This window comes from Cydia fagiglandana, chromosome 7 (assembly GCF_963556715.1).
Source record: "Cydia fagiglandana chromosome 7, ilCydFagi1.1, whole genome shotgun sequence".
Lineage (NCBI taxonomy): Eukaryota > Metazoa > Arthropoda > Insecta > Lepidoptera > Tortricidae > Cydia > Cydia fagiglandana.
In genome coordinates this window covers 3,127,090-3,252,418 of record NC_085938.1, presented here as the reverse complement: position 1 = coordinate 3,252,418, position 125,329 = coordinate 3,127,090, and the positions used below count along the sequence as shown (strand labels likewise).

Below are 125,329 nucleotides of genomic sequence, written 5' to 3'. Positions count from 1 at the left end.
TACAGAGTTACAACAAAACATTCGGTTTCGGTAAAACGTCCGATTTCGGTCGGACACAAGATGTCACTGTCGAGCTATCAAAAATTTTCGCGATAGCACTTTTGGTCTGACTTTAAATATCATGAAGTCGGTAGCGACATCGCCACCAAGTAACACGGAGTCGGATCGACACCCTAGTTAAGTTTTTTGTCTATAATTCCTTTTCATACAAGCTTACCTATTCTTATTACTGACTGTACTTTTCTTCCAACAGGCAACTAATACTCATCGAGACAATTCTAACAAACCCAAAGACAAATTAGGTTGCGTTGTTTTGTCACAAAGTTCCTAGGCCCTCCTCCTGTGTCCACCATCAGATCAGCTCGATGGTACCATAATATTGAGTTGTCACCCGACTCACATGTATGTAGGTGAAGTTTCAGCTAAATAACATAATGTAATGGCTCCTCTACACGATGGGCCAACGCCGGCCACTCCAAGGGACACAGCCATGCGGTAGAATGAGATAGCAATATCACTTGCTCCCTCTAACGCATAAATGCGTCCCTTCGAGCGGCCGGCGTTGGCCCACCGTGTAGAGGAGCCATAAAGTGGGTCTAAATTAGCTTGCAAGATTTGACCCAAACAACATATTTGCAAACATTGCAAGTTTAATAAAAGCTTGCAATAAAACGAATAAAGGATAACCCGATTTAAATTTACCATTACAAGTTTGTACAGTCACCTGTAATAATATGTTACACAACGAAGGCCCCAAAAATATCTGACACGATATTATTTGTCGAGCCATAAGAGCGTGTCACATATTTTTGCGGCCTTCGAAGAGTAACATACTATTGCAGGTGACTGTACACTTAGTAGGTAGATATTTAAGTCTTACTTATTTAAAACCTAAAGCCCCAGACGGTCAATGTCCTATTCTAATGTAATTGAATGAACAGTCTTGTAAAAATTAAACCAATACTTTAAGTGAGCACTAAACAGGCTGCCTATTCATTGTCTATATGTCGGTGGCCGATTGTAAGATCAGGCAAATCGTAATGTTCCTGTGTAATGTTTTGACGATAGTCACATTAAACCAATATATATGTAAGATAGGTTCGTTAGGTTGCTTCAGATGCCCGAAGGGCAAACTGCCCAGAAATAGGAGCCCCGCGTAGCGGGGCTCCGTCGACTCAGGGAACGAGTCAAAGACGATATGCCTAGGAATTTTACGATACGCCTGATCTTACGATCGGCCGCCGACTATACACCTACAGTTGCTATTTACAGTTGCCAAGTAGAAATCACTATACTTTGCCAGCATACTTACCAATTTTTATAGAAATCTAAGATGTGATCGAAATGTACGAACTTTTATGACTGCGTCGAGCAAAATCAGCGAAAAAGGCAGTCACCGTTTAGTCGCTAACGTTCACATCTCTTGATAAAAAAAATTATAATAAAAGTCATTATTATCCCAAAGAGTGTATTTATAACGAATCACCCTTGAAAATCTGAAATCTTTTACAATATAATAAATACACTTATGCAAAGTTGTACCTAAAACGAGATGAACGAGTGTCAGCGTTTAGTAAAATTTGTATAAAAAAATCGATGCTCATGCTATAACATCGAGTGATTTCGAAATGCTCGTTAGATTTTTAGGGTTCCGTACCCAAAGGGTAAAACGGGACCCTATTACTAAGACTCTGCTGTCCGTCCGCCCGTCCGTCCGTCCGTCCGTCCGTCCGTCCGTCCGTTCGTCCGTCCGTCCGTCCGTCCGTCCGTCCGTCCGTCTGTCTGTCACCAGGCTGTATCTCACGAACCGTGATAGCTAGATAAGTGAAATTTACACAGATGATGTATTTATGTTGCCGCTATAACAACAAATACTAAAAACAGAATAAAATAAAGATTTAAGTGGGGCTCCCATACAACAAACGTGATTTTTAACCGAAGTTAAGCAACGTCTGGCGGGGTCAGTACTTGGGTGGGTGACCGTTTTTTTTGCCTTTATTTGCATTATGGTACGGAACCCTTCGTGCGCGAGTCCGACTCACACTTGCCCGTTTTTTACATAGGTACGATTATATGGAAGCCGCTTTTTCGCAGTGAGTTCGTGTGACTCTTAAGAGCCGATTGATATGACTTTTTTGTTTATTCAAAAATATGAGTACCTATCTAGAATTCTCGACATAGTTACCTACTTATAAAGTTATAGTAGGTAAATATTGTAACTAAGAAAAGCAATAATTAACGAAAATAGTTTTGAAGGCAGGTATTGTAATTTTACTGTTTTGCGTTTCACTCGGTACAGCAAAGTATGTTATAATAATAATAATAATAAGGTGCTACACGGGCGGTTCTACAAGGCCCTCACGGGACCCGATGTGGACCTGCTCGCGTCGGTGAACTGGTTACGATTCGGGGACCTCTTCGGAGAAACCGAGGGTTTTGCCTGTGCAATTGCAGACGAAGTGATGATGACGAACAACTATCGGAAATATATCCTGAAGGACGGTACGGTCGACATTTGTCGGGCATGCCGCCGTCCCGGAGAGTCACTCAGGCATATCATTTCCGGTTGTTCTCATCTTGCTAACGGCGAGTACTTGCACAGACATAATCTCGTAGCCAGGATTATTCACCAGCAACTTGCTCTTCTATATGGCCTTGTGGACTGCGAAGTACCGTACTACAAGTACTCACCTGCGCCTGTTCTCGAGAATGGTCGTGCCACGCTCTATTGGGATCGATCTATCATCACTGACAGGACTATTGTAGCCAATAAGCCTGATATTGTGATAATAGATCGATCGCAACGTCGGGCCATGCTCGTTGACATCACCATCCCCCATGATGAGAATCTCGTGAAGGCCGAGAAGGACAAGTCCAGTAAGTACCTAGACTTGGCTCACGAGATAACCGCCATGTGGGATGTTGATTCGACGATCATTGTCCCGATAGTCGTTTCAGTGAACGGTTTAATAGCGAAGAGTCTCGACCAACATCTCGAGAGACTCTCGCTAGGTGGTTGGATCAAGGGACAGATGCAGAAGGCGGTGATCTTGGACACGGCGCGGATAGTACGTCGGTTCCTCTCTCTGCAGCCCTGACCACCGGTAGCTTGGGCCTTGCCCCGCTGCTGGCGGCACCCTAGGTTAGGTTTTTTATAATGTGTTTATATGTATTTTTATTGTTTTGTAAGTGTTTTTATATTTTACTTTTATATTCATATTATAAAAATACCTAACCTAAGACGATAAATAAATAAAGAGAAAATAATAATAAGCCCGCAGGGCAGCTTGTGGCGAGCTGTTGGGGAGTAACGACCCCACGGACCCGAGTGCTCCCGAGAGTCGGCCAGGGTCTCCGTCTCCGGCGCGTCTTCGTCGGTCGGAGTGGACCCCAAGGGGACCCGCAGGACTCTCAGCTCTGGCTTGCCTTCATTGGCCGTCCAGAGAGGAGTCGTTAGAGCTATATGCTCCAGGGGTGGAAGTGTTAAAGGGCATAACGCCGCGAGTAACTTCGGAGAAAGCGCAGCACCACCTCTCGACACCCCTGAGCCGCTCACGTCGGTGTTGCACCTGGCCGTCTTTACGATGGCGCATCAGGTGCCCATCTAACGAGTGGCGATTCACCACCTGTCTCGATAACTTGTGCAAACAGTGTTATGGCAGGTGTCCGGACTTCTTTGCAATAGCCCAGTCATTTTTCCATCCAAACTTAAACCATAGACCAGTATTCTGACCATATTCTTTACAATAGCTTCAAATGCCTGCTGAAACCGGTTCACGGGTATTTATTGATGTACCCGTGAATGGGTTCCAGCAGGCGTTCTACATGACATCAAATCTCTCCAAAAGGCCTCTACGTGTTGGATCCATATCCCCACGCACGCCTTATAAATGACCGGGCTCGAAAGACCCGAGAGTTTTAAAACGGAGATACAAAATAATAATAAAGCCATTTATTCCGAACTAAATTAAATAACAATTTTTTTTCTTATAATATATCCCTCAGTTCGGTGTGCCGTAAGGCATAGGCCTCCTCCAACTGTCTCCATTGGGCTCTGTCTGCAGCAACCCTCATCCAGTATGGCCCCAGAGTCAGACGGATGTCATCTTTCCATCTTGTGATTGGATGTGCTTGCTTTCTAGTACAGCCTCTAGGGTACCATAGAGTAACCTGTTTGCTCAAAGTTGCAGCAAAGTATGTTACTGTGGCCCTAGTGAATAAGGGTACAAGTCTCAGGCAGCGCAGGAGCAAAAGGATGTAAGTTCCACGTAACACTTATGCCCTTTTACATCTAATCTGTGTGAGACTTGTACCCTTTTTCACTACGGCCACAGGTTTAATCCTAGTGACTTGAAATCCTCGCAACTTCTCTCGCAAAATATTGCTCTTTTCCAATCAATTTCGTTCAGTTTTGGATTCTTTCGATTTCTCGGATACACAACAACTTTACCCCCTTATAATGCAAATGTCAATGGGTGCGATTCGGATTTTGAAATAGTCATCTATTAGACATCTTTTAGACATCACCAAGATACGATAACGATATGTTTAAGATCTAATCTGTTAAATTTGACATTTGCGCGATTCTGGAAATACTCTTGAACGATTTCCACAGGTTATAGTAGGTATACGTTTGAGCCAATGAAAACTCTCATAATTTATTAACATTTTATTTCATCTTATTATGTAATTTTATTTTGTACTATATTAAACAACTTAAGTAATTAAACAAGGCCACATTAAACTGAGTGATTAATTAACTACATATAAATTACGTTAAAATATATATTATTATACATAACATTATATTTTATAATGTGTCAAAGTTCATAAGTACTCTTAGCGCCACTGACCCGGGGTTAACCTGTTAAACCGTTAACCAAGTGTCACATTGTACTGGTAACCATAATAACACTAGGTTTAACCGGTTAACCCCGGGTTACTGAATGGTCCAAGTGGCGCTTAAGAACTTAATTGCTTCCAAAAGAAATAAAAATGATCCTCCCTTTTTTTACAACTTGTTTCCATATCAGAGATGGGAACGCAATATTGTATGAGGGCCCAGGGGAAACACGAAAATCGAAAGGACCCCGCAGCAAACATAGGGAAAAAGTGGTTTCAGTTAAATCTCACGAAATTTTAGTATGATGTTAATTTGGCTCGTCTGATTATTTTTTTGTATAGGCACAACTCTCTCAGAAGTATACTTTCAGAAATAATCAATGTAATTGTTTTATACAAAATATGTGTTTGTTAACCATTTTGCAACTTAAAACGTCAGTAACTGTCAGTGCGTGTCATAACAATATATCGATTTTAGAAAACATGTCCCGTAAATTGAAAATTATATACTTGATTATTTCTGAAAGTATACTTCTGAGAGAGTTGTGCCCATACAAAAAAAATATCAGCAGAGCTAAATTAACATCATCAAAATTTCGTGAGATTTAACTGAAACCACTTTTTCCTTATGTTTGCTGCGGGGTCCTTTCGTTAAATCTGCCTCTCTATCGTTCAAATATGCATGTGTTGGTAGGTAATACGATTTTACGCATCTTATGGCTCCTCTACACGATGGGCCAACGCCGGCCACTCCAAGGGACGCATTTGTGCGTTAGAGGGAGCAAGTGATATTGCTATCTCATTCTACCGCATGGCTGCGTCCCTTGGAGTGGCCGGCGTTGGCCCATCGTGTAGAGGAGCCATTACTCAATCAATTTACCTTTGGTAATACATGCCAAACCCGGAGTGCGTACCATCGTTATCAAAGACACATCGGAGCGGCCAATGCGCTCAAAAACATCTGGACATGCAATGTAGCTTCTTATTAACTTGTAGTTCCGATATTTGTTAACTTTTACTTAACTCGATCAGTTAACCTTTTAAAGCTAGCCCGGGGTTAATCGGTAAACCTGGAGTGACCATGGTTACCAATACAATTTGACACTGGATTAACGGTTTAACCGGTTAATCCCGGCTTAGTAGATTGGTGCAAGTGGCGCTAAGTTAACCAATTATAGAAAATCGTTAAAATTGTTGTACAGTCGCCATCAGATATATCGGAGCGGCCAAGGTGTTAACAATATCTCAACACGCACTCTAACGCCCTGATAATAGAGGCCTGTTCAGATATTTGTGAGCGCCTTAGCCGCTCCGATATATATGATGGCGACTGTAATAAGAACATATTAGTTTGGCAGTAAATACTTTGTTTACAACCCGCAAAGCTCGTGAAAAATGACGTCATTTCGATGTCACTAAATTATTCATAAAAAATCGGACGGTGTGCTTCAAATAGCGAAATGGCTGGAAATGGAGAGAAAAAGAAAAAAAAAGTATATATTACACAATCTTTGACCACCATACAAATTAAAATTAAACTTTAAAAGTCAAGGACAGTAATGTAATGTTACATATAAGACATTCCATCGCGCCCAAAATCTGATTCTTCAGTGTCTATTATGATAAACTTTTCACATATTTTTTTTCTGGACTTCCACCACACACGGCTTTCCCGAATGGCCACTGTTTAAAATCAATCATGCATAAAAATCTATCAGCACACAATAAATCCTTACTTAGAAAATATTGTTTACAAATAAACAGGAAAATTCCAAAATTTGTACAGAGCATTTATTTTGGCAGGAAATTAAAAGTACATGCCACAGTGGCAAGATTCTTAAATAAATTAAATCTTGGTCACAATAACTAACCTATCTTAAGTACAGTATTGCGCTAACCGGTTTACCGGATCCGGTGAACCGCATAGTTTAATATCCCTATTATTTCTTAATTGAGTCTCTTAACTTCAAACGCGGGTAAATCCATGTGACAGATTATGCGATTTAGGTGTTAAGATAATGTAACTAATAGGGTAGATATTGGCTGGGAGGGTCGAATGGATTTACCCGATTTTGAAGTTAGGTAAGCAACACAATTTGACTCTGTGAGTCACGTTTTAAGAACTAATTAAGTTAAATTTGGAGTTACAGTTAAAATACTTTTAGAACTGTACTTTTCACGTTTTAATAAAAGCTAAACATAAGTTTGTAAATTTTACAATTATTGCTATGTAACATAAAAATGCTATTATTCCGCTTTATTTTCATGCTTCTTTTAAACTATTTATAAGTAGTTTAGTTTCACATGATACAGAAACATTGACTGTCTTCTTCTACAGGGTCAATCATACTTATTATAGAAAAACATCCCTTCTGTGTACAATAGCAATGAATATTATCACGTTTTCTTATTTCCCGCCGAGTTTCTTACGACTGTATCGTCGCAGGGCTACGGTGTATTTAGAACCGGTGATAGCGTTTTTGACATTCATAAGTGCATTGCAATATGCCTAAATTGAAGAAGAAATACTTTCACTTTCACTTTGGGTCTCAAGTACCAAAATAATGTACCCCTCTGGGTACCTACAGCGTAAAAATTAGCTTTCGATTGTCTTAACTTCTACAGGAAAGACGCGAACAAGTTGACAACCAATACAATAAAATGTGTAAGGACATGTCGGGTAAGAGGAACATAGTTCATTTCACTCGGGGCGAGAGTAACAGTATGGATTGTCTTACCCCGTCTGACCTTACGATCGACAGTATATTTGCAATGTTAACCTGAAATGCTATTTGCTGAACAATAACAGCGTATGGCTATAATTTCAACAATAAAATTCTTAGCATCTACATTATTTAAAATTGTGCGGTTGGCATTTTAATATTAATGTAATTTAAATCTTAAAGCGTATCGTCTCACTGGTACGTTCAATATTTCAACAGCATTAAAAATGTTCTGCACTTTAACTACGATATGCTGAAACATCTTTTCATCAATAAAATTTATTAGCACAATCAACATATTCTCAGTGACAGAATTGACACTAATTCAATTAAAAATAAAGTCAATTTTAAGCTCTATTTCATACGTCCTTAATATTAAAACAATTTCTCCTATATACTTATCAATCGCTCCTAAATTATTTCGTTTATCATCGCCATCACAAAATTCAGTCTCAAAAAACCCGGAACTAACCATATTGTTCAACCATAAGAATCATTTCTTTATTATACTTTCGTAATCTAGTTCTTCACACGCTTTGGCTGTGCGTCTAGTGAGGAACACCTTGCCCTTCTTGATGTAGTCTCCACAAGCTTTGTCAACTGCACAAGGACAATCTTCTACATTGGAAATATCCTTACAATCATTTGTGCACACCCCTTTGTTCTTTCCCGCTGTGATTCCATTCGCTTCAACGCCATTTTGTTTGGTCCCGTTTCTTTGTTTCTCGAATTCGTTCTGTATCTCCTTTTCTCCGCTTTTCTTCTTCTTGTAGCTTTTGGAATAGAAGTTGAGAAAGAGACAGAGGAAAATTGTCACGTTGGCCGATATGAAGTAGGTGAAGCCGACCGCGTACTGACATCTTGGTGAGAAGTGAGTCCATATGCAGTAGGCGAGCATAATCACGAATTGTACCTGGAACGAAACAAACAATTATTAGAAGAACATTAAGAGGACGAGGGAATTCACATGGTAAAAATATCTAAGCCGCTTCAGTATCTTACAGTGTTAAGCCAAAGTAGTCGAACGTAACAACTGTCAAAATCATACTTTTAGAACGGAGGCCCCAGCCCCGACAGAGGGCAGGATGAGAACATGATGAAGTGGACGGCAGAGTTGAGCAGCGCGAGGATGGTTCCTTGACCACCAAGTACCTACCCTGGTCCCTCAAAATTTTCAGTAAAAATGTACCTATCTTACCAGCTGCTAAGTAGTGACGTAATTACACCTCCACAAATACTTTTGAAAATGAGGCCCAGAGAGAATATGACAAGAAGGCATAGTCAAGACCGCCAGGAAGGAAGAAGGAAGGAAGGGGTTCCTTAATCTATAAGTTCCTTGGTCCCTTAAACAAAGTCAACTAGCCCCAGTATGTGGTAGTATTTAGAACCTAAACTAAAAATCTTACCAGCTGCAAAGTAGTGACGTATTTCTTCCACCACAAATACTTTTGGAACTGAGGCCCCAGTCCGGAGAGAAGGTAGTAAGAGTACATGACGACATGGACGGCAGAGTTTAGGAGGGCGAGGATGGTCCCTTGGCCGCCGGCGGCGAACTTGAGGTAGCTCCAGGAGTAGAGGGCCATGATGCCGTGGTGGTATACGTGGAGGAATGTCACCTGAGAAGAAAATAATTTCGTATATTTGTATTAGTTCACAATGCAAACGATTAGAATAATTATGTCTTCATAAAGGCCAACAGCAAGGGCAGGGCCGTCTTAAACAATGCTGAGGCCCCTGGGCACATAAGGATTTGAGGCTCTTTTGGAAAGTAAAGAAATCTAACTAATAGTTTTCTACTATGATCTTCTATTTATTATGGGTAATCAAATATACTGTTACTGTCTGTCTTTCGGGGCCCCCTGAGGATGGGGGCCATGAGCACGGGCCCCGTGTGCCCTTATGATAAAGACGGTACTGAGCAAGTGGGGGCCATCCATTAATTACATCACACGTTTAGGGGGAGGGAGGGGGTCAAGGAAATGTGACATATTGTGACATGGGGTAGGGGGGAGACACAAAGTTTGTGACGTCACTTTAACTTCATCAGTAACCGAAAATTTATTCTTTTATTTTATTCGCTGTACATTTAAATAACAAGTTTTTAAAACGATAATCGTTTTTATTCGTTTAATTTTCTTTCCTAAGCAGTTTTGGGTTATAAAATTACTAATATTTATATCGTCAAATATTTGTATTTTGATAAAATATTAATAATACTTAGGTACAATTTGGCGATTTCGTAGAAAAAAATGTGACGTCACACTAGGGGGGAGGGGTTTGCCAAATGTGACCAAGTGTGACAAGGAGGGGGGGAGGGGTCAAAAAACCTAGAAATTCGTGTGACGTAATTAATGGATGACCCCGTGGTATTTTTCCTGTCTAGGCTCCGGGTACACTTTAAAATAGCCCGAAGGGAAACTTAATGCTTATAAGAACCCTGTGAAAACTATTTAATTTACTAAGTCTTTCTACAGCGTACTACTTAATACCACTACACTACCATTCTAATGTTTATGAATGCCAGTGTAATTTTTAATCCCCTTATTAATCATTTAGCAAACCTGTGTTAAATTTTGTCTCCTTCTAACAAACACAAATGTCAAAATGACGGATAAGGATAAAAGATAATCAAAAGTTTGTTAGATTTGACAAGCGTTTATGAATAGCGCTATAGGTGTGTAAGAAGTTTATTAGAGCGGTCTTTCTTTGCTTTCTATTCTGCCAAATAGTTTTACCATTGAATTGAGCTAAGCTAAGTAACGTCTTCTTATTCAATTAAAGCCTGACCAGTATTTAACCTTTTAACCGCCAGCAATTTTTGATCGAGCGTGCTCGTGTCGCCACCGACAGTAATTGTACCACGCAGAGTAAGGTTGGCATAGTTGCGGGAGTTATAAATGTGCTGTAAAAACCAAATCAGATCTTTGACTTATTTATCAGACTGTGGCGAAATGAGCTGGATATGTTATGTCTTATATATCAGACTCTGGCGGTTAAAGGATTAATTTGTCATTGGGCGCTGTTATTCTAATGTAGGTGTAGTATGACAGTTCAGTATAGTATGAAAAAATTAGTTCCAGTGACATTCCGCAACATGGCGCGTGATCATATTCCTGGTTTAGTAATGTTTTTTTCTTTTCAGAAGGACTAAAGCATTCAAAAACAACACTGGTGGAATGCTCGTTCGACTGACTTACCTGCTTGTTCTTTTTTCTAAGCACGAAGAACACGGTGTCGAGGAGTTCAGTGAACTTGGCGAAGAAGTACCACCATCCTAGCTCCAAAAGCTGCAAAAATACAGTTACAAAGTCAAAAAAAACACAGGCTAATATGAGTAAAAAAATTACAAATATTATATCCAACTGCTAATTTCTGCATTCCTAAATAGTAAACCCCTTATTCATAATTCATAAACGTTTACCTTTCCATCATACCAATATGTCGGGAAGGGACAAACGTTTATTATCGGCTTGTCAACTTTAGTAAACGTTTTTGAATAAGGGGTAGTCTTTGGGCCCGATTCGGATTTTGAAATAGACATCTATTAGACATCACCAAGATACGATAACGGTATGTTTAAGATCTAACCTGTCAAATTTGACATTTGCGCGATTCTGGAGATACTCTTGAACGATTTCCACAGGATATGACTTAGAGATCTAATTCACATCGAATAGATATCTTACTCTATCTAACGTAAAAGTGACATTGGTTGCCCGAATTGCGCTGCAAAAGAGATCTAGTTGATATCTAAACTATAACGTATCTAGAATGGATCTAGTACGTGTCGTCTCTTATGAACATCTTGAAGTTCGAATACGGCAGTTTATAGCGCTTCGATGGCCACTTGCGCCTTGCAAAATAAATTAGCAATTACGCTTTCATGAAAAATGCGGTGTAGCTCGTTACTTTCTGGCAGTGTACTTTCTAGTCATGGACATGTTAATCACGGTAGTACCCAGTAATGGACAGAAAAGGTGTAATGCCTTATAGCCCACCATTTATGATCTTTACTATTTATTATGGTCATTAGTTACCTGAACATAGGTACACGGTATAAAATGAGTAAACCGAATAATTTTACCAGCGTATTCCTGATCATATTTAGAGACAAAAATGTCCTATAAACTTTTTTGAAATTCGCCTAGTTTCAGAGATATTATAATAAAAAAAAACAAGTTTTTATTGTTACATAGTGTAAAAGGCCTTTTTGATGGTGATGTTGCTGCTATGGGACGTAGTCTAAACTCATATTACATTTTTTACTTCTTTTGACCTCAGAAATGCGTGGTTAAAATTATTCGGTTTCCTCATGTTACGCCGTGTAGTGTTGTTAGTTTGAAAACGTTAAAATTATAGTGAAAATTGAGTTTACGGAAAAAAAAATCCATAATTGGTGCTTGTCCATTACTGGTGCCGTCATTTTATCTAAAATAATAATTTGTACTTAATATACCTGTTTGTTTTGAGTATTTGATGGATATCTACACCCCGCGTAGAGCACACCGTCTCGAAATATGTTTAAATTCAGAGCCTGAAAAGAAACACAATACTTAATTAACTCATATTTATGTAAGCTGTGAAGGACTTAATTATGTCGAAATAAATTCTACAAAACAAACTCACTCATAGGTACTTATATATAATATTTTTAAATTATTTACATAATGTAATATAATATTTTAACTAAGTACCTACAAGGTGCTTGGACGGAACTTAAAGGATCTTAACGGTGTATAATGTGTTATAATATCATTTTCATTAAGTTCACTGGATTGGATCTAATTTCAAAGGCAATCAGTTAACTTAGTACTGGAAAAACCTTCATCAATTAATCACAGACAGCAACACCTTGATTACGTTGTATTACGTGATGAGTTCCATGATCCTGAGAGGCCTATTCTTCACCAGACTGGGGCCTACGCCGTAGATTAGTTTATTAACAGAAATAGTCTAGTCTAGTACCTTATAAACCATCATCACAGACAGCAACACTTGCGTGGCGTTGTAATACGTGATGAGTTTCGTGATCCTGAGTGGAGGCCTATTCTTCATCAGGCTGGGGCCGACGCGCACGAAGATCAGGTACGCGATCACCACGCAGAGGATCGGGATCGGACTCGACATCATGAACCATGAGTCCACTAGGGCACCTGGAAAAAATGAAAGGTCATTTATAGTTAAAAATACAGCAGAAGGAGCGAAGCTCTTCCTTTCTGACTGTGTCTGAGCACTCTGAGCGAAGTACGTATACTCACAAGAGTTCTTGACCTATGACGGTTTTCCCAACATAAAAATGATGGCGTCTTTTCCACATTGATCTTAAAAAATTCTCAAAGATTCCGTACAACTGGGGTTTGTAATCCGGATCCGAAATGTATGTAATTATCTGGATCTGGATCCGGATCCGCGGAAAATCCCATACATTTATGACCCGTCGTGCAAACCCCACTGTACAACTTAACGTACATACGTTCAAACGTAATAATGTGACGGTTAAAACGACTAATAGGTACTCACTTTTTCCAACTTTCAGTGAATCGAGATACCGGTCCACCTTTTCTAGGTAACTCATTTTGATCCCTTCACCTGAAAAAACACAAGGAAACTATTTATTTTATAAATCTAGCTGTTATGCGTCAATAGATTTGACAGTTTTGTTATAAAAATTGCGTTGACGTTAAATGTATATGGCCAGTTGCATTTGAGGTTAAAAGGAAAAAGTTTGTTCGAGTAAAAAGCATACAGAGTGTATGTTGAAATTGAAAATATTTTTTTACTAATTATTTTAAATATACATCGTAATATCTAAAAATCAAAATTCAAAATAAATTACGAAGTTAACAAGGGGCATATTTCTGTTTTACTCAATCATCATCATCTCAGCCAAAAGACGTCCACTGCTGAACATAGGCCTCCTTTCATCTCCTAGTTTTACTCAAGTTAAGTCGTAATTAGAGTGACAGAGATAGTTGCTCGAAATTTACCATTTCCGATTGTCGCGGTTAATTTGTTAAAATACAAGACATATTTGTAGAACAAAAGGCCATTTATTTCAGTTGTATCCCATACACGTATTCTACAGATTTAATACATTGTCATGCATCAAATTATATATGGACCACTAATATTTCAATAACATGTCATACACTTTATCTTAACGTAACTTTCTGACAGCTAACTGTAACACCATTTGTAATGTCAATGTGATACCAAATTGGTTAATGTGTCATGTTTAACTTTTGTCTATGAGACAAAAGTTGACTATGAATGGAATATATGAAAGAAACATTTTTATGGTTCATTTCACACGTGTTTTTAAAGGTTGAACTCTCAAAAGGTTATAATTATTACAACTGGAAATTAATTACATAAAGAAATGCTTTAACCTGTTTGCAGGCCTAAATTTATAATTTGAAATTAGTATAGACTATACTATACTGTATAGTCATTGAAACTTACTATATGAGATATTAATAACTCAGTGAGTACAGTATAATATGTACAGTCACCTGCAATAATATGTTACACAACGGAGGCCGCAAAAATATCTGACACGACTTTATTTGTAGAGCCATAAGAGCGTGTCACATATTTTTGCGGCCTTCGAAGGGTAACATATTATTGCAGGTGACTGTATCTATATGTAACCAAAAGGTGACCGTGTGGTCGTGATAGTATTGTCATTTCTATCAACATACAGATATTTTGGGTGCGGAAAGCGAAGAATCGTTGAATGTATGGGGCCCAATACATTCAACGACTTCTCTTTCCGAACAGACTCGATTCGTCTCTATAAGGCCCACTTGAACCATCCCACTAACCCCAGTGTCAAATTGTACTGGTAACCATGGTAACTCCAGGTTTAACCGGTTAACCCCGGGTCAATAGAATGGTTCAAGTGGGCATAAGTCAAGTAGTAGATGACTGTCAAAAAAGTACAATCAGCGAAAATCTTATAACAAAACTGAATTTTTCGAAAAATAAACTTATGATTAGATTACGACTATTAGTTCTACGTAATATGTTGTAATAATGTTGCTAGGCAGGCTCAGTTATTATGTAACTGTTCCTAGTTCCGGACTTAGGGTAACGAGATTATACCTGAACTCTGCTCAACAGTTAGTCTAGATGTGACATATAATCACACGGCAGAGATCGCTACGCGTTTTACACTTTGTATGGGATTTTTAACCGACTTCCAAATCCCAAAGGAGGAGGTTATCAATTCGGTTGTATGTTTTTTTTTTTTTTATTTTTTTTATTTTTTTTTTTATTTTTTATGTTTGTTACTCCATATCTCCGTCATTAGTGGACCGATTTTGAAAATTCTTTTTTTGATTGAATGTATATGCATACAGATTGGTCCCGTTTCTATTAAAACCCAGTTCTGATGATGGGTTCCATGAGGAATCGAGGGAACTCCTCAAATCTTAAAGGCATACATATAGTGACTTTTGGGTTTTTATCATCAAATCAAGCATATACATCTAAAAAAGTGACATTTGATGAAGTGGAACTGCTGATGATGACCAGAACGGAACTCCTCAACGACGCATAGTTCACGGTTGGCGATTTGTCCTCTTCGTTATGTTTGTTAAGCAAGTTCAGTTTTTAAGCTACATTTTTGTCAAGCTCGAGTTCTGATGATGGGATCCATGAGGAATCGAGAGAACTCCTCAAATCTTAAAGGCATGCGTATAGAGATTTTTGTAATTACATCAAAAAATCAAGCATTTTCATTAAAAACTGTCGCATTTGATGAAGTGGAACTGCTGATGATGATCAGAACAGAACTCTTCAACGACGCATAGTTCACGTTTCGCGATTTTTCCTCTTCGTTATGTTTGTTAAGCAAGTTAAGTTTTTAAGCCACATTTTTGTCAAGCTCGAGTTCTGATGATGGGATCCATAAGGAATCGAGGGAACTCCTCAAATATTGAAGGCATGCGTATAGAGATTTTTGTGTTTACATCAGGAAATTAAGCATTTTCATTAAAAACTGTCGCATTTGATGAAGTGGAACTGCTGATGATGATCAGAACAGAACTCTTCAACGACGCATAGTTCACGTTTGGCGATTTTTCCTCTTCGTTATGTTTGTTAAGCAAGTTAAGTTTTTAAGCCACATTTTTGTCAAGCTCGAGTTCTCATGATGGGAACCATAAGGAATCGAGGGAACTCCTCAAATATTAAAGGCATACGCATAGATTTTTTTGTATTTTCATCATAAAATCAAGCATTTACTTTAAAAACTGTCACATTTGATGAAATGGAACTGCTGATGATGACCAGAATAGAACTCTTCAACAACGCATAGTACACATTTGGTGATTACGAATTTCGATTTTGACTTGGACTGGGTCCCGGACTCGGACCCAGAACCGGACTCATACCCGGATCCGGTTCGGACCCGGACCCGGACCTGGACTCGGACCCGGGCTCGGACCCGGACTCGGACCCGGACTCAGACCCGGACTCGGACCCGGACCTTGACCCGGAAAACCACTATGATACCTTAACTAAATAAACCACTATGATTACCTACCATAAAATGTGTAAGTATATAAGTATGATGATGCCAATCTTACTAGCCCCTCCCGCTTAAACCCCCGTACACCGCAACGCATGCGCCGTTAAGTGGGTTAGGTTAGGTTTGAACTGCGATCCTCACAGAACCCAACTGATATCAGGAAGTGGGTTAGGTTAGGCTAGAACTACGACCCTTACAGAAGCGAAATGCTAGTAGAAAAGTGGGTGGTTTTACCTCCTTTTCTACATAGTAGGTATACCATCTACAATAATCTTTCACCGGCCCCCATAGAAGTCGGTTTTTTTTTCTTAAAAATTATGAGTTTCCAAAACATCCCGCTTGGCGCACTGTTCAATCCCATACAAAAATAGACATAACGCAAACGCGAACGCTCGCCACGCTATCGAATGAAATTTACACTTAGGGGCTCTGTATCATCACCTACACTATTAGGGTTCCGTACCCAAAGGGTAAAACGGGACCCTATTACTAAGACTCTGCTGTCCGTCCGTCTGTCACCAGGCTGTATCTCACGAACTGTGATAGCTAGACAGTTGAAATTTTCACAGATGATGTATTTCTGTTGCCGCTATAACAACAAATACTAAAAACAGAATAAAATAAAGATTTAAGTGGGGCTCCCATACAACAAACGTGATTTTTGACCGAAGTTAAGCAACGTCGGGCGGGGTCAGTAGTTGGATGGGTGACCGTTTTTTTTGCCTTTTTTTTACCTTACTGTATATTAGTGGACCTCATTTATGCCTTTTGTAATAAGGTCCGCCGATGTAGTAGGAGTGTTGCCGTTTGTACCATAGTAATAATCTTACAATTGTCAAGTCATGTTTTAATGAACCATGTCTAACACTGTTGATATTGCAATTTAAGTCACTTACCCACTCGTAGCGTAGCGGTTTAAGCCTATCGACCTACGTTTGTAGGTCAGTTTCCCTTTATCAAGTTGTTATGTTGACATTATTATCCACTTCTCACAACATCTACACACGTTTGATTCTTATTCCCAAGGCGTAAGGTCCTAAAATGTGTATATGTTTATGGTTGCTTTCCCTAGTGTAGGGATTAAGTACGGTCAATTGATGTGATTCAAAAGTGGGGAAAACTAACGGCTCAGTAGTCATTCAGACCCTAACAAATCAAGAGTGATGAAGGCGTTTGAATAAATGTTATTCTTGCTGGAGATGACTAGAAATGTATACAGAATGAAGTTTTGAGGTGAACATAATTCTATGTAGTGTATAGTTTGCTAATCTAGCTCTGAGATAGAGTGTGGAATAGTGATGTGCCGATGAGAACGTTCTCGTTTCTGAGAATTCCTATCCGTAGAAATTTCCGGAAAGTTTCCAACTTTCTCGAGAACGTTCTCTTATTAGCATAAATAAGTTATGAACAATCGTATTTTTTTTAATTACATAGGCATCGACAACAGTGGAGAACCCTTCTGAGAGCCCTGATGAGGGATAACAGGATTCCATCATCATCATCATCATACATAGGCATTATAGCATAGGCATCAAGTCCGCTATTTGTACATTTTATATGTATTTTATGCAATAAAGTTTAAATAAATAAATAAATAAATAAAATAAATATACCTTTTGACACAACTACTTAACTTGTTTGGGCAATTTTGTCTTGTTTTAGTCCTGGTTTTTTTATCAAATTATTTATTATATTACTATGAATGGTGCCAATTATTTCCTTTTAAGCTTCCATGGTATGGGTTGGTCTCCTACACTAAGCGATTAAACAAAAGAATTCATCGCTTTTGCGACGAAAAGGTAAAACTCACAGAGAACATTTCCGAGAGATTTCCGAGAAGGTTTCAGATAGATTTCTCAGGAAATTTTCGAGAACGGCACATTATCTTTTTGTACGAATACCTACTATAGGCATTTTGTCTTTGGTAAAGACAAGTTTACTTTCCGGCGGAATTTTTTCAAGGTATTTGCTCTTGAATAAAACGTGAAAATTCAATATAAAAAAAAAATTACTTTAATCTCTTCACAGTGTAGACCAACGGTCGGCAACCAGCGGTCGGAACCTCTCACTTGCGGCTCGCGAGCCTCCCTCCCTATTTTGTATGTAATATTGACAAATGACAATGTCCGATAAAGTCATAAATATTAACAAAGTGCGGCCCGCGACCACTTCGTTGACTGCTATGCGGCCCTTGGCTGCTAAAAGATTGCCGACCGCTGGTGTAGAAGATGGTACCATCGCCCTCACTGTTAACTGTACATCAGTGGACCTTATGCCTTTTGTAATAAGGTCTAATGTACAGTTAGGAGTGTCGCGGCCTTCTGTTAATCTGTTCCCCCTTCCCCCTATTTTTCTACACGCCCACACACTATACAATGCACGTCATTATAAATTTAGTAAGCAACTAGGAACATAAATATAGTTCGATGACGCACCTGTACAGGTTTATTTATAGAAGTAATCACTTAGCGCTTGTCAGGTTTTAAATATACAGGATGGAAATGGAATCCCTGGGCCATGCTCCGAAATCAACGGTGACTAAATGGGGTTGGCAACTGTCAAAGATTTTGATAAATGGCGCTAGCGTAGATTTTAGTTGTTTCTAGTTTTGTTCTATGGAATTCTGCTTAAACGACTTCCAGGTCATAAAATAAAATAAAAAACAAGAATTTGATAGTTACCGTAGGATAAATAGGTAAAACCTATGCTGGCGCCATCTGTCAAAACCTGCAGTATGTACCATCTGACGAGCAAAACTCTAAACAGAACCCATTCGATAGCGGAACGAGCGTTCGCGTTTGCGATATGTCTATTTTTGTATGGGATTTTAAACAGCGCGCCATGCGGGACGTTTTGGAAACTCAAAATGACAATTAACGCAAACGCGTACGTCACGCTATCCAATGAAATTTAGGGGTACTGTATTACAAAAATAACTATCGATGTAGTATATAAATTTGATGCCACATAACAAAATCCTGCAGTTTCCGTTGCATAAGCATCTGATAATTGTACAGGATATTATCCACCTCTTTAATAAAATGGACTTCCAACTTTTACTTAATTTACCTACCTTTGGGTTACTCACCCTGTATATTTACAGCCTATTCGTCTTTTCAGAATCGAAACTAATTAAAAATCAATTTCCCATTAAATATAATTATCTAAGGCCATTTGTTTCAAGCCCAATAACCCCACTACAGGCTGAACTTTATTCAGGCCAGGCCAAACCTATTATAGGAAGTTACTATTTCAAGTTAGTTGACACGTTAATTAACTATCATTATTAAAACCTGTGATTAAAGTGGTATTATTAACTACGAATAAAATCAATTCTAGGGGGTGGTTTACACCCTCAGTTGGCAACAGCGGGTTATTAAACTATTGATTAGTGGAAAATCTGAATTTAGATTTAAGGTGACAGCCTATTTCTAACCGCAGGCAGCTGCACTACTGGTACTGAACGCGTCGCTGTCATTGACAATTTCCATAGTAAAATGAATAGTAGTGCCGCTGTTGTTGGAAATGGACTGTCACCTTTATGTATCATGTATTTTACATGTTTTTGGGTTCCGTATTCAAAGGTTAAAAACGGGACCCTTTTACTAAGACTCCGCTGTCCGTCCGTCCGTCTGTCTGTCACTCGGCTGTATCTCATGAACCGTGATAGCTAGGTTGCATTACTGTAGCGGCATTGTGGTGGCCGCCGCAGTATATCTAGAGTTAAAACAAGAAAAGTTTGCAGCGATTTTGATAACCCACGCAGTGCAAGTGATATTTTAAACGTCAAACTTCTATGAAATTATGATGTATAAAATAACACTTGCACTGCGTTGGCTATCAAAATAGCTTTTCTGCAAACTTTTCTTGGTCTAACTCTATCAATTGCCTCGATGAGTGAAGGAATGAACGTCATAATGCGGCGTCATACTGCCGTATTCGAACTTCAAGATATTCACAAGAGACGACACGTGCTAGATCCATTCTAGATACGTTATAGTTTAGATATCAACTAGTTGTCTTTTGCAGCGCAATTCGGGCAACTAATGTCACTTTTACGTTAGATAGAGTAAGATATCTATTAGATCTCTAAGTCATATCCTGTGGAAATCCTGTGGAAATGTCAAATTTGACAGGTTAGATCTTAAACATATCGTTATCGTATCTTGGGGATGTCTTAAAGATGTCTAATTAATAGATGTCTATTTCATAATCCGAATCGGGCCCATAGGACCAGCCGGGTTGGCCATTTTACATACATTAGAAACAAGGTAGTTTATGTACGCCAAACACTAGCTAATTGTGACGCACTTGATGTACGATATTATGATCATTTTTAATATTTACTTTGGTACATTAAATTATTGTATTCTTGCATGTTATAAATACTGCCCGCCCCTGAGGAACTTGGGTATAAACGGGCCACATAGCCAATAACAAACCTAAAGTCTTAGGTCAAAACAAATCTAATCGTTCATTAAAAATGTAGGTTAAACAAGGGCTAAATTGCGCCAAAAACATATACTCAACTCCCCTCTTATATACCACAGAATAAGGTCGAAAACTGTGTACATATCTTTGACGTTAACTATACATCGCGTGACTAGAAAGAGCGATCGGTAAAACAAATGAAAAGCGATTCTTGAAAAGCCTGTTTACCATATTAGCGGTAATTTGAGTCTTATTTAAGTAAAAGTAAGGTTGATTTTAGTAACATGTTTACTTAAAAACAATAACCTTAATTTTGTTTATGTTATACATTTCTAAACCTAGTGCGGCTATTTTCACGACGTCAGCTAAGTACATTATGATTTAAAATGATGTATGAATACAGATTGTATATTTTTTTTCACACATTACATTCTAACGTACATTTATTTGCGGCCCTTTTCTCAAAAGCTTGTAACTTGTAATACAAGTGGTAGTCCCTTTCTAACACAAGCTGTCAAAAAGTGTTATCCGCTTGTTTTACAAGTTACAAGCATTTCATAAACAGGGCACAGAGGCCCGTTTATCAAAAGCTTGTAATTTTGTAATACAAGTGGAAGTCCCTTTCTAACACAAGCTGTCAAAAAGTGACATCCGCTTGTATTACAAGTTACAAGCTTTTGAGAAAGGGGCCCCTGACATCAAAACGAAATCTGAATGATGTCAGTTATCATTCGTGCGTTGATTTCGCTCGAATCGATGTAGGTACTAAGCTTTATAAATATGTATAGAGAAATGTGTGTCCAGACATTTGATTGTTGTGTGACTATGTAATGTCATTGTAAATGTTTTTATGAAAGTCATAAACTGGTGACTTTCTTGTCTGACCCCTTCTTGGACAGATGCCATATTTTATGAAGCGCGAAATGGAAGTCAGAATAATAAATGACCTTTCTAGGGTCCCGTACTAAAAATGTAAAAAGGAACCCTTATCCGTTTGTACCCTTAGTACTCTGTCCGTATGTCTATCTGTCAAATTGGTAAATATTTTGAGAACTACTTACGCTATCGATTTGAATATTGGAAACGTTATAATCAAGGCTCTAAATATAATACAGGATGTTTCATAGCGAGCAGACACGTAGTAAATGCCATTCTCGACATTTTAATTTGTTTTTTATTACTCAAATATTATTCACAGCCTAGCCTAATTTAAATATAACAAATCTGTTAATATATTTAAATATTAACAGATTTTCGTCACGTAAGTATATTTCTTTTACGTTTTTTCACTAAGGTACATATTTATTTTGACTGATTTAGGAATTTTGCATATACGCTAACATATTTAATACCTATGTTCTTTTTAGTTACCTATTTATTAAAAAAAAACATTGAGATAAATTACAAATCTACCCTTAATTTTTTTTTTACCCTTTAAATTCAAACTAAAGTGAAAAGTATTAAATATTACAACAAGCTTGCTTACATAAAATTAGGGCTCAGAAATGTAAATAGGCCGTCTAATAGATTTGTAAATACGTGTAAATAATTAAAGAACACTTTGAATAATCGAACAGAAGTACACAATGGAGCGGGGTTAGCGGTTACGAAACGATATTGATGAAAACAATGAATGATTACTAGTCTAATGTTAATATTTAAAGAGAAACGCCTTGGATTCATTGATTTCAAGTTTCACGATTTTCACGCAATATTTTTACTCATTTAACATTAATATGCGCGTCTATTCTCGATGAACTCAAGATTATATAGAGGCTCTCTACTTCACCCATTAATGGTAACATTCCATTTCTAATCGCAGCTGCACTACCGGTACTGAACGCGTCGCTGTCATTGTCAATTTCCATAGTAAAATTGACAGTAGTGCAGCTGTCGTTCGAAATGGAATGTTACCCTAACGCGTACTTAGATGGAGAAGATGATCACTGGCACTGGCCATATGGCAAGGAAGCGTAGGGATGGACGTATGGCCACGCGTAGGGCGAACAGAATAACGTCAGAGACAAAAGCCAAATGTGCAGTCTGTAAACTGTAATGACAGAGCCTTAACCGGGCCCAAGACAGAGCGACTTGGAAAGCATAGGCCCAGCAGACAAAAAGCCAATCGCTATCGCTACGTAGCGAACGAAACGCAACTGTCACTGTCACACTAATCTGGAAGAGTGATAAGAAGACGATGGCGAAACGCCAGCGATCGTCACCTTGGCTAGGCCGCCTGGTCTTTCATCTAATCTCCTCTCAATAACCTTATTTATACTCAAAAGCTTTGTCAACCATCTCCATGTGTTGGATGATGAACCTCAGTAGTGCTTTGAATTTCTTAGATTCCAAAAAGCTTGTTCCAAAGTCCTTTTCTCTGTCAGGTGAGGGCGTGTCTAATTTCCGCCACCTTTAGCCTTTCCGCCCAATTAGATCTTGAAATGGTGAGGTGTTACCTAATTTATTTATACTTACTTGAAGGATTGGCGAGTTGAAGCGGCAACGGGCTGGCCATGATTCCTTGGATGTCTGGAGCATGTGAGTCTTCACGAGGTTGACCGCCAACGGAATGAGACCTGACAAAGTAAAAGACAGGTGATAGGGATGTTGACATAACGTCAAAGACTGTCTATAAGTTAAGTTTATAAGGTTTTTAGTCACTTCTAAGTCTTGCATTTGTACATATTATTCCACTAATAGAAGGTGGGTAAAGAACAAGGATCGAAGATCTTTCTTTCTGACTGTGACTGAGCGTAGTATTAAAACACATTTTTATTTTATATAGCTGCACCACTGCAAGTTTCCTAGCTATGTTTTGCAAAAGAAACTGCGTCGAAATATCGAGAGCTCGGAAACAATACGAACTGCCGTATTCGAACTTCAAGATATTCAGAAGAGACGACACGTACTAGATCCATTCTAGATACGTTATAGTTTAGATATCAACTAGTTCTCTTTTGCAGAGCAATTCGGGCAACCAATGTCACTTTTACGTTAGATAGAGTAAGATGGGAATTGGATCTCTAAATCATATCCTGTGAAAATCGTTCAAGAGTATCTCCAGAATCGCACTGGTTATTTGACAGGTTAGATCTTAAACATATCGTTATCGTATCTTGGTGATGTCTAAAAGATGTCTAATAGCTGTCTTTTTCAAAATCCGAATCGGGCCCAAAAGGTAATCACCGTCCATATCCCGGTTGATATAAGTCTAGCAAAGAGCGATTAGTAAAATATTACGTGCTAGTTCGGAGAAACGCATCAGCTGGAGCCGGGATTTGAACCCACGACCTCCAGTTCCAGTTTAGAAGCAGATCATATTAATCAAATAATCATATAGATATTTGTATCGCGTGTTTGTAGCAAATAACCTTGGAAGAAAACCCTAGAATTTATCATTTGCATAATGTCGCAGAGCCAGTACAAGTACCTAGGTACTCCAGTATCGTTGAGTATGGTTGAGTAATTGAGTATAGTTAATATTAATATTTTCTCGAAGAAGTTTCAGTCTATCCTAGAAACGATGAAATTACATCCTTTACTTTTGAATGGCTAATACATCATCATCATCATCAACTCCTAGCCGACTTTGGCGGTTGGCCACCGCGACTGCGTTCTACCACCGAGAGCGTCGCTGGTGCGCTCTCAGGTGACTGACATAGCCAATTTTTGCAGCAAATGTGCGACCATACTCACTGCAGGTCAACACCCCTCCGACATAATATCTCTACTGCTACATGTAAAATATGTATAATAGATATTTTGTTACCCAAAAAGGAATTTGAATTAAAATTTCGTATTCATATATTCCTGGTAAAATAGTATTATTTTATTTATTTACAAAGTATTTTGTAAGTTACCACGACAACATGTTTATTTTATATTAAATTTTAGCAAATAGAATCGAGGGCATATGTTATGTTTATATTGTATGTATATTGTCTTATTTTTAGTGTTGTATATAAACGTACTATTATAATTTATAATTATAAGTCAATCATTAATCGTTTGTCTTTTGATTAATCTGTCATTGTGACTTCTGTATTTGTAAAAAAGACATAAGGATAAAATAAATTAATTGAGGCTTGTAAAGTTTTAAATATAAGAGGGCTAGACTGTAGAAAATCTGGCCGATTGAAATAAGTAAATGTATGTATATTCGTGATAAACTCAAAAATTATTGAACGGATTTTCTTGCGGTTTTCACCTATAAATAGAGTGATTCTTGAGGAAGGTTTAGGTGTATAATTTGTTAAGGTTTTGTGTAACCCGTGCGAAGCCGGGGCGGGTAGTAGTTAATGTATAAAATACAAAGTATGTATGGGTGTCAATGTTATTTTTGTGAACGTAAATTGTTTCATAATAAACTCTACTTTTACAAGCTCGCATGTCAAATCTAATTCCAATATCCATAAATATTAAGTTAAATTACCTTTACTAATGTTATTGTTTGCTTACACTAAAGCATTTAAATGAATATTGCTTACTTTAATATTCAGGCTTCTATTGTTATTTCCCATGTGTGAACACATTTCTCACTAGTTCCTTTTATAGATTAAAATTACTTACGTAAGTTTTCCTTCATGCTCAAATTGAATTAAACGTTACGTAAACATTTTCCAGCAATAATTTGGTGAACTTCAGTAAGTAACTAATAATTCTAATTCTCAATAAATATATTCCCCAATTATAACAACACCTATAAACATACAAAGATTATTGTCAAAACGAAAAAAAGTTTCAATTATTAAATAATTAATCAAAGTTAAAAACAAAACACTGATTCACAATCACATTTCCTTTTCTATTTAAATACTGGCAGTTTTCAGCCATTACTTTTAACAATTAAAAAAGATACTCACCGTTCAAATTTCGAATCAGCCGGTGTTCGAAATCGTTGGTAACGGGCACCGTGCGAGCGGTGCGGTGATGGAGCCGGCACTGCGGTACTATCGACCGGGCAGCTTATAAAATAAGTGAACACGCGACAGACATAGTTCCTTCAAGACTACAGGAGTTCTAATTTTAAATTATTAATGTGTTATTTTATTCTAAAGTAACCTAAATTATCCATTTCATTTTTAACTTATATACTTCCTCTGAATACAATTTTAACATTACAGCACGTTGTTCGTAAGAGTAGGAAACGATCCTCCGTAACGAACTTGCGACAAGCAACTTTTGTTTTTATTACAAATTAAAATTACATATGTTTCCGCTCTTCCAGTCATCATCTTCCTCGCGTTGTCCCGGCTTTTGCCACGGCTCATGGGAGCCTGGGGTCCGCTTGGCAACTAATCCCGAGAATTGGCGTAGGCACTAGTTTTTATGAAAGAGACTGCCATCTGACCCTACAAACCCAAATAGTAAACTAGACCCTATTGGGATTAAATAGTCCGGTTATTAGAATGTAAGTATTCGCTCTTCTTGTCCAGTAGAGATACATTTAAATTTAAAAAATCCCTACTATCTGTCTGTTACCTCTTCACGCTTAAACGGCTATAAAGATAGTTTGAGGCCCGAGGAAGGACAAAGGATAGTTTTAATCAATAACCATCATCATTCCACGCAGACAAAGTCGCCAGCATTAGCTAGTTAAGTCTTTCCTCTATACCTAGCGTTATCCCGGCCTTTGCCAGGGTCCGCTTTCCTACTTGCTTTCCTCCACTTTGCGCGATCCTGGGCATCGTCTCGTGTGAGCCCGTTCACGCTCATATCTGCTTTCACGACAGTGAACCTAGCTAGTTAAGTAATAAATACATAATCCATGTCCTGATGATAGAGGCACTTCCTTAAAAACCTTAGTCTTTCAAATGGTAAGCGATATAATCGCGATCGATCGATTAACAAAAGAAAAAGTGGCTGTGACATACGGACGGACAGATAGACAGACAGACATGACGAATCTGGGTTCTGTTTTTTGCCATTTTGCTACGGAACCCTAAAAATACGGATTTCGGGAGTCATGGAGAACCAGGGGAGAGGCCTTTGCCCAGCAGTGGGACACACAGATACGCTTGAAAAAAAAAGCAAAATACAATTTGAAATATATGATGTTATTCAAAAATACAAAACTAATTGCCAGCTAAAATGTTATTGATGTTAAGTTCAAAATATACCTACCACAACTTTGGGAACATACAGGGTCATTTTTGGACCGTTAGCCATATTGTGCGAGGTGATTAGGTAGGCCATACGGTAGTACATACTATTAGTTATTCTGTGGCCATACCTACTGAACAACTTTTTCTATGGGACCAACTCCGAAATCACAAATGTTTTAGGCTGTTTCATACATTTTGGTCGAGTGGATGTCGACGTTTTCTATGGGAAGGTCAATTTTTAGGGTTCCGTACCCAAAGGGTAAAACGGGACCCTATTACTAAGACTTCGCTGTCCGTCCGTCCGTCCGTCCGTCCGTCTGTCACCAGGCTGTATCTCACGAACCGTGATAGCTAGACAGTTGAAATTTTTACAGATGATGTATTTCTGTTGCCGCTATAACAACAAATACTAAAAACAGAATAAAATAAAGATTTAAATGGGGCTCCCATACAACAAACGTAATTTTTTACCAAAGTTTAGCAACGTCGGGAGTGGTCAGTACTTGGATGGGTGACCGTTTTTTTTGCTTTTTTTGTTGTTTTTTTATTGCATTATGGTACGGAACCCTTCGTGCGCGAGTCCGACTCGCACTTGCCCGGTTTTTTTTTGTGATTTCGGGGTTGGTCCGATAGAAAAAGTTGCTCAGTATTGACCTTACTAATCACCTCGCACAATATGGCTAACGGTCCAAAAATGACCCTGTATATACCTATATTACCGTCACCATCATGATTTGCCGCGGGCGGTAGGTACTATCTAGAGGGCCTCAAGCAAGCAAACAAACCAAGTAGGTAGTTAACGGTCAAAAATCAACAAAAAATCCTAAGCGATGAACTGTACAGTCAGCAGCAAAAGTTGCTAAGCGGGCGAGGCGTTCAAAATTACCTTAACACACTCTTATTTTCTTAACAGTAAAGTCACGTCAAGATCATTTTGAACACCTCGCCCGCTTAGCATCTTCTGCTGCTGACTGTACAGTCTGTGAGGAAGATCGTCTTATCGAAAACTTTCATATTTTCTGGATGAGAGTAGTGTAGATAGAAATAAGCTTCGATCGATAATTAAGGGCAAGAAACTAATTCTAAACAATTGTACATATATGTATTTTTCAATGGGTTGTTCAGTTTCATATGAAATTTCTCTAGGAAATAAATAAATGGCTTATTTATTAATGTCTTTCATATAATAATGGCTGTCATGATTATTACTTACTTCCAATATTATTTAATTTTACGCAAAGTTTACAGTTAATATTGAATTAATGTTAAGCAATGCAAAAGAATAATAATAAAAATTCAAATATACCTACTTGGCGCAAAGTTACGGTTTTCCCTTAATTTTCATTTCCTAATTGACTGCTATTACCTAAGGTAAACGTATTAGTATTAGTGCTCGACATGCTAATGCCCAATAGATGACAACTTGCTGTCCTCTATTGACAGTGACTTAAGTTTCAAGATGACAGGTACTGGGACCGCGTATCTTAAAGTTCGAATCAGGCCGATAGGTATTCAGAGTTGCGACAGTATTTTATTACAAGCTTTTATTTAGTTTCACCTGACCGTTGTCTGTAATCAAATCTTGCAAGTTAAATTTGATCCACTTCCCGGTTTCCGATTGAGCTGAAATTTTGCATGCATGTATATGTATAAATCAGATGACAATGCAATATTATGGTACCACCCAGCTGATCTGATGATGGAGACCATAGGTGGCCATAGGAACTCTGTGATGAAACAACGCAACCTAATTGTGTTAGGGGTTTTTAGAATTGTCTCGATGAGTATTAGTTGTCTGTCGCATGAAAAGTACAGTCAGCGATAAAAGCTTGTACCAAAAATTAAATTTTTGCCAAAAACTGCCAAAAACCAATTACATAATAATGTAGATTGTAGACCGTCGCGGGGCTTACCCTAATTCCTTGGTACCTAATTCCTGCGGGAGCGGATTGCGAGAGAAACGTATCTGTTATGTATTAAATTTGTTCTGAATGAAATAAAATATGTACTTCCGTAAGCAATATTTTAAATATAAGTATAATAATACATATATAACAAGTTGCCAAAAGAATTACGAAACCTGTCGGGAGAAATATTTACACGAAAGTTACTCGATAAATGTATGGTGAATATTGTTTATGGAACATTCCATTGCTTTTCTGGGTTTCAGATCTCAGATGGCTTATGGCAATGGAAATAGAAAATAGGAATGCAAAATGAAAATCTTTCACTAAAAACAATATTTTATTATTTTAATTTACAATAGGTGCAATAATATGTTGTCCCTGAGAGCGAAGATCCAATATCGGATGTCTAAAACAAGCACAAAAAAAGTTTTTTTTTTTGTAAGGACTCTTGATGCCATAGAGAATATAGAGATAGCCTATGGCACTCTCTAATAGGAGCAGACTTTTTGCAAGGGTCATCCGACATCCGATATTGGATCGGACAATGCGAAGACGCACTGGGGTACCCATAGGCATTGTCCGAACATTGTACTTATGCTAATTTTGAGCAAAAGTCTGCGCCTCTTCTTAGTCGTGCACTCTTGACATTATTATAACTATGAATAAATACTCGTATCATAAACCTGTTGCACTAAATTAAATACAGTCATATAAAAATGTACTATTATATTTCTGTCCATTGTAATAATAATTATTTACGATACAAGTGCGGAAAATAGGAAATTAGCAACAGGTGGTGAGTTTTAAAACACGACCGAAGGGAGTTTTTTAAATCGACATAAGTTGCGAATTAGGTACCTATTCACAAATGTATCGCACTGCGCGATTCGCACAAGGTTTTACAGTAGGTAGTACATAGCCATTTAAATATTTGACGTAGTTACGTAATGTGCTTATTATAGCACAGGGTGTCGTAATGAAGCACCAGATGTACTGTAAAATATATTAATAATTAAACATAGGGACTTAAATAATACTTAAGTACATCTCTATTAGGTACCTACCAATGGTACCTAATTAAATGTCAAATATTTTTTAAGGTCAGGTGGGGACAAACATAGTTTATTTTTGCTCGAGGCAAGATAAACAGTAGGAGGATTCCTTATAAGTGTTTACCTATCTGGTCCCGTTGTCTCTCTTACCCCATCTAACCTTACTAACAGAAAATAAATAACATCGTATGTTCTTATTATATTACTTTTTTTTTTTATAGGCAATAGGTAATTATTGTTGTTAATAACAATGTATCACTTGTATTTAATAACAATATTTTTTCCTCCCTATGAGCATTCTTATACGAACTTTAACGTTTCTAACACATACAGTAAGGTAAACGTACTAGTTAGTGCTCGACATGCTAATAGATGACACCTTGCTGTCACTTCTATTGGAGCCGGTATAGCTTTATTTGATGTTCATAAGCGCATTATAATACACCGTGTTTTTATTGAATTCCGTTAACTTCGGGGTATGGTTAAGTACGTTTAAGAAAAGTAAATGGCATAGTTAATTAAAAAAAAAAAATTTTTTTTGTTTTCTTTTATGGATTTTCTTTTGTTTAAAAGGTAATTAAATGTTGCATGTAGCGTTGTTGTAACACGGGCATTACATTTAACTCAACCAAACAATTGAAATCTGTGACATATCAATGTCATTTCATACATCAATCGACCGAGATTGTACTTAAGTTTAGTAGCAAATGTATGAATTCATTATAAATACTAATCAATATGTAAATCGGCCCTAAGGCAAGTGTACACGCTTGTAGAGGCCTTATAGGAAAAAAATAAATTATTGATTATCTCCGAAATGGACTTAATTAGAACATCAGTGTCTTTGTGAAAGTTACTTGATTTAAGCTCAGGAATGCACCCTTGAAATTAACGGAAATCAAAAAAAACACGGTGTATAATATACCTACTTGAATAAACTATTTTTTATCTTTTTTATCTTTATCTTAGGACCCGGGTATGTCCTTAAACTACGTCCAAGACCACCGGTGGACGGGCAGCAGCGTCCCTCAAATTCGGTGTACTCGACTGCGATCGCGAACCCGCCTGCCAAGCGTGGCGATTATGGCATTCACCCCCCAAAAAGGGGGAGGCCTATGATCAGCAGTGGACGTCTTATGGCTGAGATGATGATGATGATGATGATCTTTATCTTATTGACAATGACTTAAGTTTCAAGATGACATGTACTGGGACCGCGTCGAGCACCAGTACGTTTACCTTATCAACAGGTCTCAAAATTTACTTAGTAAGGCCTCCGCAGACATCACCAATAAATCCAATAATTGCATGCGATTTGCGTTATATTGCGGGATTTAATCGATCGACTGAATTCATTGCGCCTACTTAGGCCCACTTGCACCATCCCACTAACCCGGGGTTATGCGGTTAAACCGTTAACTCAGTGTCAAATTGTACTGGTAACCATGGTAACTCCAGGTTTAAACGGTTAACCCCGGGTTAGTGGAATGGTGCAAGTGGGCCTTAGCCAGCAATTATCTTAAAATCGCATGCGCATGCGCATCGTGAGTGGTGCCCTATAACGGCATGAATTCGCTATTATTCAGCATGAAAGTTGGTAAAGGGTCAAGTTGAACGAAGAAGTCTGCAATAATTTTTAAGCACACGCAGTGAAAGTGTTATTTTAAACCTCAAACTGCTATGACATTATGACGTATAAATAACATTTTGCACTGTGTGCTGTGCTAAATCGTTGCAGACTTATCTTGGTCTAACTACGTACCGTAAAGTCGGATTTCTTTAGCCCTGGAGGGTAACTTTGGCCATTAAGATTTACTTGGTCCAGTTTATATTAAAACCCTTTCAAATGAGAGTCATTTCATGTGGGTCAAAGTTACCCTCCATTGGGTCAAAGTAACCCGAGTTTACGGTAGCTATAACTATAATTAAAAAAATACAGGAACTAGGTGTTTAAGTAAATTATTCTAAGATATGAAGTTAATTAAATCTACTCTATTTTTTTATGAACACCATTTTTTCCATTTTTAAGATGACCATTACTGTGCCGTTTCTGGAGACCATTGTGACCATTCTGCAGACCGTTCAGTTTGGACTTCTTAGGTTTGATATAAGCTTTAATATAAAAGTCTATGAACAGTATGAGCATGAAAAGATTCTGAGGTAGAAAAACGGCGGCTATCCAGCGGGGGTAGGCACAGTCCGTCTTCCAGACCAGGGTCGCCATGTGAACTACGATCATTAGGAACTGCAACTGCAAATAATAAGAAAAGAATGTTAGACACACTACGATGGAATAACAGAAAAGATACCTTATGTACCCGAAAGTTGAAGACACTGGAGCTTAACTTCAGTATTTTACACGGCTCTAAATTGGCCTTAATGCTTGTAGTTTTCGCAAAGGAATTGAACATAACGTTTTAAAAAAAACCCAACTACGGTTTTTTGCAACGATCTCCTTCTCAGTCATGGTTAGGGTTTGCAATCCGGATCCGAAATGTATGAAATTATCCGGATCTGGATCCGGATCCGCGGATCTTCCCATATATTTCGGATCCGTCGTGCAAACCCTAGTCATGGTCAATTAATGTAAGTGTAATCCTATATTACTGCATTATTAAAATTATTCATTTTTAGGCACAAAATTACTGAACCAATCTTGGAATGTGAGGTGTCAATTTTTTTTAATGATGTGAGTGATATTAGCAACATTTTTAAACTGTTTTCAAGGGGAATTTCTATACAAAAAACTTATTAGAACACACGACATAAACATGCTAATAATTATATATGTGGGGTACCTACATAAACTTTTAAAATTATCTCTCGAGTAAAAACAGATTCCTCATCGTTTTTTCTCGTCTATTTAAATGAATGACGGAGAGAAATAAATAGACATATAAGTTTTAGTTTTATTCTTATTATAAGTTCATTATTTTACTGTCACGATGTTTTACAGTAAAGTTTTTATTTATCTATCTAACAAGTTATATGGGAGATTTGGTACTTAAATTATATTACTAATAAGTTTAAAACTAGCTTAAAAGTTAATACTGATTATGATTAAGCTTAAATCTTATTACCTCTAAATAAGTTATCGCGAAGCTCGATTAAAACTTAACATAAATGGGTTTTGCTTATCTATGGAGTGAGCACCCTTATTTAGTCGCACCAAGAAAAGTCTGCAGCGGATTTGATAGCCCACGCAGTATAAGTTTATTTATACGTCATAATTTACTTTTCACGGTCTGACACTAGCTTACTTTATCTATGGTTATACTTACAATTTGCATCTGTGTGATGTATTTTTTCCACCACATGGATTCCTTCATGCTCGGCACGGCCACGGTCAGGAGATAGTACCCGTACATGATCACGTGGACGAATGAGCTTATCACCCCAATCAGGGTGCTGTGGCCTCCAATGATTTAAAAGACAAACATGATGATACTTACAATTTGCATCTGCGTGATGTATTTCTTCCACCACATGGATTCCTTCATGCTCGGCACGGCCACGGTCAGGAGATAGTACCCGTACATGATCACGTGGACGAATGAGCTTATCACCCCAATCAGGGTGCTGTTGTCCCCTGAAATGGATGTTTTAAAAGACTGATGATACTTACAATTTGCATCTGCGTGATGTATTTCTTCCACCACATGGATTCCTTCATGCTCGGCACGGCCACGGTCAGGAGATAGTACCCGTACATGATCACGTGGACGAATGAGCTTATCACCCCAATCAGGGTGCTGTTGTCCCCTGAAATGGATGTTTTAAAAGACTGATGATACTTACAATTTGCATCTGCGTGATGTATTTCTTCCACCACATGGATTCCTTCATGCTCGGCACGGCCACGGTCAGGAGATAGTACCCGTACATGATCACATGGACAAACGAGTTGATCACCCCAATCAAGGTTCCGTGGCCTCCTGAAATTGAAGAAGTAAAATATTTATGCATTTTATACTTTTTCTTCTGTAATCAGATTGAATATTAAACGTAAATATCTATAACTGTTTGAAACGTCTTTGCTCCTAGGTATATTTCCGATTTCCCATTGAGGGCAGCGAATGACCGTTCGCTGTGGAGATCCTTGGGGAGGCCTTTGTCCAGCCGTGGACGTCGTTCGGCTGAGATGATGATGATAATATTCCCCAGGATTAACAAAAGAAGTAACGGATGTCTCACGTTAGACCGGGCCGTGTCCGGGCCAGAGCTTTCGGCGCATCGTTTTCTATGGAAATCATCACGTGATCACCTATCATGTCATATAAAACTTATAAAAGTTAGCGCCGGTAGCTCCGGCCTGGACACGGCCCGGTCTAACGTGAGTCATCCTTAAGAAAACATTTGGAGAACATTGCGGATGTTTTCTCACGTTGTACCTTCACTTAAAAGCAACTACCTAACTCACATAACTAATGATTACATTAACGCACGAGTCCCTTACAAGTCCCCAAACTTGGTATACGTATAGGTGTATGGACAATATACACTGAACTGTGCTCTTTAGCAGGTGGTAGGAGCATGCACTTAAATGTGACGTGTGACGGAAAGGGGAACAAGCTTATGACCATTATTAAATAACAAAAAACTATTACAAAACTATTAAAAAATACCTGGGAAGTATGTAGCAGCGCCCCACGTCAACATAACCATGCCGGTGTGGTGGTACACGTGTAAGAAGGACACGTGGCTGTTCTTCTTACGGAGTACAAAAAATACCTGTAAAAATACCACACTTTAATAACCCGTATTCCCTCTATATCATTGTCTTTCTAGCTACCAACACCTTAAGATGGGAATGTGGTTTTTTTTACGTTTTTAAGGTCGTATCAGTCCGGAAATAGCGCGGGCAATAGTGCATTCCACAGTTTAGCTGTACAAGGCAGGAAGTTGCAGTTTACTTCGGGAACCTGGTGAATGCTCAGCAAACTTGTCCCAAGAATTATCTATCGTACTTAGGGTAGGCAATAGTTTTGACGAAAACCACTGCACATGCATCTCACGGGAAATGTACGTAATAAATACAGAACTTTTCAATTTTGCGCCGCGCTTTTCCCTCTGGATTGCTGAGCTTCTTACTAGAAGCTTATAAAGCATGGCACATAGCACGATTCGCGTCTTGGAAGAAAGTCATAACCAGGCTTTGCATATTTATTAGGTACTAGTTTAAAAAAAAAACAACCGATGAGAGACTAAAGGTGGCCACTGACGAGCCTTCCAACAGTCTAAATAGCGTGCCTGCAATCCAAAATCGGTCCGTGAATGTCAAAAACGTACAATTTTTAATATTAGGATGCCGTCCATTTGGATGAATCCATTGTAACGGCATCCATTTGGAAGGCTCGTCAGTGGCCTGCTTAAGAGCGTATGTGGATCATTTTGAACTCTTGCTTCGTTATTTATGCAGCCACAGCAGTCTAAATGTACCAGCTAGTTTTCTTTCTCTTCAATAATTCCATTACATTTATAAAGCTTGGCCAATGGTTTCGTGGCCGGGACGTCACTGCTTAGTAGTTGCTTGAAAAACCTTGGCCGATCGACGCCACCCTGTTCGCTCGGCAGTTTTAGGCCAGCAGCAGTCGGCGAACCCAAATAAAATTACATAAGTTCCTGGACCTTTGAAAACAACACTGCGGAATCCCTTAAACTAGTGACTCTACTGCAATTAGGTCTTTATTTCAAAAATTTGCCGACTCCTGAGTTGTAAACGTGCAGAAGATGGCCGATGGGGTCGAAAAGTGCTCGAGTGGAGACCACGGACTACCAAGCGCAGCGTAAGACGTCCACCCACAAGATGGACAGACGACCTTGTTAAAGTCGAATTACGCTGGATGCGGGTCACTTCCAACCGGCACGTATGGAGGTCCAAGGGGGAGGCCTATGTTCAGTGGACGTCTTATGGCTGAGATGATGATGAGATGAGTTGTAAACTCTGAAGTTGCAAACTTACAGTGTCCGCCAGGTCGAGAATCTTGACAAGGAAGTAGTAATACACGTATCGGGCTACACGCATCGCCTTCTCGTCTGTTGTGTAGTCCACAGGCTCACATAGCCATTTGTAGTCGAACGCCCACGCGTAGATTAGGGACTGGAAATAATTAAGTATGTTGATTAGGCTAAAATTATTTTATATTTAGTTTCGGCCATATAGGAATTAGAGATTTTATTAGTTTTACTAACCCCCTAAAAAAAAAAAAACTTTACGGGCCTGATTTAGTGAAATTATGTTTATCCCTTTCTTAAAAATACATAAGTCAAAATGACAGATAAAGACAAACGATTATTAGTTAATTGAGGCTTTTAGCGTGTTTCTGAATTAGGGGGTTGTAGCGGAAGCAGTTATAAAGTTGACCCAAAAATTTTTTATTAAGCTATGAGCTTCATCACATATGTTCCTTGAGTAATTCTAAGCATTTCAAGCCTGGGAGGCAATAAGAAATGTGTGTCTACTCGGATTTGTAATGGATTCAAACTTTCAACCCCTTTTTAACCCTGTTAGGGGATGAATTTTACAAAACGCTGAAATTACTTTTCCTGTCTTTTAATAATATCCCCAAATACAAAGATTCAAGTCCCGCGTTCGAATTTTTTTTTGATATCCATACAAACTTTCAACTCCTTTTTCACCACCTTAGGGGATGAATTTTCAAAAACGCTGAAATTAGTTTTCTTGTTTTTTAATAATATATCGTTTTACGAAGTTTCAAATTCCTAGCTTAAAATAAAACTTGAACCCCATACAAACTTTCATCCCCTTTTTAACCCCCTTAGGGGTTGAATTTCTCAAAATCGCTTCTTATCTCTTGTAAACTTTATAAATGTAATCTAGTGTGCAAATTTCAACTTTCTATCTTTTGTAGTTTCGGCTCCGCGTAGCAAAAATCTCCAACCAAATTTTTCACCTTTTTACGTTTTTCTTGTAAAATTACTATGAAATTGAAAAAAACAAATATCAGCAATGAATTCTACGTCTTTGGTTTATACGAAAATGATACCAAACTTGCCCTAGTACCCACCAGGATCAGAGTAGATTTTTTTTAAAGATGACGGGTGGCGGCCGTCTTTGTACCCCACCCTCCCCCCCACATCAGGCTAGAAATGCTTAGAATTACTCAAATATCAGATGTGATGCAGCTCATAGCTTAATAAAAAAATTTTGGGTCATGTATGGCAGCGTTACATAACTGACTCCAGTATTGACAATCGAAAATGTTATAAATTGGAACTCACGAAATTGGACTCAAGAGAGAAGAGAGAGAGAATTTATTCGATACAGAAGAGAAAATTTACTCAAATAATCACGTAAGTTTAATAGGGAAGGTTTACTTTCGTGTGTTCCAAATGTAGCGTCAAAACTACTGAACTCATTTTGATTAGGTGCCAAGCGAATGTTCAGGCGAGACAAAACTACATTTTAAACAACTTGAACGATATTTATAATTTTTTTTGAATTCTGAAATTCTATACGGAAGTAAACAAAACGGGTTACAGTGCTGTAGCACGGGAACGTTGCCTGCATGTTGGGCTCCCTCTCAACGGCATTTAATCATGATAAATATGATTTTAGATATTTTAATAGTAGTTAGTCTTAGATTCATATTCCTGTTCTTGTTTATATTGTTTAAATAAATAAATATATTCACGTTACAATGCTTAGGTACACATATAAGTTTAAATTAATACTATAATCATATAATAAGTTTTTGGCAAAATTTAATTTTTGGTATAAGTTTTTATCGCTGACTGTACTTTTCTTTCCACAGGCAACTAATACTCATCGAGACAATCCTAAAAACCCCAAACACAATTAGGTTTCGTTGTTTTATCACAGAGTTCCTATGGCCAATTCCTGTCTCCATCATCAGATCAGTTCGATGGTACCATAATATTGCATTGTCATCCGATTTATACATGCATGCAAAATTTCAGCTCAATCGGAAACCGGGAAGTGGATCAAATTTAACTTGCTAGATTTGATTACACACGCACAGACAGACTGACAACGGTCAGGTGAAACTAAATAAAAGCTTGTATTTAACATACCCCTATAAATATCCGTGCACATATCAACACTTGTAAAGCATTGTACACGATCAGGACCTTCTCCAAGTTATAAGCGGGCCGGTTCTTCATGTAGGCCGGGCCCCATTTGAGCACGAACATGAGGTACAGACCGAGGAGTGTTAGACCCTGGTAGGGTCTGGCGCAGAGGAACCATGTGTTCGTTCTTGGGTCTGAAATTCATGAAAAAGACGGTCTCTGAGTAAAACGCATTAAAATTTAACTGGTTAAATATGGTGGTGGTGGTGGTATGGTGGCTGGTGGTTAATTATGCAATGTCATTTATAGTTTTTGTAATTTGGGTGTAGCGTTTTAACTGGTTTGCAAGACCGAAGTGATCCCATAAGTGTTCCGCGAACAAAGGTCAGTCTAAAAATTTAGTCAAATCTGGTATTGAGCAGACAATTTTGAAAATTCCAAATCTCTTCTAAACTATTAGGACTTTCCACTTTAGCAAATTTGTCTCTCTGTCACAGTAATATGGAAAGAGTGCTGCAGGCCTATTATGGACGGTTTCAGCCACGTGACAAGACATCCGTCACTTTTTACAGAGCGCGATTGAAAGTGACGCATACCGTTTTATCACGCTGTCAGGTAGACAAGAACTACTTACCATCATATCCGTACTGGGGCCTTACCATGGTGTCCTTATTGCGGTGTCCTTAGTGTCATTATTGCTGTTTAGAACATAAACTGAATTTCTAAAGGACGGAGCTATAAATAAATAATAAAGTCGCATAACTCACTAAATAAAAAAAATAAAATGAAAATAATGAAATAAATTCCTCAATCTCACTGTCCAAGTTTCTAGCTCACGCGGCCGCGGTAGGCCTAAGAAGCGTTGGCTGGATGTCGTGAAAGCGGACATGCAAGAGAACAATCTCACACCTGAGGATGCCAAAGACCGGGCAAAGTGAAGAAGACTGAGCAGGAAAGCGGTCCCTGGCGCTAGGCCGGGAAAACGCTAGGTTGAAGAAGAAGAAGAAAGTCGTATAACTCAGTCCCTTAGCAATTCAGTTTAGGTCCTAAACAGAATCGCAATCAGGACATCATGGTAAGGCCCCTGATATGATATGACCGTTTCATTCGCTACGGCGCAAACGGTTGACATTCTGTCTAGGCCCCAGGAATTATTTCTACACTCTTAACTGTTAACTGGCAAACTGATAACGGACAATTTGTAAGCCTTATTCCAAAGACATAAAACTCACCAATGGTCAGTTAAGACCTGTTAGCACCTTAGGTATTTCTCATGTTATAAGCATGATACTGCAATTACTTAGAAACGCGCATGATAAGCGTATTTGCCGTTAAAAATGTATGCATTTACGTCTTTTTTTTATAGTATACGTATGACCCCTTAGGACGATTAACCTCAGCGAGTGGTGTTTTAAATGTGGCTCATTATCATAGTTAATTGAATAAATGGCTACGTGTGGCTGTTGTTATATTCCGGTCAGTTTACGTGCGTAGCCAGGAATGTAAAGGTTACGTTTCTAATGCGACTACAGCGGCAGCATTAATTTCCTTAAGGGGCCCACTGATAAACAGTCCGCCGGACAGTATCGGCATGTCAGTTAGTACTGAATTTTGACAGTTCCGAACAACTGACAGGCCGATACTGTCCGGCGGACTGTTAATCAGTGGGCCACTTTAGTAAAATGAGTGACGGAATGAACGTGATATCATAGAGAATACGAGTATATATAGAGTAAGAATAGAGTGCTCACTCCATACATGATACCAAAACGACTATTATTTTCGCAGTCGACATCTAGCATGAAGCAGCGGAATTATCAGTACCGCTACTTGATACTAGAATTCTCTAGTGTCGCGTCTCACGAAAATTGTTTTGTACAACGATTTACAACTAATATTAAAAGCAGAAGGAGTTGAAAATAGAATTCCGGCTAATCTGATTACAATATTAGCTGAAAATTGTTAAGCATTAGACTTTTCGGTCGTCGGAACATCTATTGTTAAGTAGCAGTGCTGATTATTCCGCTACTCGATGCTACTACAAAAATAATATTCGTTTTTCCATTAAAACTGATGTATTGGTATATGAGCACTCTATGTATTTTTTTCTCTATGGTTATAGGTAATCGCGGCAGTAATGCGGCGGCGAAAGTCACTCTTTTTATGTTGATATACAGCGGCGGCAACGACTGCAGCTGCAGTTGAAATCCGAATATTACCTTTATGCGAAGCAATTATGAAGTGGTACCTTACCCAGGCTTAGATTCGGTAAGCTGACCTTTTTTCGTAAATTATTATAAAAACAAAAAAAAAATCGCCCAAGACCATGTCGGGGTACGCTCAGTACTTATAGGGTTCATTCTGTCAGAGTAGACTAAACATTATAACTTATAAGCATAAGAGACTATACCTTCGCAGCGCAGCGCTTTGTACGTCTTTTTAAGAAGAGAAGACTTTTTGCATAAAACTTTTGGATTAAGATTATTTCATCATTTTTGGACCCACGATTCAAAAGTTACATGGGGGAGACATATTTTTTTTCTTTCGTAGCGATTATTTCCGAAAATATTCACTTTATCAAAAAACAGTTGTTAGAGACCCGTATTCGTTTAGAAAGACCTATCTAAAGTATCTAACAATACCCCACACCATTAGGCAATAGCGAAAAAAAAAGAAAAAAAAAAACACTTTTGTGTCACGGAGCAAAGCCGCCGAGAGACGGTCACGGCGAAATTATAAGGGTTCCTAGTTGACTAAGGAACCCTAAAAACAGAACCAAGGCGATATTAGGAAAGTCATGTGATGGAATGAACGCTGGCCGAAGAGCTGGCGGCTACCTCGCACAACGTATCAGCATTGCGATACAGCGAGGAAATGCCGCCAGCAACCTTGGTGCAAGGACTCAAGGGCCTACTTTAGATTCAAGCTAGTTATATTTGTTTTAGCAATACCACTGTACATATCTCGTTTGGAATGTCATTAAATTGTTTACATTTGCGTAATAAGCTGATTTTCTATCACTTAAGGTTGTTTTCAAAGTGGGGCAGCAAAACATTGCGTTCTCAATATGTACCGCAAATGTCAATTTACCGTACGCGATTCCTCCCATTACGGATAGTTGCACTTGTACGTGACAGCGTGCTAATGACAGTTTCTGTCTCTTTCTGGCGGTGGTAAAATGATGAGAGAGATAATAGAAAAGAGGACGACCACTTCTTCATACAAACGTAGTCCCCATTTTCCTCTCTGCACCACATTACCACTACACCTCAGAAAGCAAAGTCCCCCGCCGCGTCTGTGTCTGTAGGTATGTTCGCGATAAACTCAAAAAATGCTGAACGGATTTTCATGCGGTTTTCACCTGTCAATATTGACCTTGAGGAAGGTTTAAGTGTATATGTAATTTGTTAAGTACAATGTATAATGGTACAATATGAGCGCAATATTTGTATTTTGAATATTCATAAATTGTAGTTTTTTTTAATGCCGCAATGGCGGTCGTAACATGCGATTACTAAACATATCATATAATATAGTATATATACAATGTGCCGATGAGTATATATAACTGTATATAATTACTAATTAATTAGTTATTATTTAACAAAATATACAACTAAACCTATTACAAATTAAAACTTATACCTAAACACACTCGATCAATTAATAAATTAACTCTAAATTAAACTAAATTAAAACTAAGCTAAATAAAGCCACAACCGAGAACTCAATCAAACAACCCGTCCCGCGCCCTTCCAGATGCAAAGGTGCCCATCACGCTCGCCGCGTTGCCACGCTGGACCGCGATAGACAGCCTCTGCATCAGGAATGACCCGGAACGAGGGTCATGACCTCCCTCCCTCAAACGTTGCCCCAATTCACTCAAAACCAATCAATTTTAATTTTAATCAATTTTATTAATTAGCCATTGAAACCCTCGCGTGATGTTTTTATGAAACTCGCTTTCAGCTCGTTTCATAAAACCACACTCGTATTTTAATGCCCTCCATTATGTAGCACTCACATAAACTACCTACTATTGACGCGGGTGAAAACGCGAGCGAAGGCTACACTGTTAAAAATTATGTAATTTTACATGCAAAAAAATTACATAATCCTGTAAAATTCCCGAAAAATCTGGGAAATTTACGGAAAAATATGACATTTTACGTAATTCTCGTAAATTTTTCATTTTTTCGGTAAAATCAATAATTTTTATGTAGTTTTACATAAAATTTATGTAATAATCACTAAGCCATGAATATTTACATAAAATCTGTAAAATTACATGGAATGTTCGGGATAAATACATTTTGGTATGTATTTTTTACGATTGAAGAGGGAATTTTACTTAGAAATCTCGCAATATTACCTATTTTCGTGAAAAATACATTTTTATGTAAATTGACTTACGTCTTATGTAATATTCCGTAAGATATCAGTAAAATTACAAAAAAACATTATGAAATTTCCCAACATTTCTTTAATTTTACATATATTCTGTTCAATTTACTGTTTAAATGGTCTTTTTACATAACATATATGTAATAATCACTAAGAGATGGAAGTTTACATAAAATCTGTAAAATTACATGGAATGTTTGGGACAAATACTTTTTTTTATGTGTTTTTAACAATTAAAAAGAGAATTTTACATAAACATCTCGTAATTTTACCATTTTTTTTTCAAATTACATATTTGTGTAAATTTACTTACGTGTAATGTAATATTCGGAATAATGTCAGGAAAATTACAAACAATAATATAAAATTTCCAAAAAATTCTTTAATTTTACATATTTTCTGTAAATTTACTGTTTAAATGTGTCGCTTTACATAATAAATATATAATAATCACTAAGAGATAGAAGTTTACATAAAATCTGTAAAATTACATGGAATGTTTGGGACAAATACATTTTTTTATGTGTTTATATCAATTAAAATGGGTATTTTACATAAAAATCTCATAATTTTACCTAATTTTGTGAAAATTACATTTTTGTGTAAAATTACTCACGTCTTATGTAAAATTCCAAAAAATGTCATTAAAATCACAAAAAACAATATGAAGTTTCCCAACATTTCTTCATTTTACATATATATTCTGTAGAAATTACTGTTTAAATGGTATTTTTACATAATAAATATGTAATAATTACTAAGAGATGAACGTTTACATAAAATCTGTAAAATTACATGGAACTTTTGGGACAAATACTTTTTTAATGTGTTTTTAACAATTAAATCGGGAATTTGACATAAAAATCTCGTAATTTTACCATTTTTTATTGAGAAACACATTTTTATTACAATTTACTTACTTCTTATGTAATATTCCGAAAAATATCAGAAAAATTACAAAAAACATAATGAAATTTCCCAACATTTTTTTAATTTTACAAATTTTCTGTAAACTTCCTGTTCAAATGGGTCTTTTTACACGATACATATGTAACAGTCACTAAGAAATGCCCGTTTACATAAATATCTGTAATACTACAATTGATTTTTAACAATTGGAACGGGTATTTTACATAAAAATCTCGCAAATTTATTATTTCTTTTGAAAAATACATTTTTATGTAAATTTACTTAAGTCTTATGTAATATTCCGAAACATGTCAGTAATATTACAAACAATATAATGAAATTTACCAATATCTTCTTAATGGTATACCTACATATTTTCTGTAAATTTACTGGTAAAATAAATAAATAATATATAGGACAATTTTACACAAATTAACCTAGTCCCACAGTAAGCTCAATAAGGATTGTGTTGTGGGCACTTTAGGTATAAATGTATAATCGATACATTCTTGAATACATAGGCAACATCCATAACTCCTGATGAACAAATATATTACGTGATAATAGACACACAAATAAATGCTCTGACCAAGATGCAAACCCGGGACGTCCTGCTTTATAGGCAGGGTCACTATCAACTAATAGGCTAAGGAGGCCGTGAATATGTTTTTTTTTACATATTCAATATGTATTGTATAGTAATCACTAAGACAATGGACATAAAATCTGTAAAATTACATGGAATGTCAGGGACAAAAATAATTTTATTATATACGTATTTTTCTATATTATATAAAGCTGCAATACGACTGACTGATGACACAATTGTTCTCCCAGAAGGAGGTTCGTGGTGTGTTAGACTTTGACAGTTTCATATAGAGGGCGGTCTCGTGATCTCCAGAAAATTCCGACTTTTGGTCTACCGCTTCCGGTCAGAAAAATGTTGGACGGGCCGGCCAAACGGTCAGACCTAGGTGGTGCTCGACCAAATGTCATAGAGGGACCCTGGCAGTTTTTAACGCGGCGCTGAGCTTCGAAACCCAGCGCTGCCGTGTCACGCGCATCTCATGTAACTTTAAAAGTCGAGTTTCGAGATAATTACGTTTAAAGTTTTAAAGATTCAAATGCTGTTATCGTTGACGGTTCGTCGTAATTTTTTTATTTTATCTAATCTACATGTAGGAAATATGGTCACAGACTGGGCCCTTTAATTTTTGTTTCGCATAATTGAATAGTTTTCATTTTATTCGAATTAAATGTTTCCGCATGATCAACTCTTCCATACTATAGTGGTCACACGAAGTCATGTAAGTCAAGTTACATGACATTCGCGTGATCAGACGTGACACGTATTACTATAGGAATATTGTTGTCGTATAAATCAAGCGCTCGGCCAGTCATGCCTAACTCCGGTAACTTAAGAAACGATGTTGATATTTTGGTTGTGTCAGTCATACAACTTAAGTTAACTGAGTTGTGCCTGACGCCATCGGCAAAAAAATGAAGTTACATGAGTTAGCCATATGCTTTTCTCAGTAAATAATGAAGATTTTCAAAATTTTCTTATAGAAGATATATATTTAATGGTTTTTAAGACGATTTAGACTGGTTATTCGTAACTCATGTAACTCGAGTTAACGGAGTTAGGCGTGACACGGCAGAGCGAAGGTCGAAGGCCGAGCGTCCGGAGCGTCCTTTTCGATTTCCCAAACACGCGAGGCCGAAGGCCGAGCTGCAGGAATGAAGTGCTCGCAAGCGGATCTTTTTGTCCTAGCAAAAGTACAACTTTATTTCTTTTTCCCTTTGGAAAACAAACTACTACACAATTACAACAGCAACAACAACATTACCAACAACAACACATCAACAACAGCACCAACAGCAAACAACACGCGTACCGCGGGGAACTTTACATAAAAGTGTCGTGATTTTACCTACTTTCGTGAATTTTTTTTTATGTAAATTTACTTATCTATTATGTAATATTCAGAAAAATGCCAGTAAAATTAAAAACAATACAATGAAATTTTCCAATATTTCTTTAATTTTCTGCAAATTTACTATTTCAATGTGTGTCTTTACATTACATTTTTATTTATTTTATTTCAAACAAGTTAAACAGCATAAAAGTAAAAATACCAAACCACTACTTAACTAACTTAGCGCCACTTGCACCGTCCCACTAATCCGAGGTTAACCGGTTAAACCGTTAATCCAGTGTCAAATTGTAGTGGTAACCTAGGTAACTCCAGATTTAACCGGTTAACCCCGGGTTAGTGGAATGGTGCAAGGGGCCCTTAGGGTGGTATTCCACCTGTCAAATTTGCATTCAATTTCTTTGTCCAATGTCAGTGCATCTCACTCTCTCATTATTAAGTGTGAGTGATAACAATAAATAAGTACTGTGTGTTTATAACTTTTTTTTATTATTTTGTAAGTGTTTTTATATTTTACTTTTATATTCATATTATAATTAACCTAACTTAAGAAGAAAAATAAATAAAGAGAATAAGTACTAAAAAGTACGGAACCCTCGGTGGGCGAGTCCCACTCGCACTTGTCCGGTTTTTTTCACATTTATGAATTCCTAGCTCTTGCCCGCGAGTTCGTCTGGTAACATACGAGTACCCATTAAGGGTGACTCACGTTAGACCGGGCCGTGCCCGGGCCGGAGCTTCCGGCGCATCGTTTTCTATGGAATGCATCACGTGTTCGCCTGTCATGTCATAGAAACGTACCTAAGCGCCGGAAGCTCTGGCCCAGATGCGGCCCGGTCTAACGTGAGCGTGAGTTATCCTTTACCTACATACATATAATAGAACACAAACTACTTAATGCCTAATGGTAACATTCCATTTCTAACCGCAGCTGCATTACTGTCAATTTTACTATGGAAATTGACAATGACAGCGACGCGTTCAGTACCGGTAGTGCAGCTGCGGTTAGAAATGGAATGTTACCATAAAGCTGCTAACAGTGCTAACACATTACCGCACCGCACCAAGGACATTGTCAAGGTTGTTGTCAAGGTCTTACTTATGGGTGCGTCGCAATGACCTTGGTGCGGTGCGGTAATGTGTCCAATGATATGTTTGTCCAATGTCATGGCATCTCACTCTCTCTCTCAAGCAAAATGTGAGACAAAACACACATTGGACAAAGAAACAGAAACTGGACAGGTGGAATACCCTAATACAATTCCGTGAACAAGTTTTAACCTGCTGAGAATGCCGCCCGTGCGGTCGAAATTAAGAAGGTACTTAGGTACTTACTTAGTAAGTAGGTACAGTCACCTGCAATAATATGTTACTCTTCAAAGGCCGCAAAAATATCTGACACGACCTTATCTGTAGAGCCATAAGAGCGTGTCACATATTATTGCGGCCTTCGAAGAGTAACATATTATTGCAGGTGACTGTACTTACCTAATTAATTTTAGGCAAAATCGGTTTGTGCTCACACCACATCGTTACTACTAATACCTACTTAAAGATAAATAGATTCATTAATATTATGTAAAGATAGAAATACTTAGTTACTTAATACGAAATCTACATACATATCTATAGTTAAAATTTTTTGAACTGATCTTGTTCACTTACCTGTACTAACAATGGCATTGTTCTATTACAATCCTATTATCTGGTGGATCGTAAACCACAAATTAGGATAATCACCTCGTAGTAAAAGCGGATTATAACCGCCTTGAAATGTTAGTATAGATTAATGGTTAGGGAGGCGAATAGGGGAATTTTCTGCAATACTCGAGCGTGGCAGTTTAAGATATGAGAGATACCTTAGACCTAATAGAACAACCTTGTAAAGTATTTAGCTCTATATGTAGTGACGCGCGCCTAGGATAGACGATCAGATTAGTAAAAAAAAATGGATAGTCTGAAATACTCGAGCGCGTCAGATTAAGATATTGGGGGTTGATTTTAGTGTTTAAAGACTAAATTTAACTAATCTGACGATAAGTCCTTGACGCCGCCGAGTTATAGGGTCGCGAACTTGTAAAAAAAAAAACGTTAATCCGGCATTCTCGAGCGCGATTTTTATTTTTTTTATTTTGAAGAATATAATCTAAAACTTACTAAAAATACAAAATCTGCCGGTTTCCGCATGACCGGAAGTGTGGAGGAGCCATTTCGTCTTCCTAAGAACGCGTTGCGGCATATAAGTCGCGAACGATCTAGACACGCGGCAGCGTGTCAAGCCAAGTTCAAGCAAAGGAACTGGCTAACCAGCGCCGAGTGTAATATTACACGAACCACTTGGTGCCACTTTTGACCCTTCTATAACTCAAAACATCTTTGACGTAAACACATAAAACTACGTGTGTTTAATTATATCCATAAGGATATCTAGAAGCCCAAATTTCATGAAGCTAGCTCAAACGGTTATAAAGGTATGAAGGTCAAAAAGTCGTAAATTTTAAGACTGACTTATGACTTATAGTACCTAAACCTAACCTACTTCCAGATGACCTAGAAGGATGAAATTTGGAATCCAGCTTGGTTATTGTGTGTAACCGTAGGAAAAAATCTAAAAATAAAATAAAGTTAAAAAATAGGGGGGGTCCCCATACAAAAAAAACACTTTTTATTGGGACTGACATATAAGTACCTAAACCTAACCTACTTCCAGATGACCTAGAAGGATGAAATTTGGAATCCAGCTCGGTTATTGTGTGTAACCGTAGGAAAAAATCTAAAAATAAAAAAAAGTTAAAAAATAGGGGGGGTCCCCATACAAAAAAAAATTTTTTTATTGTAGCGTTGGAACCGTTACAAGCAGATATTTGAAACTACCCCAATATATGTATTATTATATTTGCTATATTAAAATAAAGTTTAGTCAAAAAATAAGTGGTGTCCCCATACAAAAAAACTTGTAATACGCTCTAAACAACCGGCCAACGGTGTGTCGTCGGCGGCGCGCGGTACCACATAATTAATACAAAGAACAGAAGTAAAAACCATACAGCGGAAACACAAGAAAAAACATTAAATCTCAATACCTGCCTAGTTTTCTTTACAAAAAGTATTGATATCCCACCAAAAACATAAATGTAAAAAAGGAGAGCCAAGTTCAATACAAAAATTATGCTTGGCTGTGGGGCTCGCCGCAAAAAGAATGGAGATCTAAATGAGTGCCACTGCCAAGTTCTATGCAAAATCCAAATATGTATTTATAGGAACAAAATAACATTATAAACAAGTATTAAACTCTATTTCTTTGATTTATTGGATACCTATAACAATTGCTGTTATTTAAAAAAATGTGAGATCTTAAAGTAGGTTAGATTTGGCTTGGCCAGGTTTTATCAGAATTACAATATATATAAAATGATTGATATAATGAAAACTGGCCAAGTCAAATCTAACCTACTTTAAGATCTCACATTTTTTTAAATAACAGCAATTGTTATAGCTATCCAATAAAGCAAAGAAATAGAGTTTAATACTTGTTTATAATGTTATTTTGTTCCTATAAATACATATTTGGATTTTGCATAGAACTTGGCAGTGGCACTCATTTAGATCTCCATTCTTTTTGCGGCGAGCCCCACAGCCAAGCATAATTTTTGTATTGAACTTGGCTCTCCTTTTTTACATTTATGTTTTTGGTGGGATACATTTTACAAAAAAAAGTTTAAATAAACAAAAAAGGTAATTTTATTTTACACAAAAAAGGTCTCTTTACATTTTTGTCCAAAGTTAAAACTTTTTGACTTGAAGCATCATAAAAACTCAAACTCCCGGTTTTTTGAGTATATCTCGAAAACTGAGGGTGTTAAAAAAATTGATAGAGTCTGTGCGGAAAGAGAAGAGTCGTGGGATTTGAGGGCGCGCCAGTGCTATTTTATGGTTTTTGCTATGCTGACAACACTGGTCACGTGATTATAGTACGACACTAAAGGTCATGATACTTAAATTCCTTTTGTTGCGGTTTTTTACCACGGCTTACTGAACGGAGCCTGGTGGTGGTGTCGGCTCGTCAACTCAATCCTCTGATTTAGCGCAGGCACTAGTTTTATTTTTAAAACACACTTGTTCTTATGTCTCAGATACTAAAAAGTGACAGTGCGATTGACAAAACTGCTAAAACTAGTTAAAAATCTACCCAATGCAACTGTAATTTTAGTACCAAACAAGATAGAGTCTCATTTATGTACTGCCTAATCTGTGCAGTCCAACAGTTATTAAAACCGGGTAGATCGGGTAGAAATTGGGCAATAGAACTGTAATTTTATCTGGGATATATTTCACCCATTGTAAACTTGACTTGTAATGTATGTGTACATTATTAATAATAAATATGAATATGAATAAAAATAGTGCATAAGTAGGTAGGCCTTATTGGGATATGTCCGGTTCTCTCATCTCACGATATTTTACTTCGCCGAAAAGTCACTGCTAAATATGAAATATAATTTCCTAACTAACAGAACCTACAAATAAAGAAAATAAATATTTTATTAGAAAAAGTTTTATTCTTTGTAATAGAAGTCTGAATTAAAATATTCAATGTCACTTATGTTTGAGCTAGCTTCAGAACAACAACCAGGGACACTCATAGAACTATCTTCATCTGAACTGGATGTGCTTGAATCCGGCACGTAGATTACGAATTCTTGTATATCACCTACTTAGCGGTCCTTTATTCGAGATACCGTAGGTACTTTTACACAATCCTGAAAAAGAAATTACATATAAATATGCATAAAATAGCAAGTATCAAGACTATTTGTCAGTTATTTTAAAGATCATGAATGACCTGCATATTTATGAAAATTAATATATTTTGAATGAATATACTTACCGATTATGTACCGGAGACAAGTTACTTAGGGGGCTTATTAAATAGGTAATTATTTAATATTAAATACAACATCAATACCCGCGAATAGCGGAAACACGTTCCGTGACTTTTTGTAAGTCGATAGTCGGCTTTTAGCCGTTTTCTTCCCGCTGACAAAACCGAACAATGTTAAACATAATTTTTCTTGTGGTTTTATGTACGGTTTTATCGTGTTTTGAAAATATTATATACATAAAACTTGCGGTTTTTGTTAATAAAAATATACAATGACAGAAGTTTGTTTACTTTTTACAAGACAGGTGTCAAAGTTTTGATTGCCATATAAAATTTTAAATGTTAGTTCCCGTTTCTGCCACGACTCTTCTCTTTCCGCACAGACTCTATGAAATAACGATGATTAAATTATGTGACTTTTATTATATCTCAAAAAATTTTTTTTTTCTAAAGCTTCTCGACAATTTTCGTGGACTCGGAAAAAGTTACGCGTATCTGTATACAAAAGTATTACATATTAACATGTACAGTTTCATGTATGTATATTATTCAATAGCCTGTTGATCCTCAAATTGTTTTTTGGACGTACCGTAAGCAAAACGAAGTGAAGAATTGAAGCAAAAAAGAGGAATTTGCCATAACCATGTAATACAGACTGAGCGCTTCGCGGAAATATGCCGTCCTACCAGTATTTTTCCTTTATTTCGCAACATTGATGGTGGGGAAAGAAGCGGTAGAAGGGAATTAATTTTCGGTACACCCTAATATATATATATATATATATATATATATATATATATATATATATATGTTTATGGTCCCCTAACGTAGACCTATGTGCCCTCAGTATGACGCCGATTGAAGAGAGAGAAAAGACCCGACGGTATATTTCTCGAATGTGCTGAATGTGTGTACTACATTTCATCTACATTTACGTTGGTTGTATCTATCGCTTTATTGTCATTCTTAAATTCCCCATTTTATCAAGGAGAAAGAAAGGAAAAAAAGAAACCAAAAAACCTTTTTCGGTCAGATTAAGAGAACCCACCAACATTTTTGTCAGATTAAAAAAATATGCTTTCAGGATACCGAGATAAACCTCCCCTATGAAAATCTGACGCGCTCGAGTATTTCAAAAAAACTTTATTTTTTTGCATTTTCAAAAATTCATCGTAACTTATCGTCACGCCGAAATCGTCAGTTTTTTTAAAGGAAGCTTCCTTGGGGCCTACTTAACACCCCTTCCGAAAATCTGACGCGCTCGAGTAAATTTATTTTTTTTGCATTTTTGACTACTTTATATGCCTACCCCCACCACGCAAACCGGCAGATTAGTATACCGTTGTTATCAGAGGCACTCGGGGCATACGTAGTATGAATATCTGACGCGCTCGAGAATGCCCAAGTAACCGTTTTTTTTAACATTTTTGAAAAACCGTACACGCCAAACCCACCGCTAAAATGGTTTTTGCCATACGAGCTTTTCTTTTCGAAATGATTTTATCTTTCGATTTTGATAGGTCTCGACGGCGCCGTTGAATTACGCCATTTAGCTACCTCGCCTCCCTAACTATAACGACTCTATTTCTTTAAACAATAGACTACAAAATACACTAACTAAATAATGGCTAACCTAACTTTTTTGCATTTAACCACCATCGACACTCAAAAATAATGCACTCAGTAGAAAAACAGCTATGAGATACCATAAAATTTCATTATATTATCGGCTCTATAGTCTTATCATAAGGATAAAATTGCTTTGAAGGTAAGAATAACACTTCATACGTTTTGCATTTAGAGATAACAGATGTGCCGCCAGGGTCGTACTCGCATTGTTGCAATTGATAAGCACGTGGTTTATCTGTTTATGTCGGAATGTTATTTAGTGGTAATTTTTTCTGACCTATACCTAATAAAAGAGCGAGCGAGACACCAATAAAAAATAATTACCTGGCCTGTTATCAAATTGTGTGTGTTAAGATTATAGGCATATTTTTGTATAAGAATCTGTTGATTATGGACACATGGGATTATTTTTTTATATATACACTTATGTAACTTTTTTTGCCTCTAGTAGCATGTAAAACATTTCGCAGATTGAATATTGATATATATTTGTATAAGACCTTGTTGATTTTGATTAAATGTGATTATTTTTGTTAACTAATATGTATAATAAATTATTATTAATAATTATACATTTTTATCTTTCTACATATTTTATTTAACACCAGAATACGTCCCTGTCGTGGCTAAGGTGCATGTGACTTTCCAAAAGATTGAATATGATATTATCTTTTTAGACCATTTTAACCCCATTCAACAAGAAATAAGGTTTAAAATTCAATATACATGCAATGTACTTCGAACTTATTTTGTAAGTAAATTGGTTGGCGCCTACGAGAACAAAAGCAGATAATAGGATTGTAATAGAACAATGCCATTGTTAGTACAGGTAAGTGAACAAGATCAGTTCGAAAAATTTTAACTATAGGTAGGTACCTATTTATTTGGGTTCGTCTTTGACGTCTCTAAAAATAAATATGTCAAATATTCATATCAGACATAGGCATTTTTGAGAAAATTTTACAAGAATAGAATAACTTACAAAAAATGTATGTGGTTTGACAGTTTTTATGTCAAAGCGAGGTAAAGTCGCTAATTCGCCACCCCCACCTGGCGGGATAAAAAGTTAGTTTTCTTCCCAATTAATTTTTAAGTAAATATGGGATAGGGTAAAATGCCCCAATTAGAAAAAAGGTAATCGATCATGACGTCTCTTTTTATTAAAAAATTAAGTCACAGCAAATATGTTACAAAAAATTATTAACTACATGTAATTAAAAACTACATAAAGCTACAACTAACTACAATATAAACTAAAATTATAAATAAAAACCTGGCTCCAGCTCTGTGCCTTTGGGCAGGGTGCCAAGAAGGCTGGCGGCATTGCCGCGCTGTCCAATTGTATTTTTCCACAGTTTTGTCTTTTCTGGTTCCACTAGGTACGGCCAGGGTTCAGCATCAGCTCAGCTCTATGTATACTAATACCTTCTCCCGAATGTAACAAACACTTTTCTGAAAACCACATCAAAATCGGTTCAGCTAAACGCGAGATAATGGCGGACAAATACACCGTGTAACATGAGGAAACCGAAATATTTTAAACCGAATAATTTTAACTGCGTATTCCTGATCATATTTAGAGACAAAAATGTCCTATAAACTTTTTTGAAATTCGCCTAGTTTCAGAGATAATATTAATTAAAAAAAAAACAAGTTTTTATTGTTACACAGTGTAAAAGACCTTTTTGATGGTGATGTTGCTGCTATGGGACGTAGTCTAAAATATCCTTCTTGATAGATATCAAAAAGTGACAAGTAACGCTTTGCAAAAAGTAGGTTTTACGAAAAAAAATGTAAAAATCAATTTTAAGTGAAAAGTTTACCAATCAACATCAAATAACATTTATTTTTATGTACATGTACATTCAAGAAATTGAAAAAACAAAACAACAGCAAAAATTTTTTTTTGGTGAAGTATACCTAAACTCATCTTACATTTTTTCTTTCTTTTGACCTCAGAAATGCGTGGTTAAAGCTATTCGGTTTCCTCATATTACACCGTGTATACTTACAAACATTCCGTGTAGTTTTGGACATATTATAAAAGTTATTCAACGATTAATGCAGGTGGCTGGTAATAGGGCACTTTACCCTATGATAATAAATCTTCCTCGCGCTATCCCAGCTTTTTGCCACAGCTCATGGGAGCCTGGGAACTGCTTGGCAACTAATCCCGGGAATTGGCGTAGGCACTAGTTTTTACAGAAGCGACTGCCATCTGACCTTCTAACCCAGAGGGGAAACTAGGAAACTTGTTGGAACTAGTCCGGTTTCCTCACCATGTTTGCCTCTTTACCGAAAAGCGATTGGTAAATATCAAATGATACCTATTTCGTACATAAATTCTTTTCAACTTTACCGTATGATAAGCTACAAAAAAAATTAGAAAACTAAGGGATTCAGATAGGTCATTCATTGGCTCCAGGGAACCCCTTAATGTGAATTACAGCATCAAAGTTGGAAGCAACAAAACTTACGATGTTATTTATATGTACCAATGTCAGCAATTATTGGTAAAATTGTGTACCTAATTATTAATTTCGAAAAATAAACTATAAATCTTCAAATATGAATTCATATCCGTTAGCACTCGCGGATTGGACGAATTTTGTGCGGCACTGGCACACACCCAATCATGGATCAATATTATAACGCGCGCCAATGGCGCGCGAGCTACATGGATCACGCGATCGCTAGTCAGGCGCACCCCCCTCCTCCCCCGCCACGAACCTGTAGCTGCGCTGTGCGCTGCGCAGTTCATGAGTTCACATCAAAATGGCGCTCGCTCACTCGCTGTGCGTAGAACGTAGTACTTGTGTAAACGTGTAAATAAATTGGAGATAGCATACAAGAAAACAGGTAAATATAAGTATTAGATATACCTTTACTTTCTTGCATCGAATATCTAGTGAAATCTGCATTAGACCTCAAAACGTTATGTACTTCCAGAAAGGGTTCGCGGTTCAACTTTTTTCTAACGGTTTCCTCGGCGTCCTTTACAAAGTCCAGTTGATATCGTGTCCTGTCCACGTCCAGGGTGGATCAGACCTGATCTACAAAATCTTGGAGCAGCCGCTTTCGTCGTATGCCATTAAAAAAATGTAAGTATTTATTAGCTAAGTACATCTAAATTTAAAACGATATTAGTACATGCTTGATTGTGTAGGTTAATTAAATAGTCACCAACACTAATAAATTGTGTTATTCTTTTACAGTAAAACATGCCCGTTATTAAAATTTGGTCAGTAGACCAAACAATCAAGAAAGCTGTTCCAATAATGGACCCAACTTTAAAAAATATCATTGAAAAAGGTGAGTAAATCTAAATTAATTTGACTTTTCGTAATGAAATATTTTTTGTGTAATTGTAGAATGTAGTGTATTGTAGAATAGACTATAATTGGATACCTACTGTTAAGCATTAATGTGCTGACTCAAACCACATTTATTTTGCAGTATGATGTCAATTTAAAAATTTGACGCTTGAAGTTGACAAGATAGAGCTGATGCTGAACCCTGGCTGTACCTAGTGGAACTCAGGTTTGGTGCAACATAGGCCCACGCTATTTTGATCATCCGTCACATAGAGGGAGAGCAATACCCAAGATATAATTCATAATCCATTTTCTTCCAGATGAGGTACCATCCTAAATATAGTAGTTCCATTTACTAATCTTATTAACTTTTTCTTTTCCAGGAACCATTAACCAGGGTTCAAGTTGCAGAGCTATCCGAAATAGCTGCGCCTAACATTGTATTTTTAGGTGAGACTTAATTATTATTACAATGATAAAATGCCTTACCTGCGAAGCCTAACACTGTATGTTTCATATAATTTATAATTAATCATAATATAATCTATATGAAACATACAGTGTTAAAACGTAAATGTATTGAATAAACCTGTGGCCCTAGTGAAAAAGGGTACAAGTGTCGCGCAGCTTAGTTGTAAAAGGGGCATGGAACTTACACCCTTTTAAAACTGCGCTGCCCGAGACTTGTACCCTTACTCACTAGTAGTGCCACTTAACGTAATACGATAAATTATCTTATTTGAGGAGGAAGTATTAAATTTGGGGGCCTATTATATTACCTGTTTTAACCATTATGTTTTTTGTCCACAGATAATGAAAATATAATTATATTACTTGCTGGTAGAAAAAACGATTGTTAGCGAAACTGAGATTCTGCCTACGTCGTTACAACTATTGACGGCGGCTTACTGCAACTTGAATATGGAATATCCAGTGGACTGTCAAAACACATTAGAATTTATACAAAGGTATATTTTTAAAATAAATCCTAAAGAAGGAAGTCATAAGTAATAGTTTTTGATTTTTAAAAAGCGTTTTTCAATTAAAAGACATGTCAAGATCGCTTAACTTCTTGCAAGTTCTTTCTAATGCTAAAAAAACTAACAATAATTAATGTCAGTAACAAACATTTTCAGACAATTCGTTACTTGAAATGGTATAGGCTTCACGCATTAGATTCACATAGGCCTTATTAACCGAAACTTTTATAAGACTAATTCATAAGAAGTACTTATGTACATAAGATATAATTTATAGTGTCGTATATGTCTTCTACTTTTTGTACTCTGTCACAGAATAAATAATAATAATATGCACGTAGACGTGTATATACGCGTGTGCTCTATAATTTTAGTGTGTGAAAATCAATAAATTTATTTCTTTGTAATTTTGTTTTTTATTAAATAACCTCCAAACTGTAAATTGCTTGTTGTTTGTATATTATGACTGATAAAATTAGTTCGTTTTACATGTTATTAGGCGATATTTCCTAAAGAATTCAATACAAATTTTGTACATTTACATGCTATCGATAATTCTCAGGATTTTGCTATTAGCAAGTTGGTATTTGTTTTCTTATGTACTTTAATAAATGCAGTCTGCAGACAGGCTGCATTAATTAAAATACATAAGAAAAAAAACTAACGAATGGTTAATAACTAAATCCGGAGAATTACCGTAAATGTACAGAATTTGTATTGAATTTTACAGAAAAATATCCCCTAATAACATGAAATATTACCTAATTTTACAGGTAATAATACACAAACAACAAGTAATTTTACCTTGCCCATATTTAAAATCACAGTTTTCTTATGTAAAAATACATAAATTGTATCAGTAATATTACCGAATAAAATGGAAAAATACTTAAAAATCATTAAAAATACATAAAGTTTGTGGTAAAATCACATACGCAAACTGTAATAAAACACAATAATTTTGTAATATTACTGAATAAAAAGTAAATATACTTAAAAAAACATTAATAATAAATAAAGTTTGTGTAATTTTACAGACGAAATCTGTAACAAAATACATAATAATTCGGTAATATTCCCGAATAAAAAGGAAAAATACTTAAAAAAATCATTAATAATACATGTACTTTGTGTAAATTCACATACGAAATCTGTAATAAAACACATATTACTTCTGTGATATTACCAAATACAATGTAAATATACATAAAGTATCATTAATAATACAAAAACTTAATGTATTTTTACATACGAAATCTGTAACAAAACACATAATAATTGTGTAATGTTACCGAATAAAAAGTAAAAATACTCAAAAAACATTAATAATACATTAAGTTGGTGTAATTTTACACATGAAATCTGTAACAAAATACATAATAATTCGGTAATATTACTGAATAAAATGTAATCATACATAAAAATCATTACTAATACACAAACTTTATGTATTTATACATACGAAATTTGTAACAAAACATACAATTACCCTGTAATATTACCGAAAAAAATGTAAAAGTACGTAAGTGAAATTTTACGGATATGTAAAATTACATAAATGAGATTTTACAGATTATGTAAAATTACATAAGTGAGATTTTTACATATCTGACAGTATGATTATGTAAAATTACATAAATGTAATTTTACATAACCGTCAATTTGTTTGATTATGTAAAATTACATAAATGTAAAATTACATAATAATGAAATCAGGTCGATATGTAAAATTACATACGCCTTGTAAAATTACATAATTATGTAAAAATACAGAAAAGTTAGGGCAACGAAAGTTGCCCTAAAATTATGTAAAATTCCCTGAATATTTTTAACAGTGTAAGGTGGTTTACATATCCCACATATACTAAAATTATAGTTCAATTATGCAATTTACTACCCAATCATCCTTTTGTACATACGTGCATAACTGATCTACAGTGTAAGTAATAGTTATTTGTTTTAAAAGAGAGCAAAGTTGTTGTTTAACCTCTCGTGCTAATACTTCGTGTAATTGATATCCGAGCAAGCGAAAGATTCCATTTATAACAGTTTGCAATTGAATATATTGAAACACTGATTTGTATAAATTTCGGTCTGAAATGGGTCAAAGACATTTTAGAAAAAACATACAATCGAATTGATAACCTCCTCCCTATGAGGAAAGTCGGTTAAAAATGACATTTCAGTGGACAATACTCTCCGCACTCTCTACATAAATCACTGTAAACTCTGTACATACTTAGATATTCCGTTTTTCTTATTTGAGCCTCTAGTACTGACTGAAAAAATGTATCCCGCCTGTAAAGGTGCCGCGTTTAAATTAGCTTAAGGTTCCCTTAAATTTGCGATGTGTAGAGGAAACACGCGAACGAGATTGCAAAAAAAATGTGTATGACCCAGATATCAACAAAGTTTTAATAGATAAATATCTGGAAGACCGAACTTTGCTCAAAACCCTAAAAATGCGCGTTTTCCCAGAGATAAGACCTATGTAACTAGATCGATTTTTCGCCCCCGATAACCCCCATATAGCAAATTTTATCGAGATCACTGAAATATATATATAAATAAATAAATTTTGTGAATACTATTGGTAATCAAATAAATAAATATACAAGAATGTATAAGTAATTAAGATAACTTACCAGTCAGCTCTTCAAACACATATCTGTATCCCTGCCAAGCCGCTTTCAATATCAGCGCCATGCTACACAACCTGCGCGTGCGCTCACCGTGAAGATTCTACTAAACCACTAGCGGTCGCCTTGCATCACGGCCCGAGCTCGAAAACTATAATCACACTGAACTTACACCAAGCTTGATTGAATGGAGCAATGATTTAATTTGCATTACATTAAATTGACAATGCGTTTTTTTTTTAAAAGAACGTGTAGTTGTGTTTTAATGAAACTTATTGTTGTGCAATAGACGTTTAATACCGATATTCGATTGACCCGGTCCTGGACCCGGGTATGTCCTTAAACTACGTCCAAGACCACCGGTGGACGGGCAGCAGCGTCCCTCAAATTCGGTATACTTGACTGCGATCGCCAACCCGCCTGCCAAGCGTGGCGATTATGGCATTCACCCCCCATAAGGGGGAGGCCTATGTTCAGCTGTGGACGTCTTATGGCTGAGATGATGATGATGATGATTCGATTGAAAATCGTCATAGCATTCCATGAAATTGTTTACCGTTTGTATCGTCTAAACGCGAATTTTCTGAAGATTTGCAGGTATAAGAGTTTCCTTTTCTATGACAAATGGTCAAAAATATGCACAGAAAATAATTGCCTGCTTTAAATTTCGAAAAAAGTCGCAAGTCCGCAACACAGGAAATAAAATGCGTTTGTACGGCACAACCCGTGGAATGCTCCCATAGCGTATTACAGTCGCCATCAGATATATCGGAGCGGCCGAGGTGTTCACAATATCTGAACAAGCACTCTAACGCCTTGATAATAGAGGCGTGCTCAGATATTTGTGAGCACCGTGGCCGCTCCGATATATCTCATGGCGACTGTACTATTAGGCTAATCTTATTAGATTAATGAAAAGCGTTTTAAGGAATTAATTTACAGCAAGCTGAAAATCGTTTTAATACCTTCATTTGGTCCTAAATGCGTGTTAAGGATGACATGCTAGACCGGGCCAGGGCAGGGCTGGAGCTTCCGGGGCTTCGTTTTCTATGGCTAGCACTACCTGATCACTCACCCGTCATAGAAAATGACATGTCGGACGCCTCGGCCCGGGCAAGGCCCGGTCTAGCGTGAGTCATCCTTTATAAATAAATAATAAATAAGTAAATATTACTTATAGGACAACTTTTTTTTACACAGATCGACCTAGTCCCACAGTAAGCTCATAAGGCTTGTGTTGTGGGTACTAGACGACGATATATATATTATATACACATATGTATAAATACTTATATACATAGAAAACATCCATAATTCAGGAACAAATATTTGTGATGAACACACAAATAAATGCCCTTACCAGGATTCGAACCCGGCACCTGCTTCGTAGGCAGGGTCACTACCGACTAGGCTAGGAGGCCGTTACTTTATATTGCGATGTGTCATTGCGAATAGCATGAAGAGTTATCTTGGTATCACTATAATTTCTTTCAAGAAGGTGAAGGTTTTAACAAGGTGAAGACCGTTTATATCCACGTGTCGGATTGGATTACAACACTTTTGTCGCATTACTAGTGAAATAGTACAATTGCTAATGAAATCGTTGCACATACAGGGTAAAGGATGACTCATGTTAGACCGGGCTGGGTCAGGGCCGGAGCAATCGGGGCTTTTTTGCCGTTCGAGAAACAAACCCCTGTCAAATCGTATGGGTTGCCATGACAACACATTAATAAGTAATATCAGATATCGTTCGAGAAATGAGCCCAGGGCGTTAGCCACGTACTAAAGATGCCGGTTTTTATTACTCGGCCTCTGCGGTGGGTTGAAACAGAGGTAAGTTGAAACAACGTGAATTTTGCGGTATTTATAATCGTCTTGAGGCAAGGACGCATATTGAGGAACCAGCCCGTTACTAGGACGCGGCTAAACATCGTTTTTTCCACCACGATATCAGTTATGTTTCTCTCAAAAATTACGTTGTTTCAACTTACCTCTATTTCAACTCACCTCGGTCTCCACTACCGAAGACCAAGTCCTTCGCTTTTGCTTTAGTATTATGACATTTCAGTTTTTAATTCATACATAGTAGTCACTTCTTAAAAAACACAGCATGCTAAGTTGTTACCTAAAACATAGCTTAAATTTGAATTTACGCAAGTACAGTGAACAATTGAAAGGATTTCCAGCAGACAGTTGTATAATTCTATAAATAGTCTATTGTTTCCATTATCTTAAGTTACCCTTCTATTCTTAATTGAAGAAATTAGCAAATAAATTAATAAATTACACTATAAACCTTCGTCGATGCAAAAAGCAGAGAAATTGATGTCGATGATATAGCTTCAGCATAGAATAAGACCAAGTGTAAACTTAAATCATCATCACAGCAGAAAGACGTCCACTGATGGACAAAGGCCTCCCAACGATCTGCACAGCGAACGGTAAACTTAAATAACTTTTAAAACAACTAAACGTTGATATGACGTGAACCCCTAGTGTAAATTACATTCGATAGCGTGACGGACGTACGCGTTTGCGTAAAGTCTCATTTTGTATGGGATTATGAACAGCGCACAGAGCCAAGCGGGACGTCATGGAAACTAATAATTCCATACAAAATGAGACTTAACGCAAACGCGTACGTCTCGTCACGCTAATTTACACTAGGGGTACAGACTATCTATGAATGAATACATTCATTACAATCATTACGTATTAAGAAGCCGTTCAAAAATAAGACCACATTAGAATATTCCATAAAGGGTGAAAAGGTCCAGATGTCGACCGAAATGAATAAAAGTAGTCATTTATCGACCATTGACCGACGTTAACGGTTACAATTAAAGACACAAAAACAATTGATAATTATTTATTCACCTTTTCCTATTTTATTGGTATCGCCGTACATTTGAACAATATTATGAATTACTGTAACCAATGCAACCAGTGGCGGATTTACAGTCTTTGCCGCCCTAGGCCCCAAGCCTTGTAGCCGCCCCTTTCTCAGCATCAGCACCCATCATATTGACTACATTTAGATCAGGCAACGAAAAGATATATTACCTTTATTTGAGAATTCGTTGCCTGGCCTAATTTTGAGTTATTTTTTGTTATCATCAGTGATTTTTTTTTCTCAATTTGCCGCCACTAATATCTCGCCGCCCTAGGCCTGGGCCTACTGTGCCTTATGGGAAATCCGCCACTGAATGCAACCAAACGAAAACAATGATAAGGGATAAAGATTCAAACATCGCTTGAATCAATTTGGCATCATTTATCTAACGGCGCGATTCGGGAAATGAATCAGACATTCACTAGATATGAAATAGTAAAGATGTGTGACGTTCCACGCCAAAAGGTACCTTTATGGCGGCTGGAGCTTGCGCTATTATTAACGCCGCTCGAATATTTAGCCGGGGCAATGGTACCTTTTGCCGTGGAACGTCACATTTCTTTACTGTTTCATATCTAGTGCATCTCTAATTCATTTCCCGAATCGCGCCGTAAGTCCTATTAGTATTCATATAGTCGCACTTATATAAAGTTATCTCGGTCCGACTCCATACATAACTATAAATGCGACTTATAAAAGTAAAACATGATGGTAGGATTGGAAAATTACAAATAGTTCTGTCTCAGTTAAAATAGTTTTCTTGTCATACAAAAAATACTAGTAGAGTAATACGTATAATAAGTATATTTTACAAAAACTTCGCATTGTGCTTTATACCTATAATTTTTTCAAATTCAAAATTTAATATTTTGTCTTTAATTTTATTTTTCCAAATAGTTATACTTGATTATTATTATCAAACAAATAAGACAACACAATTTTTAAATAAATAATTTCGATGTCATATATATAAATTGAGCAAATCGTTGGTAGTAAGTAAAATAAAATTAAACTAAGAATATACTTACACTTAAACTTAGCATATATTTCAAACATCACAAGATAAAATTGTCTAAAATTAAACCTCTTTACAATATAAATGGGGTATTCAAATCATATAATAACTGACTGTACAATTCATTTAGATATCAACCATCGCCTTGTAGCTTAACTTTATTAGTCTAAGTTTCTAAGTAATAAAACGAAGTAAGATTCACATAACATCACAAACTGTCGGCCTGATTCGAAATTTCAGATACGTCAAAAATTTGCTAAATATAGTGTCAAAATTGATGTCTTTGTTTGAAAATACGTTTCTTTTTATAATGACATAGGGGCCCCTATTCGACATGTACAACTGTCAGATTTCGCGTCCACTTCAATTCAACAGTTGAATGAATCGCATGTTCATCAAGTGCGGATAATAATCCTTTGGCACAACCAATAATTCAACAAATATCAACTTTGTTTTATTAATACTTTAAGGTTTATAATGGTTTGGTCTGGTTGTCACCTAACTGTGGATTGCTAATGTCAAATTTTGACACAGGATTGTTCAGATTCAACGGAAGTTCAACACGATACGTCAAACGTCGCTTGTCGAATAAGGCCCCATATCCGATGTATTTCGTATCTTTAGCAAGTTTTTGACGTACCTATATTAAAACTCGAATCAGGCTTTGTATCCTTAGTTAAATAAGTCTTTTCGCTAACAATCTTTTTTTCCTTCGTTAACATTTGTTTTTGTATCTACTTCATTTACTTTACTTGATTTAACATTCCCATTAACATTGCTATCTACATTTTTAACTTCTTTTTTGACATCTCCGTTTTGAATAGGTTTTCTGTTTATTTTAATGTAGTTATGATAATAAAAGTTTCCGAACATGTATAAGAAAAGTCCAGCATTTAACGAGAGCAAGAAGTTGATACCCTTCGGGTAGTTGCAATCGCTGAACATGACTGAGAAATTGTGGTAGAAAATAATGCAGAACTGGATCTGAAAAGAAAAAAATAGCATTATTTCTACCCTTGATGATTTCATTATTATGGTAGAATGGGGTTGGCCGGTAGAAGTATGTTTTTATTTCAAATTTTATGGCCTGGATGTTAGAGCCCTTTAAGCCAAATCTCATAAGTATAATAAAACTAGAGACAGGTAAAACCTATGCTGGTGGTACCATTTGTAAAAATTGTTCGCAGTTGCCAATCCAATTATAGTTTCAGAACGTCCCCAAGAAAACTTTACATTGCTTACCATTTTATTATTAAACAATAATTGAGCTTGGACAATTGAAATATTCGGCTCGTCTATCATTTGTGACGTTATCAATGAAAAGGGACCTTATTGTCGATGGCGCTTCCGCCATTATAAACGATGCTCCGATACAAGTACAATGCTGCGCGTCGCAGTGCGGCGTAAACGCCATCAACAATTCCCTTTACATAGATGATCCCACATTTGCTCTATTTCAGCTTTCTTTCAGATCCTCCAACTACCATCGCCTACTTTGAATAAACAAAAGTAACAATAGGTATAACATAAATGCTTACCAATTGCAGTGTAGTAACATGCTTTTTCCACCACAGGTACTTCTGGTACTGCGGGCCCAGCCCCGAAATCAGGTAGTAGGTGTACATGATGATGTGGATGAAGGAATTGATGACGCCTAAGAGCGTCCCGTGGCCTCCTGGAACATTTACATTATGGATGTAAGATCATATTGCTGGGTATTTGGGTACTTGGGTAGCCTTAGGAGAACATAATAATCTTTAACAAGAAATCAGGAAGCAGATCACGTATATGATGGGAATAGGAGTTGATGACGTCTACGCGTAAGAGCGTCCCGTGTCCTCTTGGAAGACTTAAAGGTTTCATGATCGGACATTGCTGAGTAGCTTTAAGGTACCATTCGGATGCAGACTGTATCAGCATTACTGCTGCAGTATTGCAGCGCGACAGTACTGTCGGCTACATTGCTTCGCAAGTGTCAAAAATACCTCACCAATTCCCTCGATTATTCCAGTTATCCATTTTCACTGCCTGACGTATCTAATTAAGTATTGACTATGGAACTAATATACAATAAAACAAAAAAGGGTTTTCAGAAACTTTCCTCACCAAAAAAATCCGGCGAATTGAGGGCCATCGTCTCTCCCTTTTTGGAACCAGTTAAAAATCAAAGGTGAAACCATTTTAGAACTTTTTAATCAAGGCCGTGCAGCCCTGACGTGAAAGCTTTTCACTAATAAAGAAAATCCATACATTTAATTGCTATTTCGCCTCCCGAAAATGTTTAAGTACCTATACCGGGTGTGGCCTGTAATATGAGCAAAAATTTAAACTGTAGGCTGTACTCCTCATACTGACCAACATTTGTTCAGCGACTATTAAAAATAACTTGTGGTTTGATTTTAAATACACTTTAAAGTTTATTCTAAGACGCAATGTATTGCGAATTTTGTTATGTTTAAGGCGTGACAGGCAACGTCAATCACAATGAAATGGCGGGGCGATGGCGTCCATTGAAGGTAATATTTATTTTGTATGAAAAATAGGGAGTCTAAATACTTCACAATTTTTAAAAGTTGTTGAACAAAAGTGTTACCGTTTGAGGAGTGCAGTCTATGTTTTAATTATTTGCTCATGTTACAGGCCACACCCGGTATATAAAAAATTAAAGTAATATTTACCTGGCAAGAATTTCACCCCAATCCAGGCACAAATGGGCATCATGAAGTGATGGTACAGGTGCAAGAAGGAAATCTGCCGATTTTTTTTCCTCAACACGAAGAAAATGGTATCCAAAAGTTCGATGATCTTTGCCATGAAGTACCACCATACTGCTGCTGCCATCTGTGTAATAAGTAGTGAAACTTAGTGACGTACAAAGCGAACTATCGGACGTAAGCAGTGACTTCTTGAGAGGTCTAGATATTAAGACTAGATGGCGCTGTACATCGCCTTACTATTTGCGGTACATATAGAGACCGTGCGTGATGGAGGATTAAATTTGCCATCTCCTGACCTGAATCACAGAATAAATAATAGTACTAGGTACAGAAGACTCACTCTCTAACTAAACGCTTCTGTTACGATCAGCACAGATATGGCTGCTAGGTGGCGCCAGCGCCACGCGCGGCTTATGGCTTTCCCCGAAATTGGGGTGGAACGGATGTACTTTTAGCTACCTGTAGCAAAACGACGAAATCGCGGAGTGAGCCACGCCTGCCAGAATCGAAAGCGAAACAATTCACGCTTCTAAGCAGGTTCGGCAGAAGGATAGGTGATAGGTGGCAACCTACATACACTTGTTTTAAGACAATTTTTTTAAGAATCCATAAGATTGTAATTATATAAAATATTACTATAGTCTTATGGATGCTGTAACTACATACATATTATTATTATCTTTCTTACCCTTTTTGCTTTTGGCGAATCCGAATAGTCCACTGGTTGGCAAGAGAAGTTGTAGTCATTCCACCATCCGGCTACTAAACCCTGAAAAGAAAAAAGTCATTTTTTTAGCAACTTCTTTCTCTATTTCTAGGTTTATCTTATGGGATTTCGCTTAAAGGCCATAAAATAATTCCAAAAAAAGGAATAATTTGACGTTGAGTAGGCCTGACGACCAGTCAACCTGTTATACTAACATCCAGGCCATAAAATTCAAAAAACCGGGCAAGTGCGAGTCGGACTCGGGCACGAAGGGTCCGTACCATAATGCAAAAAAGACAAATAACAAAAAACGGTCACCCATCCAAGTACTGACCCCGCCCGACGTTGCTTAACTTCGGTCAAAAATCACGTTTGTTGTATGGGAGCCCCACTTAAATCTTTCTTTTATTCTGTTTTTAGTATTTTTTGTTATAGCGGCAACAGAAATACATTGAAACGTGCTATTTTATAGGGGTTAAATAATATTGCAAAGCTCCGGCTTGTTCAAAGAAAGCTATAGCACGTTAGCACAAAAAAATGAAATTAAATCTTAATAAAAAATGTGGTGTCTAAATTGCTTGCTATAGGAACCTATTTTGGGAGATGAAAAAGGTGAACACAAATTATATTATAGAAACTTTATTTAAGCCTAAATATCTTGCCTATGGAATGTTAGTTGATAAATCTAAACTTGTTGACTTCTATGTGAATCTTTAACTTGATTTGACGACACCTAATTTCAGAACTTAGCTCAGTGGAAAGCTGGGCCGCTTAACAGGTCCAGGATAAAGCTTCACACAGAATTCTACTTATTTAAGAACTAATTTATTTTATACTAAATACTATGTACCAGGATTTTCAAATGTCTTTATCTTACTTTAGTGGTTGCTCAAAATTCTAAATTTACTCTAAACTTTGCAGCTGGCGCTGATGCCCTACTAAATTAAATCATGGAAAGGACCGACCTCAGAATTTAAACGTTCCTCAGATGCAGCGGGGTGACAGGCTGCTTTCCCCGGTGAAGCTAGATGCTGAGCGGAGACGTAGAGCTCAGGGGCCGCGCACGTGGTACCAAAATGACGTGGCAGAGGTAGATGGCGTGTTTAAATTCTTCGCTCCAGGAGGTCTCCAAAACTAAATTGACTTCTAGGATTTTTGAAGCTTTTGAGATAAATTACTCAACGAATGAAATAAATGAATGAATAAATCAGTAAATAAATCCCGGCTCCTGAAAACCGAGAAAAGGTTGTATTAGCCTTCGCCCTTTATGGCCTCTAGAAAAGAGATGAAACCATTGGAAATTTGGCTCACCGCACTGGTAGCTGCTAAGCCTTCTGGCGGAGCGCTCCCTTCCCTCGAGCAGGAGTCTCTCTGCAAAGAACCAAAATTTGGTTAAGAACAAACCCACAACGTCTCGCGCCATTGTGGAGTTGATCACCACGAAATTTAATTTCTACTCACTCAGTGGAGCTTCCGAAGGACTCAAGCCGTTTCCATCTTTCAGACCACCATGCCGAAAGTGTGGCCTTCCCACAAATTGGGCTCTTGCGAGCGAGTGTCCCCAGAGGGGGTCCCGAATCAAATGTGCATATCATTCTCGAATGATCTCCAATATGGAGTCCCTGAGAGCCCTAACAAAAGGTAATAGGGTGGCAGTCCCTTGAAGACACAAATCCCACGAAAATTCTGTCTGAATTATTTAGACAATATCACTCCTGAGCCTAAGAAATATATTTTTACCATTTAATCTAATATTGTTTCATTTCAGAGCCACTTTGTAAGTCTGTAATTTCTATGTTTTGTTTTACATCAAAATTGTTTTTTATCTAATAAATCATACCTACTTCATACAAAGTTTTCCTGGAGTGACAACATAAATATCTCAAGTTTTAATTATTTTTAGTCATATGACAACCCCGACAACAGATAAGCATCGAGAGGTGCATCTGAATGCAACAGATTATGCAAAGAAATGCAATCAATGTTGTTATGTTTTGGACACCGTTAAAAACGTTGAAATTAGAAGAGGTATTTTTCTTTTAATAATAAATCGACCCAAAATACTTATTTTAAATTTAGAAAAATGTACTACGTTACAATACCCCCCTCCCCGATTTTAAGGTTCGACGTAGGTGAACCGCTCGCTGTCCTCAGCGACTCGGATCCTACAAATACGTTTATTGGACCAGACCAACAACACACCAAAGGCAAGAAAACTAACCTAATAAGCAAGCTATTCAAATTGAACAAAAATCTAACGCGGCTTCGAGATTTCGTCTCATAGGAGTCTAAGGACTCTACTCTATATATCTTGAAAAAAAATCTCCTTTCCACAAACATGGATCAACCGAATCTAAAAAACCAACGACCAAAAAAATCTCGAACCCACGTTAACATACGGAAGGTGAAAAAAAACTATGCGGCCATCTGCGCAACACATAGAAAAAAACCTCCGTTATACCTTACAAACCAGTGAACAAACCGTTGGCCTTCTCAGCACAACGCGGAAAAAGCTTGTTGTACTGAGAAAGCCAATTCCAACCGCCAGGACCGATGTTCAGCATTCATCAATATAATCTCTCCTTGTCCGGGCAAAATGATGAAGTCTGAGCAATAAACCATCACCCGACTCCAACAACCATAAATCCAAACCGGAAAACAATCCAACAAAATCTAAGTTTCAAACCATCAAAGTTGCTAAATTGAGTTCTAATCTCTACCTAAAAAATTTGTCCCCGACTGACTTGTCGGAGGAAACGAAACGTCCCAAATCATGTTGCACAACACCCCCAAAAAACACGGTATACCTAAAATAAAAAAAACGAGGTACGGCAACATGCGAAATAGTACTATAAAAAAAATCATTAGGACTTACGCCTAACGACACGTGAATTACAAAAATACGCTAAGTTAAAAAAACAAAATAAAGTACTATTTCGATATTTGTCGGGTATGGTAAGTACCGGACAAAGCGTAACAATGCGTTACCATTTGGTCATATTAAAGATAGCTCCGATGTTGGGGTTGAGAGGTACTTAGCAGGTGAGTGGTTTGTCGTCCTTGGCGGCACGACGACTGGTACAAGACGAGGGATCGTGCGTCCAAGGATAACTCTTCCAAACTCTAAAACCATACTAAGTCCTATAGTCCAAATCGCTCTGAGACTGAGCACAGCTTCGATCGCACCGCACATACATCACGCACTAACAGATTCAAACATTCATCGCCCATGCAAATATAATAACGTAACAGTTTTACTGTTCGCCACGTTCCGAACAAAATTCGTGAATTAAATATTTACCGAATATTTAACACTACTAACGATCTCAACCGTTTTTTTGTTATGTTATGAGAGGTAGGTGATAGTGGTTGTCAACTCTGGCGGCAAGACGACAAGCCTAAAGAGACTCGGGGTCCTGCGTCCAGAGATAACTTCCACCTCAAAACCTAACTTCCATTTCCTACTTAAAATCTTTAATATGCCACGACCCAATTGGGTGACCATCCAGCCTTTCAAGCTCATAAACTAAAGGAGATAAAACCTTTTTAACTCTGCACGGTTCATACTTAGGTGCGAGTTTTGACATAACAAACTTAGAGGCGTCACTTTGCGTATAAGTACGCTTGTGAACAATATCCCCTACTGAAAACTTCGCCTCTCGGCGTCTCAAATTATAATATTTGGCATTTGTTTCATGTGCTTGCAGCATACGTACCCTAACCTGCTCAAAAATGTCTCTCATACAACCAAATTCGCCTGCATACTCCTCTCTAGGCATACCCACATCGTACTGTTTATCAGTATCTTTATAAAACGAGCCGTTAATGACGGGTTCCCTAGCGTGCACTAAAAAGAAAGGAGAATACCCGGTGGTCTCACTTACTGCACTGTTTATCGCAAACCTGATTTGGTGCAGCTTTTCGTCCCATGTACGGTGATTGTCCTTTACGTAAGACGCTACGGCGGTCATCACTACCTTATTATAACGCTCGACTAAATTTACCTGCGGAGTATAGCGCGGGCCATAAAAAATGTTAGGTACGTTGTAGCGTTTCAATAACTGCTTAAAGTCTGATCCCGTGAATTGCGTTCCATTGTCTGCAATCACGGTTTCAGGCACGCCATGTTCCAAAATGACATGGTTTTCAAAATGCTTCGCCACCAAAGCGCTAGTAGCGCGGCGAAGTGGAAATAGCAGTGTGTGTTTCGAAAAGCAACATGTAACAACAAATAAAAATGTATAACCTGCGCGAGAGCGCGGCAGTGGACCGACAAGATCTATACTAACTACCAACCATGGTCGTCGACATACCTTTGGCTGTCCCATGAGGCCTGCAGTCGGTTTCTGCGAATGCTTGTACGCTGCACAGACATCGCACGCTTTTACGAACTCGACTACATCCTTATACATACCGGGCCAAAAGTAGGTCAACGCCAACCGGCGATGAGTTTTAAAAACACCTAAATGTGCAGCAGTTGCTTCGCAATGATTTTGCTGCAGAACTCTCTTACGATCACACTTCTTCACCACTTCCTTCCAATCGAACTCTCGCAACAAATTATACTTTGACTTTGAAAGTCTAAAAAGTTTCCCGTCTTTTAAACAAAAATTTGGAAAATTTGCGGGAAAAGATCTACAACCATTGAAGATCTTATCATACCATTCATCTGGCTCAACGTCATCATTTGTCACGTTAATTGCATCTACTTGCATGAGTCTTGATAGTGCGTCAGGCACAACGTTAAGCGATCCCTTTCTGTGCTCAATCTCAAAGTCGAATTGAGACAGTCTGCAACCCCAACGAGCTAACCTCCCTGACGGGTTTTCAAGATTCATGAACCATTTGAGTGACGCGTGATCCGTGATCACTTTAAACTTACGTGAGCCTAAATATGCCTGAAATTTCTCCACTGAAAATATGACCGCAAGAGCCTCCCTTTCAGTGGCGCTGTAATTTCGCTCACTTTTGTTTAGGGCGCGGCTAACGTATGCGATCGGATGCTCAACCCCCTGGATGGTCTGGGAAAGCATTCCACCGATTCCGTATGAAGACGCATCACAATGTACTGAAAATTCCTTTTTAAAATCCGGTACCGCCAAAATGGGTGCCGTCACTAGAGCGTTCTTCAAAATCTTAAATGCTTCCTCTGCTTCCGCAGACCATTCGAAAGGTGGCGCCTTCTTGCCCTGTGACGTAAGTTTATTCAAAGGAGCGGCTATCGATGCGAAATTTCGGATAAACCGTCGATACCAGGAACACGTTCCTAAGAATGCCCTTACGTCACGCGCATTCGTGGGTGTGGGGAAGTTTAGAACGGCAGAAACCTTGTCAGGATCAGTACGCAACCCGAACTCGTCCACGACGTAACCGAGGTATTTTATGGACTGCCTGAAAAACTTAGATTTCTCGAAATTAATAGTTAAATTCGCCTTTTCCAACTTCGCCAACACACGATTTAGCAAAAGCAAGTGCGTCTGAAAATCTGATGAGCAAATAACGATGTCATCGATGTAACAAAAAGCTAAACCGGTTTCGATGTCACCTGTCAAATTGTGATCAATAAGGCTGTCCATCAGCCTCTGCTGACGCGCCGATGCGCCGCAGAGACCAAAAGGCATGACCTTGAACTTAAACATTCCACGACCGGGCACGCAAAAACTTGTCTTCTCCTGTGAGGTTTCAGCTAACGGGATCTGCCAGAATGAGGAACTTAAATCGATCGAGGTCAGGTATTTCGCTTCCTTCAAACTATCCAAAATCTGGGGTATATACGGAATGGAATACGAATCTCCCTTTGTGACCGCATTTAATTTCCTGCAATCTAAACAAAATCGCCAATCACCGTTAGGTTTTCTAACTAAAAGAGCCGGGTTATTCCACGGACTCTCACAGGGTGTAACTACGTCCAATTTTAACATGCGGTCTAACTCGGAGGCTAAAGCAGCGCGTTTTTCCGGCGATAACGGGTACTGTTTCGTTTTGATGGGCGTGGCATCACCAGTATCGATAACATGCTCCGTCAAGCTGGTTCTGCCAAGCCCCTTCTCCTCGAACGAAATGTTTCTAAATTTCCCTACGACGGTGTCCGCGAGTTCCCTCTCGGCCGCAGTTAAATGCTCGTAAGACCGAATCGTGTGTACTTGTTCTGCACTTAAACCGTTACAACTAAAATAATTTTCAGGTGGAGTCATGTGTTCCGCATTTTTTAAACATTCAGGCAATAAATCAAAAGCTTTCCAAAAATCATACCCTAAAATAACGTAATTCACGATCGAGGGTATTACTACAAACTTTATTACTTTCGTAGTATTTTCAAACGTAACCGGGACAAAAATGTACCCAATCGACTCGCAATTTACTCCATTTGCGACCCTACACGAACTAGAGTACGCTTCCTGAAATGTAAAACCAAATTTGACAAAATCTAAATGTGCATTGTTCCCTAAAACTGACAATGCTGAACCGCTATCGGCCAATCCATAAATCTCAAAATCATTCGCTTTAAATTTCAAATATGGTCTAATATCATCTTTATTTGGAGCAAACAGAATCGTAGCAATCGAACTAGCATTTTTATTTTGTTCAATCGATTTAAACTTTAATCGATTCGATTGACACTTGCTACGATTCAACCTTAGGCGTTTTTTGACTGTTGTTGCATTGGTTTTGTAACGTTACCCTTTTGACAGATCTCACATTCCGATCGTATTGTATTTGCTTTCCCACAACCAAAACAGCTATACGAATTTAATTTAGGCTTTTCTTTACACAATTTAAAATTATGATCCGGTTTACCACATTTGTAACAAACTCCACGATGTGGTTTCGAAAACTTCGCGTCCGAAAACCTTGGTTGCTGTTTTCGCTGTGAAAAGGAACTATCCGACTTGGTCGCGAAGCTTGAGCTTTGTTTAGCAGCGATGGCATTCACCTGAGGTTGCTTGGCACTGGAGCCTTTATAAACATGATCACGACAAAGTGTATGCTCGCTGACCTTGGGCGGTTCTACAAATAATTTCGCCCTTTGCTGTGAAAACTCAACCTTGCGACAATAAGCCTTCAGTTCGGCGACCGACTTAATATCTACCAATGCCAACTGCTGCGTAAAATGTGGGCGAATGTTGTGCAACAAGATGTCCAGTTTCGCCTCCTCCGGTAAGTCTGATTTTAATCTAGCAAACATTCCTGACATTACCGCAAAATATAAGTGGATGGGTTCGTTTTCCCCCTGCGTTCTAGCTTGAATTTCCTGTCTCAGCCTAAAATCATAGTCACCGGGGACAAACTCATCCAACAAAAGTGACTTTAAATCCTGCCAACTTGAAACCGAACCCTTGACACCTCTAAACCACAACAACGCCGAGTCTACAAATAAATGTGGTGCCGCCCTAAATAGTTTGGCATCTGAAACCCCATTTGCTTCTTTTAGTTCCTCCACACGCTCCAAAAATGAGCGCGGGTCTGTCAAACCATTAAATTTAACCTGCCATTTTGAAATATTCAAATCACTAGAGCACTGAACCTGCATTTCCCTAATACCGCTTGTTAACATTTCAGAATTATTGCCGGAGACCAAAGGATTTGGATTTGAAACCTCTGCGCTGCCGCTGGGTGCTGCTGGACTTGAACCTGGACCCTCAATCTTTGCCAATAAACTCTCAAGCTTGGATTGCAAACTAGTCTTCAGTTCTAGCAATGTCTGGTTGCGTTCCGGCTGAACCCTAGCCAGACGGTGATAAATATGGTAGCCGAGGGCTTTAGCGCGACTTAAAGAATACCTCTCCTTTGTCTCACAATATTTGTCAACAATAGAAGCCAAATCGATCACTTTCTCCGAGACAATGCCTAGCTCCGACTCCGCTGACAGTTCAGTCTCCACTATGTCCTCGCTAGGCGCTTCTAAAATAAGAGACCTAAGTTGCTTTCTCAAAGCGTCAACCGTGGTTGCAGGCGTTTCCGACCGAATTTGAACCTCATAAATCAACTCATCCTTCAAAAGACTGTGAAATTGAATGCTGCGCTCCATTTTTAACTAGTGTATAAACTACTGTATTGAAAATTCTGGTATTAACAATATGTATTGTATGTATGACTGTATCACTATGTTGTTTTCTAACAAGATTAAATAATATTAAATAGTGTACTATTTTCTTTAAACCAATCTTAATCTACAAATAATGTAACTGTAATCCTTAATGAGTAAAGTATTTTTCCTACCGAAAATAATTTCTAACTGACAGGTGTACACTTTCAAACGTCAACTTTCTTTTTAAATTTGCAAAGTGAAAGCTACTATGAAATTGGTTCCAAACAATACCACAAACTTCCAAGAAGGTAATACTTCCAACGAAATTCAATACTTTTTACTTTAAATATGTAACAATGAGCTGACACTAAAGAAATTTAAGGGAAATGTAAGCAAGTACTCGAAATTAATTGTTATTTCTCAAATTCGAATATCTTTGTAATAAGTCCGTACTACAAAAGAATGCACAAAAACCTTTTTAAATTTCAATTTTACGCATAAAAGCAACACAAATCTAAAACAAATGTTGAAATTAAATCTTAGTATCTAAAATGAGTGAAATTTCCTAGCATGTACTTGGTGCAAAGTACAAAACCACGTTATTTTTACGGTTGGCAATAACCTCAAAAATCAAAAAATTGCTTGTCACTTTCTCTTCTAAAAAACATCAAATAAATTGCATCAAACCAGCAAAATTGCAATCAAATCCTCAAATTACTATATCTAAAGACTATTTAATGAATAGAGAGCAACCAAGACTAAACAAAAAGGTGATTAACACAGTAAATATTTCACAACTTTCCTGGTACATGAAATTTCACAAGATTCCTTTAGCAAGTTTATACCCAGGGCGCCAGTGAAACGTGCTATTTTATAGGGGTTAAATAATATTGCAAAGCTCCGGCTTGTTCAAAGAAAGCTATAGCACGTTAGCACAAAAAAATGAAATTAAATCTTAATAAAAAATGTGGTGTCTAAATTGCTTGCTATAGGAACCTATTTTGGGAGATGAAAAAGGTGAACACAAATTATATTATAGAAACTTTATTTAAGCCTAAATATCTTGCCTATGGAATGTTAGTTGATAAATCTAAACTTGTTGACTTCTATGTGAATCTTTAACTTGATTTGACGACACCTAATTTCAGAACTTAGCTCAGTGGAAAGCTGGGCCGCTTAACAGGTCCAGGATAAAGCTTCACACAGAATTCTACTTATTTAAGAACTAATTTATTTTATACTAAATACTATGTACCAGGATTTTCAAATGTCTTTATCTTACTTTAGTGGTTGCTCAAAATTCTAAATTTACTCTAAACTTTGCAGCTGGCGCTGATGCCCTACTAAATTAAATCATGGAAAGGACCGACCTCAGAATTTAAACGTTCCTCAGATGCAGCGGGGTGACAGGCTGCTTTCCCCGGTGAAGCTAGATGCTGAGCGGAGACGTAGAGCTCAGGGGCCGCGCACGTGGTACCAAAATGACGTGGCAGAGGTAGATGGCGTGTTTAAATTCTTCGCTCCAGGAGGTCTCCAAAACTAAATTGACTTCTAGGATTTTTGAAGCTTTTGAGATAAATTACTCAACGAATGAAATAAATGAATGAATAAATCAGTAAATAAATCCCGGCTCCTGAAAACCGAGAAAAGGTTGTATTAGCCTTCGCCCTTTATGGCCTCTAGAAAAGAGATGAAACCATTGGAAATTTGGCTCACCGCACTGGTAGCTGCTAAGCCTTCTGGCGGAGCGCTCCCTTCCCTCGAGCAGGAGTCTCTCTGCAAAGAACCAAAATTTGGTTAAGAACAAACCCACAACGTCTCGCGCCATTGTGGAGTTGATCACCACGAAATTTAATTTCTACTCACTCAGTGGAGCTTCCGAAGGACTCAAGCCGTTTCCATCTTTCAGACCACCATGCCGAAAGTGTGGCCTTCCCACAAATTGGGCTCTTGCGAGCGAGTGTCCCCAGAGGGGGTCCCGAATCAAATGTGCATATCATTCTCGAATGATCTCCAATATGGAGTCCCTGAGAGCCCTAACAAAAGGTAATAGGGTGGCAGTCCCTTGAAGACACAAATCCCACGAAAATTCTGTCTGAATTATTTAGACAATATCACTCCTGAGCCTAAGAAATATATTTTTACCATTTAATCTAATATTGTTTCATTTCAGAGCCACTTTGTAAGTCTGTAATTTCTATGTTTTGTTTTACATCAAAATTGTTTTTTATCTAATAAATCATACCTACTTCATACAAAGTTTTCCTGGAGTGACAACATAAATATCTCAAGTTTTAATTATTTTTAGTCATATGACAACCCCGACAACAGATAAGCATCGAGAGGTGCATCTGAATGCAACAGATTATGCAAAGAAATGCAATCAATGTTGTTATGTTTTGGACACCGTTAAAAACGTTGAAATTAGAAGAGGTATTTTTCTTTTAATAATAAATCGACCCAAAATACTTATTTTAAATTTAGAAAAATGTACTACGTTACAACATCATCTGTGAAAATTTCAACTGTCTAGCTATCACGGTTCGTGAGATGCAGCCTGGTGACAGACGGACGGACGGACGGACGGACAGCAGAGTCTTAGTAATAGGGTCCCGTTTTACCCTTTGGGTACGGAACCCTAAAAACGGAATAATTTGACTCTATCCGTAGGATTGACGACCAGCCAACCCCATTTTTTTTTCTTTTCTGATTGTAATGAGTGTGTAAAATTTGTTATTTAACTGGTTTGGTTTGACGTAAATAAATGTATTTTCTTTCTTTCTTTCTTTCTATAGTCGCACCAATAAAAGTCTGCAGCGGATTTGATAGCCCACGCAGTGTAAGGCCCACTTGCACCACCCCATATGCACTAACCCGGGATTAAGCGGTTAAACCGTTAACCTAGTGTCAAATTATACTGGTAACCATGGTAGCTCCAAGTTTATCCGGTTAACCCCGGGTTAGTGGAATGGCGCAAGTGGGCCTAAGTGTTATGTATACGTCATAATTTCATACAAGGTTGACGTTTAAAATGACAGATGCACTGCGTGGGCTATCAAAATCGCTGCAGACTTTTTACGGTCTGACTATATTTACTTACCTCATAAACCAGGAATATAGACATCAGCACTTGTGACACATTGTACACGACTATGGTGTTTTTGAGGTCATACGGTTTGCGGTCCCTCATATAGCGAGGGCCCACTGACGTGCAGAAGTACACGTATGTGGCCAAGATGGTCAGTAGAGGTCCGGGGCCTGACATTAGCGTCCATTCTTCTGTCCGAGGGTCTGGAAGGAAGAAAAATATTTTTAACACACATAATTATTAACAGTTAACAGGTTTTACAGGATATATGGTGCTATTTTACCGCTCTAGTGCGATAATTAGCACATTACATACTTAACTATGTCGAAAATTCAAAGGGCCATATATATATAACGTACGATACATGTGCGAATCGTGTTTTAGTTTATCGCCACTCGTTGCGAATTTCCTATTTTCCGCACATGTATCGTAATGTACTATTAATACTATTATATGATTCGTACTTAAGTATAATTATGTAAGTAATTAAAATTTTTTTTCGCCTAAATTTACTATGTAGGTATGTGTGATAAAAATTTTGAGCGTACATCAACTTACTGTAGTAAATATTAAAATCTTAAAGTAAAGTTAACCTTTTCGACGCCATGTCAAACAAAAGCTGTCACTCGGACGCCACGTCACCGAAGTGTCAAAACTGAAATTGAACTTTATACATATGTACGTAGGTCTATGTTGCTCTATATTCTGTGACGGATTAATCCGTCTTTGGCGTTGGGTCTACAGTGCGGATATATTGGCGTCCTTTTGGCGTCGAAAACGTAACATTTTGAATGCAAGTATCATAAATTTTTCATATACATCATAATATTTTAAAATTCATATATTTTCGTCTAAAAGAGAAATCTCGTTTTCAACATTGGACATACATACCTACACCTAACAATTCAGTCATACAACCTATTTTCGACATAGTGAAAGCACACTTTTAATAGACGACCTTGCCACGGTAAATTTTAATGGCAATAGATAAACACAAACATTAATTAAAGTACTCAAAACCGTGTAAAAACGAAACCTAGGCAATCTTTATAATGACTGTTATCTTTAAGACATCTAATGGATTCGGTGCAATGCCACTGGGTGTTTCATAATTGCAATTTAGATGATTGTTGGAAAGGCACTAAAAGCATTGTTGGTACTGGCAACACTTTTAAGAAGGCATTTAAAGCCAGGAAATTAGAAGGGGACAAAAGATATGACACGCTGCGCGAAACTTGCGACGGAAGATTTTTCCATCGCGAGGGTTTTGCCTTTTATCTAAATTACTCTGAAAATTTACTTTTGTTAAAATTTTGATCATCAGATTCCTCGGCTGAAGCAAATCGACTGATGAAAATAATATTAGAAGTGTAGATCAGGTAACGATACAATAATAATAACGAAATAGGTAACGATATTTAGTGATAATTTGAAATTCTTCCGTGACTTTCGTCTATCAAGCCACTTTTAACTTCTTAAAGTTTTAGTTGAAGTCTGCCTTTGCAAATATAGCCTAGTTTTCCTGTGAATTTTTTCATGGTATTTGTAAATGATTATAATATTTTATAACTTTTCGATATACTGCCGAATTAATGACACGAAATCGAGTTCCATGTCTGTATTTGTTAGCAAAGCTGCTCGAAAATGTAGTGGCAATTGGAATAAAACTTTAAATTAGGTACCCAGTTAAAGTTTAAAACATAAGCTCCTTCGAATGTAGTATAATAAATAATTTAAATATAATAAACAAACAATATATACATAATTACATTATATCAGCATTTATTATATTTCAACATATTTACATACGGTAGAATAATAGCAACGATTAAAATAAATTGTGCTATCAATGAATCTTCACGGTCAAGTGGAGTTAAAGTATAATGCTGTCATAAAATAACTATTGCCTGCACATACATATTACTAGTAGTTCTGTGAGGTGTCTATACTCATAGTCATTATATTTATTTAGTCACTCACAGCCCTCAGGGATCCTTTCCCTGCGGTATCCTATTAGATATTATTACACTAACTACGCTCATAACTAAACTCTTCGCAGCGGCAAAGTGATATATGTGATTGGTTTCATTACATTACGCATATCATATCACGCGCTTAAACTACAAAAATTTAATGACTTTCGGGAAAACCAATCACCGTGAGCGTTCTCAAAGACGTATCAAAACAAAATCAAAATCTTCACAAATTTTCAAATCACAGTCGGCCTCACTCTTACTTTAGCCTCACTCACGGCCTCAATTTTTTTACACCTGCAGCCTATGGGCCAACTACACGCAGAAGGCTTACATTACAACGCTCTACGCGTACAATATAACAATGCTTTCAGGGTTCTGATGGGGTTGCCTCGTTATTGTAGCGCCTGGGGGATGTTTGCCAATGCCGGAATAGATGGATTCCATGCCATCATGCGAAAGAGGTGTGCTTCAACCCTGAGCAGGATACGGGACAGCCCCAATAGAGTCCTGGGCATTGTTTCTGAAACGTGGGACAGCCCCCTAATGAGGCACTGGCTCGGACTGCATGCGCCAGTTCCGTATGTACCGGGTCATAGGTTAAGTTAGTTTTGTCTTATTTATTTTTAAATTTTAATGTATTATTTAGTTTTATATGATGTTAACCCCAATTTTAAGTTTAGTAATAATGATACTAACCCCAATGGACCTAAAGTCTGAAATAAATGATTTTTATTTTACTTTTTTATTATTTTAGGTATAAAACAAACTGCCGTATTCGAACTTCAAGATACTAACAAGAGATGACACGTACTAGATCCATTCTAGATACGTTATAGTTTAGATATCAACTAGTTCTCTTTTGCGGCGCAATTCGGGCAACCAATGTCACTTTTACGTTAGATAGAGTAAGATATCTATTAGATGTGAATTGGATCTCTAAGTCATATCCCGTGGAAATCGTTCAAGAAGTATCTCCAGAACCGCGCAAATGTCAAATTTGACAGGTTAGATCTTAAACATATCGTTATCGTATCTTGGTGATGTCTAAAAGATATCTAATAGATGTGTATTTCAAAATCCGAATCGGGCCCTACGTCCCCTGCCGCGTCTGTTTGTTTTTGTGTTTGATCGCTATAAACTCAAAATCTGAACGGATTTTGATTTTGATACGGTTTTAGAATGATTCTTGAGGAAGGTTTAGGTGTATAATTGGTTAACCCGTGCGAAGCCGGGGTGGGTCGCTAGTTACATATACTAGGTACGCTATGTGTCGGCGGCCGATCGTAGGATCAGGCAGATCGTAATGTTCCTGTGTAATGTTTTGACGATAGCCACATTAAACCAATATATAGACAGGAAGGTTCGTTAGGTTGCTTCAGATGCCCGAAGAGTAAACCGTCCAGAAATAGAAGCCCCGCGTAGCGGGGCTCCGTCGACTCAGGGAACGAGTCACGTTTCACGATATGCCTAGGAATTTCACGATATGCCTGATCTTACGATCGGCCGCCGACATATGCAAAGCAAAATGCGTAACGCGTCTATACGGCACCTGCACTTCCTTGCGCAATGCGCGACCTTGACCGACGCCCGCGCATGCTCAAGCTTCGTAACGGTCGGGCGAACAAAACGCATAAACGCAACCGCGGATGCGTTTAACTTAAGCTTTATGATTTATTATATTATACGCGTTAGTCTATGACCTTGATATATGAAAGTTTGTACTGAGATTGATAAACTGTGATTTTGTAACTGCCTGATTTGAACTTTAAGATACGATATTTGCTAAAGATACGATATGGATCGGATTGTCAAAAGTGACGTAAGTGAAAAAATAACAACGGGTTGTACTCCGGGAGTGCCGGCAGAAGTGAAAACTCAATAACTTTGTAACAGTTTTTCGATCAGGTCACGTGTCCGTCTTACGAATTTTCAATCTGTCGGTCACGTGAAATGTCGCTAGTTTAACATTTTTTCCCCATCACAAAAAGTGCACAGCGCCGCTAAAGAAGTTTTCACTTCAAAAACAGTTTAAGGCAGAGTATGTATGTATTAGTTACTCTATGGTTTACAAGCTAGTGCTGCACTCTGGCGGCAGAACATTGCAGTAATACCTTCTATTTTACGCGTTTTGGTCGCGTCGCGTGGTAGAGGTGGCGATATTTGCGATTGCGACAATTTCATTGTTTCGTATGACTTCTCTAATAACTATAGCAAAGACATATGTAACTTCGTATAAGATGAATAAAGTCTAAGGAAACCACGTGCCTCGGAAAACGAGTAAAAGTCATTCTCGGATGGATGACGCACATACCTTTGGCCTATGCTCGGCTAGATGGCGTGACGACACCGTTTCATATTTAACAATTTTAACACATAGATATCAGTGAATGAACATGGGTCAAAATGATATAAAAATAATAAAATTATTTATCCATATATATACATTTTTTTGATAATTTTATACGTGTTTATTTTGAGTTTTAGTCGTGTGTCGATATATGGCAGTAAATTTACAGTGACTACAAAATTTACTATGATAGGACCCCTCTATACTATTTATCTATTCTTTTTGACTATAGTTAAGTACCTAATAATAACTCAATGAAAAATTCATATTAAACATGGCATTTGCGTACAATACCTTTAGGTACTTATAACTGCTATTAAACTGACATTATTATTTAATGCAAGACATCGCACCAACGATTGCATAATTTTATTATGTTTATCTAATAGGTGAATCAAGGAAGTTTTATTATAATAAGGATATTTATTTTATCCTCACGGTAATCAAAAGATCGTATTTCATTTTAATGTATTAGTAAAGATTGTCATGTCAAGTTCAAAATATCAGCAGAGGTATCATGGTCGCAATGTTATCACCTGTCATGCCATGTGTCACTTTCGCATTTACATATTTGTTTGAACGTGACAGGCATGGTACAGGAGAAATAAATGTACCTACAAAAAAAATGCAGGTAGAAAAGCAAATTAATGATTTATGATTTAAAAACGGATAAGTGCGAATCGGACTTGCCCACCGAGGGTTTCAAACAAAATAAACTTTTTTTTATAGATTTATAGTTTTATGATTTTTCCCTGTACAGTCATCAGCAATAATATCTTACACAACTAGGGCCGCAAAAATATGTGACACGTTCTTATTTGGAGCGCAATAAGAGCGCGTCATATATTTTTGCGGCCCTAGTTGTGTAAGATACTATTGCTGATAACTGTACTTGTAGCGTAAGATGATATTACATATTTGTATTTAAATTGTATAGTCCTAGAGGTCAATAGGAAGAACCTTATAAATTTTGAATCCCTTTTGAGTGTCGAAATGTACGTTTTTGCGGCATAAACAGCCGTATTTTTTTTAAGTTAACTTATGAGTTTGATTGTTTTCATAGCTTTAAGGCACTGTAGACTTAAGTATGTATATATGGTTTTAATTTCAACTGGATACCTCCTCGCGTTCCCGAGATAAAAAGTCTTGAACTCTTGACAGACAGACGGACGGACAAGAAAGTAGATCCTATAAGGGTTCAGTTTTTTCCTTTTGAGGTACCTACGGAACTGTGTAAACTTATCAAAAAGCTATTTGAGGCACAGTAAGTATAAGTTACTCTATGGTTTAGGTGCCAGTTAAGTGCTGCACTCTGGCGGCAGAACATTGCAGTAATACGCTATTAAGAGTATTAAGGTTAACTACCATGACTGGTAATAAAACTCAAATCAAATTACTAAAACTTCATCACACTTTGTAATTTAGGAATTCAATTATATTCGATTTTATGTTTCGTTTCTACTTGACATATATAAATAAAATAAATAAATATTATGGGACTCTCTTGCACAAACCGAGTAAGCTAGATTGTAGGTACTCACTCCTCAAACGATAAAAAGTTTGTTGAAAAATATTCAAAAATATGAAATGAGGTGCTGTTTGAGTTTGTGGTACAAATTAAATATTAAGTATTTTATTTTAAATTACGCTAGAGTTGAACCAAGAAAAGTCTGCAGCGATTTTGTTAGCACACGCAGTGCAAGTGTTATTTTAAATGTCAAACTTTTATGACATTATGACTTAAAAATAACACTTGCAGTGCGTATCCTATAAAAATCGTTGCAGAATTTTCTTGGACTAACTCTATTCATTAGTGTAATTGACGTTTCTTGTCACGCTTTAAACATCGTCTTAGAATAAACTTTAAAAATTATAACACAAGTTATTTTTATATACCTAAGTATATAAATACCTATGTACATAGGTATACACTTGAACTGTCAGGCCGATTCGAACACACACTGATATCAGAGTGACATTTAACTGATGTCATTCAATTATCGTGCATTTGGCTCGTACTTGTCCGTACATGTATTGGCACGGGCGAGACGCACGATAACTATAGTCTGTGTCTTAAGGTATTTAAATAAAATTAAACAAACAATTTGTACGTTTTCGGGTAGTTATAACATTCATTGGTAAACCGACCAATTACAAAACCGCCTGGATCAGTCACTGAACGATCTGACATTAACCAACATTATTTGATCATGTACTTAATGTTTTCTTCTACCCTCAACTGGCTTAAGGAGCTATTTGAGGGGAGATTTTGTTTACTTTTGTTTTAATACATAAAGATACAGACACAGAGTATAATAGTTGTTTCACTCGGGGGCAAAGTTATTGTTTAACCGCTCGTGCTAATATTGATACCCGAGCAAGCGAAAGATCCCAAAATTGACCCACGAGCGTAGCGAGTGGTCCGAAAAATGGAATCTTGAGCGTTACGAGGGTTTCAAAGCACGAGGGTTAAACAAAATTTGCCCCCGAGTGAAACAAAATTTTTCACCACACCAACCTGAAGCAAATATTAAATGTAAAATATCAAACAAAATCAAACCAAATCTAATCCAAACGAATGTTATTAAATATTTATCATACAAAGTCATCATTTAAAAGTCAATTCTACCAGTAAACATAAGAAAACAACTCAAAATTTGCATTTGATTACTTTGCCTCACATATGAATAAAATGCAACTTTGCTATTAGTTTTTGAAGTGCAAAGTAAGCCTTTCCGAGCTGGTGTGGTGAAAATATAATTCCAATATCATTCTGATATCAATCTACGTTCAAACTGGCCTGTGACTGTGGTAGGTCTTATTAAAATGTATAACTACGTACAAACAGCAATCTTAACTATCCATAGATGGACCTTATGCCTTTTGTAATAAGGTTTACGAACTGTCAGTTAACTGTGAGAGCAATGGTACCTATAAAATCTTGTACATACGTTATATTACCAACATATTCAAACAAGTCACGTTTAACTAGGTGAATCACGGTATAATGCATTATGCTCAAAGTGCATAAACCTACGTTTATCAGCTGGTCATATTTTGCATATTTATTCGAAAACGGAACCTTATTACATGGTAATAAGGAATAGCATGCATAATTTGTGTGTACAAGTACGACTGGTTTCTAAAATTATATAATTTTATACCATTATTCAATACATACCTAGGTATGTATGCATTCCAAAGCAAGCTAAAAGACCTAAACTTCACACGACTTAGACGCCTCCATAGAATGCAAGTTACGATCTCATTTTAAAACGAAAATCTGGAATAACATAAATTTTTGCATGTACAATAACATTCATTAAAGTAACAGTTATAGTTTATCCAGCCAGGTATAATTAAAACTCTAGTATCATAAAAACAACTTAGGCCCACTTGCACCATTCCACTAACCCGGGATTAAGCGGTTAAACCGTTAACATAGTGTCAAATTGTACTGGTGACCATGGTAACGCCAGGTTTAACCGGCCAACCCCGGGTTACTGGAATGGTGCAAGTGGGCCTTAGGTACTGTGAGTTCAGCCAGCAGGTTTTAAAAAAATCCCCTTGGCTAGGCCGCCTGAACTCACGGCGTCTTAAGCAAAGATCTTTTGTATTTATGTCACGTACATAGCTTATGGGTAATAAAATTATTGGTATTACCCAATTTTATCGATTCGCAGACGGCCGCCATTTTGCTAACGACTCTTTAATGATCGTGGCAATTTATCACATAACGGCGTCTAATTTAATTCCGATGACCATTATAATTATGTCATTATGTTTTTAAGTCATTGGACCTGATAGCCATTGATAACAACCGCAAAATGCAGGTGCGAAAAGAGTCGGGGTTTTTGTCAATTGGAAATTTTAAAGCACTACTAGACATTAGAAATTCACCTATTGAATCGGTTAACGCCATAAATCAGTACTTTTCTGACATAGGAAAATCCCTAGCGGAACGGATCTTGGCAGAAGATGGATCTCATATTAATACTCCGTATGATATAGCGAATACGAATTCAAATGCTAACACGTTTGTACTTCTAGATACAGACCCAGGCGAGGTACTAGTTGTATTATCTCACTTAAAATCAAACAGTGCACCTGGATGGGATAATATACCTACAGAGTTCTTGAAGTTATCACACCACATCGTTGTTCCAATTATATCTCGCCTGGCAAATATATGCTTTAATCAAGGGGTGTTCCCGGATATTCTGAAACAGGCCGTAGTCACTCCAGTGTATAAGGGTGGGAGCAGAGACGACGTGTCAAATTATAGACCTATATCAGTACTATCATGTATATCTAAAATCTTAGAAAAGCTCATAAACAATAGGCTCGTAAATTTCTTTAATAAATTCAGTATTTTATCAAAATCTCAATTTGGATTCAGACAAAAACTTTCTACAGAAGATGCCGTCACGGCGCTTTCAGCACTAATTGTCGATAAAATAGATAAGAATAAAAAATGTATTTCAGTATTCCTAGATCTCAAAAAAGCGTTTGACACTGTCTCTATTCCCATCCTTATTAACATGTTAGAGAAGGTAGGTATAAGAGGTACTTCATTGTCTCTACTTAGCAGCTATCTTACAAACCGTAAGCAAACAGTCAAACTGGGGAAGCACGTCAGTAATGAACGCCTAGTTACATACGGAGTACCACAAGGAAGTGTTTTGGGGCCGACCCTTTTCTTGGTGTATATAAATCAGCTGTGTGACATGCAGGTTGAAGCAGGAAATATATTTACATATGCCGATGACACTGCCATCGTTTTCTCGGGAAATACATGGGAAGAGGTTCGACTACACGCAGAAAGGGGACTAGCTAAAATTGCAAGATGGCTACACAACAACCTACTCACCTTAAACACAGCTAAGACTAATTATATCACCTTTTCAAATTATAATCGTACACAGCCAGATACTCAATTCTCGATCAGAATTCACACCTGCGAAAATCCTACACAAACCACTTGCTCCTGCCCAATCATAACTAAAGTAGAAAGTACAAAATACCTAGGTGTTATGGTTGATCAGCGTTTGACTTGGCATGCGCACACTGAAAGTATTATGGCAAGAACCCGTAAACTTATCTGGACCTTTAAAAACCTTAGACATGTAGCGACTAAAACACTCCTGAGTCAAATTTATGTATCACTTGTGCAATCAGTACTCACCTATTGCATTACTGTTTGGGGCGGTGCTACCAAAACTAAGTTCCTAGAGCTTGAAAGGGCTCAAAGAGCGCTCCTAAAAGTTATGTTGTTTAAACCCTACACATTCCCAACTAGCGACCTTTATATTACCTGTGACCAACTGTCAGTACGAAAACTCTATGTACTTCAGCTCATACTAAAAACTCATAAAAATACCGAGTATAAGCCTCAACCACAAACCTCACGCAGGAAGAATAGTAATGTTATAATCGTTCCGACAGTAAAAACTGCATTTGCTAGGAGGCAACAAACTACACAATCTGCCTACCTATATAACTTCATAAATAAATATATAGATATTTATTCTTCATCCCATTTCGAGTGTAAAAATAAAGTATTAAAATGGTTAAAATGTAAAACTTATAATGACATAGAGAATATAATATCTAAAAGTTAATCTGAAAGTTAATCTAATCATATCAAATCAATCACTCATACATACACTTATACACACACACACACACACACACACACACACACACACACACACACACACACACACACACACACACACACACACACTCGCCCGAGTGCGCGTGCACATAGTCATTCTCATATTAATTAATAATTTAATTATATCAAATTGTTTTATCATTATTGTTACCTACCTATTTCGTACACTAGTCGCTGGACTACTGTTCAGAAAATAAACTGGTATTGCTTGTATAAAATTTTCTTCTAACATTAGTTTTTAGTCTAATATTTATATTGCATGATATTGTAATTTTAAGTTTAATGTTAAATTGTAATTGTAATAGTAATTGTAAATTTCTATCCTAACCGAACTAATGTAATAGCATTAAAACAAACTGTAAATTACCTATAGTGGAAGAGCGGTATTCTCTTAATACAAGTATTTACAATACTTAAAAAGAGATACTAGCCCATTACCTAAACATTGTATGCTACCAAATAAATATTGTTTATTGTTTATTGTTTATTGTATGTACAGTCACCACACTGGCTTGTTATGCCATTTAGAGTTCTTGCTAAATTGGACATTCTATGGCGTAAGTACTGAACTACAAATTTAGCTAGCATCCTAAATGGCGCAACAACGGAGCTTGATGGTAAGTATTTGTAAACTGAAATAGATGTCACATACGAAAGAAAATACGATTTCGTACCTTTTGGTGTCGAGACCCTCGGCCCGTGGGGCCCGAACGCGTCTACCCTTTTTAAGGACCTATCAAAAAGCATAGCTAACGCCACTGGTGACCGTAGATCTGGCAGCTTCCTCGCACAAATAATAAGTATTGCTATACAGCGAGGAAATGCTGCCAGTATCTACGGCACCATGCCGCAGGTGGATATTTTGTACTTGATCATATATTTTAACTTTAGTTTTATTTATTTTTAGATTTAGTTTAAGTTTTATTATGTTTGTTAATTTATTTCTTTGTTTCTATCAATAAAGAATCCACGTTTAAGTTTTGTAGGTTATTAATTTTTTTTTTAAGTATGTACATACCTATATTAAGTTTGTACGCACTAATAAAGAATATCGAAAGAAAACGTGTCTAGGCCTGTTCTATGTGGGCAAGGATGTGTTCCTAGGGCTGGAATTGAACCAGCTTCCGTTCTATTCGCGGCAGATGCCTAGACCACTCGGCCACCCTGGCCATGGCAGAATGAGTCAAATTTAGTATATGAAAATCTCCTAAGCATGTATGTATTTTGGTCTAAGGCATTTTTGTTACACCTTGTATAATCCACGCTTCCCGCATTGAAATAAGATATTTTTTTACTCCCGTAGGTACTTTTATTGTCATTTAAAGGGTTGTGCACATACCTTTACCCCCATAAGTCTTTAGTCTATTGCCAAAAAATGTATTTGTGCATACACGCAGTATCTTTTTGGCACTTTTACGATACTTCGTGTAGTGACCACTTAAAAAATATTGTATGAAATACATTGTTGCCAACCTAATTTTAATTGTCATCTTTGACAGATGAGTGAACCATAGACATGTTTCTTTTTATTTCATTCATTCTTTTCCCGCCCGTACCCTTCATTCTTTGCTATTTCTTGAATGAAAAATATTCGTTAAATTTATAATTTTATTTCAAAGTAAGTGATTTGTCGTAGAAAAAGTATTGTATGCAACGTTGTTTCACTAAGTCAAAAAATACTCGTGGAGTCTTCATTAACAATTTTCGGCTTTGCCTCAAATTGTTACTCACGCCACTCGCTTTTTTTGACCTCTCTCAAACAACGGTTGCATAAAATATTAAAATGAAATGATAAAACGATTAACATACTGAGTAAAAGGATTATGACTATGACCTCATCTAAGCAAATATACGTACTCTAATATGTACCTAAGTACATGCAAATATTACGTATAAGATGAGGTATTAGAAGTTATACGCAAATAACACACCCGGATTTTTAATTTCTTGCGATTCATCTGTCAAAAGAATTATAGATTACCATTAAAGTTTTTTTGAAGAATTTACTAGTACTAAGTTACTCTAATTGATAGAAAATAAAAAACCGGCCAAGTGCGAGTTGGACTCACCCACCGAGGGTTCCGTACTTTTACAAGCTTTTATTTAGTTTAACCTGACCGTTGTCTATCATCAAATCTTGCAAGTTAAATTTGATCCACTTCCCGGTTTCCGATTGAGCTGAAATTTTGCATGCATGTACAAATCAGATGACAATGCAATATTATGGTACTATCGAGCTGGTCTGATGATGGAAACCGGAGGTGGCCATAGGAACTCTGTGATAAAACAACGAAATATAATTGTGTTTGGGGCTTTCAGAATTGTCTCGATAAGCATTAGTTGCCTGTGAAAAGAAAAGTACAGTCAGCGATAAAAGCTTGTACCAAAAATGAAATTTTTGCCAATAACTTATTTAGTATTTGCTGTTGTAGCGGCAACAGAAGTACTTACAGCTACATACGCTCTGAAAATTTCAGCTGTCTATCACGGTTCATGAGATACAGCCTGGTGACAGACAAGGACAGTGGAGTCTTAGTAATAGGGTCCCGATTTTACCCTTTGGGTACGGAACCCCAAAAACACATGGTAAGGCACCGCAATGTTTTGATTAGGTATGTACTTTTTGTATCAAGCATGACGATATATGGTAAAAACTAGGGATGTACCGACTAGTCGCCGACTAGTCGGGAAAGCCGACTATCCGGCCACATTTATAGTCGGCGATTAGTCGGCGACAAGTCGGCAAAAATGGCCGATTAGTCGCCACTTTATTAGTGAAAGAAAACAGAAAAAAAAAGAAATCAGCAGTCAATATTTACCATATGTTTTATGTCTATTTTACCAAAATACCTGTTCAGGGTGCAGACAAAACTTTTGTTCATATAATTGACCGTTTGATCGTTATCGTATGTTGGTGGGCTGGTGTTTTGCTCTACAGATCGATCTCAACTGATTCTCGTGTAATTTCATGGCCAAGTTCTATAGTTAAATGATTTTATTACTATTCAGTTTTTGTTTTTTTTTTTTTAATGGTGGAGCCATGGGGAACTGTTAATGCTATTGCAAAATTTTGAGACTTATAAACAGGGCACGTTGCTCGTAAAGTCGCTGACAAATAGAGCCTTGGAAATACCTTTTACAAGCTGTAGGTACTGAAGGTCAGCTCAGGATCGCAAAATAAAAGAAAGACAGAAATCGAACCAGAATTCTTGTGATAGGTGTTTGAACCTGTAGAGAACACCTTTTAGCCAAGCTAATATGATGAATAGCGCAACCAAAGAAGCAAAACTATTGTTTTTCACCTTAAATTATACGAAACTAATGATCTGGCCGACTAGCCGACTAGTCGGCCGACTAATCGGCCATTCGAGCGCCGATTAGTCGGCTAGTTGGCTAGTCGGCCAAATCAATAGTCGGTACATCACTAGTAAAAACCTTTAAATTAAGAATTTATTGTATTAAGGACTGGATAAAAACTAAAATAATATTTAGTGAATAACTTACCGCTGTTTCGCTCCATAAATCGTTTGTACGAGTCTATGATAGACATGTTGAATGGAGGATTGGCAACCCCTGAAACAAAAGTTTTTTATTGGGCTTAATAAACGGATAAAAAGTTCACACGAATAATTTCGCAGCGCTCGCTGTACCCTTATTAGCAACACTTAGCGCTAAGTACTTACACTATCCCACTAAGCCGGGGTTAAGTCAGTATCAAATTGTACTGGTAACCATGGTAACTCCAGATTTAACCGGTAAATCCCGGGTTAGTGGGATGGTGCAACTGCCGCTTACTAGGGCAAGTAAGGAAATGTACGAACTCTCATTATACACGTCTACAGGGCCGCATGGCACGCAAAGGAATTTAGTATTCTTTGTATACAAACTCCCACAAGTTCGTCCACTGATTCGCACGCATAGGACGCATCGCGCCGGATTTTAGTATTCTTTGTATACAAAGTCCCACAAGTTCGTCCACTGATTCGCACGCATAGGACGCATCGCGCCATATTTTAGTATTCTTTGTATACAAAGTCCCAAAAGTTCGTCCACTGATTCGCACGCATAGGACGCATCGCGCCGGATTTTAGTATTCTTTGTATACAAAGTCCCACAAGTTCCTCCACTGATTCGCACGCATAGGACGCATCGCGCCGGATTTTAGTATTCTTTGTATAGAATTCACACAAGTGCGTCCACTGATCCGTTGCGTGCAAACACTTCAATGTGTAAACAGGTCCCAAAGAGAAGACTAGCCACACTAATCCGTATGCCACACTTAAGGATGACTCACGTTAGACCAGACCGTGTCCGAGCCGGAGCTTCCGGCGCATCGTTTTCTATGGAAAGCATCATGTGATCGCCTGTCATGTCATAGAAAATATGCACTGGAAGCTCCGTCTAATGTCAGTCATACTGTACTCGTACTATACCTGACTGATATTTTTCTCAGGAAAAATAAATTGGTCAATTAATGTAGAAATCTATGAATATCTTTCTAGTCTGACACCTCAAGTACTAAAATAAATTCTTAACAACTATTTTTTGTTGTAAACTTAATTGCAAAATTGCGTGCTCAATGCCAGACATGTATTTCACATTGAACTGATTGAAAATGCAGTTTTGGAGAAAGGTAATTTGATCTAACAATTCGTTATGGACGTTATGGTTTGATAACTCGCAAAAGATTATATATTTATATGTTTTGTCTCAAGGTTCTTTATTTAACGCACGCATTGTACTTTTTAGCATTGATTTTTTTATACTTACTTACTTATTGATTTTTTTATCTTGCCATATTAGACAACTTACCTATATATTTCACTATTAAGGTGACAGTCCATTTCCAACCGCAGCTGCACTACTGTTCATTTTACTATGGAAATTGACAGTAACAGCGACGCGTTCAGTACCAGTAGTGCAGCTGCGGTTAGAAATGGAATGTTACCCTTAGAAATCAAGCAATAATGCATGCATTTATTCAGTACTTACAATACACAAAAAGATAATTATAATAAGTAATCACTTTTATTCACCTACCAAATTTGAAACTGCGGAACTTTTTATTGTAAACTATCCTAAAACTTTGTAAACTTATTAGAAACTAAATTAACTTGTTCTTTATAACATTTCACTTAAATACAAACTAATTTCACTACAGATTAATTTCCAACGTTAACTAGAGGTCAGACCCCGACTGCATCCAAATTAGCAATGACCGCGATTGACACTACAGATTGTCAGGTAACTCTAATTCAATGCTACGTGACTTGCAAAGCATTTTAAATATAAATTAAATCATTAACGGCAATTAATAATAATGGGACTAATTTCTCCTGAATGATGAGTAATTTGACGAGTGATTTGGTTCTAGAAAATGGAGCATAGGTATTATTAGATTTTATGCATATTTTCTAGAATATTTTCTACACTTGAAAAGCTGACTATCGTTCCTACTTGACCGGAGAAAACTATGAAACTTTCCAAACAATAAACGCCATAATCGGATTTCTAATATAATATTTAAATCGGCTCTTACATTGATTGGACACTAGATTTTTTTGTAAGTGCTTACAGAAATACTACAAGTATAAGTATGTCAGTGTCAAACTGATGGTATCCACACTGTATGGCTGTAAACGCTAGCGTGAACGTAGCTTACTTTCTATGCACCTCGCTCTTACTTGCATATTATTATTAAGTGCGAGCGATATGTATAGAAAGTAATTTTCTTAGACGTTAGCGTAGTCAATTTTCAGTGTTGACACTCTCAGTCACTCATGGTACGGGTCATTGCATGTTAAAAGTCACTTTAGTTTTTCTCTTTCATTCCCAGCGTTACACCACTACGGGAAATGCTAACAAACGAATAGATAATTACCTTATATTTTGATTAGTAACTATATCAAACAATACGCCATTTCCCACGAGCGAAAAACTGAGAATTACCGCTCAAATTGTCAAAGCAAAATGAACCCTATGTTCCAGTGAAAGGATTTATTATCGTTGTAAAATCCCGGTGAGATATTGTTCCAATATCGATGTAGAAAGATTACTGGAAATGTCTCATTAGTTTTTGCCCCAGTTTTAATTAGGGTTGCATTGGAGCGATTGGTAATTATGTAGCGGTTTTGCATTCCGAATCACTTTGTAACATTTTGGAGGAATGGAAGGAAATTGAATTTTCTTTTGGACCTGTTACGTTTAGGTATATGAATTTGCAGCTAAGTCAATCTGTGGAAGATAATCTTATATAAATATAGTTGCTTTTTAGATTATAAACGCTTAAAAAAAATTAAAATATCTTTTAACTACATTTCGTCGAAAACTGAACCAGATAGGTTCATGAGATAGACAGATGAGGTTGTTTGCATTGCAGCTCAATCTGCAAGGTTAAGGAATTTAATTTTAGTACCATTTTGATTGTCACTGTGACAGGGTACGGAATGGTAGGTACGGAAATTAAATTATTTGACCGTACCTTACGAATATGACAAAATGTCAATTTCGGAAAAATTGTGATTGTGTGTACCTATATAAGAAATGTCCCAAAAGTACCTAGATGGATGAAAAAAAAGTGAATGGTAACACTTTTTTCTGAATATCCTCACATTGGAGTACAGATGTAGTGCATAATTGTTTTCCATCGTATTTTCTCGAAAACGTTCGTATTTGTCATGCTACTTCTGTCAACCTCAGTACTTTTTGTACCGATACTGGCTTAAATAGCAAGACACGTTCGTGTGTTTCCGTGAAAATACGAAGGAAAATAATTATGCACTACATCTGTATATGAATGTGGTATTGTACGAATCGTTAAGGGGCCCACAGATTACCAGTTCGCCGGACAATATCAGCCCGTCAGTGGTTCGGAGCTGTCAAATTTTGCGTTTAACTGACAGGCCGATATCGTCCGGTGGACTGGTCAATGGGCCCCTTTAAAATGAAACAGCTGATGATCGTGGCCTTGATAACCGTATTGAGGCCACGTCCGTTAGGCGTGAAAGACATTACTCTCCATCTTTGGAGTCGGTTATCACCGTCGTGTCACTGACACGTATTGTTTCTAATACTTTGTATTTGTTGTGATTGTTATAGGCGCACCAATAAAAGTTTGCAGCGGATTTGACAGCCCACGCAGTGGAAGTGTTATTTATACGTCATAATTTCATAGAAGTTTGACGTTTAAAATGACACTTGCACTGCGTGGGCTATCATAATCGCTGCAGACTTTTTACGGTCTAACTGTATTAAGGTGGCACTCGTTCGGATTGTTAAAACGAGCGGTGGTGATTTACTGATTTCCCGGATACGTTTGCCCGTATCCGGGAAATAAAAACTCGGACAGAAAAACCATTCCTAAATGATTCATATTAAAACTAACATACCCAATTAATTAAATGATACATGTACTTAGTAATAATTAGTATTTAACGACTAAAAATATTTAATCGATTGTGATACAAGTACCAGTATGCGGTGGGAAAAGATATGGCGACGACTTAAAAACCAATTTATCGGTGGCGACGCGACAAAAATATTCGTTCGAAGGCAAGCTGGAGACAATTTTGCTCGTGTATATGTCGGCGATGGTAAGATCAGGCATATCGTGAAATTCCTAGGCATATCGTGAAACGTGAAAATCTTTGACTCGTTCCCTGAGTCAACGGAGCCCCGCTACGCGGGGCTCCTATTTATGGGCACTTTGCCCTTCGGGCATCTGAAGCAACCTAACGAACCTATCTTACCTATATATTGATTTAATGTGACTATCCTCAAAACAATACACAGGAACATTACGATCTGCCTGATCTTACGATCGGCCGCCGACATACCTATATAAAAAGTGCTTAACTTGCTTGACAATCGGGCAAGGTGAAGGATGGCAATGGAGTTCGTAGAACTAGTCGCCCCGCCATTAGTACTACGTTACCACGTAAGAGTATTAAAAATGAATAGGGATCAAACGCAGCGATTTCACGTGTCTCCTATGGCACAGAATAAATAATAGTACTAGGTACAGAAGACTCACTCTCTAACAAAACGCGTCTGTCACGATCAGCACAGATGTGACCGCTAGGTGGTGACAGCGCCACGCGCGGCTTATGGCTTTCCCCAAAATTGGGGCGGAACGGATGTGCTTTTAGCTACCTGTAGCAAAGCGACGAAACCGCGGAGTGAGCCACGCCTGCCTATGGTCACACAAAGTTAAGGCCATAAAGTCTAGTAATTTTCTGTACTTATGTATAATAGTATAATAAAATTAAAACGGCATGTCTATCGACAGTTTAGCGATGGAAACTTATTAAATTATATGAAAATTGGAATAAAATGAATAAATTATAGCATTATTAAGAATGACTCACGCTAGACCGGGCCGTGCCCGGGCCGAAGCGTCCGACATTTAATTTTTTATGACGGCTAATCGGTGATCACGTGGTGCTTTAAATAGAAAACGAATGTCCGGAAGCTCCGACCCGGCCACGGCCCGGTCTAACGTGTTTCGTCCTTTACTGTGTTTATTACTGATTGAGTCTTATCCACAATATTATCCTAGCCGCCCATACGTCAAACCTTGCCAAGCAAAATTAAATTTTATTTTGTGAACACAAAGTTCAAATTAGAATGGAACAGGAGACCTTTTTATAGGTCTCTGGGCGGCTAGAGGTTATATTCCTTTCGTTAAGACAATCATACAATAATAAACAGCTTCTAGAAACCATTTTGCAATTTATTATGTAAGTACAATTAACTTCCTAATGCCATTGATTACGATTACAATGTAGGTACCTACGATGGAGGTGTATAAGCGTACCTAACACATGTTATGTTATGAATGTCAATACGCATAATCTGACCATTTACATACTAAACATATGACGCGCGTGCATTGATCGCTTTGCGTATTTTAAAAGTAAACAAAGGCTTTTTAATCAACTTCAAGTACCTATCCATCACGAGATTCACGAGATTCATTATTCGTCGAAATCTATTTTTTTACCGATTACTCGAACACGGCCGAGCTGATTTTTAGTGTTCCTTGCTAATCTTTGTTCACGGAACACTTATGGGATCACTTCGGTCTTGTTCTAAATGATAAATCAGGCAAACGAGCAGACCAAAGAAGACTAGTTTTAAGATATACATATTTTATAATAATTGTATTTGTCTATGGGCCAAAAGTTGCCTGAAAATAAATCTTTTCATTAATTCATTCATCTTTTTTGCGTTATACCGGCTTTTTGCCACGGCTTATGAGAGCCTGGGGTCCGCTTGGCAATTAATCCCAAGAATTGGAGTAAGCACTAGTTTTTACGAAAGCGACTGACTGACTGACTGTAAACTAGCCATTTACGGGGTTAGCCCGGTTTCCCCAGAGCTAAGAACACTATCATCAAAAATATGTTATTATTTTTTTATTAAAGAAACGTCAGCAAGTAGCATCTCTAATAATCCATTGAGGACATCCAACAATGAAGAACTGCCTTGGCATTAAGTAAATTGCTTAATAGCTGTTTGGCCAAGTCTGATTACTACCACGGTACAAGATTGAGTATCAAAGGCTCTATAATTTCCCATTTTGAAGTCTATTGAGCCTTTTGTTTTGTTATGTACTTTTGAAAGAAACAATGCAGGTTTTCCATATGGAATTTTCTAGACGCTTTAGGGTTAGGTACCTAATTAAAAGGGAAAATTATTGTTTGTGTTTATTTGAGTGTGTGGAAAAATTTTAAGCTTTCCGGCCCAAACCGGAGATTTATTTATGTTATATGTACTTACTATTTATTTTATGTTTGGACCAAACTGTGAAAAGCACTTACAAAACAAAGGAATTTCAAACCTAATAAAGCTGTATATAAAAATAAAGTAGCTAAATATGCCTTTTTAGAATCAGTTAAAAATTGTAGAGATTGTTAGTATATTCTCAATGCCATGCCATCTCGAAAGCTATGACATTTTAACATTCGCTAACTCCTACTTTAGTACCTACAGGACAATGGAGATTTTGACATATATTGTGAAATATTGCTAATTTCTTTGATCTCTCTCGTCGAATTAAGGTGACAGTCCACTTCCAACGACAGCTGCACTACTATTCATTTTACTATGGAAATTGACAATAACACCGACGCGTTCAGTACCAGTGGTGCAGCTGCGGTCAGAAATGGAATGTTACCACAAAAGTCATAATCGCGGCAGTACTGCGGCGGCGAACATCACTCTTTATATTGAAATTTAAGGGGCCCACAGATTACCAGTTCGCCGGACGATATCAGCCTGTCAGTTGTTCGGAACTGTCACCTTTTGCGTTTAACTGACAGGCTGATATCGTCCGGCGAACTGGTGATCTGTAGCCTCTTTACAGATACAGCGGCGGCAATAACGACGCGGCAACAGTAATTCAGCTGCTGTTGACATCTCTACTGTACGTCACCTTAAGGGTAACATTCCATTTCGGACCGCAGCTGTGCTGCACTACTAGTACGAACGCGTCGGTGTTAAATATTGTCAATTTCCATAGTAAAATGAACAGTAGTGTAGCTGTCGTTGGAAATGGACTGTCACCTTAAGGTAGACGTACGACTGTTTGTCACTATCGCGGTACATATCATCTTTAAACATGCGTCATTAGCAACAGAGGTGACAGCAAGGTGTCATATATTGGGCATTAGCATTTCGGGCACTAGGACGTTTACCGTAGATTATTTAAGAAGTCATACGAACCCGCCGCCAAAAACCCGCTCCCTACAATTGAAATTACGCTCTCATTTTAGAAAGACATTTTTAAATTATATTAAACTTGGTATGAACATTTACGTAACATGTCTATGTGTGGTGCTAGGTCGTTGTTAGAAATTGTAGGTAAATAGGTACAGTCAGCAGCAGAGGTTGCTAAGCGAGCGAGGTGTTCAAAATGATTTTGACGCGACTTTATTGTTACAACTTGCACCATTCACTAACTCGGGGTTAACCGGATAAACCTGAAGTTACCATGGTTACCAGTACAATTTGACACTGGGTGCGTTTTAACCGCTTAACCCCGGGATAGTGGATGGTGCATAGCGTGTCAAGGTAGTTTTGAACACCTCGCAGCAACTTCTGCTGCTGGCTGCACAAAGAGAATAGACGTTTAACATATAATTGTATGGCGGCGACTAGGTTCGTGTAAGTACCTATTAACTCTTATTTTAGGTACCTCGTTTGCGGCAGATGCATTTTTAAGTCAATTGTTAAATAAAAAAGAATTTCCATGTATTCTGAACCATTGTATGGGATTTAATTGTGTCCGTCGCTGTGAATAAAACAATTAAATTTTATATCTGATAAGTTGATTGCATGCGTAGGTATTGTAGGTGTAGGTACCTAGGTATTTTAATTACGCGATTTTAGATAGGTCTATTATACGCGATTAGTTTAAGTTTAACCTTCAAATTACAGATTTGCCTAGCCCTTGTCCTCGAATCTTTGAAAAAAAGGATAAAACATAGTGTCAAAAGTGACGTAATATTTTACGTGTCTTAGCCCAGTTTAATTTTAAATTAAATTAATAGGTACCTACCTACATATTTTTTTAAGTCAATATTATTATGAATGACTAAGTTTAAAGTAGTAAAGTCACAGAATAACTAATAATACCTACTACCGTGTAAAAAGTAAAAAAAAACTTAGAGTTATTTTCACCTCAAAACCCATTTCTTTTTATATCACACTCTAAACATGTTAATTGCTAAACTTGTTTATTTTGTACACAAAAAGTAAGTCTGATTTCTCCATTTCACTCAATAACCACCAAACAGTTTATTTAATTAACAAGTTTAGAGAAATTATTTTCTTTGTTTGGTAATTGTTCACAAATGAAGGAAATGAGAGTGTGCGTAAAACCTGATTACCTTGCATTTACCGCAAATGAATACTTAAGATACCAACGCTTTCTTTTCTTATAAAAGGCGGAATCGGATTTAAAAAAACAAGTGAGTCACTGTCACTTGTTAATTTTAAGGCTAATAAGGGCCAATACGCGATACGACGTCGTATCGTAGGACGATGCAATAGGTATATACAGGCCAATTCGAAACTATCTACATTTCAATCTGATAATAAAATTATGCCCACATGAACTGACTCGCAGTGAAAAACAGCCACTTAGTTCCAGTCTCTAATGATTTTGGTTGTTAACCAACGATATATTATGTTTGATATGCTAATGTTTAGATAACTCAAGTTATATCACATAATACGATTGTGGTAAAGTGACGCACACACATTAATTCAAGCATGCTTCACGTTGTTTATCCTCCATAACTTTGTTTACATAGTTTGATCAGTTGAAAATAAACTTTATTGTTTATGTCATATAGTTGTATTTTGAATATAGTTTTCATTGACTTGTTACGTTATTACATTTTTGAAGCGTTTAATTCTAATCTGTGCAATATCATGTGTTTATGTAGTTAAAGGAATTTTTATGTATTTTACTGCATCATAGAAAATAACTAGTCACCTAAGCGCTTTCTTTGTTGCATCCTAAACCCATCATGGCAACCTAATCCCAGGGATTGGCGCTGGCACTAGTTTTTACGATAAAGACTGCTATCTGAGTTTCTAACCCAGACGAAAATTATATAGGTCATATTGTTTTCCTTTACCGAAAAGTGACAGGTAAATATAAATTAATGTTTCATCCTTATGTCCGAAAAAAAATATATTACGAGTCGGGGTTTGAACCCACAACCTTTAAATTGAAAGACCGACCCTTTTAAATTAATATAATAAATAAAAATGAATAGAGCAAGACCAAGAAAAGTCTGCAGGGGTTTTGAGAGCCCACACAGTGCAAGTGTTATGTTAAACGTCAAACTTCTATGAAATTATAACGTAATAACACTTGCATTGCGTGGGCCATCAAAATCGCTACAGACTTTTCTTGGTCTAACTCTATACGTTCTTTTGTTGAAGAAAATGGAAATTGATTGAAAATATTTGAATTTATTAGAAAACACAAAATATATGTTTATGTTTTTTTTATTCGAATTGAAAGCATTCTATTTACTAAATAAAATATTAAGGAAGTTTGATGTTTATAAATACTGCCGCCTTAAGAAAAAAAACCATAAGTGACAATTTTTGCGAAATTGAGTTATTGACACCCTCAAAATCAGGAAAAAAAATGTGATTTTTCTATCTAGCAGTTATTTCTTTATCTCTAACAGGTCACGATTTAGACAAGCATAACTACACACCATTTTGGTAAAGTTACTGCCTTTTTGAGAAAGAAAAAGCATAAGTGTATATTCATAGACAGAAAAGTACTAAATTGACGACTTGTGTTTTTTTCCTTTGTCTTGAATTTGAGCCCAACAATTATTTCACAAGAAGAAAAACCATAATATTGGTTTTCTATAAAATTTCTATGTAAAAAACCCATAAGTTGACAGAAGTGTTCAGTCTTGTTAGTATAAAATAATTTAATAATCATAACTCTGGGAATCTGAAAAAACATAAGTTGCACGTTATGTTTTTTCTATCTCGTATGACTCTTCCTTATACTTTTTCTGCTTAGTGTCGGTTGCAAAAAAAGTAAACTTGTGCTTTATTTATTAAACGTTGTGCTCAGTTATGCTTTATCAGGCTAGTAGGTAGTCCCCCTCCGGTCCCCTATAAGGACAGATTTTGGCCGGTTCACTCCTGGTTACTTTCCTTCGGAAGAGGTGGCGCGTACGACGCACGTATTAATTACTCCTGTGTGTGCCTACTTCAAAAAATATTAGAAGTGTTAATGTGTATACGTGATTGTAATAAGTGTCAAAAATTATTTGTAAGTTTACTTATATCCATGTTACGTTTCTCATCTCGTCGCGTATTCCAGATTTTGCCTATATTTTTGAATAAATTTAGGTATATTTGTCGCGGTCATTCTAGTAGGTACCTACGTTAAGGCATGGCGCGCGTATTCACATGTATACCTATGCGTATCTGGAATTAACATTATCTCTTTATTTACTCGTATATTGGTGTTAAGTAACTTGTCTATTGAGACTAAAACATAATATTATAACCCTAACCACGAATTTAAGGTACAATGGCTTAAAATAACGTGGCTTGAAGTTTCGGTCCTATGTGTGATCACTCCGGCACCACCGAGCTTTATGTATGTTGCAAAATAACACTTACAGTTTTACATTGGCACATGGCTTAATGTTAGTATGGGATACACCGCCCAATGTCATGCTTGTTCATGAAACAGGCATTTTCCGACTATTTATTTTTCATTCTTTGTTTCATGAGTATCGCTTTGTTGTTATTTTTATGATTGCACGTTTTGTTATAATGGAATAAAATTGATAATTTTCTGAGTGTTTGAGCTGTATCTAACATTCTCATTCTAACCATATTTTATTCTAGAATGCAAAGGCTGTTTGTGCTTGCTTCTTGGCTGTGGGTGCGTTTTTTTTGTTTTGGTTATCAGATTACTAACGATGCGGCAGTCGTCTAGGAGCAGACGGTTGCTTCTTATGACCAGATGTGACATTCAAGAAAATCATGTCTAGCCACAAACATCAGCACCATCTCAATAAATTAAGGACTAGTACTTAGTACAATCTACTTGTACCTTATTTCAGTTTTGTATTACATTATGACATTTTAAAGGTCCCTAATAGCATTTCTGCCGTCAAATGGTAAAACGCTGCAACTCAAGTTACAGCGTTTTAAGTTGCCTTGGACCAAATGATTCCTTTTATGTTCTTCTATCATCCCCTTTTTTCAGATTTTTGATATCTGTTTTAATTAAGTCTGTAGAAAACTGTCAAAACGCGGCAACTATAGTCTAAGCATACCAAAACATTGTAACAAGAGTTAACGCGTGTTTATTTCTGTGTCGTATTAATACATCATAATATTGGGTAAAGCAGAACGCTGTAAGTGGTACCTGCAGCGTTCTGCTTGCATTATAATATTGTTAAATTAAGAGCATAGAATACGCCAAAACGCGGCAAGAGACTGAAAAACTGATATTAATATCGTTTATCAAAATTGAAAGTTAAAAAATCCAATAACCTAATTAATTTAATTTTTTTTAATTACATATCCATTTTAAGAATTACACTTACAATGTTTTCTTTTTTCAATGAATCACTTTATGTGTTATAACCTAAAGGCCAAAACGATGCAACTAGGAAATAATTATGGCAAAATGATGTAACTATAGAGTTACAGCGTTTTGCTAAGAACTTCTATAAATTATTTTTAGTTGGATCTTATTGTCAAAACACTTTATGGCTAATATTTAAATAAATACACTAATTTATAAAATTTTCATTAGTCGGCTATATAAAATGCACTCTTAGGTATATATTGTGTAAATTTCAACCTTATAAGTTTATGAAAAATGGGTGTTTCAAAGGCCGGGATGTTCAAACCTTTAAATGCGTTTTTCTCAAAACTGCATTTTTTGACTTGCAGCGTTCTACCATTTGACGGCAGATTTGTACTTATTTTGTGCAATCTAATTATGCATTTTTTTAGTTTTATATTACATTACTAATCAAATATCTCTAAAAATATCTCATTTGTTTTCTTTAAATAAATAATTCTGAATCTTCGTCGTATTTTTAAGAACTCCTTTAACGAGATAAATCATAATTTGATAACGTTAACTAAGCAAAAAAAAACATAAAGTACCCAATTGTGCTTTTTCAGCTTCGAGATCGGTCAGTAACATAAGCACAACTGTGTACTTGTGTTTTTATTTCTTAGACATCGTAGTGCAAAACTAACACAAAAACCATAAGTACACACTTATGTCATTTAATGTTAGTAAAGATATTTTTATTTTATTTATATCACGAGGCAGTAACTATTTTTTCTAAATAACTTATTTAAATAAATAGATAATCGAATAATTTACAACGCATAAAAATTCTACACAATTACTTTGTTCATTAACAAAAGTTTCAACTTTGTACTTTGAATTTAACCTATTTGAACAGGAGTGCAAAGTTTTTTGGCTTTTTCTCGAAACTTACTTTTTGTTAGTTATGGTTTTTTTTCTTAAGGCGGCAGAATAGCTCCAGATTATTTTAGGACCTGTTTCGACGTAAATAGCCCAACGCATACCTAATTATAATTTGCTTTACAAATAAACATAATGAACAAGGTAGCAAATAAGAAAATAAAAATACATAAACAGTGGAAGAAAACTGAGGGTCTACCGCGAACGTTCGACGTGTTGCCTCTCTGTCGCACATGTAAATTCGTACCTACCTACAGTAGGTTAATATTTGACGTCACTGTCACACGTAAGTAACTTAAGTGTGAGTGTGACGTCGAACGTATTTCGCGGTAGGCCCGCTGTATTTTTAGAATAATTCCGTACACGGCGGTAAGAAGTTGATAACTCTTCTTCTTCTTCCTCGCGTTATCCCGGCATTTTGCCACGGCTCACATAGGAGCCTGGGGTCCGCTTGACAACTAATCCCATGATTTGACGTAGGCACTAGTTTTTACGAAAGCGACTGCCATCTGACCTTCCAACCCAGAGGGGAACTAGGCCTTATTGGGATTAGTCCGGTTTCCTCACGATGATGTTTTCCTTCACCGAAAAGCGCCTAGTAAATATCAAATGATATTTCGTACATAAGTTCCGAAAAACTCATGGGTACGAGCCGGGGTTTGAACCCGCGACCTCCGGATTGAAAGTCGCACGCTCTTACCGCTAGGCCACCAGCGCTTCCAAGAAGTTGATAACTCGAGATATTTTACTGAAGGAATTTGAACTTAAAATGAAATGATATAAGGTTCAAATTTTTTCAATTTTTTCCCGCCAGATATCGACTTCTTCCCGCCGTGTACGGAATTGTTCTAGAGTTGTTGACGTATTTATATTAAAACAGTTATGTGACACAATTCAAGGACGTTAAGCGCCATTGCACCATAACCGGAGTTAACCGGTTAAACCTGGAGTTACCATGGTTACCAGTACAATTAGACACTGAGTTAAAGGTTTAACCGCTTAACCCCGGGTTAGTGCAATGGTGCAAGTAAGCCTAAGCGTGTTTATAAGTCCGTATAAAATAACTATTTATCGAAGGCACTTTCTACTTCTTCAAGGCCAAATATCTAAATAATTTCATGAGTTCATGACAGTAATAACGACATATAGCGAATTATTACGTGCAAACAAACTAAAGTTGGTCAAGCAGATCTTGTCAGTAGAAAAAGGCGGCAAATTTGATAAATGTAGGCGCGAAGGGATATCGTCTCATAGAAAATATGAATTACGCGCCTCTTTCTACTGACAAGATTTGCTTGGCCATCTATATGTTGTACATTACATTAACAAAAGGAAATTCAATGTAACTGTAAGGACAACCCGACTGCAACTTGTATGGGAGCTGCAGGCCGACGTTGCAGTTAGCGTGCAGTTCCCATACAATTTCTGTCGGATTCGAACTTTAAGATAAGATACGTCAATTAATAGATCTAGAAACGATATGGATTAGATGTGTCAGTGTCAAAAGTGTTGTATTTGTTTGAAGGAACGTCACATTTGACACTGACATATCTAATCCAGCCAAGCAAAGCCTCTGTTGGGGCGCCGCGAAAATACTTGTAATAATAAAAAAAACCAGCTATCTTTTATAGGTATATCTGGTCCACAGTGATGAACGAAAATGTTGAATTTGGTGCTCCGTCAAATATTGCGCTTGCCAAAAGGGTTCCATCACCAAAAGAGTTTGAGAACCGCTGATCCAATACATATCGGCCGTCTCCCTGACACTGCGGGGTTGCGAACTGCGTCACAACCATAATTGTGTTTTTAGTTTTAAGATATATTTTGTAATAATATGTATGCTAGTTTTAAGGTATTTATCTATGGGCCAATAGTTGCCTGAAAATAAATGTTTTCATTCATTCATTCATATCGTAGGTATCTAGATCTATTAATTGGCGTAGTATCGCGTACCTATCTTATCTAACCAATTCACTGTCAGTATAATGTCATTTCTAGTATCATTACTTTGACATAACTCCAATACTGACGGAAATTATTAAACTAAACTTCATTACTTGCCGTCATTCCTTCATGACACTCCCTACACTATCACTAAAAACGTCATTCCGTCAAAGTAATGTCAGTATCCATGATAGTGTCGGGGCCGTATTAAAGTTAGAATCGGGCCGTTTGTCTGAGTGGAGCTAAAAAATGACACCACAATGTATTGTGTAAGGTCAAATATTGTAATGCCGCTCAATCAAAATTTTTATTGACCAATCACAACTTTTTTTTAATAACGGTAAATGGCGTTTTGGATGATATTCAAAGTTTCGGGCGTAGTAAGTATGTACATATATGGAGAAGAGATAACAGGCCTATTCGGATTTCGAGATAATCACAAGATTTAGAGACGATTTAGAGATCAACTAGATCTACATTAGATATCGACTAGATGTGACTTGGATATCTAAGTCATAAATTGTCGAAATCGTTCAAAAGGACCTCCAGAATAGCGGAAACGTCAAATTTGACATATCTATCTTACAAATATCTTTAAATTATCCATATCGTAACTTGTTGAAGTCTAGTAGAAATCTAAATTTTCCGAATCGAGCCGTAAGTTTTAGTGTCAGATAAGTCAGTCATATGAACCGTATTTGAAGTCAAAAATGTACCGAGACAAAGGTAATGAGACGAAGGTCTAGGTACCTATATGTATTCCCTCGCTGGGCACAGGTAGGTTAGTTATGTAACTGACTAGGTAGATAATATACCTTATCTTATGGCATACCTGGGTGTGTAAACTCTTCTCATTGGCTGCTATGTCACCGTTTACGTTTTCCATTAATTAAACAGCAACTAAGTATTCAATTACCTATTAATACTTGTCGCCGGTTGACGATGTATACAATGTTCTAGAATAACCTACAGCAGATATACTTTTATAATATTTAAAACTTTTTCGTCGTAAACATCGGTAAATAAAGGTAATAGACCCGTCTATAATTAATGTGAGTTAATAAATATACATTTCTTCAACCAAAAACGTCACTTTTGACACTGAAATATCGGTATCGTACCGCAGTGATCTCTTAGGCCCACTTGCACCATTCCACTAACCCGGGGTTAACCGGTTAAACCAGGAGTTGCCATGGTTAGCCATACAATTTGACACTAGGTTAACAGTTTAACCGATTAACCCCGGGTTAGTGGAATGGTGCAAGTGGGCCTTAGAAACATTGTTCGGATCGGGCCGCTACTTACAAATCAAGACGCGATCTTTGAAACGTAACCGTAACGATATAACAATGCAGCTATTATCAACCAAGGCCGGTATTTTAATTTGATAATGGGTTTTCCTGTAAACTGTACCCCTACTGCAAATTTCATTCGATAGCGTGACGTGACGTACGCGTTTGCGTTAATGGTAACATTCCATTTCTGACCGCAGCTGCACTACTGGTACTGAACGCGTCGGTTATTGTCAATTTTCATAGTAAAATGAACAGTAATGCAGCTGTCGTTGAAAATGGACTGTCACCTTAAGTGTCATTTAAGTCATTTCGTATGGGATTTTGAGTTTCCAAAATGACCCGCTTGGCGCTGTTCAAAATCGCATACAAAAATAGACGTAACGCAAACGTGAACGATCGTCACGCTATCGAATGAACACTAGGAGTTCTGTACTGATACACGATTTAAGAACGTACTTAATACAATAATTTGTTAATACACAAGCCTTGTATACATACATTTTTATTAAAAAAATCGGTAAAATTAGGGATAGGTAAATAAATACAGATGTGTATGTCAGACAGATCTGACGAATATGTCCATAGAAAATATTGTGTGTACCTACTTAAGTTATTTTGACAAAAGCTAGGCATATTATCAGGCTTTGTCATTTATTATTTTCATTATTTAAATCATGTTTGATGATCATGTAATTAGTTTAATCTAGTTAATGTTGCATGTTAATTATAAGATGTTATGTTTTGAAAAGATGTGTCCCGCCAAGTTTGTTGCCGGTCCATATTGGGATACCCTCCTCCAATTGAGGCGGTTTCGTTCGACGCAGTTTTCATATTAAAACTATAGGTATGAGTAGGTAATGTTATATTCCTTAATATATAGATGATTCAGGTACCCGCATCTATGCCTCCATAATAAAACAGGTATAACTAACTAGGCATGCATTAAAGTCAATGCACTAAAGTAAAATAAAAAAAAATAGGTCTCATTCCTGCAGTAATCCAGTTTGCGTCCGGTAACACAACTGCCATTTTTATTACAATGAAAATTACATGTTTACAACAAAATAACCGGTTGAATTATCGACCTTACCATTCACAGCTTAAAGTTCAAAATGCTTAAGTAAATTGCACTCAGTACAAATGCTTGCAACTGTAAGAAAAAGTTTGCTACGAGTCCTTGTAAAGTACCTAGGTATGTGAGTAGGTAGGTACATTTAGGTACCTTTTGCCATCAGGTTGAGTATTTTTTTTTCGTTTTATTAGACCTTTTGCTAAAAAAAATAAACAAAATATTAATAGCAACATTAAAGAAAATAATTTGTAAGTATATACAAATGGACATTAGGCAATACAAAAAGCGAGCAATGAAAAAAAAACGGATAAGTACCTACCTATATAAAGGTTGGTAACTTATTGAGCACTGAGTTACTTATTTACGGCTTTTGCAGTAAGTTACATTATTATGAATTATTATATAGAGCCCACTGTGTCCCTCTGCTGGGCAAAGGTACCCCTCTTCGTAAGTAAGTTACATCTTTACCAAATTTATCTTAAGTGATAGATCTTTAGAAATATCCCTTTAAGTTTTTTTCAATTAGCAAATTTAAGCGAGAGCCAAGTAATTGCATTAAAACTATTGAAGGCGGAGGTGTGTCAGGTTTTACGATCAATAATTATGAAGTTGGTGATCTTTCTTTTGTTTATACATAATTAGTAAACTTACGTGTCTATGTATCAAAAAAATATGGGAAGCTTTTGTGAACCAAGTGAATACGAATGGGAATCGTATTTTGGTTGAGAAGATACTTTTTTTTAAATGCATGTCAACCTGTTAAAGATGCATCAATTTTTTATCTCATTATTCTTGTTATGATTTATTTTAAGGATGTTTATACAGTAGTATTTAATTGGAAATAAGAACAGAAGTTTTTTCATAATAAACGCGCAACTACCCTACCAAGATTTACAACTACCCGCGTTTTTTGCAAAAACATTTTTTATCTTATATAGGTACACTAGGTAAGTATTATATACCTAATTGTGCGTGTTCCAGTGTAGATATAAAAAAAACTTACCATTCATTTTTGAAAATATGTCACAACACACTCCAATAAAATTTCACTCACTCACACAACACAGGCACTGGCCGAAAACGAAATATTCGAAAACAAATTAAAAAAAACATAAAATTCAGCCAGAAGCGAGCGATCAACGCACGGGATCCAATCAAAATGCTGCGACCTCGCATACTGCCTGTTTTAATAAACTCAGGCGCAGGGAATATTAATATCGCTTACATAACACGAGCGAAGGCTAGGATGACCAGTGTAAGTATGCAGTGAGACTATGCTCAACTATTATAATCTAAAGATCATATTATAGTGGTTTTGCCGAGATAATTATTTGTTCGCCGCTTGCGCACCGATGGAAATATGTAATACTCCATTCATATTTTGACGAAGTAAGATCATAGGAGTCCTATGAGAAGGCTTATTTTTGACTAGCCAAAATTTTTATTTTGACGATAACTATGTAGTAAGTACATACATACATATTTTTTTTTAAGTTAGGCACTTGAAAATATGATGTTTGTATACCTAGATGTGAGAGGGATCGAATGTTGCTACGAAATTAGTCTTATATTAAATATTATTATAGGACAATTTTACACAGATCAACCTAGTCCCACAGTAAGCTCAATTAGGCTTGTGTTGTGGGTACTAGACGACGACTTATATGAGTCGGCATTTTCTTTTACTAAAAATCTGTAGCGTTTATTATGTCTCAATGTCTCACATTTATTTGTAAATCCTATTAAAGGTTAAAAAAGCTATGATTAAATTTTATTGATTAACAAAAGTATGTACTTTCACCCACAAGATGGACGGACGACCTTGTTAAAGCCGCCGGAAGACGCTGGATGCGGGTGGCTTCCAACCGGTACGAATGGAGGTCCAAGGGGGAGGCCTATGTTCAGCAGTGGACGTCTTATGGCTGAGATGATGATGATGATGATGATGTACTTTCGGAACAAAAGATCTTTTACTATTCAAGTTCAATACCTAATACACATGGAGGCGTGTTCTGATTGTAATAATAAGTTATTAATTTGATCTGGATTTGTAATAAATACACCTTAATTTTTTTGTGCAATAACAGAACCCCTAGTGTAAGCGTGACGAGCGTTCGCATTTTCGCTATGTCTATTTTTGTATGGTATTTTGGACAGCGCGGAAAATCCCATACAAAATGAAACTTAACACAAACGCGTACGTCACACGTCACGCTATCGACTGTACACTAAGGCCCGTCTCTCACGAGGCAACTCTCAAGCGATTTGTGTTTACTGTTTCGTACGCGTATCCTACGCGTCGCTTGTGTGCGAAACGTAGGAAATAAATATGACGGGAACTCACAAGCGACGCGTAGGATACGCGTACGAAACACAAATCGCTTGAGAGTAGCCTCGTGAAAGACGGGCCTAAGGGTACAGAGTAAATTGTACACCTGAATCGAAGTTAGAAGGGTCAGATTGCAAAACTTTAAGTGCAACAAAAACTTATAGTCAGATATACGGCCCGATTCTAACTTTAAGATACGTCAATTAATAGATCTAGAAACGATATGAATTAGATACCTATTTCAGTATCAAATGTGACGTTTCTTCAAACAATTAATACGTCACATCTGACACTGACACATCTAATCCATATCGTTTCTAGATCTATTAATTGACGTATCTTAAAGTTCGAATCCGGCAGTTATTATGATCAAGGGCAAAATAAACAACAACAATACTCGTAAAGATATATCATGTTCATTGGCCACGGTTCTTCAATTTTTAGGGTTCCACAGTCGGACTCCATACTCAGTGGCGGATTTGCCCTAAGGCCAAGTAGGCCCGGGCCTAGGGCGGCAAGATATTAGGGGCGCCAAATTGTGCCAAAAAATTAGCTGATAATAACAAGAACAAAATCAAAATGTCGATATGATGGGTGCTGAGAAAGGGGCAGCTACAAGGCCTGGGGCCTAAGGCGGCAAAGACTGCAAATCCGCCACTGTCCATACTCTCCGTAGTGTCAACGGAATGCTATTACATATTTAAGGCTCCGTGGGTTCAGGTTCTTTCACTCTCAGCAGTATAGTGAAATGGAAATGGCATCCGATTTCTTTTTAGTTTGTAACGTTTTTACAGAGTACAAATAGTCAGTGACCCTGAATGAGCGCGTACGCATCTTAGCCTTGCACTTTAATGAAAAACTCACAAGTTGGTAAACATGTTTTTTTTAATACTACGTCGATAAGAAACAAGTAAGCGTACGGCCCGCCCGATGGTAAGCAGTCACCGAAGCCTATGGGCGCCTGCAACTCCAGAGAAGTTGCATGCGCGTTGCGGACCCTAACACTTTGCATACTCGTTGAACGCTGGCAACCTTATGGTAACATTCCATTTCTAACCGCAGCTGCACTACCGGTACTGAACGCGTCGCTGTCATTGTCAAATTCCAAAGTAAAATTGACAGTAGTGCAGCTGTCGTTGGAAATGGAATGTTACCCTTAGCCACCGGCAGGAACACAATACTTAGGGCTGCGGTTTTCTGCAGTGTGTAAAATAAGGGTGTGGTGGGATAAATGCGAATTGTTCTTTGACAAGTTGGTAAGCCTCCACAGGTTTTTTCATAATTCTTTAAGGATTTACCAAAAAGATAATGTTTGTTTTTAATAAATATGAAGTGTAAACTTAATGAAATGAATACCTACGTTTTTTTTTTATTTTGGCAGAAAAGGCGCGGGCGTTCCCGAGATAAATGGGGACTCATCATCATCATCATGGGGATCATGTTTCAAAATCTAACCTGCCTGCTTTAGGCTTATGATGTATATGAATTAGAACCCACTATTTGTTTTCTTTTATTACAAATAAAAATACGTGTTGTTATTTGATTTTGTCATCATTGGCCCCTAACAGTAAGCTGGAGCGGTAGGCCTCCCCTCACAGCCTGCACGATATTAGAGCGCGAGTCGAGCGGCGGCACCCGCTGTGTGGTCGCCGCCGGGGCCACGCTGCACGCCTGCAGGACCGCCGCCAGCCCGGCCAGCGACTGCATCTCGCCCATTCTCGATCCTGCACACAGAACTCATTTAACTAACTCATCTTATATGTGTATAATTGAGTTAAGAGCCCTTCAACGTGCACACTAGCGCCACAGCTAAATAATCGTGATTATTTAAATTTAACGAAAGATATTGGAAAAAAGGGGGCAGCTACGTACTGTATTGTGTATTTAAGTACCTTTTGAATACATCAGACTAGTTTTTATGTCGCTGGACTCGTCAATCTATGCGTTCAAAGTTGAAACGGCCGTTTTTGTTTTGAGTTCCTAGATCGACGAAACCAGCAACACAAAAACTAGTTTGATGTATTCAAAAGGTACTTAAATACACAATACAGTACGTAGCGGCCCTCTTTTTTCACTATCTTTCGTTAAATTTAAATAACCACGATTATTTAGCTGTGGCGCTAGTGTGCACGTTGAAGGGCTCTTAAGATTATAGGGGACGACAACTATTAGAGTCACTAGACACTATGCAAGAAGGCAGACCGATTACAAAGTACTATGCAACATGTTTGTGGAAGGTGTACATAGATACCGTAAGTCGTAGGTATCAAATGTCACTAACCACACACACGAGTTCCAGTGACTTACCTATGCATGCTCGGGGCCCATCTCCAAAGGGCAAATACACATATTTATGTCGCTTTTTTACTTCTTCGGGACTGAATCGCTCTGGCCGAAACTCCCGCGGGTTGTGGAAGTATTTTTCATCATTCTGCAGCGCTGCCACCGGGATTACAATCTTAACTCCAGGATCCACAGTCAGCCCTAGCTCAGGGAACGTGTAAGGCCGAGCACACACGCGGTTCAGCACGCCCAGCGACGGAAACATCCTCATCGCCTCCTTCAAAGCCATGCTCAGCAGCGTCATCTCCGCCACGGCGTCGTAGCACAACTTATTATCATATTTCCGAAGGACTTCATCGATCTCCAATTGTATTTGAAATTGTAATACAGGATTAAACGCAAGCTGGTGCAAAGTATAACTTGTGGTCATCGAGGACGTCTCAAAACCCGCGGAAAAGAATATGAACACTTGAGCCGCCATCATTTTCAAATCCATTTCCATGTCTACAGTCGCAGGCGTACCGTCCGGGTTCTGGTGCTCAATTGATTTGCCTACGATCTTTCCCTTGACTTCTAATCCCAGGAGCAGGTCTATAAAATCATGGCGGCCGGAGGGCTTGCATTGCCTAACATCTCTTATATTCTTTACGAAATCAAAAAAAGATGCATCGAGTTTCCTATCTAATACATGAATGTAGGATCTTAGCGGAGGGAAAAGTTCCCACATCATGAACTTTATTATGAACGGAACCGGTCTGGCAAACATGAGCCTGCCGATCTTTCTAAAATGGGAGTCTTCGTTGCGAAGGGAGTCGGTCTCGACTCCGAAGCCGCAGGCGCCGATGAACTCGGTGGTGAAGCGCGCCATGAGCTCGCGCACGTCGCAGGCGCCGGGGCGGGCCGCGGCCGCGCGCGCCACGCCCTGCAGCCGCTCCGCGCACCGCACCACCAGCGGGAACATCGCCTTCAGCCGCGCGGTGGTGAACGCCGGCGTCAGCCGCTGCCGCATCAGCTTCCACAGGTCGCCGTCTGCGTGGAACAGATTCGTCAGCAACGGCTCCACGTCCGGATTCCTGCCGAGGCCCCGCGGATAGAAATAAGCGAAATCATTGCTTAATATATCCCTCACTATATCTGGATCTCTTATGTACAGCTCGGGAGTGGATCCTCTGTAGTAACCGACAACTTTCTCGTTGGGGAACCGGTTGTATAAGTCGTTGGCTACCTCTGTAAAGCTTTTCCGTCCGAAGTAGCCCTTGAAGTTGTTTCCGAACAGGAACACGGGCGGGTCGTGCTTGACGTTCCTCTTGGCCCAGTAGTCGTGGTTCCGAGTACCGAAAAAGTACACAAGAATTGCCCATAATACCAGCGGTACGAAAATCATGTAAATCATGTTCACTGCTTGCTAAACATATGATAATTGAGTAGAATTAATGGAAAATATAAGTATATAATAATTACTGCAAACGATTATGCTATTTACGGGGATAATGTCATAAGCCTTAAAATAAGGCATAAGCCTTACACATAAGATCCATTTTGCTTGCGCTTGAAGTTTTGTTAATGATGAAAGAAAGTCTTATGTATGTCTACTTGTGTAGTAGAAAATCACTCTTTGAATCGGCTCTAACTGTAGTTTTTCTATTGAATATATGAACTATGTAGGTAATTTTAAGTAATTTTTCGCTCGCTCTGTTATCAATATTGGCACGATTATTATAAAAACTTCTCACGTATAACAAATAACTATTAACTATTAGAACGTGATATTAAAAAGTACTTATTATAAAATAATAAAAAAATCCTCACGACTATAGTTCGTTGTTTTAGCATTAGAAATAAGGTAAACAATCTTTATGTGTATTTTAATTGAAAAACACATTTTAAAAATAAGTTACGGCAAATGTGTAACAATTATGAATCTAATACGATCATTTATATTCTTCTGCTTTCATAAATGATAGTTACTGATTTTTAATTTTTTTTTTTTTTTTATTATGCATGGGTTTACTCATGGCCACAGACTAGCCGAGGCGTAGACGTGGCCTACGATGGAGCGAGCTCGCCCAGAAGGTGCCTGTTCACTCTTGATTTGAAGGTTGCCGGGTTATAAGAGCACGGAAATATAGACGCCGGCAAGGATAAGCGTTTTTCAATTAAAAGACATGCCAAAATCGCTTACCTTCTTCCAAGTTCTTTCTAAATGCTAAAAAACGAACTATAGGGCCCGTAAAATGACGTCATAATATAAATAGAGTAGGATTCCAACTATTTTTCCAAATTATTAAACATATTTACTTATAAGAGTTATAAGTACGATCCCAAAGCATATTCAGGTAGGTAGATCGGCAATATGTCCAAAAGCCTTCTAGAAATCGATTTCCGCACAAGTCATCTCGGATATTATTTTCATATTTTGTGCAAAGGATAGACTAAATAATTATATTCAATAAATTGTGCTTTCAGTAGAAAATAATGCTGCGTTTTTTAGATAACTGAATTATCCGCACTTACTCCAGAATCGCACTTATCCCAACATACCTAAGTTTCAAAGCTTGGAATTAAACCTTTACTTGGCAGAAGCTGTAGTAGGCAGAGATTTGCAAAATGCGGGTAACTTTTTCTTTTACTTCAACTAAGGCGTAATTAGAGTGACAGAGAAAGATGCCCACAATATGCGAACATCGGTGTTCGCGGTAGGCCCTCTGATACCTACGATCCTGATCGTGGATAACTGTAAGCCGGCCCTATCTCTAAGAGCCGGCGCACATTAGCGGTTTAAGCTCTAAGCCGGCGACCAAGTTTGGCGTTATATTAGGGAGTGCTCCCGGTACTGGTTTTCTATACAACCACAGTACCGGAACCGGGAACTCCCGGTTCTCGCCATAAAAACTCAGTACCGGGAGCATTCCCTAGTTTTTTTGTTGTTGGCACACATGTAACAACTACCTAATTGTAATGTTGCGGTTGTGGTTAGTTTTACGTACCGCGTCAACTAATTGTTCATTTGCTAAAACGGTATTCTTGTGCTCGACGGTAACAATAATACCTAAGTACTAATTAAGTTTAGTACGCTCAAATGTTTTTATTTTAATAAAAATAATCACAATATTATTTATGCATTGGTACAATGCTTCATGGTCGGGTGTCCTCCGGGTTCTACACAAAATCAGCCACGGAACCGGGAATTCCCAGGATACGTCATGCAATCTCAATCCTGGAAACATTATACATAGTTCAGTAGGTAGTGGTTACCTACTATGTGTTACTATAAGCAGGTAGTAAGTAGTCGTTAATCGCTCGTCAACGAATGATATGCGATTTCATGCAACTGACTAACTACCTAGTTGATTTTTAACGCTTTAAAATATAACATCAAGTAGTGAAGTCGATATAGAGGCCAATTCAAATTTACATTCCGACATCAAAATTGAGATATCGTTTCCATGTCAAAATGTAAGTTTGAACTGTCCTCAAAGTAGCTTATCCTAATCAATTTCCTTAAAATGGTAGAACTAAATTATAGATGCTAATAATTAGGTAAACATCGTGGTTCAGTTCTTTCGGTATTTGTACTGGCAGCGCCATCTATGCGGTGTATTGTACACTACGTAGACTGCGTATCAGCGGTCTCGACTAGTGTCCGACAGCAGAATTTTGGCGAACAATCACAGTAATTTAGAAAGTAGTTAACCGGTATTCTAAAAGATGGCGCTGTTATTAACGTTTTTGTTGTAATCACTCTCACAATAAATGATTTTTAAACATAAAAATTTAATGAGGTATAGGAGAAGGAGATAGTAATGTTTTCAAATGTACATACCTAATATAAATGTATATCTTGAAGTGTACATGCTGTAGGTACCTATATACCCAATTATACCTCAGTACTTAATTGTGTTTTTAGTTTGTTTTGTAGAGAATCTGTTCTGTCTGTACAACCTTTTATTTATTAATGTTTGTACACAACAGGTTCTCTTAAAAGTAAGGTTACTTTGATCAAATTTACAAGAGACAAACGCATACTCGCATAGGGGTAACGTTATAATACTGCTAAACAACTTATACAACCTACTTAGCTAATACAACCATTATTTTAAAACCCTAATTAACCTCTTCTTAAGCCGTTTAATAATGACTTTATAAACCAATATGACTATTTTAATCTCACCACCACTCACTTTTTAATTTCAAGGAGAGCTGTTCGTTAAATCTGAGGCAAATTGCGTTTCTTCGTAATTTAATCTACCCCGAGTTGTTTTTTACGCTAAGACTTTCCCGCCAGCTTTAAAATGAACTTCGTGAACGTCGTAAGTGCATTCGTGTTTGTACGGACGTTACGACGTTTCTAAAGGAAAGTGTTGGCCATTAGGGGGTGCCTAACTGAGTTCGCTCGTTACGGATATAACTGCGCTTAGCAAAACTTGAGCGAAAACAAGCGCGAGTCGGACTCTCACACGAAGGGTTCCGTACCATTACGCAAAAAAAGTAATTTTGCTGTATTGGAGCCCCATTTAAATAGGCTGCTATTTAACTGATCACCAGATTTAATAAAATTTAATACCAAAAAAATCTACTTTACCACCCTAAAATAATGAATGATCACCAAAATTATAACACCATTTTAATGTGAAATGATTACCAATTTTAATACATTTTACTATCCTATTAAAGGAAATGACACCAAATTAATCATTATTAACCCAAAATTTTTAAATAATTACCAAATTTCAAACCCCAATTTAATGTCAATTGATAACCAAATTTTTACATCGTGCTATCCTATTAAATAAAATGACACCAAAATAATCATTGTAAACCCAAAAATAGTAAATGACCACCAAAATTAGAACTCCATTTTAATGTAAAATTATAACCAAATTTTTAAATCTTGCTATCCTATTAAAGCAAAGCAAAATTTTCTAGTAGCATTTCGTTTCTGTATGGGTTGCAGTTCAAACCTAACCTAACCCACTTTTCTAGTAACATTTCGTTTCTGTAAGGTTCGCAGTTCAAACCTAACCTAACCCACTTTTCTAGTAACATTTCGTTTCTGTAAGGTTCGCGGTTCAAACCTAACCTAACCCACTTTTCTAGTAGCATTTCTTATCTGGAAGGGTCGCAGTTCAAACCTAACCTAACCCACTTTTCTAGTAGAATTTCGTTTCTGTGTGGGTCGGAGTTCAAACCTAACCTAACCCACTTTTCTAGTAGCGTTTTGTTTCTGTAAGGGTCACAGTTCAAACCTAACCTAACCCACTTTTCTAGTAGCATTTCGTTTCTGTAAGGGTCGCAGTTCAAACCTAACCTAACCCACTTTTCTAGTAGCATTTCTTTTCTGTAAGGGTCGCAGTTCAAACCTAACCTAACCCACTTTTCTAGTAGCAATTCGTTTCTGTAAGGGTCGCAGTGTTAACCTAGCCCACTTAACTGATAGCAGTACACGGTGCGGTTATGCGGTGCGAGGTACGGGGGTTGAGCGGGAGGGGCTAGTAATTTTGGCATCATTTTACTTTATTTGGTAATATGTATAAATTTTTTGGAATCATAGTGGTTTATTTAGGTGAAAATATCGCATTTATTTGGTCTTCAAGATTTGGTGATCATTAATGATTTTTGGTAATCATTCAATATATTTGGTATTCGAATACAATTTGAAGTGCAGTCGTAATTAAAATGGTGGTACATTTGTAATTTTAGGCCTTATTTTTTTGGTGTTCAGTAATTTTTTTTGGTAAGCATGATTTTTTTATTTAGGGTACCAAAGTATTTTTTGGTGGTCATTATATTTGTAGCCATTTAAATATTAATTTTATTAATATATACAATTATATATATAGTGTGCGCATCTTGACAATGTCAAATATCGTAATGCTGCGCAAGAATTTAAACAAAATGAAGGGATAACTTTCAGTAGGTATGTGTCAGATAAGTGCCAGTAATTTTTATTTCACTGATATCCGTTTTTTACCATATTTCGATGTCAAAAATGCATACAGAGCTTCTATCAATCCCACATCTCTATCTACCCGTCATCTCATACCACTCACGTTTTTTTTTTAAATATAATGCCTTGTAATAATTATGTCTTATTAAAACCAAACTAAGCATAAATAAATAGGTACATCTATAAATAAATATTTATTTAAATACCAACTAGAATTTTAGAGAATACAGGAAAACAAGAGTCGGCAACTCGCGGCTCGCAGTTAATAAGACAATTCAAGCCAAGCCAGCAAAAAACTCGAAACCATTTTGACCTCAAGTTCCAAAGGCCAACAGATGTTGATTATCAACAAGAAAAGTATCCCAAGTTTGTACCGAAATTACAGTTCCAAACCATTTTGGAATGAGTTATGTGGCAACTTAGTTAAATCAACAAACAAATCGGGTTGGGTGGCAGTTACCAGTGGAATCATCTCGATCTTGGAATGAGTTTAAGAGGGCTAATGAGTAAAATCATTTAGAAATATAAGTAAGGAAAGAGGTAATTCGCAGAGGCAATGAAATAAATATGGATTTTTTTTTGTGCTCCATTCCATATATTATATGAGTATAAATAATCTATCTATAGTTATATGTACAATATCATATAGAAGTATAAGAGTTGAATCTAATCTAATTCTAAATGGAGTTAATATATAAACGTTGATATATGGTTAATGGAAGTGGTCCGAACAGCCCATCAGTCAGACCGTACTATTCCGTGATTATTACGTTACGCGTTACCAAGGGCTGGTTAATAAAGTAGACTGACAACCTCCACAGCGCCGCTAGAATCGGCATTGTTGTAGGTGGCGCTATTTACTATGTTTACATTTTAAGGAGCCCACTGATTAATAGTCCGCCGGACGGTCATTTGTTCGGAACTGTCAAAATTTTGTTCTAACTGACAGGCCGATACCATCCGGCGGACTGTTAATCAGTGGGCCCCTTTAGCTTTGTGCGATGGGGTAGGCGGATCAAAAAGAAAAATGGGGGATGACTATCTCCGTGTCTTTAGGTATTTAAATACATACCTAAAAGTAAACAAAATCTACCCTCAACTGGCTTACGGAGCCAGTACGGAGTAGATTTAGATGAAAACATTACATGATCAAATAACGTAGGTTAGTCAAGTCGTTCAGTGATTGATTCAGGAGGTTTTGTAACTATTTGGTTGGCTAACCAATAAATGTTATAACTACCCGAAATTTACAAGTTGTTTGTTTACTTTTATAAATCTAAAGATACAGACTATAATTTAGAATGCATTCTATACACGGAAAAATACAAATGACAGGCTCGATGAGGCCTTTGACCCAGAAATAGGTGGGAAACTACAATATGCCAAAGAAGGAAACTTTGTGAGTATGAAATTGTCAAGTTTACTGATTTATTACATTTGTAAAGCTATTATAATGAAATAGATATACTAAAGAAAAAGTGACCTAGAACACCGGTGGTCGAGGTCATAAAATAATTTGATTTGTTGAATAAACCATAAACCTATGTATTTAGTGAGGGCACAAAAAGTAAAAAAGTAAAAGGTACAATCGTACGGAGATTAATACTCTTGATATTAATACTCTCTGGTATACCATTATTCAGCTGCCGTATTAGCCGTAGAACCGATAATAATAATCGATAGCTAGCAGGCTTCTAAACCTAGGATGATTATTGATTACCTAGGTATTAAGATGCAGAAGATTCAGAAAGCGGAGTTTTTTAAAAGTCGTACCTACCGCTTTTTTGGATTATATTTACGGCTGCCATAAATTTAATTAGCAATTTGAGACCTTTCTCCAGTAACTTCATCAATACGAAAGCTGATAATTCTTGACTTACGCTCAAAAAAAACACAAATCAGAAAGCAAAAGAATGTAAATAATCGTATATGATTCATAATTTGCCGTGACTTATTTTTCAATAAAAAGACACATCAAGATTGTTTACCTTGTTTCTAATGCTAAAAAAACGAACTAGGTACAGTCGCCATCATGTATATCGGAGCGGCCAAGGTGCTCACAAATATCTGAGCACGCCTCTATTGTCAAGGCGTTAGAGTGCTTGTTCAGATATTGTGAACACCTTGGCCGCTCCGATATATCTGATGGCGACTGTACGGTTCTATACAATAAGGAATATATTACGCAAAACTCTGCGTAGAGGGCGTCACAAGCGCTATCACAGGGCCTACCGCGAAACACGAAAATCGAAAGTTCGGTTTCTGCCTCTATATGACTCTTGCCTATTCGATCGATAGAACGGCAGATAACGAAATTTAGATTTTCGCTTTTCGTGGTAGGCCACCTGTAAACAAACCGCCTTGATGCATCAATGTCATTGTCAAAACTTGTCAAAATAGTTATTTACGACCTCGACGATTTGACGACTGGTCTGGCCTAGTGGGTAGTGACCCTGCCTGCGAAGCCGATGGTCCTGGGTTCGAATCCCAGTAAGAGCATTTATTTGTATGATGATACAGATATTTGTTCCTGAGTCATGGGTGTTTTCTATGTATTTAAGTATTTGTGTATTATATAATATATCGTTGTCTGAGTACCCACAACACAAGCCTTCTTGAGCTTACCGTGGGGCTTAGTCAATCTGTGTAAGAATGTCCTATAATATATTTTTCTCAAACATGCAATGAAATATTGATGTTATGTTCCTTATAATAGGCTGCGAAGTATGACGTTTCAGGTGCGGCTAGGACAAAAGGTCGTTAATGGAATTTCATACACATCTTGCAGGCCTAGGCCGGCAAAGTCCTCTTTTTTAATTTTCATTTCACAGATATTTGTGACACAGCATCGTAGCATTCATCCATTAAAAAAAACTAGAGACAGTTATTGCTTTATGGTTCGTAATGACACTCTGCCACTACGCCTATAAAAAAAAAACAAAAAACAATGTTTGCTATAATTTGCAGTTTTATTTGTATAAATTCAACATGAACTTAATAAATAATACATTCTATAATTTTAAATTATAAATTTAACTACACAAATAAAAATCTTTAAAATATTTCATCTAAACGTTAGCGGTAAAAAGGTCTACTCAAACACGCGTAATGATTTTTTTAAATTGTTATGGAGGTAAAGTTGAAAAATATTCATTCTGTTTTATTGGATTTATGGTGCGTTGTTGATTTTTTGACTTTAATATGAGTTCCGACGAAATAATGAAATTAATATTAATTGTAATCGTATGTGTTGGAATTGGCAGCGTAAGCAGAATTGATTTTAAATAACTTGCTGCCTCTGCCGCTAAGTCAAAGACGAAGTATGTATATGGTTGCTTATGGCAATTTTATTCTTTGAGAAACTAAGAAAAATGGCTTACAGTTTATTAGAAACAGTTTTGTGGCATATTTTAAATGAATGTAACTACAAATTCGTCAACACTGTGGAAATTATACTTATTTACTCCATGCATAAAGCAACGATGTATGTGAAACATGATATCAACATGAAAGACTATGTAAACCTTTGTGACGAAAACGACAGTCAGACGGATACAAGGCTAAAAATCAAAGATACATGAAAATATACGGGTAGTAAAAATACACGACTCGTGTAAAACATACGCGTGATAATGATATAGGTACGTTTTGGTTATATTTTGGGTGTAGTTTACTTTTAGTTTTTTCTATAAATAAAACTTGGGTTTCGTGGATTTTTTATTTTATTTATTTCATTGCATGTTTGAGAAAAGCACTATACATACCTCGGCGGGAAATGGGGTTGCCCGCGCTCAGACCTATCCGGCCTCGCTTCGCTCGGCCGTCTATATGTCTTCGGCCGGCAACCCCTTTTGTCCCGGCCTCTGTAGTAATGTACTATTAATATATAATATATTTACGATACAAGTGCGAAATAGAGGAAATTCGAAACCAGTGGCGATAAATTAAATAAATCGACACGAGTTGCGAATTACCTATTCGCACGTGTATCGTACAACGTTTTACAGTACATATGGCCCTTTAAACTTTTGACATCGCACGAAAAGTGCTATTTCACGCACTAGTGCGGGAAAATAGGACCATGTGTACTGTAAAGCTGTTTAAGGCCGAGTATCTATAAGTTACTATGGTTTACTAAACCACATAGTGCACTCTGCAGAACTCTGGCAGAACATTGCGGTAATACTCCCCATTGCACTGTGCATGATTGCACTAAGGGCCCCCCCACATCTGGCGTCTTTCGAGCGTCGGCGTCTGTCGGCGTCGGTCCAGCGCTATGGAAAATGACGTCGCTGCGCAGTTGCCTCGACGCTGCGTCGACGTCGGCCATAGAATTGTAGACGCCGACGCTCGAAAGACGCCAGATGTGGGGGGGCCCTAAAGGCTGCGACCTGCCAGCTAAACCATTTTAAAATGTGAATACCTATTGTGAAACTTCTTGCCGGATACTGAACTGGCAACAATAACTTGTAACAGCTAGTTCCGGCACAGTACACGGTATAAAACAGAACGGCAAGGTAAGTATAAACTTTTCAAAAAACTTTTAAAAAGTTTACCTTTAAAAACAGGATTAAGAGAGGACTACCTACAGACACCAATATTTGTTCCCGACTCATGGGTGCTTTCTTGTCATCGCCTAGCACCCATAGTAGAAGCAATCAGTTTGGAGCTAGGTAGGTAGGTTCTATGAAAGATGTCCCCTTATATTTATTTATAATCACATTTTCGCGAATGGTCAAGTTCCGGATATTCACCTGCGTAAAATATTAGAGGACATCTTACACAGATCAACCTAACCCCAAACTAAGCGAAGCTTGTACTATGGGTGCTATGCATGGTATAATAATATTACTCCGCCTGGTTTCCTCTTCCCGTCTTTTCTTGGTCACGTGACTGACACAAGCCTACGTCATCATGCGGCAGCGCTATATGATAATATGCGATAGCGCTATATATAGCGGCCATGTTATTGTGACGTAGGCTTGTATCACTCTGGGAAGCGAAGACCATGTTTTATTAAACTATGGGTGCTAAGCGACGATATACATAATTATATAGATAAATACATACTTACATAGATGACACCCATGACTCAGGAACAAATATTTTGTGTTCACACAAATAAATGCCCTTACCGGGATTCGAACCCAGGACCATCAGCTTATTAGGCAGGGTCACTACCCACTCAAATCACTTAACAATGTGAATGTAAAGTATAATCGACATTTTCGTCCTTTGACTACTGCTTTTAAACGGTTTACTGCTATGAAGCCAGTTTAGTAAATTAGATGGTAGCCGAAGTAACTCCGGCACTATGCCCCAGATAGCAGCGCTTGCAAACTCGGTGACTTCATTAAACGTCCTCAAAATGTCACGGAGAGTGGCTTCTATTCTATAGAATGTGAAGACACATTGAAATTCTACAGAATTGTGTTAGGAGTTAGGATCAGCGGGCCTACCGCGAACCACGTTCGACGTGTTGCCTTCCCGTTACACTTAGGTACGAATTTAGAAGTGCAACAAAGAGGCAACACGTCGAACGTGGTTCGCGGTAGGCCCTCAGCTATGTAGTTCTTGTTTTGTCCAGTCAGACCCCTAGTGTTTTCATTCGATAGCGTGACGTGGCGTACGCGTTTGCGTTGTTTCATGTTGTATGAGATTTTGAGTTTCCAAAACGTCTCGCTTCGCGCGATGTTCAAAATCCCGTACAAAATGAGACTTAACGCAAAAGCGTAGGTACGTTACTTTACGCTATCGTATAAAATTTATAGGGGTTCGGAGCGCAATATCAACAATTTAACAGTTAAATTAACGAAAACTCAGGAAAATTCCTAGGCGGCCATAATAAGTAGCCCTCTATCTATCTATTACCCTCTTAAAAACCGGCCTAGTGCGAGTCGGACTCGCGTTTCAAGGGTTCCGTACATAAGTCCAACTCACGCTTGACTGCACATTTCTAAAAGGTTTTCCTGTGATCTAATAGGTATAATTTAAAGAACTATTTTGTGTTTGTTTTGGAGGTTAGCGATTCAGGAGGTCTCAGGAGCAGCAGGCGGGACTCTTCAATGACTTCTTCTTATTTTGATTTTACAAATTGTTTTTATTTTATATATTTTAAATGAAATTTACAACTTTTGTATAGTATGGCGACTTTATATAAAAATTGGAATAAATCGCGAGAGTGGCTTGTGTGCCTTGCCGTGTAGGATGGTAAAGTGGTAGAGGCTGTCGCCGCGCCCCCGCGCGGCCGTGCTTGGAAACTCCGCCTCTTCTTGGGATGGCCGCTAGATGACGTTAGGCTCGCGAACAATGTTTTTTTTTTCAAAATTTTAGACCCAGTAGTTTCGGAGATAAAGGGGGGGATGGTAATTTTTTGGCTATTTTCTTAAATAACTTCGAACCCATGTATTTTAAAATTATAAAAAAATGACCATTTACAATATTAATTTACATAATAATTATATATGTACCAAATTTACACTTAGTTTCCGAGAAAATAGGCTGTGACAGATGGACCGACAGACTGAGGCACGAGTGATCCTATAAGGGTTCCGTTTTTTCCTTTTGATCATCATCTCTCTCCATAAAATAAATTGCAACTTTAAACGATCCGATCCCTTCATATAATCCCCTTAATTCTCTAAACCCCCAAACTCCAACAGTGTCACAACACCATTGGCTAGAGCGATAGATTAATGGCCGTTTCACCTCCGACCGCGGCCATCATTAGTAACCGGAGCTTATAAAACTTTCATTATTCACGTTTTTGACAGTGATATGAGAGCATTAATCCTCTGTCAGGTTAATTGAAAGCCTTGTTTGGAAGATAAGGACTGTACTTATATTGTAAAGGCCCTTTTTATAATTTTTACCTAGTCATTAAAGAGGTGGAGGTCCATATGTGACGACGTTGTTATGAACATAATCGCGGGAAAAGGTGGCGACAGCTATAATGATTAGGTACCTACTTACCTACTATGAACAACAAAACTTAAAAAATATGTTTTTCTCAAACATGCAATGAAATATTGATGTTATGTTCCTTATAATAGGCTGCGAAGTATGACGTTTCAGGTGCGGCTAGGACAAAAGGTCGTTAATGGAATTTCATACACATCTTGCAGGCCTAGGCCGGCAAAGTTCTCTTTTTTAATTTTCATTTCACAGATATTTGTGACACAGCATCGTGGCATTCATCCATTAAAAAAAAATAGAGGCAGTATTTGCTCTATGGTTCGTAATGACACTCTGCCACTACGCCTATAAAAAAAAAACAAAAAACAATGTTTGCTATAATTTGCAGTTTTATTTGTATAAAATCAACATGAACTTAATAAATAATACATTCTATAATTTTATAATTTTCAATTATAATTTTAACTACACAAATAAAAACATTTAAAATATTTCATCTAAACGTTAGCGGTAAATAGGTCTACTCAAACACGCGTAGTTATATTTTTTAAATTGTTATGGAGGTAAAGTTGAAAAATATTCATTCTGTTTTATGGGATTTATGGTGCGTTGTTGATTTTTAGACTTTAAATATGAGTTCCGACGAAATAATGAAATTAATATTAAATGTAATTGTAGGTGTTGGAATTGGCAGCGTAAGCAGAATTGATTTTAAATAACTTGCTGCCTCTGCCGCCAAGTCA

At 37.3% G+C, this 125,329-nt stretch overlaps 4 protein-coding genes and 1 long non-coding RNA gene across 5 annotated transcripts; 1 reads left to right on the top strand and 4 right to left on the bottom strand.

The window, feature by feature from the left end:
• Positions 1 to 6,619: 6,619 nt before the first annotated feature.
• On the bottom strand, positions 6,620 to 25,459 carry LOC134665719 (very long chain fatty acid elongase 7-like). The gene is made up of 8 exons (XM_063522689.1): positions 25,392 to 25,459; positions 23,005 to 23,105; positions 13,086 to 13,154; positions 12,531 to 12,718; positions 12,022 to 12,099; positions 10,763 to 10,852; positions 8,972 to 9,181; positions 6,620 to 8,478 (listed from the first exon to the last, which is right to left on the bottom strand). The coding sequence occupies exons 2-8, from the start codon at positions 23,042 to 23,044 to the stop codon at positions 8,059 to 8,061; spliced, it is 1,095 nt and encodes a 364-aa protein (XP_063378759.1). The 5' UTR covers positions 23,045 to 23,105; positions 25,392 to 25,459; the 3' UTR covers positions 6,620 to 8,058.
• A 3,405-nt stretch (positions 25,460 to 28,864) lies between these two features.
• On the bottom strand, positions 28,865 to 58,520 carry LOC134665744 (very long chain fatty acid elongase 7-like). Its single transcript, XM_063522718.1, has 6 exons — positions 58,345 to 58,520; positions 37,648 to 37,838; positions 35,555 to 35,692; positions 34,218 to 34,323; positions 33,391 to 33,527; positions 28,865 to 31,843 (listed from the first exon to the last, which is right to left on the bottom strand). Exons 1-6 carry the CDS (start codon positions 58,403 to 58,405, stop codon positions 31,580 to 31,582), a joined length of 897 nt encoding a protein of 298 aa, XP_063378788.1. The 5' UTR covers positions 58,406 to 58,520; the 3' UTR covers positions 28,865 to 31,579.
• Positions 58,521 to 61,194: 2,674 nt separating this feature from the next.
• Positions 61,195 to 108,279, bottom strand: LOC134665690 (very long chain fatty acid elongase AAEL008004-like). The gene is made up of 7 exons (XM_063522643.1): positions 108,116 to 108,279; positions 90,294 to 90,362; positions 76,802 to 76,992; positions 65,655 to 65,735; positions 64,928 to 65,090; positions 63,788 to 63,924; positions 61,195 to 63,233 (listed from the first exon to the last, which is right to left on the bottom strand). The coding sequence occupies exons 1-7, from the start codon at positions 108,120 to 108,122 to the stop codon at positions 62,943 to 62,945; spliced, it is 939 nt and encodes a 312-aa protein (XP_063378713.1). The 5' UTR covers positions 108,123 to 108,279; the 3' UTR covers positions 61,195 to 62,942.
• On the top strand, positions 74,480 to 75,853 carry LOC134665691 (uncharacterized). Its single transcript, XR_010098408.1, has 2 exons — positions 74,480 to 74,718; positions 75,028 to 75,853. It is a non-coding gene; the product is annotated as an uncharacterized LOC134665691 (long non-coding RNA).
• A 2,713-nt stretch (positions 108,280 to 110,992) lies between the features above and the next one.
• Positions 110,993 to 113,172, bottom strand: LOC134665711 (cytochrome P450 6B1-like). The gene is made up of 2 exons (XM_063522675.1): positions 111,749 to 113,172; positions 110,993 to 111,165 (listed from the first exon to the last, which is right to left on the bottom strand). The coding sequence occupies exons 1-2, from the start codon at positions 113,115 to 113,117 to the stop codon at positions 110,993 to 110,995; spliced, it is 1,542 nt and encodes a 513-aa protein (XP_063378745.1). The 5' UTR covers positions 113,118 to 113,172.
• Positions 113,173 to 125,329: the final 12,157 nt, after the last annotated feature.

Coding starts and splice junctions, on each gene's coding strand:
- LOC134665719 (XM_063522689.1), bottom strand. CDS start 23,044: ATGGCCAGCCCGTTGCCGCTTCAACTCGCCAATCCTTCAA. Junction 10,853..12,021: donor CAAATACTCAAAACAAACAG/GTATATTAAGTA, acceptor GTATTTTTGCAG/CTTTTGGAGCTAGGATGGTG. Junction 8,479..8,971: donor ACGTCACTACTTTGCAGCTG/GTAAGATTTTTA, acceptor GTTTCGTTCCAG/GTACAATTCGTGATTATGCT.
- LOC134665744 (XM_063522718.1), bottom strand. CDS start 58,405: ATGGCGCTGATATTGAAAGCGGCTTGGCAGGGATACAGATATGTGTTT. Junction 34,324..35,554: donor TTCTCGACCTGGCGGACACT/GTAAGTTTGCAA, acceptor GTATTTTTACAG/GTATTTTTTGTACTCCGTAA. Junction 31,844..33,390: donor ACATCACGCAGATGCAAATT/GTAAGTATCATC, acceptor TATTATTTGCAG/TTGCAGTTCCTAATGATCGT.
- LOC134665690 (XM_063522643.1), bottom strand. Junction 65,091..65,654: donor ATTCGCCAAAAGCAAAAAGG/GTAAGAAAGATA, acceptor CTTATTACACAG/ATGGCAGCAGCAGTATGGTG. Junction 63,925..64,927: donor TGGGGTGAAATTCTTGCCAG/GTAAATATTACT, acceptor TAAATGTTCCAG/GAGGCCACGGGACGCTCTTA.
- LOC134665711 (XM_063522675.1), bottom strand. CDS start 113,117: ATGATTTACATGATTTTCGTACCGCTGGTATTATGGGCAATTCTTGTG. Junction 111,166..111,748: donor TGGGCCCCGAGCATGCATAG/GTAAGTCACTGG, acceptor TTCTGTGTGCAG/GATCGAGAATGGGCGAGATG.